This window comes from Callithrix jacchus, chromosome X (genome assembly GCF_049354715.1).
Source record: "Callithrix jacchus isolate 240 chromosome X, calJac240_pri, whole genome shotgun sequence".
Lineage (NCBI taxonomy): Eukaryota > Metazoa > Chordata > Mammalia > Primates > Cebidae > Callithrix > Callithrix jacchus.
The window spans coordinates 80,184,758-80,328,936 of record NC_133524.1 but is presented as its reverse complement, the minus strand read 5'-3'; the positions used below and the strand labels follow the sequence as shown (position 1 = coordinate 80,328,936).

The 144,179-nt window shown below is 38.1% G+C and overlaps 2 pseudogenes; one reads left to right on the top strand and one right to left on the bottom strand.

The window, feature by feature from the left end:
- Nucleotides 1-53,104: 53,104 nt before the first annotated feature.
- Nucleotides 53,105-106,895, bottom strand: LOC100410337 (selenoprotein K-like; annotated as a pseudogene).
- Nucleotides 106,896-129,709: 22,814 nt separating this feature from the next.
- On the top strand, nt 129,710-129,829 carry LOC118150781 (5S ribosomal RNA; annotated as a pseudogene).
- The last annotated feature ends 14,350 nt before the right edge of the window (nt 129,830-144,179 follow it).

Here is a 144,179-nt window from a genome sequence, read left to right as displayed (position 1 = left end):
TTCTAAATGTAAAGTTTCCTGCTAAAACTAAAACCCATCACCAGCCTTAAGCATTTACGGAGACATTGAGTTTTCACACTGCTGCTGTCAGTGACAATATTTCCCCAGTCTTTCAACATTAACAACTTCAGAAACAGTTTCGTTCATTCCTCTCTGTGGCCATCCAGCACCTCCTCCTCTGCTCTAGTCCCACTTCACAGCAGTACCAAGCACTGAAATTGATTATTTTTCTTTCCCAGTGTTTGTCCACTGACACTACCATTGTAATTCTGGTGCATTTCATTACAATTGCCTCCTAAATTGCTCTTTGCTTCTAGACGCCCTCCTGTTCTAATGCAGTACTACAAACAAGGCAAGAAATTGCATCTTTCTGAAGCACCATTTTGATCATATCCATTGTTTAAAAACTTTATGTCCTATTTACCTACAAAATTCAAACTTCTCATCAGCTATTCATAGCCTGCTCTTACAACACTGAAACTACAACACAACCACTTGTCACATGTAACCACTTATTATAGTTTCGCAAAAACATTTAGTAGCGTTTTTGGTTCTTCAGTATTAGAGACTATGCTGTCGTCAACTTTGTCTTTCATAGAGCACCTAATGTACTGACATGTACATCGGAGATATTCAAGAAGTATTTTAGAAAAAAATAAATGGAAGAATAACTAAGAATTTGCATTTCTACTTAATATCCATCTGCCTCACTATTCTCAAAATTGTGAATTAAAATGTTTAATTTTTAAAGGTTCAATTAGTGCATGATAATGAAAAAAAATTAATATATGGTAATACCAGATTTGCAATTATAAAATCACTTTTGCTCTTCGCACTAAATATTATAGAACACGCATGAAGTTCAGATAAGTACCAAATACAAACAAGTATATATATGTGCTCAGTGTTAACATTTTGGTGTCTAACAGTCTAAATTTTCTTTTCCTTCTGATAGCACACAGTAAATTTGAGAGGAAAAGGCTCAGAAGTTTATCTTTTATTTTAAGTGGAAAAAACTCTCCCTTTATAAATTTGCTGTTTGGTTATATTTTTTAGTAGAGTGAAGGGTCTCTGTGTTTGCAACTAGAAATAAAGTGAATATATTTTTTTATCTTTACATATAAATCAATCCACTATTCTTTGTGTCACTAAAATAAATTAGATCTTCAGAGGAGAAAAGACAGAAAATTGTATTTTCTCTATTTCTCATGCAAAAAGTATATAAATATAAAAAAATTCAGCCACTTTAGCTCCCCTAAGGAAGAGGAAAATAATATCAAATTTCATTTAAAGTTTGGCTTTGGCAGGTTTCTCAGGGTTGCTTCGAATGGACAGTAGCATTTATATTATGCTTTTATTCCCTTTCTTAAAAGAAAGAAGTTAAATTTACATGTGGATAGAGTTGCAACTGTTATTGAACTCAAATAAGGATAATTTTATGTTTCAAATATTTCTTTAATATTGCTGTGGTTCAACTTTCTTTGACTTTGTCTCTTTGAGTCACAAAACAGCACAGTACTTTGTTATCTCAAGCAAGTAGGAATATTTTCACTCCTAACCAATGCTGCAGCTGCCATACAAGGGAATAACTGTCAACTGCCATACAAGGGAAAGGGCACTGGGCTTGGAAGTAAGTCGTTCTTTTGCCATAAGACATTTGAAAATATTTCTTAATTTTTACTTTTCTCCTGTTTTAGACATAGATATATAACAACTTTATTCTCACCCAGAGTTCCAAAATAAAAAGTTATTATTAATTTACCCTGTTTAATAAGCATCCTCTTATTTGTCTCAGATTGAACTTCACGTTAATGTTACATTTCTTTGAGACTATAAAAAATAATTTTCATGGTAAAATAAGCAGTAATGCAGATCAATGACACAGCTATAATTCCATAGTTATTGCTGCCACAGGTAAAGAAAAAAAGAACACCATGGTTTGCAATATTTCCACATCCCCTTCTACCAAATTATAAGTTTGTCTTTAGTGAGGAGGTACACATTGTAGTTACTGACAACTGTTAAAATATACTTACTTTTGTCAAATACTTTAAATCACATATATGACATAAAAGGCAAGCATCTTCTCAGTGCAGTGGTATAAAGGCTCATTTGCAAATTTTGTGTTTGGGGAGTTCTGCCCTTCGAAATTCAAAGCTGTTTTTTTTTTCATGTGAATAATAAGGAAAATAATATTACTATAAAAGGAGTCAGAGGATTAATAGAAAGACTTTGTGTTAAGAGTTTAATTGTAAAAGGAGACTAATTCTTTTCATATATTAGACAGTCATATTAAATATTATTTTAAAGAAATCTACTCTCTTTTAATATGAAATTAGGCTTAGATGATATTATATTGAGATATGTGTTTCAAGTGTAGTGTTTAAATGTTCCATACTCAGTGAAGCCTTTCTCTAAAATCCCGCATTACATCAACAATTAAAAATTGAATTTATGTCCTGTCAACTATGAGCCCTCCCTGAAATTTTTGTTAAAACATTACAAAATAAAAGTTACAATTAACTCAGATTTGTATTTAAACAAAATCAAGAGGAATTGAGAAAATGTTCTTACAATCTGGACACCCTGAACCACAATCTGTAAGGGAGTGGGAAGAAACACATACATTAAAATGCTTGTTATACAAGCATATTCATACTTGATAAACACACATATGGGTGACAGAATAAATTCTTCCTTCCTGTAGTCTAACTCGAAAACCCTTTTAAAAACTGAACTTTGGGTGCAATCATGAGTCTGGTTCCTTCACAGAAGATGAACTTGTTGGCCTATAACCATAATAAATAATGGTATGTGGCCAATTTTGGAAGGTCTTTGAGATAGAGACCAAATGCTAAGGTTCCTTTTCCTGATATTTTAATATAAAGGGTATAGGTTTCAAATTCCTATTCTCATGGAAAATAGCATACACACTGTGGGAAGGATGCTTTGAAGTTATCAGAAACGTTTTTTAATCTATATGATCTGGAGCAAAGTAGAGCTGTCTGTTTGTATTACTCAGGGTACTTAGCTGCTCTCTTGCCCTTGTGGGTCAAACTTTAGTGTAAATAACTTTATCCTGAAGCAAGTATTTGGATGTGTCCCACGTCTGTCAGTGAAGCATTTGGATCCAATCTAAACACAAGCCTGAAAGAGGGTAGCTACAGCACACATGAAACTTACCAAATTCCCCTACTTTGAAAGCCTGTTTTTGTTTTGAAATACATATGTGAAGGGAAAAAGCAGACAGTTGACATTTCAGTCTCTGTGTTGTTTTTCTTCTCTTTGATCTGCCAAGTGACCAGAAATATTCGGGTGTCACTTGTCCCCATAGATGAAAGCAAAGGCATTACATAGTAAAATGAACTGCGTGGAAGGATTATATCTTTCTCTCTCTCCCTCTCCCTCCCTCTCTCTCTCTCTCTCTCTCTCTCTCTCTCTCTCACACACACACACACACACACACACACACATGAACACGCACACACACACCCCTGAAATGTGGACCAGTCTTATAGTCTACATGCCTCGCAGCAATATTTGGCAAGGAGAGGGCTTAGGGGAAATTAAACAAAACAATTTTTAAGAATCCTGAAGTCTAAAAGACTGCTAATTATTTTTATTTTATTGTTTTTGTCAAATAATTAAGTCATCTATATGCTACTTTCAGAAACTTCCACTTACCTTCTCTAGTTATGTTTCTCATTGATGTTAGGTGTGCTCATTGATGTTGTAAAGTGTGGTTTTCAGAAATAAGACTGCTGCAGTGTTTGAGAAGCTGACGAACATTTAAAAATCACAGTTCAAAAATCATTTCTAATGACAATGAGGCCCCACTTGAGAGATAACCAAAATTGCTTTTTGGCATGCAAATGTGTCATTTTCTGAGAAACAGACATACAAGTAAATAGAAGCTGATATTCAGGATTTATGTTCCCATATACTCACGAAGTAGCTACTATACTTTTTTAGAGTAAATTTCATCTCCATCTTAAAACCCAAGACCCTCTAAAATAAGAATCAGTGTTCTAAGCGATGGCCCTGAGTTGTTGAATTGTCTCAAAAATAGTTATTTTAAAAATCAGCTGGCGAGGCCCCGTGGCTCACGCCTGTAATCCCAGCATTTTGGGAGGCCATGGCAGATAGATCATGAGGTCAGGAGTTCAAGACCAGCCTGACCAAGATGGTGAAACCCTGTCTCTACTAAAAATGCAAACATTAGCCCGGCGCTTGTAATCCCAGCTGCTTGGAAGACTGAGGCAGAGAATTACTTCAACCCTGGAGGCAGAGGTTGCAGTGTGCCGTGATCTCGCCACTGCACTCCTGCTTGGGCACAGAGTTAGACTCCATCTCAAAAAAAAAAAAAAAAATCAGCTACTACTTATTAATCCTATAGAATGTGTTTTTGCCAATCTGCTCATCTCCTTCTGTGAATTATGCAATTTAATATACCTATAAATAAGTATAAATTACTTGATCAAGTAAGTAACACAACAATCATTTTACTAAGGAATGTCTGGCTTTAAGTCTTGATATTAAATGTTACTCTATAGTGATATAGATATATAATGCATTTTATGATATATGAAGTATATACACCAGGCTAGACATATTAATATGAAGCTGAGATAACACTTGGAAACTTTGAGCATAGTAACTGACACATAGTAAGCATTCTTTAAATGTTAATATCTCACTACTAAATCTCGTATTTAAAAACTGATTTTATTTTAAAAGAAAAAATGAAATGAAATGGAAACAGTACCTAACAATACACATGAATGACCATGAATAATTAGTCCTTTTTAAAAAAGTGTATATAGTCTGAAGGCAAAAACCATAAATGAATAAAATATTCTATAATACAGAATTTAAATTAGTAGTTCAAGATAATAAAGCTGTGATAAAATAGTACACATAGCGTATTACAGACAACATCTCTAAAACAGTACTTTAATGTAGAAAAATTCAAAAACATTTAGGGGATAAGTGAAATTTGAAATTATCTTGAGTATTAGGGTAGAATCTGCATAAGTAATGGAAGGGAGAGATTCTTGATGGACAGAATTGCATGAACAGAGGAAGGGTGGCTGACTTGTTAAGAATCTTAAACTGTGATATTTACACTTCAGAATTTTGTATTATTTGAGAAACTGATGATCTATTCATAGCCGATTATAGTAATCATTGACTCAACACATTCTTTAGCTTATTTAAGAGATTAGGTGCTGTAGTACAAGAAACATCCATGTTGAGGTCAGAAGACCTTTCCCTAGGTGTTTTATACAAACAGCATAATATTCTATTTAGAATTCAAAATGTTTGACGTCTAATTGCCAATAGGTGGATGCTATTTACCTTCAAATTCAAAACCCACAGAGAAAGATAATGATGATACATCTTTAAAAACATAATCTACTGGGCTACGAGTATGTATGCTTATTGGGTGTATGGCACATATATTGAGATTAAGGGGAAAGAGTGGCTAAGAGCAGTGAGAAAAAGCAGATGATTTGAAATGATGGTCCACTTTTATCTATAACCAAGATGACTTTATGGAAGCTATTGCAAATTCAGGAAGAATCAGAGAACATGTAGCAGAGAAGCAGCTATTTAGCCCTATCCCCAAACATAAGCATAGCATTTGAGTTAATTACTACAATTATCGGTACGGTCAATGCCCACAAAAACAAAGGCTTCCTATCTATCAGTTGCTCTAGCAAACCACCGTAGTGCTGTTAGGTCCTTCAAGTAAATTACTGTAGAAACTCCAGGTTTTAGAGACATTGTAATTAATAGGATGTCATAAATTTCCTTATTCACACCTAGAATTCAACTATAGCAATACTTCTTTTATCCTCAATTTCATGATATGTTGTGCATGTGCCATTGAGAATGCCAGCAGGATGGCAGCATGATCATATACATTCCAGCACATTTTTTCATCATTACCACCAGGTGTGGGTCTCACTTAGCTGAATACCCCCATAAGTGGTGAAGCAGCTATGATGTAATAAAGTTTATCACCCAGGTGAATTCCCAGCTTCCTTTATTATAGAGCATCTGCTCTTTATCTCCTAAAATAGTTGTTCAACTGTGTTTTGTAATGCAACAGGGACTGGTCAGACTGCCTATCTTAAAGAATTCAATTTATGTTTTAAAAGGTAGTGGTTATTTTAAAAAATCAAAATTTAAAAGCTTATTTGGTTCTTGGTTTAATAGTTCCTATGTATTTATTTATTTATAATGCCATTTTAATCCTGGCAATTACTATAGTTAAAGAGTGTAATTGTAACAGAATTATGGTATCATGATTAACACTGCGTGCTAGGGAACATTTGACTGTGATCTCAAGACTTCTTTTTAAATACACTAAAGTCATTTCCAACCAAGGGTTAAATTGTTTGATTGTGAAAGGAACTAAAATATAAACTAGTTGCAATGTATTGCTCCAAAGGAAACCACAAAATCTAAACATAGCACTTACTTTCTGTGGTGGTTTTCTTCCAACTCAGTACAACTTTAGGCTGAAAATTGTACACATAACTAATACAAATAAATATATATATACATTTTTCGAGACAGAGTTTTTCTCTTGTCACCCAGACTGGAGTGCAATGGTGCGACCTTGGCTCACGGCCACTTCTACCTCCCACAAGCTATTCTGCTGTCTCAGCCTCCCAAGTAGCTGAAGTTACAGGTGCTTGCCACCACACCCAGATAATTTTTTTTTTTTTTTTTTTTAGTTGAGACATGGTTTCACCATGTTGGTCAGGCTGGTCTTGAACTCCTGACCTGAGGTGATCTGCCTGCCTCGGCCTCCCAAAGTTCTGGAATTCCATGCTTGACCCACCTTAGCCAGCCCAACATAAATGAATTTTTAAAAAATCAGATTAACTGCAAATACCCAGAGATATCAAACCCTAATATTTTTATTTTTAGTTGTGTATGTACCTTTTGTTTATTTTATTTGGGAAGTGGTGGTGACTTATGATTGAATAGAGCCATTAAAGCCCCAATGGGTTGTTATGAAACTAACAACAATACTTGCCAATACATAAATAACTCCTTTCACTTGTTTCCATATGGAAACTAGCTTGACTATTCTAAGCCTCACTTGGTATTACTGATTATAGACCTTATAATTTTGAATATGTTGAATGTTTTTAATATGAGTTTCCCCAAAGTCCTCTCACTTGACAATAGCTGATTTTTTTTGGATTAAAAAGATGCAAACAGTTTATACAATGGCCAAGAGAAAAGGGACTTTCATTTTAGGCATTGATCCAAATGTCAGTAAAGCTCACCATTTTTTTTTTTTTTCTTTTTTGAGACGGAGTTTTCGCTGTTGTTACTCAGACTGGAGTGCAATGGTGCGATCTCGGCTCACCGCAACCTCCACTTCCTGGGTTCAGGCAATTCTCCGCCTCAGCCTCCCGAGTAGCTGGGATTACAGGCACACGCCACCATGCCCAGCTAATTTTTTGCATTTTCAGTAGAGATGGTGTTTCACCATGTTGACCATGATAGCCTCAATCTCTTGACCTCGTGATCCAGCCGCCTAAGCCTCCCAAAGTGCTGGGATTACGGCTCACCATTCTTTATATGAATAACAAACTTTTCAGATGTTTGCTGGGAAATGAGTTCATGTAAGAATAATAGAGCCTTCTATGAGAGTAAACCATTATTTTCTTATGAATATGGTCAATGTGGATCAATAGATTAGAAAAATATGTTATCCTAAATTCTCAATATGTTTTATTCAACTGTGTTTGTATCTAGGAATATAATAATTTATTCCTGAATTCATTTTTTAAAAACTATTTATTGCTTCAAGCAGCAGATTGAAAAGTGAAATAAAAATCATTATACCTTTTAAATGTCTAATACTGAAACCTTTTAAGAGCACGAAGGTCACCTCTTGAATGCTTTGCTGATCAGAAATTTCTTCTGCCAGATACATTAAATCATCTCTCTCAAGTTCAAAATTCCACAAATCTCTAGGGCAGAGACAAACTGCCACCAATCACTATGCTAAAGCAGAGGAAAAGTGACCTTTGCTCTAGTTCCCAAGAAGTTACTCATTTCCATCTGAGGCCACCTCAGTCTGGCTATGTCTGTGCATTTTGGTCAAAACTGATTATCATCATTTTGGTAAAAATCATTCAATAAGTCTCCAGAATGTTCCAAACTTTCGCACATCTTCCTGTCTTCTTCTGAGCCCTCCAAACTGTTCCAAATTCTGCCCATTACCCAGTTTCAGACTTTTTTGGGGGTATCTTTATAGCAGTTCTCTACTACCTCAGTACCAGTTTACTGTAATAGTCCATTTTCACACTGCTACTAATATGAAGAACTGCCTGAGACTAGGTAATTTATAAAGGAAAAAGTTTAATTGACTCACAGTTCAGAATAGCTGCGGAGACCTCAGAAATCTTAGAATGATGGCAGAAGGTGAAGGAGAAGCAAGGCACCTTGTTCACAAGGCAGCAGGAAGGAGAATTAACACAGGAGGAGAAACCACTTATAAAACCATCAGCTCTCATGAGAACTCACCCACTATCATGAGAACAGCATGGGGGAAATTGCCCCCCATAATTGAATTACCTCCACCTGTTCTGTTCCTTGACATGTGGGGATTATGAGGATTATAATTCAAGATGAGATTTCGGAGGGGGCACAAAGCCTAACCGTATCAAAAATTTACATGTCTGAAATATATAATAAAATCCATATTAACATAGAACTTGTGCCATAGCCATTCTATCATTGACCTCTTATTTATTTAAGAGGTTACTTACTTTCAACAACAATTCTGAATGTTCTTGCCCTGATCTTTCTTCAGTTTTTGAAAATTCTGTCATGATAAACATTGCTACATAATATAACTATATGAGCAGATTAGGTAATTTTGCTAGAACCTCTCTCTCTCTGTATATATACATACACACACACACACACATACATAAATATATATGTAACTTAGTCACTTATATATTATATATACATGTAGTTATATATATAATATATATTATATGTGTAGTTATATATATAACATTATATATATGTGTAGTTATACATACGTGTAGTAATATATATATTATATATATGGTTGTATATATACACATATAATGTAGTTACATATATGTGTGTATATATATGTTACTACATTGTAACTTAGGCACATACATAATATATATTATATATACATGTAGTTGTATATATAATTTATATGTGTAGTTATATATATATTATATATAACATATATATGTGTAGTAATATATATTATATATATGTGGTTGTATATATATATACATATATAATGTAGTTACATATATGTGTATATATATGTAGTTACATATATATATACACATATATTATATATGTGTGCCCAAGTTACAATGTAGTTACCCTAAAGTAAGCCACAGATTTCAAGCACAATTCTTACTTTCTGTGCTAGTTTTCTTCCAATTCAGTAAAATGTTAGACTGAAAAATTGTACTTATAATTAACACATATGAATAAAATAAAATAAAATTAATTGCACATATCCAGAGATACGAAATCCTTTTATTTTTATTTTTTGTTGCATATGTACTTTTTGTTTATTTGGGACATGGTGATAATACATACATGCACATGTATATGTAGTCCACAATAAAGAAAACTCTCTTCTTATATTTTCATATGTGCTCTTTAATTTAAAGCTATTGAATAGGAGATTGCATATGTAAGCCATTTACAGAGGCAAGAGAGCATTCTGTGCCCAATTAGCACAACAAATTCAGTAGTGAAAGGCTTCATATTCTACAATTGAGTTAACGTTGTGGGAGGCAGAATTTGAAAAACGGTAGGAAATAGCTATGAAAAGGATATTCCTTCTTAATTAAATCATTGAACATCTGCTTTAAATTCCAGACAGAAGCCTAAAATGAATGTAGATTTCTCATAGTAGTAGTCCAATGTTAAGAAATAAAACAACTTGAAGAATCTTGAAACAGATAATTTGCATTTCATTTACTTCAGGCTAATTTCTTCATTTGTACTCCATGCTACTTCAAGCAGGCCCTATTTATAAAAACAACCAAACAATTCTTATATGAAAAATCAGATGCTTTCTATTCTTTTTACAAAAATGACTGTTTGATTTTCTAGTTTTTTGCATCTTAATACACATACTTCTACACATGCACACACACACACACACACACACAAATACACACACAAATGCATGCATACATTTGTTTATCTACATACAGACTTTGGCCTGAGAAACTTAGAGATACATCTTTAGGAGCAACTGACTGTTGAAGACCTGTTAGCTAGAATAACAAAGCATCTCTGAATTTGTAATGTGAGTTAATAGAAAAATGAGAATTGATTTAATAAAATAATACCTTGACTGTGTATCACACTTTTCTCCCTTTTATAAAGCACTTCTACAGTATCCTCATGATAGCTTTAAGAGGTTGGTTTTGATTTTAAAATAAGAATGTTTAAAAACACAAAGATTCCTGTGTTTTTATCTTATCTCTTTACTTTAAAAAAAACACACCAATGTTGAGAAGTTTAGTTGCCAACCTTAGATCAAAAAATATAATGGAAGAAGTAAAGATTGTGATCAGGGAATAGTAAACTTAAGGTCCAGCTCTAGGACTCTTAAACTGTGTCATCTTTCATGAACAAATAATTTACTTCTAGGAGTCTCAGTCTTATCTTTTTAAAAATATGGAACATGGTACCTAATTTGTTTAAGTGTTGTGTAGATTAAGTGAAATTATATTCAGAAAGCACCTACATACTATCTGTTACATAGTTCGATACTCAACTAAAGATAGTTGTATTCCTGCAGGGCATTCTGCAATGCACACACATAAATGTCATCAGAATTATACTTACTACCTAAGGCAAGGTGTAACATTACACAGACAAGAAAGTGTTTGGCAAATGTTTTTTAAAAGTTGATAATAAAACTGGAATTATATTCTGCTAGTTTCCATATATTTTAGCATAAGCCACCTAGGAGAGGATCAAAACAAAAACAGAAACAGCATTGAAACAATAATTGTCTATATGCATTGATACATATTGTCTGTACATGTTGGTCTAGGTGATATGACTCTTGAAGTAGGGAGATGCATCTTTTTCTACCGTATATTATTTTACCCTATTTATCTGAAATTCCATTGTTTATTATTCGTATTTAGCATATCTCCAAGTTTAATTATAATTAAAATATCATTACAACTTTTTCTACTTACTCTATAGAGTGTTGAAGACTCCACGTTATGTGAAATATCATGGAGAAGGAAATAAAGAACATTCACTAACTTACCACCCAGAAAAAATAAACCTAACATTTTCATTTATTTTCTTAGTAATTCATTTCCTGTAAGCATGTCTATGTATTAGAATTATAATATATAGAGTGAGTTTTAACAGGATCTTTCCAGTTTTTATATTATGATGACTTTTTACACCATTATGTATTCTTTGAAAACATACTTTTGATGGCTAATTACTAATTCTATGATATGGACATTTCACAATACATTTTAACTACATTTAATTACTACAAAGTCAGCTTAATTACTCTTAGTGTAGCTATCAACACAATTTTACTTTTCTGAAATAGCAACTCTCTTGTTAATGGGAATAGCCTATTTTCCTCTAGTGAAATAAAGTATCCTGATAGCATAACCTGATATTATAACCTATCATGACAAACAGTGTGGAGTTGAAACTCTTAGCTTGCTCTTTCCTATTCTGTCTGAAATCTGCACATTGGACACTCTGCAGGTTTTCAGAAATAATGACATGGTGGTTGGCTGTGTCCACATCCAAGGTCATTTCCACTGTGGAAAGAAGAACCACTAGTTCAGCAAAGACAGACACTATAGACTCCCTCTACCCTTTTCTGCAACCATAGTAAGAGTTTAGCAGGTGACAAACAATATATTGGTAGCTAAAGTATATTAAAATCATTTGAAGCATTCAGACAGGGCTTGCTCGCTTGTATTTTATCATAATACTCTATTACAACACTATCATTTTACTACTATTTTGGTAATAGAGTGTTGTTATAGAAGATTGTGGAATTTTACTACTCTAAAATTATAAAACATAATTCTATCACAGCACTCTATCATTTTACTACTAGTTAGCTTACTTTACTTCCTTGGTGTGGAGGGGATTTGCTTATGAATTTTGATAGAGTGATGAGACTGACTAAATTTATAATTCTTTATTTAAGTAAATTTCTACTTGCCTTTGAAATCATTAAAAACAGGGACCACAGCTAAATCCATCTCTGTGTGTTGTATAATGTCTCTGATCAAGACTAAGTCCCAGGAATGATAGAAACAGGCCTGATGTTCGTCATCATCCCAGAGGCACAGCTAATTAAAAACTAGCATTTTGCCGGAGTCAGAGCCACAGACCTTTCTAAACTGATGTGTAATGTTCTTGCTTGCATTCCACTGAGCTAAATCAGAAAACAACATGGATCCTGCCCTTTTGCTACATACCGTGTTCTGGGTTTAGTGATGGAAGGAACGTAAAAACTGGAAAGTTACAATGCTACAAAGGAAACAGACTGGAATCCTTGTCTGTGATAAAAGTTTAAGTATTTAGGTGTAAAGAGTAACTTCCTGTTCTCTCTACAACCAGGACACATAGATAACCATCAAGTAAGCTTATAAATAAGGTTGATCCTTATCAAGAATAAACCCTTCTAAATCTACAAAGCAAAATTCAGCTTTTCTTTGCAGTGTATAAATCTGTATCTGTTAATAGTTTTGTTTAAGCCAGTATTTATATAGAAGAAAATATAACCATAAAACTAGGGAGAATAGGCCAGGCATAGTAGCTCATGCTTGTAGTCACAGAACTTTGGGAGGCTTAGGCAAGAGGATTGCTTGTGCCCAGGAGTTTGAGACCATTATTGGCAACATAGTAGGACCCCATCTCTTACCCTGTTGGGGTGTATGTGCTTGCAATCTTAGCTGCTGAGGAGGCTGAGGCAGGAGGATCTCTTGAGCCTAGGAGTTTGAGGCTGCAGTGACCTCTGATTATGCCACTGCACTCCAGCCCAGTTAACAGAGTGAGAAACTTTTTCTATCAAAACAAAACTAAGCTAGAAAAAAAATCAATAATAATTCATTGACATATTTCTGGAGTGGAACTAATGGGGAAGGTAAGGGTGCAGCTACTATATAGATGTTCTTGAGCCCACTCTTTTCCCTTTATTTTGTTTCATTTTATTTTATTTATTTATTTTTTTATTTTTTGAGGCAGAGTCTTACCCTGTTGCCAAGGCTGGGGTGCAATGGAGAGCTCACTGCAACCTCCACCTCCCAGGTTCAAACAATTCTCCTGCCTCAGCCTCCCGAGTAGCTGGGATTACAGGTGTCAGCCACCATGCACAGCTAATTCTTGTATTTTTAGTAGAGATGGGGTTTCACCATGTTGGCCAGTCTGCTCTCAAACTCCTGACCTCATGATCTGCCCACATCAATCTCCCAAAGTTCTTGGATTTCAGGCGTGAGCCACTGCTGTCTGGCCTCTTTTCTCTTTAGTTTCCCAGCAAAACCAGCTGTACTTAAGCCAAGTGGGGAAGCACACAGATGATTAGATTTTCTTTTAGGCATTGCCATCACTGACTTTGTCACACGTACTTTCTTCTGACTTCTCAGTAATAAAGGAAATTATTTGGAGACATCTAGAAACCCCATATTTATGGTTAGATTTACCTATAGCACCCATTCATGGCCTGCATCACTGAATTGGTGTGTGTCACCAGCTAGGATCTCTTTGAAAGCAAATCAAGCTATTCCTAAGAAAAAGAATTGTCAAATATATAACTCCATGGAAGTAGAGAACTGAGAATTATCTTTCTACACGAATTGTTCTTGTATCTTGCTTAGATGCAACCTACACAAGAGTAATAGCTCTTTTATTTCTGGTATTGTAACTGGGGTGAGGGGGGTCAACATTCCCAGCTCCACGTACCAGAGAGATTCTTAGCCTCACTAACCCCAAAGAATGGGGAAAGGGGGCCTGGAGGTGTGGTGAGTTTGCCATTCAACTAAATACTGTGGAACCAAAGAATTTTGCAGAAAAGTGACTTATTACACACACACACACAGAGAAAGAAAGACAGCTCCCACACTGTCATGAGACGGGACCCAAAGAAGGAATCAATGCAGGTAAGGAGCAGCTGGATTTTAACCTGCGAGTTATTCCCTCCCCATTCATGTTCTCGTCCAATGAGAGGAGTTCTTTCAAACTTCCTCTGGAGTGGTTGACCTTTGCCTTTGATACCGGATTGGCTGCTTCATCCGCAACTCTGAGTTACAGAGTCCCATTCTTCCAGAGCTTTTGGTGGGTTTTTGAGACAAAGGGGCTTCGCCTGGATTTCTCTACCTAACCCACGTGTAGGAAACCCAGACCAAGAACTTTACATTCCCGGATGGAGGCGTGGAGCTGGGAAACTCCTGCCTTTCAAACCGTGCCCCTCACAGACCCAGGAACCTCTGGTTACTGGATGGAGGTGTAGAGCTGGGAAACTCCTGCCTTTGAAACTCCACCCCTCATGGACCTGGGATGAGAAGTTATCTTTAACACAGTCCCTCAGTCTCCCCTCTGAAAATGAAAGTCCAACTTCTGTTGGGACACAGGCATCTATCGTTCTTTAACTACTTTTTGCTGAATTGGGGCATAGAAGGGGCCCTGCAGCTGGGGATTCCTCCAGAGGGGAGTCTTTCAGGTGCAGGTTGATCCAGACGTCCACAATAGAACTTGTAAGCCAAGGACATTCAGGATTTTATTTGCAGGACCATTTGTAGCCTCATGGCCTCAATTCTAGAAGAAACAAATTTGACAACAAGGTTAAAGATGACAGGCCCAAAGGCCAGCAATAATAGAATGGTTATAAACAGGCCTAGAAGAGGGTAAAGCCAGGACAGCCAGTTGTTCCACAAGCTCCATGATCCTGTTCCTTGTCGATCTTTAGCCCTGTGTTCGATTAGGTCCCTGAGTTTTTTTAAACGTTGTCTAAGACAATACCTGATTGGTTTACAAAGTAGTAGCATTTTTCACTGAAAAAGAGACAGGTTCTTCCTTTCTCTGCTGTTAGCAGATCCAGGGCCCTTCAATATTGAAGAGCCACAGCAGCTAAAGAGTTAAACTGCTTCTTCAGAGTGATCTGCATCTGCAAAGAGAATTAGCAACCTTTTCCATGTTATCATTTAACTCCTGAGATAGCTTATAGTAAAACTGAGTAGTGGTAGTAATTCCTCCAATGCCAGTGCCAAGTCCTCCTATTATTCTGCACCCCCCACCGCCCCGGCACTATGAAAGGAATAATTGGAGTTTGAATATGGTGTGGCCTTGGCAAAAGAAGACTCTGCACCTGAGAGCCAGTGTAAATTGTCATGGGGGGCACTAGGAAGGAGAGGAGGAGAGCTATTAGGCCAATCTGTAGGGAAAAACAAATAGAGTCCAGTCACAGAGAGTAAAAGTAAGAGTGATAGTCCTGTTAATGCCAGGATGTAAGTTAGACTTGAGTAGTTACTTTCCTGGGGATCTTGTTGGAAGAGCAAACGTAGATCCTCTAATGGCTCACAGGTATATGAAGGATCATCTCCTGGAACTTCAACCTGTAGAGTGGAGGGCCTATGATTTTCTTTAGGAGGTGTCCAAGGCTTCAGCTAAGTGTGATGAATCCACTAGTCAGTTCCCACCACCTTAACTGCCGTTGAGGTAGACAGAATAACCAAAAATGGTCCTTCCCAACATGGGCCTAGAAATGAAGAGTCTGAGGGGAGACACTTAACAAGCACTACGTCTCCAGGCCAGAATAAATCTTTCCCCTTTTCCCTAGGGTGTCCTTCAGGTAAAGTCCTAAGAGCCTGTTGGTACTTAGCTAAGGAGGTTATATCTTTTATTAGATCTGCTATTTCCTTGTCTAATATGAGATCATTAATAAGAAAGGGTTGTTCATAAAGCATCTCACAGGGGCTGAGTCCTAGTCTCTGAGGGGAGTTTCCAGCCCTTAAGAGTGCTATTGGTAATAGAGAAGTCCAGGGGAGGTGGGTTTCCTGTGCCCGTTTCTTTAAGTGTCTCTTAAGAGTTTCATTCATTTTTTCCACTTTCCCTGAGGACTGAGGCCTCCAAGCACAGTGGAGATGATACTGTATTTCTAAATCCTTGGAAATTCCTTGGGTCACCGCAACTTTGAAGGCAGGGTAGTTATCACTTTGAAGACAGTGAGGGAGTCCAAATCTAGGGTTTATTTCATTAACCAGTACTTTTATTACCTCTTGGGATTCTTCTGTTCTACACAGGAAAGCCTCAACCCAGTTTTCATAGGTATCTACACATACTAACAGTATTGATACCCCTGAGACTTAGGCATATGGGTAAAGTCCAGTTCACTATTCCCCAGGAGGAACTTTGTGATGTGCCAAATGATTATTTTTCTGGCATATTTCACATCCTTTGACTATTTGTTGGACATCCCTGAAGAGAAATTTTTCTGTAAATATATATTCGGCCATTTGAAATGGATTTTTTACACCCATATGGAAGGTTTGATGTGGTGTTTTAAGTACTTTGCACCGGCTGGCAGCAGGTAGGCGTAATTTTCCTTCCTCAGTAGCTAGCCATCCTGAAGGAAGAAGATTAAGTCCCTGGGAGATTGCCCACTCTACTTCTTCTTATGAGTGTTGAGATCTAGTTCCCTGGAGAGGGTTTTTCCATGTTAAAGATCCTTCTATAAACTCTTGTCTAGCTGCCCATTTTGCCTCTAGGTTAGCTCAGTGATTGCCCTCTGCTTCCTTCTCATCTCCTTTCTGGTAACCTCGGCAGTGTACGACTGCTACCTCTTTGGATTCTTGGACAGCTTATAATGAGTCTAAATTTTCTTATGATATTTAATGGGAATTTCTGCTGAGGTTAAAAACTCTCTTTCTTATGGCAGCATGAGCATGCAGAACCAGGTGAGCATATTTGGAATCTGTGTGTATGGTTATTCTCTTTCCTTTTCCTGATTTTAGAACTGGAGTGAGGGTTACTAGTTCTGCCAACTGGGCCGTAGTTCCAGGAGGAAAGAAATTACTTTCAAGCACTGTTTAATCACTGACTACTGCATATCCTGCCTTTCACACTCCATTTTCCATAAATGAACTTCTGTCAGTGTATAGGTTAAGGTCGTGGTTGGCTAGAGGAGTTTCTAAGAGATCCTCTCGAACCGTGTAATTCTGGGCTATACCCTGCTGACAGTCATGTTCTTTGTCTGCCCCTTCCTCAGGAAGAAAAGTAGCTGGATTGAGGGCTGCACGTGTGCACAGCTGAAGTACAGGCCCTTTAAGCATTAAGGGCTGATATTTGAGTAAGCAGTTGTCAGATAGCCATAAACCTTTACAGGCCAGCATTCCAGCTACATCATGTGAAGTCCATACAGTTAGATCTTTCCCTTGCACTATTTTAACAGCTTCTGAAACCAGTATAGCCATGGCGGCTATGACTCACAAGCATTGTGGCCATCTTTTGCAACTGCATCAATTTCCTTACTTAGGCATGCCATTGGTTATGGCATGGTCCCCTGAGTCTGGATGAAAACCCCCAGTGCCACTCCTGACTTTTCTGTAACATAGGGAGAAGTCATTCCCTGTAGGAAGGCTGAGAGCTGGAGCCTGCAGTGGTGCCTGCTTCAGGGTCTGAAAGGCTACCTCAGCCATACAGTCCCATTGTATTAGAAGGGTGTTAGCATTTTGGGTTTCCTTAATCAGAGTGTATAGGGGTTTGGCTATTTCACCATATCTGGGAATCCACAATAGGCAGATACCAGTTATTCCTAAGAATCTCTGTAATTGTTTTAAGGTTTTTGGACAGGGGAATGCCAGTATGCATTGGAGACATTCTCTACCAAGGGCCCGAGTGCCATTAGACAAGACAAGCCCTAGATATTTTAACTGTTGCCTACACAGTTGGCCTTTTGATTTGAAAACCTTATATCAAGAGGTGGCTAGAAAGTTTAGGAGGTTTTGGGTAGCCTGCTGACACTGGGTTTCTGAGTTAGCAGTTAAAAGTAAGTCATCCATATATTCAAGAATCAGGGTACCTGGATGTGAAAAATAACTAAGGTCCTGAGCTACAGCTTGGTCAAATGGGGGAGGGGCTATCTCAAAAGCCCTGGGGTAACACTGTCCAGGTAAGCTGAGGATTCTGGTCTAAAGGATCTTCAAAGGCATACAGAAACCGGGGGTCAGGATGTAATACAACACAGAAAAAGGCATCCTTAAAGTCCAGGACTATAAACCATTATGCCTCTCCTGGTATTTGAGAGAGCAAGGCGTGTGGGTTGGTTATAAAGGGATCACAGCTTCATTAATAAGCCTGAGATCTTGCACCAGCCTCCATTGTCCATTAGGATTTTGTACTCCTAAAACTGGAGTATTACAAGGGCTGTTACAGGACCTCACTAGATCCTGAGCTTTTAAGTTCCTTACAATATTCTGTAGCCCCTTTTTGGTCTTAGGGTGTACTGTTTTTAGTAAGGAAAAGAAGTGGGATACTTTAGCGTTATTCGAATTGAGCACGCATTCTTTGCCTGCCCAAATTTTCCCTCTATTGCCCATACCTTGAGATTAATCCCTTCTTTAAATAATGGGCAGCAGATAGAAATTTCCTCCCTGATGATGTTTATATAGATAATGGTTCCTGCTCTAGCTAACAAATCCCACCCTAGCAAGGGAATGGGACTTTCTGGCATGATTAAGATGCATGGAAGAAGAGTGTATCTCCCCAATTACAGCTTAGGGGCTGGGAAAAATATTGCAAGACTGTTATAGACTTACAGGACAACTGTCCAGGACAAGAAAGCAAAACTGAGAAGGCCACACCAGTATCCAGGAGAAGATCAACCTCCTGGCCCTCTATGGCTAACTTTACCTGGGGCTCAGTGAGGATGACGTCTTGTGCTGGCACTTGCCCCATGTACCCTTAGTCCTGTTGTTGGGTCATCTGGTTAGCCACCTCAGGCCCTGGGAATCTTTGTCCCCTGGGACAGTGTGATTTCCAGTGATCCTCTTGGTACAATGGGTAAAGACGAGGAGGTGGTCTGTTCCTCTGGGACAATCTTTCTTAAAGTGTCCTGGTAGTCCACTGTGGTAGCAAGCTCTGCCAGACTCGTGGCTAACTCAAGCCTTTCCCTCTTCTAAGCCCTTTGTGTCTGCTTGCCTGAAGGCCATGACTAGGGCTGTGGCTTTTCTCTTGTCCCTCCGTCCCCTTCAGCCTGTTCTTCCTGGAATCTATTATAGAACACTGAGATTGCTAGATTTAATAATGATTCTAGACTCTTTTCTGGCCCCAGGGTCAGCTTCTGGAGCTTCCTCCTAATGTCCACTGCTGATTGCATAATAAATTTGTCTTTTATTATTAGCTGACCTTCAATGGAGTCTAGTGACAGGGGAGTATACTTCCTTAGGACCTCCCATAACTGCTCCAGGAAGGCCGTTGGTTTTTTTTTCCCCCTTTCTCTGAGTTGTGGTGGATAACACTAACTGACCCACCTGGATTCTCTAGATGGGCTGACTGGTGAAAGGATTTTTTCTGCCAAAGTTAGTTTTTAAGATGAGAAGACATACCTACTTCTTCAAGACAAGGTTATAAAAATTAAAAAAAAAATCAGAGAAACGTGACACAGTCAAAAGAATAAAACAAAGCACTAGTAACTTAACCTAAAGAAATGAAGATCTAAAGACTTTCTGACAAATAATTCAATTTAAGCACCTTAACAAGGTTCAAGGTGATACAAGAGAACATGGATAGACAACTAAACAGTATAAAAATATAAATAAACAAACTGGGAAGTTTAACAAATAGCTAGAAACCATAACAAACAAACAAACAAACCCCAGAAATTCCAGAGCTGAGGAACACAATTAACTAAAACATTTTATAGTAAACTTCAATAGGAAGCTTGCTTAGGCAGAGGAAAGAATCAATGAGCTCAAAGATATATTACTTTAAATAACTAAGTCAGATAAACGAAAAGAAAATAAATGAAAAAAATATGACAAACCTTTTGGGACTGATGGAACATCATAATGCAAACCAACATATACATTATACAAGTCTCAGAAGGGGTAGGAAAAAAAGTGAAACATGAGCTTAGTTTCAATAAAATTATAGAAAATGTGCCAAATCTGGAGAAGTTAAAAAAGAAATACACATTCATGAAGTGCAAATAAATCTAAGTAGATTAAGTATAAATATGTCTTCACCAAAAATCATTATAATAAAATTCTCAAAAGTAAAAGACAAAGGAAAAATTTGAAAGCAGCAAGAACCCCCAGCAACTTATCCCATACAAGAAAATCCTCATAAGAAAATAAATAGAAAATTTTAGCAGATACTTTGCTAGAGAATAGAGAGAAGAAATATGTTCAATTCAAAAGAATGAAAAAAGAAAAAACCCTCAAAACTAAGAATACTATATCTGGCAAGTCTGTCAGGAATGAAAGAAAGAAAAGGATTGTTCTAGACAAAACAAAACTCGATAATTTCTTAACTGTAGACCTGCTTAGAAGAAGTGCTACATTTGAGTTCTTCAAGTTGAAACAGAAGGTTGCTATGTAACAATAAGAAAATATAGAAAAGTATAAAATCCTCTGTAAAAGTAAGAATATAGTCAAATTCAAAACACTCTTAGAGTGGTGTGTAAATAACTTGTAACACTAGTAGAAAAGACATAAGTATTAAAAATCACTATAGCTATAATGATTTATTAATGTATATGCAACATAAAAATAAGTAAATTGTGATATCAACAACATAATCTGTAGGGAAAGGAGAAGTTAAAATATAGACATTTTGTATGCAAAGTTAAGTTGTTATCATTGTAAAATAGACCATTATAACTATAACATGTTTTATGTTACCATATGGTAACCACAAAGAAAAAAAAACCTTGGTAGATACACAAAAGATAAACACGAGATAATCAAATAATACAACTACAAAAAATTATCTAGTCACAAAGGCAGCAAGAGAGAAGACACAAACTATAAAACAGTCAGAAAACAGTAAATAAATAGTCGTTAAGTCTTTACCTATCAATAAATACTTTAACGTAAATGAATTAAGTCAGCTAATCAATCAAAAAAAAAACAGAGTGGGTGAATAGATAAAAAAACAAGACCTAACTATATGCAGCTCTATTAGTCCATTTTGCATTGCTATAAAGGACATCTGAGGTTTAGTGATTTATGAAGAAAAGATGTTCATTTGGCTCACAATTCTGCAGGCTGTATAATCATGGCATCAGTATCTACATGGCTTCTGGTGAGGTCTCAGAAAGCTTTTACTTCTGTCAGTAGGTGAAGGGGGAGAAAACATGTGACATGGTGAGAGAGAGATAAAGGTGAGATGGTAGAAATTTCAGATATTATAACAATCAAATCTCATGTGAACTCATTACCACAGAGAGGGCACCTAGGCATTCATGAGGGATCTTCCTCCACAACGCAAACACCTACCACTAGGCTCAACCTACAATATTGGAGATCACATTTCAGCATGAGATATTAAGAAGACAAATATCCAAACCATAGCAGCAGCCCACAAGAAATTCATTTTAGCTTGAAGGACTAATATTGGCTAGAAGTAAAGGAACGAAAATAATATATCCTGCAAATGAAAACCAAGAAATAAAACAAAAATCATTATACTTTATAGTAGTCCATTTTGCATTGCTGTAAAGGAATACCTGAGACTGGATAATTTATAAAGTTAAAAATGTTTATTTGGCTCACAGTTCTTCAGGCTGTACAAGCCTTCTTGGTTTCTGGTGAGGCCCTCAGGAAGCCTTTATTCAGGGTGCAAGGTGAAGGGAAAGCAGGCCTGACAAATGACAAGAGAGGTAGCAAGAGAGAGAAGAAAGGTATGCTCTTTTCAAACAACTAGTTCTTGCATGAACTGATGGAGTAAGAATTCACTCATGACTCTGAGGCAGGCAACAATCCATTTGTGAACAATCTGCCCCATGACCCAAATGCCTCCCACTAACCCTCACCTCCAACACTGGGGATCATATTTCAACATGAGATTTGTAATGGACAAATATTCTAACCAGATCAGACTTTAAATCAAAAACTGTCATAGTAAGGTCATTTTATAATAATAAGGGAGACTATTAATCAAGAAGATACAGCAATTGTAAATACATATTCACCCATCATTGTAGTATTTAAATATATAAAAATAATATTGAGAAAACTATAGGGAGAAATAGATGACAATAAAACAATGATGGAGGATTTTAATACCCCATTTTCAACAATGGATAAACCCTCCACACAAAAAAATCAATAAGGAAACAGTGGACTTGACAAATATTTTAGATTAAATAAACCTAACAAAAATATAGAGAACATTCTATCCAACAACATCAGAATGCATATTCTTTCTAAGTGCGCATGGAACATTCTCCACTACGAGACCGTATGTTAGGTCATGAAATGTCTTAAAAAATTAAAGAAGATTAAAATTATATAAAGTAACTTTTCCAACCACAATGGTATGAAAATATTAAAAATAGATCAGAAGAGGAAAAGCAAAAATTTACAAATATGTCACAATTAAACAGTACAATGGTAGAGACTAAACCACCAAAGGTGTATAAATTAAAACAGAAATCAAAAAAAAATTTTATGTGAAACAAAATGAAAACGCAGGTTCTCAATAGCCACTCTGTTGGTTACTGCCTAAGACTACTGAGTTCCTGGGGGAGGGGAGGCCATCATCACTGTGGCTGCCTGCTGCCTAAGACAACTGAGCTCCTCTGGGGTGGAGTGCCTGCCATTACTGCAGCTGTCTGCTGCCTAAGATCAATTTGCTCCTAGGGAAAGGGGCAATGGCCATCACTGCAACTCCAGTCTGTGATTTTTTTTCCTGCCGGTGACTGGGAGATTAGACAGTTTGGATCCAGGAGAAATTCTCCACAATGTATCACAGTGGCTGTGGTAGATTGTGGCCACACTGCATTTTTAGGACAGACCCTGGCCCAACCCTCCTCACTAGAGGGGCCTCCCTTCAGGAAATTCAGCAACTCCAACCAGGGGTTTTGGTACAGAACTCTAATCTCAATGAGACTGAGTCCCTGGGGAAAGGGGCAGCCACAGATTACCAGACTTCGTCTTTCCCACTGCTGGCTCTGATTAATCTGGGCAGTTCAGATGAGTAGGATCGCCCCCAGTGCAGTGCACCCCCTTCTCCAAGAGACAACCAGAGTGCTTTATTAAGGGGATCCCAGGTCCTGTTCCCTGACTGGATGCCTTTCAAGAGGGGTTGCTGAAGACCTTATACTGGAGCATTCCCACTGGCATCAGGTCAGTGTCCCTCTGAAATAGCGATCCCAGAGGAAGGAGCAGGCAGTCATCTTAGCTATTTTGCAGCCTCCACCGCTGATACCTCCAGGGGCAGGAGGGATCCAGCCAAATAGAATCTGAAATGGACCCCCAGCAACCTGCAGTAGCCCTAAAGAAAAGGTGCTAGCCTGTTAAAAGGAGAACAAACAAACAGAAAGCAACAGCAGCATTAACACAAAGTTCCCACGAAAACCCCATTCAAAGGTCAGCAGCATTAAAGATTGAAGCTAGAGAAACTCACAAATATGAGAAAGAATGATCAAAAGAATCCTGAAAACTCAAAACGCCAGAGTGCTGCTTCTCTTCCAGATGATTTCAACATCTTTCCAGCAAGGGCACAGAACTGAGTGGAGGCAGAGATGGATGAATTGACAGAAGTAGGCCTCAGAAAGTGGGTATTAATGGACTTTGTATGCTAAAGGCGCATATTCTAACCCAATTCAAAGGAACTAAGTACCATGAAAAAGCATTACAGCAGCTGTTAACTAGAGTAACCAGTTTAGATAAGAATATAAATGACCTGGCCGGGTGCGGTGGCTCAGGCCTGTAATCCCAGCACTTTGGGAGGCCAAGGCGGGTGGATCACGAGGTCAAGAGATCAAGACCATCCTGGTCAACATGGTGAAACCCCGTATCTACTAAAAATACAAAAAATTAGCTGGGCATGGTGGCATGTGCCTGTCATCCCAGCTACTCAGGAGGCTGAGGCAGGAGAATTGCCTGAACCCAGGAGGCGGAGGTTGTGGTGAGCTGAGATCGCACCATGGCACTCCAGCCTGGGTAACAAGAGTGAAACTCCATCTCAAAAAAAAATTAAATAAATAAATGACCTGGTGGAGATGAAAAATACAACATGAGAACTTCACAATGCAAACAGAAGTATCAATTACTGGATAGAGCAAGCAGAGGAAATAATTTCAGAGCATGATAACCATCTTGCTGAAATAATACAGGCAGACATGATTAGAAAAGAATGAAAGGGAACAAACAAAATCTCCAAGAATTATGAAATTACCTAAAAAGACTAAACTTACGACTGATGGAGGTACCTAAAAGAGACTGGGAGAATGGAACCAAGCTGGAAAACGTACTTCAAGATATCATCCAGTAGAACTTCCCCAACCTAAAAAGGCAGGCTAACATTCAAACTTAAAAAATCCAGAGAATCCCAGTAATATATTCCATGAGAAGATCAACTACAGGAAATATCATAGGGTTCTCCAAGGTTGAAATGAAGTAAAAAATGTTAAGGGCAGCTAGATAGAAAAGCCAGGTCACCTACAAAGAAAAATCCATCAGAGTAACAGTAAACTTCTCAAACCAGAAGAGATTGGGGGTTAATATTTAACATTTTTAAAGAAAAGATTTTCCAACTCAGAATTTCATATCTGGCCTAACTAATCTTCATAAGAGAAGGAGAAATAAAGTCTTTTCTAGACAAGCAAATGTTGAGGGAATTCACCACCATGAGGTCTGCCTTACAAAAACTCTTGAAGGAAGCACTAAATACAGAAAGGAAAAACCATTACAACTGCTACAAAAAACACAATAAAGTAATAACACCAACTAACACTATGGAGCAACTATACTAACAAGTCTGAAAAATAACCAGCTAGCATCATGATGACAGGATTGAATTTACACATAACAATATTAACTCTAATTTGCTAAATGCACAAATTCAAAAACATAGAATGGAAGCTGGATAGAGTCAAGACCCATTGGTGTGCTGTATTAGAGAGACCCATCTAATGTGCAAAGATACGTATAGGCTCAAAATAAAAGATGAAAGAAAATTTACCAAGAAAATGAAAAACAAAACAAAGCAGGGGTTGCAATATCATTTTCTGACAAAAAACAGACTTTAAACCAAGGAAGATCAAAAAAGAAAAAAAAAGAACATTACATAATGGTAAAAGAATAAATTCTACAATAAAACCTAATTATCCTAAATACATATGGACTCAATACAGGAGCACTCAGATTCATAAAACAAATTCTTTGGAGACCTACAAAGAGACTTAGACTCCCACACAATAATAGTGGAAGACTTTAACAACTCACCATCAATATTAGACAGATCATCAAGGCAGAAAATTAACAAAGATAGTTAGGACTTGAACTCAGCACTGGATCAAGTGGACCTCATCAATAACTACAGAACATTTTATGCAGAAACAACAGAATGTACCTTCTTTTTGGTGCTACATGACACTTAAAGGTCAATCAATCAATCACATAATTGGAAGTAAAACAATCCTCAGCAATTGCAAAAGAATTGAATTTATAACAGTTTCTCAGACAATAATTCAATCCAATTAGAACTCAAGATTAAGAAACTCACTCAAAACCACACAACTATATGAAAATTGAAATTGTGTTTTACATTTAGTTCATATCCTGATCTCACAGTGCTATAATTTTTACCATTTGAGTTTCATGTTTAGATTGTTTATTCCAAAATTAATTTATCTGGTTGTTTACCAGGTAACCAGAAGGACTTAGAGGAGAACACTGGGGACCCAGAAAAATAAACAATTTTGATAAATTTGCAGACTTACTTAGATGTAGTCATTTTCAATTTTGGGTGTACATGAGACTTACTCCAAGGGATTTAATAAAAATATTAATATAAAGGTTATGAAGCCAAGTCAAGAATTTACCTTGAGACTGTGCCTGGAATGCCTGTAAAATTTGAATGAGTTTATCTCTGCTCAAGATCCCAAAATATCTTGAGTATCCTGGGATTGTAAGGAAGTGACATTTTTCACTTACTGCAAGGTTAGGAAACTTATAAATAAACAATGTAGATATGGTAACAGGCCAGTTTTTTCAAAGGGCTTTTTATTGGTTCTATAAAGTCAAGTTGATAGAGACAGGAGGCAGATAATTTCTAGGCAGAAAAGTCCCCAATCTCAAGCCTGGAACCACAGTCTAAACTGAGAAAATGCATTCCTGTTTTCCCACTTGAACATTGCCCTTTCCAAAACCACCCACTGCCTCCCCTGTCCCCCATACTGTACCCATAAAAACTCCCAGGATCGGGCCAGCAGAGAGAAGTGACCAAACGTGGAGAGGAGAATGAGTTGGGCAACACAAAGAAGCAGCTTAACATCAGAGGGATGGCTTGATGGCAGGACTTTGAAAAAGAGTCTGGCCAGAGATAACTAGACTTCAGGGGAAGAATACTTTCCCACTCAATCTTCTTTCCAGCTTTCCTTTCCCCTGAGAGCCACTTTCACTGGCAGTAAAATCCCCTGCATTTACTATCCTTCAATTTGTTCATATGATCTGATTTTCTCTGGACACCAGACAAGAGCTCAGAATATGGAAGGCTGTCACACTGACTCCCTGTCCTTGTGAAAAGACAGAGGGTTTACCAAGCTGTCAACCACTTAAGATATCCACAGATGGCAAAGCTAAAAGAGTGCTTACTTAACACTCCTTCTGGTGCTTTGGGGCTTGCAGGAATTCCCTCCAGACACTACCGCAGGTCCTGCATGGAATTTTGCTTCTCTCAATGCCTAGAAACACTTGCCTGGGCTCCCGCAACAACTCAGCTCCACTTCCCCTTGCCAGAGGGGTGGAGCACAGTGGATCCAAGTAATTGAAGTCAGCTGAAGTGACCAGCTTCACTACAGCTCCCCTACACCCTAAAAAGAGGTCAGAGAAAATTTCTTGAATTAAAGTCAATCTCATTTTCTCGAAGCAGTCTGTTCATTAGCATCAGAAAATAAGCCATTCTAGTTAAAGCGTTGATAAAATAATCAGTGTTTTCAATTGTGTTTTATTACAAAAATACCAAGATTTCATTGAACATATTTATATAACTAAATTGGCATAATATAAGAATATTTATGAATAGTTTCCAAATTTGGAAAAATCAGGTAGAGAGAAAGGTAAATATTTTCATTTTTCTCACAAAGTATACTTTACTCAATTGCTGTAAGCTATACATATTTCAAAAGAAAAAAGTTTTCTTGACTCTAGAAAACAAAATATAAAAAGAATCAGCAATATTTTACACAAAATGTTATAAAAAGAATTACAGTCTTCTATCAGTTTAGTTTCATGTAAGTTATCAGAAACCTGTATTCATGAATAACTGACAGATTCCTTTTCACAAATGTTCTCAAAGGAAAAGAAAATTTTGGACTGAAGGTGATTATAAACTGCATTCTGAGAAGAATTAAAGAACAACCATAATTATCTGTGGATGACAAAAGGCCTAAAATAGCCGTTGTTAAAGATAAAATTTAAGACTACATTTGGTTATTTCTGTGCCACACAACAATTTACTATAATGATGATAATTAAGACTGATGACATATATCAAGACATATCAGAAATTTAGGAATTTCCTACAATTTTGGAACACATGTTGAAAATATACTTACGTAAATTAACTCAAAGAAAGTTGAACACTATTTTTGGTTTGTTTGTTTGTTTGAGACAGAATTTTGCTCTGTTGCCTAGGTCGGAGTGCAGTGGTGCAATCTTGGCTCTCTGAAACCTCTGCCTCCTGGGTTCAAGCAATTCACCTGCCTCAGCCTCCCGAGTAGCTTGGACTACAGGCGCACACCACCATGCCAGGATAATTTTTGTATTTTTAGTAGAGACTAAGTTTCATCCTGTTAGCCAGGATGGTGTCAATCTCCTGATCTCATGGTCCACCCACCTCAGCCTCCCAAAGTATTGGGATTACAAGCATGAGCCACTGTGCCCAGCCAAACACAATTTCTTAATTGACAAGACTTTACATATGATTTTAACATGCTGAATAAGTGTACTATGTCGTTCTTGGTCATCGCGGGTTCTTGTTATGTCCAAGGTAGTTTGGGTCAAGAAGACTAAATTTTAGAATTTGAAATTTAATTTTTGGTAGTATGTCAAATATTAAATATTTAAAATAATGTTAAAATAAGAAAGATATAAAATACATGATTAAAATAGGACCATAGATCATTGTGTGTAGCTCATTCATTTAGCAAACATTGCTATGTAAAGATTTCATAAACTGAAAACTTATTCATTGATAGAGAAGAGAATGTTTCCAATTGATAATTCTAATAAAGACAGTATGATGCAAAATCTTCCCTGCCTGTTCTGTCATTTACTCAAAAGTTAAACAAATCTTTTATGTTTTATTAATACTATATTAAATTCTTATGCAAAGGAGAAAACCAAATTTTACTTTTATATTAGTGTATTATCAATATGGAAGCCAGTTTTAATAGAATCTTATAAAGAAATCAATCTAAATTATGTCAACTTTGATCACAAAAGTTAAAATTTTCATAAGCTTTTAACAATCTCTTAAAATTATTAAACTTTAAAGCAGATCAATGCTCAAAAAAAAAAAAACGTGTTTTTCTGACACAGGGGCCAGGACTCTGGCTTTGCATTAGTGTATTTTGATATTATAGCTCAATTTTCATAGACACTTATAAATAATTCCCCTCTAATTTTAGTGAACTTCATCACACATATTTTTCCTCATTAGATTAATCTTCTATAAACCTTCTACAACTTGCTTAAAATTTAGTTTTGTCATATATACGTATATATAATGGCAAAATAAAAATATATGATGTATATACATGTATATGCATATATATGACAAAACTAAAATTTTAAGCAAGTTGCAGAAAGTTTATAGAAGATTAATGAGGAAAAATATGTATGATGAAGTCTAGAAGGGACTTCTATATAAATATATATATTTATATTGGCAATTTACTTTAGAAAAATCATATTTTCTTTGTTAACTATACAAATATTTTCTCTAATGTAAAAGAAAAAAATTTCCCTTTTTAGCTTTTTAAATAAAAAAATACATCTTTATTTACTTTCTATATAGAATTGTTTCTATTATATCTAATAGTTTTAATTATCTATTTTAACTGCTACATAAACCTCTAATAATCCAAATTTCCACTTAAGAATGTAATAAGCAAATAATTTTGATCCAAGATGACCAAATAGGAACAGCTCTGGATTGCAGTTCCCCTCAAAAACACAGAGGCTGGGTGATCACTGTATTTCCAAAATAATTTTTACTGCCCACAGACCAGGAGATTCCTGGGCAGAAAACCACCACAAGTATCCAATGTGACTATTTCAACCAGCGCAGCATGTCTGCACAAAAACTCACACAAATCTGGGCACTATTTTAACTGGCGACTGTAACGCCTGGAAGACAGAGTCACCTGTTCAACTGGAAAAAAGGGGGCTGAAACAGGGAGCTGGGTGATCTGGCTTTGCTGGTCCTACCCTCACAAAGACTGGCAATCTGAAACGCTCTGGATTGAGAGTTTCACAACAAGTACAGCTGGAACCGGGACGGTCCAGCTCTGCAGGGGGAAGGGCATCTACCATTACTGAGGCAGTCCACCAATACTGAGGCAGTCCGCCATTACCGAGGTAGTCCACCACTACCGAGACAGTCCACTATTACCAAGGTAGTCCGCCATTACTGAGGTGGTTACCATTACAGAGACAGTTCGCCATTACTGAGGGAGACCACCATTACCAAGGCAGTTCTAACTATATTCCTATAAACAAAACTGCAAGGAAGTTCAAAAAGCAGCTGGGCAGAGACCACGGCAGCTCAGCAATTCCTCTGCTGGCAGACTGACTAGGCTACCTCCTCGCTGGGCAGGGCATCTCTGACAAAAGGCAGCAGAATAAAAGGAACTTATATAAATAAAGCCCCACCTTCCCAGGACAGAGTACCTGGGAAAAAAAGGCGGTTATGAGTTCCACTGCAGCAGACTTAAACATACATGCCTATCAGCTCTGAACAGAACAATGAAGCTCACAGCTCAGCACTTGAGCTCCTATAAGGGACAGACTGTCTCCTCAAGCAGTTCCCTGACCCCTGTATAACCAAAGAGACACCTCATAAAGGAGAGCTCAGGCTGACATCTGGCGGATATCCTTCTGGGACAAAGATAACAGAAGAAGAAACTGGCAGCAACCCTTACTGTTCTGCAGCCACTGCAGGTGATCCCCAGGCAAGTAGGGTCCGGAGTGGATCTCCAGCAGTCCCACATCAGGGGGTCCTGACTGTTAGAAGGAAAACTAAGAAGCAGAAAGAAATAACTTCATCACCAACTAAAAGGACATCCACTCAGACACCCCATCTGAAAGTCACCAACCACAAAGACCACAGGTAGATAAATCCACAAAGATGGGTAAAGCAAGCACAAAAAGGATGAAAATATCCAAAACCAGAATGCCTCTCCTCCTTCAAGGATCACAACTCCTCACCAGCAAGAGACCAAGGTTGGATGTAGATTGACTGTAATGAATTGACAGAAACAGGCTTCAGAAGGTGGGTAAAAACAAACTTCTCTGAGCTAAAAAATCATGCTCTAACCCAATGCAAAGAAACTAAGAACCTTCAAAAAATCTTCGATGAAATACTAATGAGAATAAACAGCTTAGAGAGGAATATAAATGAGGTAATGGAGGTGAAAACACAACAAGAGAACTTCACAGAGCATATGCAAATTTCAGTAGCCAAATCAACCCAGCAGAAGAAAGGATATCAGAGATTGAAGATCAACTCAATGAAATAAAATGAGAATGCAAGATTAGAGAAAAAACGAGTAAAAAGAAATGAACAAAGCCGCCAAGAAATATGGGATTATATGAAAAGACCTAATCTAAGTATGATCAGTGTACCTGAATGTGACAGGGAGAATGAATTCAAGCTGGAAAACACTTTTCAGGATATTAACCAGGAGAACTTCCCCAACCTAGCAAGGCAGGCCAACATTCAAGTCCAGGAAATACGGAGAACACCACAAAGATATTTCTCAAGAAGAGCAACTCCAAGGCACATAATTGGCAGATTCACCAGGGTTGAAATGAAGGAAAAAAATGCTAAGGGCAGCTAGAGAGAAAGGTAGCGTTACCCACAAAAGGAAGCCCATCAGACTCACAGTGGATCTCTCACCAGAAACCTTACAAGCCAGAAGAGAGTGGGAGCCAACATTAAACATCCTTAAAGAAAAGTACTTTCAACCAAGAATTTCATATCCAGCCAATCTAAGCTTTATAGGCAAAGGAGAAATAAAATCCTTTATGAACAAGCAATTGCTCAAAGATTTCTTCAACACCAGGTCTGCTTTACAAGATCTCCTGAAAGAAGCACTAAATGTAGAAAGGAACAACCAGTACCAGCCATTCCAAAAACATATCAAATGGTAAAGAGCAATAGCACAATGAAGAAACTGCATCAACTAATGGGCAAAACAACCAGCTACCATCACAATGGCATGATCAAATTCACACATAACAATATGAACCTTAAATGTAAATGGGCTAAATGCCTCAATAAAAAGACACAGACTGGCAAATTGGATAAAAAGTCAAAACCCATCGGTGTCCTGTATCCAGGAAACTCATCTCACATGCAAGGATACACATAGGCTCAAAATAAAGGGATGGAGGAAGATCTACCAAGCAAATGGAGATAGAGAATAAAAAGCAGGAGTTGCTATCCTAGTCTCTGATAAAATAGACTTTAAACCAACAATGATCAAAAAAGCAAAAAAGGGGCATTACATAATGGTAAAAGGATCAATGCAACAAGAAGAGCTAACGATCCTAAATATATATGCATCCAACATAGGAAAACCCAGATACATAAAGCAAGCTCATAATGACCTACAAAGAGACTTAGCTTCCCACACAATAAAAGTGGGATAATTTTAACACTCCACTGTCAATGTTAGATAGAGCAATGAGACAGAAAATTAACAAGGATATCCAGGACTTGAACTCGGACGTGGACCAAGAAAACTTAATAGACATCTATAGAACTTTCCACCCCAAATCCACAGAATATACATTCTTCTCAGCACCACATCACACCTACTCTAAAATTGATCATATAATTGGAAATAAATCACTCCTCAGCAAATGCAAAAGAGTGGAAATCATAACAAACAGTCTCTCAGACCACAGTGCAATCAAATTAGAACTCAGAATTAAGAAGCTAACTCAGAACCACACAACTTTATGAAAACTGACAACTGGCTCTTGAATGTTAACTGTATAAACAATGAAATAAAGGCAGAAATAAAGATGATCTTCAAAACCAACAAGAACGAAGACACAATGTACTAGAATCTCTGGGACATATTTAAAGCAGTGCCTAGAGGAAAATTTATAGCAATAAATGACCACATAAGAAGCAAGGAAAGATCTAAAATCGACACCTTATCATCCAAATTGAAAGAGCTAGAGGAGCAAGATCAAAAAAACTCAAAAGCTACCAGAAGAGAAGAAATAACTAAGATCAGAGCAGAACTGAAGGAGATAGAGACACAAAAAACCCTTCAAAAGATCAATAAATCCAGGAACTGTTTTTTTGAAAAGATCAACAAAATAAACTACTAACCAGATTAATAAAAGAGAGAAGAATCAAATAGATGCAATAAAAATGATAAAGGGGATATCACCACCAATTACACAGAAATACAAACTACCATGAGAGATTACAACAAACAACTCTCTGCACATAAAATACTAAACCTGGAAGAAATGTATACATTCCTGATCACTTGCACCCTCTCAAGCCTAAACCAGGAAGAAGTTGAAGCCCTGAATAGACCAATAACAAGGGCTGAATTTGAGGTAGAGATTAATAGCCTACCAACCAATAAAAGCCCAGGTTCAGATGGATTGACAACTGAATTCTACCAGACATACAAAGAGAAGCTTGCTCTATTCCTTCTGAAACTATTCCAAACAATTCAAAAAGAGGGAATCCTCCCTATATCATTTTATGAGACCAACAACATCCTGATACCAAAACCCAGCAGAGACTCAACAAGAAAAGAAAACTTCAGGCCAATATCCCTGATAAACATACATGCAAAAATCTTCACTAAAATACTGGTAAACTGATTGCAACAGCACATCAAAAAGCTTATCCATCATGATCAAGTAGGCTTCTTTCCAGGTTGGTTCAACATAGGCAAGTCTATAAACTTAATCCATCACATAAACAAAACCAAAGACAAAAACCACTTGATTATCTCAATAGATGCAGAGAAGGCGTTAGACAAAATTCAACAGCATTTATGCTAAAAACTCTCAATAAAGTAGGTATTGAAGGAACGTATCTCAAAATAATAAAAGCTGTTTACAACAGACCTACAGCCAATATCATACTAAATGGGCAAAAACTGGAAGCATTCCCTTTGAAATCCGGAACTAGGCAAGGATGCCCTCTCTTGCCATTCCTATTCAATATAGTATTGGAAGTTCTAAAAGAGCAATTAGGCAAGAAAAAAAAATAAAGGCATTCAAATATGAAAAGAAGTCAAATTGCCTCTATTTGCAGATGACACGAGTGTATATTTAGAAGATCCTATCATCTCAGCCCCAAATCTCCTTAAACTGATAAGAAATTTCATCAAAGTCTCAGGATACAAAATCAATGTGCAGAAATCACAAGCATTTCTATACATCAATAACAGACTAACAGAGAGCCAAATCAAAAGCGAACTCCCATTCACAATTGCTGCAAATATAATAAAATACCTAGGAATACAACTAACAAAGGATGTAAAAACCTCTTCAATGAGAAATACAAATCATTGCTCAAGGAAATAAGAGATGACACAAACAGATGGAGAAATATTCCATGCTCATGGTTAAGAAGAATCAATATAGTGAAAATGGCCATACTGCCCAAAGTAATTTATATTCAATGCTATCTCCATCAAGCTACCAATGACCTTCTTCAACGAACTGGAGAAAACCACCTTAAACTTCATATGGAACCAAAAGAGAGCCTGCATAGCCAAGACAATCCTAAGCAAAAAGAACAAAGCTGGAGGCATCAGGCTACATGATTTCAAACTATACTACAAGGCTACATTAATCAAAACAACATGGTACTAGTACCGAAACAGAGATATAGACCTATGAAACAGAACAGAGGCCCTGGAGACAATGTCACACATCTACAACCATCTGATCTTTGACAAACCTGACAAAAACAAGCAATGGGGAAATGATTCCCTGTTTAATAAATGTTGTTGGGAAAACTGGCTAGCAGAGTGCAGAAAGCAGAAACTAGACCCTTTCCTGACACCTTATACTAAAATTAACTCCAGATGGATTAAAGACTTAAACATAAGACATAACACCATAACAATCCTAGAAGAAAACCTAGGCAAAACCATTCAGGACATAGCCATAAGCAAGGATTACGTGACTAAAATACCAAAAGCATTAGCAACAAAAGCCAAAATAGAAAAATGGCACCTAATTAAACTCCAGATCTTCTGTACAGCACAAGAAACAATCATTAGATTGAACGAGCAACCAACAGAAGGGGAAAAAATTTTTTTAATCTACCCATCTGACAGAGGGCAAATATCCAGAATCTGTAAAGAACTAAAAGAGATTTACAAGAAAAAAAATAAACAAACCCATCCAAAACTGGGCAAAAGATATGAACAGACACTCTTCAAAAGAAGACATATGTAAGGCCAACAAACATGAAAAAATGGTCATCATCACTGGTCATTAGAGAAATGCAAATGAAAACCACATTGAGATACCACCTTATGCCAGTTAAAATGTCAATTATTAAAAACTCTGGATACAACAGATGCTGGAGAGGATGTGGAGAAATAGGACCACTTTTACACTGTTGGTGGGAATGTAAACTAGTCCAACCATTGCCGAAGACAGTGTGGTGCTTCCTCAAGGACTTAGAAATATAAATTCTATTTAACCCAGCAATTCCATTACTGGGTATATACCCAAAATATTATATATCATTCTATTATAAAGACACATGCAAGCACATGTTCTTAGCGACACTGTTTGCAATAGCAAAGACCTAGAACCAACCCAAATGCCCATCGATGATAGACTGGACAAGGAAAATGGGGCACATATACACCATGGAATACTATGCAGCCATAAAAATGATGTGTTTCTTTCCTTTGTAGGGACATGGATGAATCTGGAAACCATAATTTTAAGTAAACTGACACAAGAATAGAAAATCAAACACTGCATGTTCTCACTCATAGGTTGGTGTTGAACAATGAGAATACAGGGACACAGGGAGGAGAGCATCACACATGGGGGTCTGTTGGGGGGAATCAAGGAAGGGATGGCAGGGGGATGGAGAGGGTTGGGGAGGAATAACATGGGGAGAAATGATAGGTATAGGTGATGGAGGGATGGAGGCAGCAAACCACATTACCATATGTGTACCTATGCAAGAATCCTTCATGATCTACACATGTACCCCAGAACCTAAAGGTACAATAAAAAAAACATATAAAATAAGTTCAGTTTCTTTATAAATTAGTAATTAATGTCAAAGGCATACTGATGCAAGACCAGCATATAAACCCCAGTGTCAGATTAACAAGGTTTTCTTGAAGCATTAACCAATTTCTTAATAAGGGTTATGAAGGTTATAAAAGGCTTATGGAAGTTACATATCATGACTAAGATTTAAATTTTATAGACTGTTTACAAAATTTTGAAAAACACATTTAATTGGCTTCATACTATTTTTATTGGGGTTTCTTGTATGGAAAATTAAATCTCTCTCAGAGAATGAAGCTTTTTGCTTTTTTAAAAAATCCTTGAGTTATCACTTTGGTTAAATAAATGACAAGTGTTTTAAACCTTTGTTATTCTACAAATTTTCCAAAATCATATTGTAAATTATGTCTATTTTTGACTCAATTAATCCTTAAAGATACTGGTTTCCCTGATATCAAAAAATAACATAATTTGGCTTATTTGATAGAAAAATTATACAGGAATCATTGTCAAATACAAAATGGTGTTTGGTATTGTTTGGACTATATTTGTATATATATGATACTGGTATGTGTTCCAAAATTATGAGAAACTCCTGTAATTATACTATGACTTAGTGTACAATATCAGTCATAATCGTAAGTGATTTGTTTAAATTATTATGTGCCATACAGGTAAAAAAAATTCTTGTCAATTGGGTCTTTGACTATATTTGCCCTAAAATATTTTGTCATTCACAAACAATTCTTGCCTTATTTTGGTTCTCTTTAAAATGCAGTTATATAATCAGCTGTAAAACTTTAACAGGTCCTCTTGAATCAAATTTCTGATGATTTCGGAGATTGTGACATTAGAATAGAGGAAAAACTTTTAGAACTCATGAAGAGCTAAAACTTTCATGAATATCAAGCAGAAGAGGAATTAACCTCATAGATAGAATTAATATTTTTTATCTTCTTGCTTACTTAAAACATTGCTGATCCTTTGTTTTCCTTTTTCAGAGTCCTGAAACTTTTCTTTAAAGCTATTGACAGCTGTTAAAAATTTATTATACTCCTATAAACAAAATTTGGAAAGTATTTGTTTCTCTCCACCTGATTTATCAAGAATTTGGAAATTATTTGTGAAGAAATGGTTTGCTTCCCTTTAAAGAACCAAAGATTACTTATGGAACCCAATGAAGCCTTTGGAAAAGCTGACTTCATAGTTTTTCTATACAGTCCCTGTACAGTGTTTCTGAGCTGTGTTAAGTAAAGAATGTCACTTTCTAACAGGCCCAGAAGCTCCAGATTTATCTTGGAATCTCAAGAGTAGAGAAAATTTACCCAAATCATAGCTATTTGATGGTACAAATCCATGGCTGAGCTTTACTTTAAGAAAGTCTTATTCGAGATTCCTTTTACAAAGCAAAGTTCCATCAAAGCCAGTTTTTAAAAGCCTATGTGAAAAGTAATTATTCTTGCTGCACCTTATACAAATAACCTAGCCAATGATAATAAAGTAAACTGGTCCTATCATTATTTGTATTTAGTAAAAATGGGAAACTAGGGAGAAAAACGTTATGCTTCAAAATTTGTAGTACATCTGTTTTTAACTTCTAATTTTGCCTAATTTTTATTTATTTTTTTACTATTTTCTACAGTTTAGGCTGACCTCTAATTTTTTCTTGGCTATGTCTCTAATATTTTCATTTTTTTTTCTTTCTTCTATTCCTTTTTTCCTCCATTTTTCTAATTTGAAATCACCAAAAATTAAGCTGTGCCTTTGTAAACCCCTGCCAACTAAAGCTGGACAAGTTACACTTCAGAAGAAAATAGCAGCAACTTATTTACATACATAAGCTATTTTCATTCCTGCATACTGATGCATGGACTTCAGAGTAATGTAGCCTGTATCAATTTTCAAGGGTTCTTTTTGTTGTTGTTGTTACTTTTCTCCCTTATTCCCCCTATTTTCTCCATGTGGGATATCAGACTTCCAACCTGCAAAAAATGAGCTTTCCTAATAACTTTGAACCTATCCATCTAGGAATAAAGCACTCTAGCCATGAGAGATCAGATATAACAAGACAAGAGACACGTTTTCTTCTAAAATGATTTCTCCAAAAGATTTTAAAGAAAAAGGGGGCAATGTGAAAGGAAAATACATCTTGGGGCCTCAAAATCACTAAGCTAAAGGGAAAACTCAAGATGGGAACTGCTTAGGGCCAAACTAGCTCCCATTCTATTCCATCACCTCTTTGCTCACTAAATGTATATAAGATTATCTTCTTTTTAGAGACTAATAAGAAACTCATAAGAATGCAACAATTTGTCTCTTATCTATACATGACCTGGAAGCCACCTTCCCACTTTGTGTCTTCTTGCCTTTGCTTCAAGTTGTACCATCGTTCCAGACTGAAGCAATGTTTATCTTGTGTATGTTGAGTGACATATCATATCTACCAAGAATGTTTAAAACTAAACTGTGCTCCGACAACTTTGGGCCTATGTTGTCAGGCCTTTCTGAGGCTGTGTCATGGGCATGCATCCTCAACCCTGGCAAATAAACTTTCTAAATTAAATATCACCTGTCTCAGATTATCAGGGTTCTCAAAGCCAAGTTGTAGGCTGATCATCTTGGGCACATATTTTTAGGATTTTTGAGGGCTGTGTCATGGGCCATTGGTTACTCATATTTGGCTCAAAATAATTGATTTCATCTTTTTTACTGAGTGTGACTGTTTTCATTGACAGCATTATCTCTCTCAAGTTGCCTGTTTGCCAATCATTTATATAGCATGTAAGTGATAAAGTCACCCTTAAGTAAGAACTTTGAAGTAAAATACACAGGTATTGCGTTGATCAGAAGACACAATTGTTTTCATTAAACCAGAAACATTAAAATAGTCTGAAGTAAAATACACAGGAATTGTGTTGATCAGAAGACACAATTGTTTTCATTAAACCAGAAACATTAAAATAGGCTTATCTACTAAAGATTTATGCAAGTCATGTGAACTGAAGTCCACTTTAATTAGTTTATATTTTTCTGTTAACATATTTAAAACCTTATTTTTCCTTTAAGCCAATTAACTGCAGATTTTCATTTCTGAGTGACAAAACATCTTATAAACCTCATAGAGTCTTTTATTATTTTGATCACTCAAGAAGAAAGTTTTAGACTTGTGAATTGAGCTAAACTTCAAGATCTAATCTTTTTTTCCTTTTTTGTCCAAATTTCAGGTGGAGAAAGTTTAAAAACTCGAATGAAACCATTCAAAACAAAACCTTAACCTCAGAGAAAAGTGAAATCACAAATCTGTGATCAGTATACTCTCATTAATAACAAATGAAACTTGTACCTTACAATAGAGCTTCAATTGTAAACACATCAAGTTAGGAATGCATATGGCTAAAAGTCTGAAGTTCCAACTTCAGAAGGAGGCAAATCAATAGAGGGCTTTAAAGTCAGAGATCCTTGCAGACTTTGATGAGTTTGATGATTGAAAGTCTACTGTGCTGATACAAAAGCTCCGATTGTCTGTGAAGTGGTGGAAATCACTGGAGACCCACTTTGGGTCTCTTTATGGTAGCGAAAATATTAACCTTAAAAAATGAGATTCAGAAAATATGATTGAGTATAGAGTTTATTTAAACCAAAATCTTGAGGATGGCCCCCTGGGATTATTAACTCAGGTTGCCATGAATATGTATTCCAGTTTGCAGCAGTTACAAGTGGATTTTTAAAGAAAAAAAAAGGCTATTTCTAAATTTGTTCAAGACTTTGTGTTAAGCTATTGATTGTCTATACATTATTCGTAGCATTACAAATTAAAATATGAAGTTAATGGTTGAGGAAGTTGGTCAGGAACAAAAATGCATTTAAACAATTTTCTCCAGGCATGAGTTTATGGTTCATGACTGAAGTTCCATATTCATGTCTCTTTGTCTGATAAATCTTGCATATTTCATACAGCTCAGACTGCTCTGAGCATCATTTTTTTTATCATCATATTTAGACTGAGCCATGCTACTGGCACCCAATGTTTTCAGCTTGCAAATAGCCTGACATGGACTTCTCAATCTCCATAATTACATCAGTTAAGTCTCCTAGTAAAGATCCGTTTGTGTGTGTGTGTGTGTGTGTGTCTACTGTTGGTTCTGTCTCTCTGGAGTACCTTCCTGAATACAGATTTTGGTCCAAGAAATGGTTCTAAAGAGAATAGTTTTTAGGAAAATTTTTTAAGAATTGTTTTTTGTGTCTCTGGAATTGGCTTTCTAATTGGATTAGATCTAAATGTTAGCAATTCTTCTTTTAAGAATAGACTCAGAGGACATTGATAGTCTATGTTATAAATTGTTTATAAGACATACAAACTATCTGCAGTTGATACTCCTAAGAAACAACTTACAAAAGGCAAATAATTTGGTAACTTGATATATGAAACTTTTGAACATTAGTGAAAAGCCACAAAATATAGCGATGCTGGTGAGTTGCTTCTAGTGTCACTGAACAAAGTGATGATAGAAAAGGATAAACTCGGGGATTCAAATCTCAGACTCCAGTTTTGTATAAACACCCTAAGGTGTCAAAGTGTGTCCTGAGAGAGTATCTTATCTCCCGGAGCCACCAAAATAAATTTGCTAAAAATCACACTCAAGCTTTTATCATGCAATTAGCTCAATTACAAAAAAATCGAATTCTCAGTCTCCCAGAGTGTCTACTTTAAAGTGAAGTTCTATATTGTGGAAAAAAATTAGATCCTGTAAGTTGGGTTAGGGGCATGCAGAAAATCCTGATGAGGCTGGGAACATTGAGTTCCTAAATTCTTATTAGTCTTATTTGTCAGTGACCTACCCACCCTTACCCCCATTCACACTGGCAGCAGCATCATCACCAACAGTGATATAGGCCTTTACATTTCTGTCTCAAGAATTAACCCTACATTGCTTGAGAAAATGATAATAGTGTCTTCTGAGGCAGTTAGACAATGCTGACTTTCCTCAGGAACCCCACCCACCCCTCTTTGCTTGTAGACCCATAGCTAGACTCATGTCCAAGGAGGCCTTTAAAGATGAGGTAAAAAGTGTAACCCATGAGGGCATGTGTTACCCTATGAAAGAAATACTTGAGTTTTTTAAGAATAAGTGTGGGGGGAACCCATGTGGGAACAAATATCATGGGTGTGGGATAATAGTGAAAGAAACATAAAATTGGATAAGGGTGAATTTATTAATATGGGCCCACCACATAGTGATTATTCATTTAGTATTGCACCTCACTGGGTTAAAATGTAGCAAAAATTGGGTAGCTTAGCTGAAACATGAATCAAAAGATGACCCATGTGGTTAAGTTGTAGATGCCTGATATCCCTGATTTAATGTAAAAAAAGGAATTCAAAACCTTAGGAAGACTGGAATGTTAGAGTGGATTTGTTACTTAAAGTGTACTCACCATGCCTGAAGCATCCAGAAGACACCCTTCATCAAAACTCTGAAAACAGATTTGTGAGGGGATCCCTAGCATTTCTGAAGATCTCCATAATTGCTCTTCTTATAGGTCAGACTTTATTGTGAGAATCACAGTCATTCAATTGAAAAACTTAAATGCCATGAAAATCATTTGATCCTGGGGTGACAGAAACCATATGGCCCCACTTAACCATTGTTTGGAAAACTCTGCCTCTACCTTGAAAGCTCTCTCTCTCTTTCCCCCCCGCCCCCACAGAGAGGCTCTCCTATTTTTACAAACTGCCCTGGCCTTCTCGCCGCCGCAGCCACCTCCCGCCGCTTTTGCCTTATCAGCACTCCCCCTGCCGCTTATGCCTCCTCAGCACTCCCCAGTTTCCCGCTGCCCGCCCGGTTTCTGCCTCATCAGCTCTCCCCGGCTTCCCGCCGCCCGGCTTCCCGCCTAGCAGTTCAAACTGGCCAACAGCTGCCCACCACCTAGACCCCAACTCTTCCTCTCCTCCAGCCCTTCTACCCTTATAAGACAACTCTGCCCCTCTGGGCGGCGTGGCCATTTTTCCTTTTCGTCCTGGCTGGCACGCCCGGAGGCTCTTTCCTCTCAATAAAGCCTGAACTTAAGAACTTTCTTCTTGCCTGCGGTCCGGTTTTTTCCGAACGAGCTCAGTCTTCCCGCAGAGGGTAGGTCGGACAAGTGGTGCCGAAACCCGGGACGGGAGGGGCCATTGGCCCTGCCACGGCCCCCCTCCCCGACCTACCCAACACTGGCCCTGCCACCACGCTCCGATTAAGGTAAGCCAAGTTTTTCTTGTTTTGCCTTCCCCCGCTTCCCGTCTCCTCTTCCTACGGCACGGTGCAGTTGCTCCCCTCCGGCGTTCCGCACGGACTCCTTGCCTAGTCTCGGCCGAGCCAAGGTAGTCTTCCGTTCCGGCTCCAGGAGCCTTCCGAGGGACAGCCGCCAGACGGGGGACGCCCCTCTGACCGCTTCCCTTTCCGTACTTAATTGTACTCCGGGGAATTTGCAGCGAACGGGGACGCCTTTTCGTTGCATCTGCCCTTCCGCGCCGGAGAGTCTGTAGCTGCACCTGCCATGGGAAATTCGGAGTCCAAAATACCTCTGAGCACCCCCCTTGGGTGCTTGCTGCGAAATTTTACCAAATTGGGATATTCCCAAACCCTCAGAAAGAAAAAGCTTGTTTTCCTGTCCCAGGTGGCTTGGCCCCAATACAAACTCAGTAACCAGTCACATTGGCCCCCGACTGGCACTTTTGATTTCAACACCCTCCGAGATCTCGACGATTTTTGTCGCCGCGCAGGCAAGGACAATGAAATTCCTTACGTCCAGGCTTTTTGGGACCTCCGCACCCACCCTGACCTATGTTCTTCCTGCTCCACCTATCAAATCCTCTTGGCTCGAACCCCCCATAAATCTTCCTCCACTACCTTTCCCCCTCCCTACTCCTCACCAGAGGATCTGCCTGAACATCTGTCCTCTCCTGCCAATCTCAGCAACCAGTCGCCATCAACGGCACGCTCTTCCTCTACTCCCTCTGGAACTCCTGCCTCAGAGGCCATGCCTCGCTCTTCCTCTACTCCCTCCGAGCCCCCTCCCTCAGAGGCTGCACTTCCTCTTGCCTCTCCGGTGGCAGCCCACACCCGCTCTCACAAGCCAGCTATCCTAGCCCCACTCCGAGAAGTAGCAGGCGTGGAAGGTTTAGTCAGGGTCCATGTTCCTTTCTCACTTCAAGACCTGTCCCAAATTGAGAGACGTTTAGGATCCTTCTCAGCTGACCCGTCCACCTATATTAAGGAATTCCAATACCTCACTCAAGCCTACAGCCTCACTTGGCATGATATTCGCGTTGTCTGTTCCTCCACCCTCACAGTGGAGGAGCACGAGCGCATCCTCGCTGCAGCCAGAAACCAAGCAGATAAAGACCATGCTATAGATAACCAGATCCCCCTAGGCCCTGAAGTAATCCCAGGTGAAGACCCCCAATGGGACTATCAGGCTAATCGAGGGTCTGATATACCCAAGAGGGACCGCATGATTAGATACCTCCTCAGGGGAATGGATGCTGTATCTAACAAAGTTGTAAACTATGATAAACTGAGAGAAATCACCCAACTACCTGATGAGAACCCCACCCTCTTTCTCGCCCACTTGCAAGAAACCCTAGTCCGGTATACTCGACTAGATCCAGCCTCCCAAAACGGGGCCACTGTATTAGCCTCCCATTTTATCTCCCAATCAGCACCCGACATAAGAAAGAAACTAAAGAAAGCAGAAGAGGGGCCAGAGACTCCCATCCAAGACCTGGTAAAAATGGCCTTTAAAGTATTCAATGCCAGGGAGGATGCGGCTGAGGCTGCCCGCCAAACTCGCATGAAGCAGAAGGCTGCCTTCCAGACCCAAGCCCTAGTGGCGGCTCTAAGGCCGGCAGGGAACCAGAGGCCCAAGGCCGAAACCCATGCCCCTCCGGGAGCATGTTTCAAATGTGGAAGGGAAGGACACTGGTACCGAGCCTGTCCACAACCACGGCCACCAACTAAGCCTTGCCCTATCTGTCAGCTCCCGGGACACTGGAAGTCAGACTGCCCCAGCTTCCCCAGGGTGCCGGTTCCTCAAAACAGACACACTGGCGTTACGCAGCCGGCAGTCACCCTCAGTAGGGAGGAGCCTGCTTGCCAGGAGCCGACCTCCGAGGGAGCTCCGTTCCCCAGTCTACTAGGGCTGCTAGACGACTAGCGGGGCCCTGGCTTACCGACTCCGGTTACCCTCGCTGAGCCAAGGGTCAAAATTCAGGTAGCGGGTAAAAGTATCTCGTTCTTGCTCGACACGGGGGCTACCTACTCCGCACTTCCTTCTTATTCTGGCCGTCTCACCCCTTCCCAGGTCTTGGTCATGGGAATTGATGAGACCCCGAGTATCCCCTACCAAACCCCACCACTCATGTGCTCATATAACTCCACTCCCTTCACCCATTCCTTTTTAGTAATCCCCACCTGCCCAGTTCCCCTTCTGGGGCGAGACATCCTTTCAAAGCTGAAGGCCGTCATAACCTTCCCCTCCGCCAACCCACACAGTCTCTTTCTCCTAGCCCTCACCTCAGACACTGAACCCCAAAAGGCCCTGTCAGAACTACTCCCCGGAGTCCACCCTCAGGTCTGGGACATTAACAACCCATCTGTAGCTACACATCACCAGCCAGTTCAAGTCCGCCTTAAAGACTCCTCGCCTCATTTTCTCTGCCGCCCCCAATTTCCTATCTCTAAAGCCCACCGTATGGGTATCCGACCCATCATAGAGAAACTAAAAGGTCAAGGCCTCCTAATTCCCATTAACTCCCCATGTAACACCCCCATCCTCCCAGTACGAAAACCATCAGGACAATATAGGCTAGTCCAGGACTTGCGCTTAGTCAATGAAGCTGTAATTCCCATACATCCAGTTGTCCCCAACCCGTACACCATTCTCTCTAATATTCCCCCAGAGGCCACCTGTTTCTCAGTCTTAGACCTAAAGGATGCCTTCTTTACTATACCTCTACACCCCAACTCCTACTTTATCTTTGCCTTCACTTGGGATGATCCCCTCACGAACATGTCCCAACAACTGGCCTGGACAGTCCTTCCACAGGGCTTCCGAGATAGCCCGCACCTATTCGGCCAGGCACTCGCCACTGACTTACTCCACTGCAACCTCAAGCCCTCTCACCTCCTCCAGTATGTAGATGACCTTCTTATCTGCTCCCCCACCCGCCAGGAGTGCATCCAGGCCACCACCGCCCTGCTCAATTTCCTAGGAGATAAGGGATACCGGGTGTCACCAACCAAAGCACAAATAGCCTCACCCACTGTCACCTACCTAGGCATACAGCTCACACCTGGGCGACGGTCCATTACAATCGACCGACTACAAGCCTTAAAGGCACTCCAGGCCCCTGAGTTAGCAAAAGAAATCCTCTCCTTCCTAGGACTGGCTGGATTGAAGCTTACCCCACAGCCTCTGAGTCTGCCGGGACAGTAGCCACTCATCTCATTCAAGACATCATCCCATGCTTTGGACTCCCGGCTACCATACAGTCAGACAACGGCCCAGCCTTTATCTCCAAAGTCATTAATGCCGTTTCTACTTCTCTAGGAATTCAGTGGAAGCTACACGCCGCCTACCATCCTCAGTCCTCTGGTAAGGTGGAACGGGCCAATGGCCTAATAAAGGAGCATCTGACCAAGCTCATGCTTGAGCTCCGCCAATCCTGGGTAACCTTGCTTCCTATAGCCCTCACCAGGCTGAGAGCAAGCCCCCGGGGCCCATCACAGCTTAGCCCGTTTGAGCTGCTGTACGGTCGCCCCTTCCTACTTTCAACTCCCCCACCACCAGAGACCACTCCTCTAGACAGCTACCTCCCCTACTTTACTCTCCTTCGCAGCCTTCTCCGAGAACACGCCAACGCTTCTCTTCCCCAACCCACCCAGCCATCTGAAAATACACAGAAAGTCTCCCCCGGGGACTCAGTCCTTATCAGGACCCTCTCCCCAAAGCCCCTCACCCCCAAGTGGGAAGGACCATACACAGTCCTCCTTACCACTCCATCAGCTATAAGAGTTGCTGAAATCCCATCTTGGGTCCACCTGTCTCGGGTAAAAAAGGCCCCTCATGGACCCTCCCAATGCTGGAAGGCTGTTCCTACTGGCCCTTTATCTGTCAAGCTTACCAGGGCCTAGCAGCCACACCCCCTATAGATGGAGATTCTTCCTAACTGAAAACTATACCAAAACCACCTTCATTTGTAATACCCCCCCATACAGCCACAACCATCTTCTTGCAACCTCTGACTGCCCCGCAGCCGGATGCCAAAAGGCCATATATCTGAACTTCACCAAATTCCACAACATCCATACTAATGTACCTCTCATGTGCTTCAACCATGACCAACCATCAGGAGCATGCAATAATACTCCTTGGCGCTCCTGCATGGGATGTACTTGGATGAACTGTCGACTACATATAGCCGTCAAGTCCACAGTACCTGCCCGATCTCAGCTTAAAATCATCCCAGACATAGATGGAGAAGGAAACACCATTATCGGTTCTACACGGTATTCCATTCTCATACCTGACCCCTGGGACAACCGGTGGAAAAGCCCCCAGAAAGCTGCCGTGTATGACCACATAGATATCAAATATCCCTCTTCCCACCTGTACATCTGGCGGACATACGTACGTACAGTCCACCAAGTCCACTCTGATATTAGCCTACAAGAAAAATCTCTGAATGACCAATTACAACCACATTCGTCTCCGTTTTCCTGGTTAACTTTTCTCCAAGAAGGAATCAAGTTAGCTAACCTCTCAGGACTAACTGACCTAACCTCATGCCTCATGTGTGCCTTCTTAGGACAGACTCCCTTCGTTGCAGTCCCTTACCCCATCCCTCTCAACCTTTCAGCCTCAACTTCTTCCTTTTCCCCCATCAGGGAAGTCGATCTCTACACCCCACCTGATTTTGAACAGCTACCTGTGTGCTATTCCCTAGGCCGAAACTTCCCTAGCTGTAACACAACTATACGGGTAACCACTAATATAACAGCCCCACGAGGAACGTTTTTCTGGTGTAACAGGACCTTAACAAAAACTCTCTACATCGGTCTTTCCTCATCTCTTTTATGCCTCCCAGTAACCCTAGTCCCTCGACTCACTATATATTCTTCAGCCGAATTCCAGGTGCTGCAAGCTCCCCATCACCGCACCCGACGAGCTGCCTTCCTACCCATTGCCGTTGGAGTCTCCCTTGCTGGTTCAGCACTTGCAGCAGGATTGGGAGGAGGGGCACTAGTCCACTCTCACCTGGCCATAGCCCGACTGACCTCACAACTCCAAGCAGCTATTGATGACTCTACTGAGTCTTTAGCATCACTCCAACGACAGATCACCTCAGTTGCCCAAGTTGCCTTGCAGAACCGAAGAGCCCTAGACCTGCTCACTGCTGAACGAGGAGGGACCTGTATCTTCCTACAAGAGGAGTGCTGTTACTACATCAATGAATCCGGCCTAGTAGAAACCCGAATCGAGAGCCTCCAGAAGCTCAAAACTAACCTGCAGAGTCATAAGTTCTCGGCTGAAGCCACAGCGTGGTGGTCTTCCTCTATGTATACCCTCTTGTCCCCATTGCTTGGGCCCCTAGTAGCCATTTGCCTAATCTTACTTATTGCTCCTTGCTTTCTACAGTTCATACAGCGGCGCTTTCAGGAACTGACTCGAGTCACCATCCACCAGATGCTGCTCCAACCCTGCCCTGAACGAGTGCAAGAAACAGATCTCTCCCTGAACATCCAGGCTCCTTAGGAAAAGAGACCTCTTCAGAACCCCCCGTCGACCCTTGTCAGCAGGAAGTAGCCAGAGAGACAACCGACGCCCCTGACCCCCTCTTTTTCTTTTCTTTAAGGAGTCGGGAATGTTTGGAAAACTCTGCCTCTACCTTGAAAGCTCTCTCTCTCTTTCCCCCCCGCCCCCACAGAGAGGCTCTCCTATTTTTACAAACTGCCCTGGCCTTCTCGCCGCCGCAGCCACCTCCTGCCGCTTTTGCCTTATCAGCACTCCCCCTGCCGCTTATGCCTCCTCAGCACTCCCCAGTTTCCCGCCGCCCGCCCGGTTTCTGCCTCATCAGCTCTCCCCGGCTTCCTGCCGCCCGGCTTCCTGCCTAGCAGTTCAAACTGGCCAACAGCTGCCCACCACCTAGACCCCAACTCTTCCTCTCCTCCAGCCCTTCTACCCTTATAAGACAACTCTGCCCCTCTGGGCGGCGTGGCCATTTTTCCTTTTCGTCCCGGCTGGCACGCCCGGAGGCTCTTTCCTCTCAATAAAGCCTGAACTTAAGAACTTTCTTCTTGCCTGCGGTCCGTTTTTTTCCGAACGAGCTCAGTCTTCCCTCAGAGGGTAGGTCGGACAACCATCAAAAATAGGTCTGGTGTGTGTATCATAATAGATAGAAGAAGTAAAGCAAGAATCAGAACAGTTTGGCTTGTGTAGATCTATGGTATTGGCTTGTTAATCATGGTTTTCTTAGAAGTAAAATAGCTACAAGACCTATTAAATTTTTACTTGATTTGTATACATAGAAAACATTCAGGTAAAGTGAACAAAAGCCTAACTTGAATAAAAAATGAAGAATAATGGCCCCTTAATTAATTCCCAGACTTAAGCCAGTTTACAGTCCCGAATTCTTTAAATGAAGATGTAACCAGGTCTCTTCCAGGAGGGATCAAAATACATTATGGAATATTTATTCAGTATTGTTAATATTTCTCTTACCTTTTCACAAAGGGACCTACAGGCTTTTCCCAGAGTAACCGTAAATTAGGAAAAAATTAGACATTTCAGAAACCACCAAACAGTAGTTCTGAACTGACATTGATTCTTGAAGACCAAAATGTCACTGTGGTGCTCCACTTAGAGTAAGAGTTTATGTAAGTCAGGTAATCAATGGAGTTTTAGCTCAAGTCTGATTTACAGCGGATTCAGTGGATCCCTGAACTCATACCGAGGTTATTTCCCCAGTTCCAGATGCATAATTGGAATAGGGATACTTAGCAACTCGAAGAATACCCACATTGCTTCCGTGACCCGTGCTATGAAGACTATTATGATGTAAAAGGCCAAATGAAAGCAATTTGGGAATACAGGGCTGGTGATTCCCAACACATCCCTATTTAACTTCCCTAGAATTCTAGAGAATAACAGTGAATTATGTAAGCTTCAACAAGTGATAACTAGAATTGCACCTGCTGTACCAAATGAGGCTTCATTGCTTGAGTGAATTAACACGTTTTCTGGTACCTGGCATGCAGCTTTTGATCTGGCACGTGCCTTTTTCTCCATACCTGTCTACAAGATCCGCTAAATAAAGTTTGTTTTCAGCTGGCAAGGGCAAAGATACACCTTTCCTATCCTACAGTAGAGTTAGAAAACCACTTCAGTCTTATATCATAATTTAGTTATCAGGGATCTCGAACACCTGTACCTTCTACAAGATATCGCACTGGTCCATTATATCAATAACATTAGGCTGGTTGAATCTATTGAGCTTAAAGTAGCAAGTGCTCTTTATCTATTGATAAGATACTTGATGTCAAAGGGTTGTAAATCTAACTAAAATTCAGGGGCCTTCTATCTCAGTTAAATGTTTTTTTGTCCAGTGGTGTTAGGCATGCCACTATATCTCTTCTAAGGTCAATAATAAATTGTTGCATCTGGACCCTCCTACAACCAAGAGACAGGCACATTGTTTAGTAGGTCTATTTGTATTTTGGAGGCAGTACATTCCTCATTTGGGTGTGTTACTCTGGTCCATCTACCAAGTGATCCATAAAGCTGCTAGTTTTGAGTGGAGCCCAAGACAGAAGGCTCTGCAGCAGGCCCAGACTGCTGTGCAAGCTGCTCTGACACTTGAGCTGTATGCTTCAGCAGTACTTGAGATGCCACTGGCAGATAGGAATGCTGATTGGAGCCTTTGTTAGGCTTCTATAGGTGAACAGAAGTGGGAGACCTAAGAATTTTAGTGCAGCACTCTGCTATTATTAATAGATAATTATTCTTTTGTTTGAGATGGTTTTAAGCTTGCTAATGGGCCTTCATAGAAATTGATTGCATGACAATGGGCCACCACGTTACCAGGCAACCTGAACTGGCTTTCATGAATTGAGTGTTATCTGACCCTACCAAGCCATAAAACTGATCATGCATGGCAACACTCTATCATAATGTGGAAATTGTATATACATAATCATGTCCTAGCAGGTCCTGAAAGCACAACTAAGCTACGTAGCATAAAGAAGTGGCCCAAATATTTATGGTTCATACCCCTGCTACACTGCCTTCTTTGTCTCAGCCTTCACTTACGGTCTCATAGAGAGTATCTTATTATCAGCTGACAAAGAAAAAAGATACTAGGAGCTGGTTTATGGATGGTTCCGCATGGTACAAAAGTATCACTCAAAAGTGGACAACTGCAGCTCTATGGTTCATTTCTGGGACATCTATTAAGGACGGTTTTGAAAAGAAATCTTGTCAATGGGCAGGACTTCAGGGAGTGCATCAGGTGGTCCATGTTGTTTGAAGAGAGAAATGCCAGAAGTGTGATTATATATATTTGTAGCCAATTGTTCGTATGGTTGGGTGTTTGGAAAGAACATAATTGGAAAATTAGTGACAAAGAATTTTGGGGAAGAGATGAGAATATACTCTTCTGAGTGGGCAAAATATGTAAAGATATTTGTGTGCCATGTGCATGCCCACCAGTAGATGACATCAGCAAAGGAGGACTTTAATAATCAAATGGATAAGATAAATTATTCTGTGAATACTATCAAGTCTCTTTCCTCAGTCACCCTTGTCCTTGCCCAATGGGCTCCTAAAAAAAGTGGCCATGATGACAGGTATTAAAGTTATTCATGGTTCAAAAACATGAACTTTTACTCACCAAGGTCATCCTGAATACAATCATCACTGTGTGCCCAATCATTCAGCAGCAGTGACCAGCACAGAATCCCAATATGGCACCATACCCTGGAGTGATCAACCAACTGCCTGATTGAAGGTTGATGACCTTAGACCATCTCTATTATGGAAGGAGAAGTATTTTGGCAGTATTGGAATAGACACCTACTCTGGATATAGATTTTCATAATCTTCAGGCAATTTTTCTGCCAAAACTGTCATCCATGGATGTACAAAATGCCTTATCCACTGTCATGGTAGTCCACACATTTCTTCTAGCAAAGGAACTCACTTCACAGCCAAAGAAGTGTGGCAGTGGGCGCCAGTTTCTAGAATTGACTCATCTTACTATGTTCCATATTATCCTTAAACTTTTGACTTGATAGAATGGTGAAATGACCTTTTGATGTTGCAGTTCAGCACCAGCTAGTTTATTATACTTTGCACAATGAGATGAAGTCTATATACACTGAGAAACAGCATCCAACAGATGGCATTGTTTCTCTCACAGATAGCATTCACTGGTTCTGAAATCAAGGGGTGAAACGGAAATGGCATGAGTCACCATTAATGTGGACCCACTAACAGTTTTTTGCTTCCTGTTCTTATGAATTTATACTCTGTTGTCTGATAGGTTTTATTTCTAAAGGGAAAAATGGTTTCACTAGGATACACAACAATAATTTTATTGAAGTGGAGATTGAGACCGCCACCCTGCCACTTTGGGTTTTTCATGACCCCGAGTCAACAGGCTAACAAGGAAGTTACATTGTTGGCTGGTGTTATTGTTCCAGACTACTGAGAGAAAACTGAATAAATACTTTACAATAGAGGTAAAGAAGAGTATGTTTGGAATACAGAAGATATAGTAGGATGTTTCTCAATATTACCATGCTCTGTGATTAAGGACGATGGGAAATTACAACAAACCAATACTGACAGGACTATAATAAAAATGACACAGACAATTCAGGGCTGAATATTTGGATTATCCCACCAGGTGAAGAAACATGACAAGCTGAGTTGCTTTCTGAAGGCAAACAGAATACAGAATACAGAATGGGTAGTAGAAGAGGATAGCAATAAATACCAGATACAAACAGATGATAAGTTGTAGAAACAAAGACTATAACTGTCATGAATAGTTCTTCTCTATTTTGTTGAGAATATGTTTGTGGATATATACACATACACATTAAGCAAATATATTTTTTATTTTTTATCATGTAACATAAAATATGTTGACTTTATATAAGTATTTAAATTATGGAATAGCAGGAGAAAATAAACATCACCTAAGGAGTTTTTCTCATTTTCTGTGGGATAAATTAATGCATTTTCAATTATATAAAGGATATTTGTATTATGTTCGGCAGAATTCAGACCCTGTTATTGTCTTTATTTAGAGATTAAGTATGGTTTAATGGGATGCTTATGAGTGCCAAGTTGACAGCAAATCGATTTGTGATTGTTAGTTCTATATGTCAACCTGACTGGACTAAGGAAAACCTACAGGAGTAGTAAAGCATTATTTCTGGGTTTGTCTGTGGGAATATTCCAGAGGAGATTGGCTTGTGAATTGGTGAACTGAGTCGGAAAGATTAGGCCTCAATGTGGTCAGGCATCATCCAATTGGTGGGGTGCCTGTATAGAATATAAAGACAGAAAATGCAGCTCCTTCTCACTCCTGAGCTAGGACATTTTCTTCTTCTTCCCAAGAATATGATAATTCCCCCTGATCTCTGGTCTTTGGATGCCAGAACTTACCCCAGTGCTCCTATTCCCATTCCCCCCATGTAGGGGGGGCCTTCCGCCTCAGATTGAGAACTGTGCTATTGGATTTCCTGTTACTGAGGCTTTTGAACTTAGACTAAGCTGCCATCATCATCCTGTAATCTTCAGCTTGCAGGTGGCCTCAGACTTTATAATGACATGAGCTAATTTCCCTAATAAATGCCCTCATATATACACAGTCATCCTCTGAATAACTGCAGTTTTGAACAGTGCTAAATACACAGGCTTTTATTTATTTTCTTCAGATGCAGTTTTTTTGTAATTTGATATAAAGATGAGGAGTCCATTGTGCAACCTAAAATTTTACTTGATCAAACTATATTAATACTTTAATAAACTATACAAAAAGGTAATGAGACAAACATCTACATTTATGGAAATGCAAGTCAGTCAGGCTAGTTCCCTGAGGAGGGAATTTCCAGCATTACCTCATTCATCTGTGAGGACACAGAGCAGTCTTGTTTAGACATACACATTTATCTACTTTAGACATACACATTTAGACATACACATACAAAATCTGTATTCTGGCTCAGCATGGTCAGCCTTCCACTTCTCGATGGTTTCCTTCTGCTATGAATGCTCATGTCCAGTTGTCTGCTTCTTAGAGCAGACATTTACCTTCCTTATCCACCAGCCATTAGAGGAGGACTGGGGCCATGCAGATGATTGATTCTACCCATTCTTCAGTGAGAATTTCCTAGTGTCCCTCTTCCATCATCATATCTGGAATCAGATGAGTTTCCATAGCTGCTTATTTTTTCCACATCATGCTGAAGCAGAGTTTTGAGAAATAAAACCACACATTCAGCTATTCCCCAGAATAAATGTGTTATCAAAAATAATCTCCATGGAGACTGGTTTCGGCTGTCCAACACTTGTCCGTTCTAGATGTAAACGATCTTGCCCCACTTCCCAACTTCAGAGTGACTCTGAATAACTGCATTTTAATTAATCATGGGCCACATAAATGATGGTAGTCCCATAAGATTATGATACCACATTTTACTGTACCTTTCTACGTTTAGATATTGTTAGACATACCAATTCCTACCACTATGTTGCCATTGCCTATAGTATTCAATACAGTAATACACTGTAGAAGTTTGTTGCCTAGAAATAATAGGCCATATAATGTAGCCTAGGCATATAGTAAGATATACCATCTAGGTTTGTTTAAATGTAGTCTATGATGTTTGCACAATGGTAACATTGCCAAAGAACACATTTCTGAAAATGAATCCCCTTTATTAGGTGATATATGATTAAGTGTGTGTGTAAGAGTGTGTGTGTGTGTGTATATATATATATATATATATATATATATATATAAAACACATCAGTTGTGTAGATGCCTATTGTTTTCTGTCGATCTTCATGCCTGAATTACCTTAACTTAGAGTGATGATGATTTCTGGTCCTGGCTAGATATAACCAACACTTACTTCTTTGAAATTTACATCCAAAGTTTACTTCTTACTTGCCAGGCTTACATTTTCTTTAATTTAACTCCTCAAATTTAGAGTCCATGATGTATGTATAAATGAATTCTCATTTAATCTTCACAGCAACTTTGTATGAAATGTGCATTATTTTTCCGTATTTTTACTGTGGAGGAATTGAGGATAAGAGAGTAAAGATATTTGTTCAGAATCACAAGACTAACAAATGACAGACATGTAATTTAAATCAAGGAAAGGAGAGGAAGAATCATAAAACAAATGGATCATAAAATGTAAACCTTCATTAATTTATTCCAACACAGCCATAGAAAATTTTATGCAAACATCGATTCAGGGAGTACCAGTGTAGAGTGCTTTAGTATACACCAGGTCAACTCTCTGCTTCCAAATATTTTCCTTTTTGATCTATTGTGGAAATTGAAAACCTTACTCCTAGAGATTAATTGAATTTTAGAATCATATAAAGTAAATGGTAGTAGTTTTGTTAGTATTCACTGGTGAATCAAAATAAGTTGTGAAAAGTATGACAATCATTTTGTTACTGATCATATTTATTGTTTATTGTTGCCATTAACAAATTGAATAAATAGCATACTGAATAGAAGAATTGCTTTTATACATCAGAACAGACTCAAGACTCCCCTATAGAAATGCCACTCCTATTTGTATTTCCTTTTTTCTTGTGTCACAAATTAGCATTTGAGTGACACCCAACTGTAGGAATATTAGTAAACATCAGTGACTATAAATTTGGTGGAAAAACTGCCTTCAGGATTCTCTAGGGTAATGATTCTCAACTGAAAATATATGTGGATAGAGAAAAGTGGATCCTAGAGGTTGTGCTTTTCAAATTACCTGCATGATTTTTGCAAACTATACCCCCAACATTGTTATATATGACTTCCCTTATTGAAGTATGATGATCTTCACTGATAATAACCAATGTGGTTCAAGTTTCACGTGAGGTTGCGATCATATCCAAAGTCATAAACTAATTAAGTGGCAAAGAAAAAACCCAATGCAGATGACTTCCATAATTATTTTTACAATACCATTTGTTCAATAAAAGACAAATTGCCTGGAGAGAGTAACATATTTTGAATATCAGAGTAAGAATAAACTTAAAATAATGACTTTAGATTTACATTAAAAAGCATGAAAGAGCTGTCCTATATAATATACTGAAAAAAAGTAGGAATAAGAGATGGATATAAAAAAAAGCAAAGAAAGCTAGAAAGACAAGATTTATGTTCTTCGCCATCTTGCTACAATTCTTATCTAAATTTAGGTGTTAAATTTAGTCTGCCACTTTATCCTTGTTTGGAAGCAGCTCAACCTTCACTTTCAGATACTCTTCAAAAAGCAAACAAAAAAAAATGTACAGCATCCACATATTGAGAGAAATTTTAAATATTTATATATTTTATCTTGCAATACAAGACCCTTGGAACTTTAAAGGGAAAGTGATTTACTTAGTGCTTAAATATATTTGTTTTCAAAAAGGCCAAAGATGTCAGAGTTAACCTCTGTCTTAGTCCATGGTGATTGTACTGGTTGTTATACTAAGCACTTTTGTTCTTAATGAATAGGAGTAAATAGTCTCATAAAAATGTATGTAAATTTTGTGCTTATTTTACCACTGCCCTGAGCTACAGAACTTTTGCACCTTCCTTTGCAATTGTCTTTATGGTTATGACTTTATTATAATAAAATAGATAGTTGCTATTCCCTGTCTATGGATTGGACTTCATAAGCCTCCTTTGCACTTCAAATGCCTGAAATGCACTAAAGTGAGATGTCTGCCTCAGAGGGAACACCATCAGAAACCATAGATAATTAAAATAAAATACTTCTGTAAACTGCTTCAGTGTATCAAGTCTGCCAAATTGCCCAAACAGTGCCTTTTCATGTAGTCAGTATTTAATAAGCATAGCACTTTATAGAAAACCAAATACAAAATTACTTTCAAAAGTAGTAAACTAAACATCATATTTTTTTTGCCCCAATTAACTTTTCAAATTACTTCTTAGATTTTAATAGTGCCATTTTCCTGTAGTGACAACTTGATGTTCTAATTTAGAAAATGAGTAATTATTTCTACAATATATGTGTGTATACATATATATGTATACACATACACATATATACACTTGTACACATTTACACACACACACATACACATACACACACAAATATAACCTTTACTTTGTAGTTTTTCATTCTTTTCCCTGAATTTATTGTGTGACTTTTTTGCACCCTTTTTCCACTTCTCAAATTGTATTTAACACACTTTTGCATGGTTGGTGCATGTTTGGTAAATTTTTACTAAGGAAAAGAAGGAAATAAAAAAACAGATGGAAAGAGAGGCAAAAATCCCATTTCCAGTATGTTTATAAGATCATTATTAGCAGTTTGTAATAACTACATATGGAGTTACTATGTATTAAAAACAGACATGATTATGGCAAATCACTGTTATACTTACTACTATACACAACTTGGGAAAGTTTTGCTATACTGCTTTAATATTTTAAAAGGAAGACCAGAAAATTGAAGTTACAATAGAATTACTACCACTTCTTTTTGTTGTATCATATGTTAATGAATAATACATTTCTCTTCAAATGTTATGTGAATTCATGTGTGATTACAAAATTTATATTAACAATAAATTATTATTCATTGTTACATTTTACTCTTTAAATGAAAATAATTTCAGAATTATAAGATGTTGTAAAATTCTCCAAAAATGTACCACATACACTTTATCTAGATGATTCAAATGTTAAAATTTTACTTGGTTTGCCTTAGCTTTCTCATTCTCCATGTATGTATGTCTTTGAACCTGCAAACATCCACTTGTTCTGAATCATTTAAGAGTAAATTGCAGGAAGGGGTTTGCCAAGATGGCCAACTAGAAACAGCTAGTGTGCATGGCTTTTACAAGAAGAAATGGAATAGGTAAATAAATATAGCACCTTCAACTGAAACATCCAGGTACTCACATTAAAACTAATCATGGAAGCAGCTTGACCAATGGAGAACAATTGTTACTGTCTCTCCCGAGATATATCTAATGGGGAGCAACACAGATCACACAAGTCTAGGGATTCAAAAGGAAATCACCAATGGAGGACTAAAGTTGCCTGACTAGGTATAACTAATTCCACCACTTAGCTCCTCTGGACCCATGACTGAAGGTCTCACCTGAATCCATGGGCAGAACCTTTGATGAATGTTGGGTCTCAGGGAACCAAGGAGGGAAAATAGTTTGGCGGGCATGCCTACTGTCTTCTCTATCTTGGGCCATTCCAAATAAATAAGGGGAATGAGGGATGCTTTGCCTCCCCTATCTTTCCAGCCATTTCAGCCTGCAAGAGTATTGTTAAACACTGAGACTAAATTGATCCTGAAACTCTGCTTTTGCACAAGTGAATGGCCTTCTTACTAGACCTTTACAAGTATTGCACAATCAACCCAGCTCTTCTAGAAGTCATATCAGACAGTCTCTTAGGGAATAATTGCCCAGAACTAAGGAATCAAATTATACGGGAGCCATCTGAGGTAGCTATTGATTGTCCCCTCTAAACACACCATCAGTTCCTCCAGTTCCATCATTTCCAAAACTCACCACTCCCCCAACTTTACTCTTACCCCTACAAGAAATGCACAATGCAGGTGATGCCACTAGAGTTCAAGTTCCCTTCTCATTGCAGGACCTCAGGCAAATAAAAGGAGACTTAGGCCAATTTTCTGACAACCCAGATAGGTATATAGAAGCTTTCTAAAGTTTAATGCAGATGTTTGACCTCACATAGAAGGATGTTATGCTGCTCCTAAGCAAAATCCTAACTGTTGCTAAAAAACAGGCAGCTCTGCAGGCAGCAGACAAATTCACAGATAAGCAATATGTCTCCTATAGTAGGCAAAAAAAGAAAGAAGGAAAGAAAAAGTAGAGAAGGTGAAAAAATAGGGAAATTACCATTTCCAATAAGAAGGCAGGTTGTACTTTTTGACAACCCGAATTGGAACTGCAATGATACCACAGATAAATAGAAAAAGAAATGCTTTTTAATGTGCATATTGGAGGGCCTATAAATAATGAGGGTCAAACCTCTTAATTACCCTAGCTATCCATGATAGAACAAAAGGCAGGTGAGAATCCTGCTGCCTTTGTTGAAAGGCTGAGAGAGGCACTAATAAAGCACACCTTCTTATCCTCTGATCCAGTTAAGGGACAGTTAATGTGAAAGGACAAATGTATTACACAGGACAAACTCTGTCTCTACCTGTTGGAAGCTAATATTAATACAGAAGTGTGAACAACTCAATGAAGAATAGGTTGAGCCATAGACACTAGGTCAGTCTGGATTCACCTTAAGAATTTCACTGCTTTTGCTAACCAGAGACAGTATCCCCTGAAGCCAGAGGTTAGGAAAGGGCTAGAAGCAATTATGAATTACCTAAAAATGCAGGGCCTCCTCAAACCTAGTAACAGCCCCTGCAATACCCCAATATTAGGGGTACAAGAACCCAGTGAGAAATGGAGACTAGTTCATGACTTTCTCCTCATTAATGTGGCCATAGTCACAATTCATCTGGTGGTCTTTAATCCCTATGCCTTGCTTACTCAAGTACCTGAGGGAATTAAATAATTTACAGACCTAGATGTAAAGAACGCCTTTTTCTGTATACTATTACATCCTGACTCTCAATACCTGCTTGCCTTTGAAGATCCCTCTGGCCAAATTGCTCAGTTAACATGGACAGTAAATGCACAGGGATTTTGAGACTGTTTGCCCTTATTTGGACAAGTACTGTCAAAGGACCTCTTCAGATTTTCTCCTCCTCAGGTCAGGGTCTTGCAATATTTAGATAAAATTTGTATCTGTGCCTCAACTGAGGAAGCTCCTCAGGAAGGCACTGAAGCTCTTCTTAATTTTTTGGCAGACAGAGTACATAAAGTTTCAGAATTCAAGGCCCAGCTTTGCCAAACCTCAGTGAAGTACTTGGGTCTAGTATTGTCTTAAGGACTAGAGCATTAAGGCAAGAAAAGATTAAGCCAATTTTCTCTTTTCCCCTCCCTAAAACTCTCAAGGAACTATGAGTATTTTTGAACATTACAGGATTTTGTACTGGGTACAGTGAGATAGCTTGACCCTTATATCACTTCATAAAAGAATCTCAAGTTGCTAAAATTAATTGTGTCACCTGGGAAACAAGCTCAAAAGGCATTTAACAAGTTAAAACAAGCCTTGAATAAGGCATCAGCCCTTAGCCTACCCACAGGGAAGGTCTTTAATCTTTATGTATGAAAAAGGAAGAAAATGGCCCTGGGAGATTTAACTCAAGCCCAAAGATCAGCTTAACAGCCAATGGGCTACCTGAGTAAAAAACCTGATTTGGTGGCTAAAGGATAGCCAGCATGCCTCCAAGCCATTGCTGTGGTTCCCCTATTGGTACCAGAGTCCACCAAATTAACTCTGAAAAATGGCTTAAATGTTTATATCCCTCCATAATGTAGCAGGATTGTTGTCCTCTAGGGGCATCCTTTGTTTAACAGAAAGCCAGATCCTTAAGTATCAGGCTTTGCTGTTAGAGGGGTCTACAGCCCAATTAAAAATTTGCCTTCACTTAAACCCAGCCACTTTCCTCCCAAAGAAATGGGAACCTGAACATCACTGTGAACAAGTGGTGGTAGACACCTATGCAGTCAGGGAGGATCTCAAGGGAACTTCCCTGGAAAATCCAGCCTGGACCCTTTTTACAAATGGAAGTTCCTTTGTGAAGCAAGGAGTTCTCAAGGCAGGATATGCAGTAGTCAGTCTGAACAATGTTATTGAAACTGCACCCCCCTATCCAGCCACAAGTGCTCAAGTAGATGAACTGATAACTCTTACAAGAGCACTTGAATTTAACAAGGGAAAAGTAGGTAACATTTACACTGTGTCCACATATGCTTTCTTAGTTCTTTATGTTCATGCTATCATTTGGAAGGAAAGACACTTTTTTATTGCTAATGGATCCCCTTTAAAATATCATCTGAAAATTAACAGGTTATTATCTTCAGTTTTTCTTCCACAAGAAGTAGCAGTGATACATTCTAAGGGACATCAGAAGGGAACAGATGAGATAGTCTAAGAGAACAAGTTAGTTGATTAGGCAGCGGAGTCAGTGGCAAGAAAGCCTCAGGGTTTCAACATATTCAAAGCCCCTTTCATCTGAAAAGGTGAAATTAAGCTTCAGTACTTAAGAGAAATTAAGCCTCAGTACTCTTTTGAAAAGGCAGAATGTGGCATCTATTGAGGGTACAGTTTTCAGACCTCAGGGTAGCTGCAGTCAGGGAAAGGCAAAGTACTTTCCAGCCTCCAGCCAGTGAAAAGTCTTTGAGGATCCTTCACCAAACTTCTCACTTTGGAAGAGGTAAAACTTATTAGTGTACCCAGAGATTGTTTTCAAGGGAGAACTTAATAAAAACAGTTAAACAGGTTTTTAACCTTTGTTGTCTGCCTTAAATATAATTCCCTTAACACGTCTCCTTCCTTCTTAAACACAAAGAATGGAAAGCTCCCCAGCAGAGGACTGGTAGATAGATTTTACCCACATGCCAAAGATAAAGGGCATCCAATACTTCCTGATATGGGTAGATACTTTCACTAACTGGGTAGAAGAATTTCCATGCTATACCAAAAAGGCATCTAAGGTAATAAAAGTGTTAGTTAATAAATAATTTCCCACTTTGGTCTACCTAAATACCTCCAAAGTGGCAATGGCCCTTCATTTAAAGCAACAATCACAAAGATGTTCTCAAAGGAACTATGTCTACAGTATCTTCTCCATTGTCCTTAGAGACCCTAGTCCTCCAAAAAGAATAGAGAAGACCAACAATATTATCATAAGATGCCTGTTTCAAGAAACTTACCTTCCTTCAGTCACTCATCTTACCATGGCTTTACTGTGGGTAAACAATATGCCTTTAAAGTTAGTTCTGAGCTCTTCCAAAATGCTATATAGATGCCCTTTTCTTACAAAGAATTTTTTATTAGACCAAGAGACCTCAAAATTAATTAAGCATGTAGCCTCTCTAGTTTACTTCCAATGGGAATAAACACAATTATTAGAAGTGCAACCCCCCCAAAATAAGACCACCTTTATTTAACCCAGATTTCATATTAGTAAGGCTCTTCCTTCTGTCTCTCATCACCTAAACATAAGCTTGTGAGAGTCTTACAGTGTTATTATTCTAACCCAATCAGTGGTGGTAAAAGTTACAGGAATCAACTTCTGGATACATCATGCATGAATCAAAGCCTGGAAAACTGATGAAGCAGCCCCAGACAGCCCAGGTGAATGTCCTGGACATGAATGTGAAGAGATAGAAAATCGTAAGCTGAACATCATAAAAGATAAGTAAATGAGTGAGGGCCACGCATCCTATTCAGTCTCATTCCTACCTTGACAGATAATTTCAGTCATTTCTACATTTCCCCTCAAGACTCCCCATCAGCTATTAGAACTTCTTTGGATGCATATTTACAAAGAGTTTTGATTATCCATGGAATTACATTTGTAACATTATAGACCCTCAAAGGTAAATTCTATGTCTTCCAAGTAAAATTTTTAATGGAAATAATTTACTACACCACACCTAGAGAAATTGCTATACTCACTCCACTATTTGCAGTAGGACTATGTACTGTGGCAACAGCAATGTGGATTTCTGGTTGGAAATTACCAAGTACTGTAATATTCTTCCTAATTACCATGTGTATAACAGGATTAATAATTACAGAAAAAAAAATTGCCAAAGTTAATACAAAAGTTACTCCAGCTGCCCAATCCAAATGCCTCCTATCCTAAGTAAAATGTTACTTCTATATTAATGCTCCTGGTAAAAAACAGACACATCTGGTGGAGGTGAACCAGTATTACAATCCATCAGAATGGCTAACAGGTTATCACGCAAACTCTGCTGTCATGGTTGTAGCCTATAGTACTGCCACTAATAGTGATAGTTTTTGTTTTTGTTTTTTTAATTTTTTATTGGATTTTAGGTTTTGGGGTACATGAGCAGAGCATGCAAGACAGTTGTGTAGGTACACACATGGCAGTGTGCTTTGCTTTCCTTTTCCCCTTCACCCACGTTTGGCATTTCTCCCCAGGCTATCCCTCCCCACCTCCCCCTCCCACTGGCCCTCCCCTTTTTCCTCCTATAGACCCAAGTGTTTAGTACTCCCCTTTCTGTGTCCATGTGTTCTCATTTTTTATCACCCGCCTATGAGTGAGAATATGCGGTGTTTCAATTTCTGTTCTTGTGTCAGTTTGCTGAGGACGATGTTCGCCAGATTCATGCATGTCCCTACAAACGACACAAACTCATCATTTCTGATTGCTGCATATTATTCCATGGTGTATATGTGCCACATTTTTCCAATCCAGTCTACTATCAGTGGGCATTTGGGTTTATTCTAGGTCTTTGCTATTGTAAACAGTGCTGCAACGAACATTAGTGTACATGTGTCCTTATAGTAGAATGATTTATAGTCTTTTGGATATATACCCAGTAATGGGATTGCTGGGTCAAATGGAATTTCTATTTCTAAGGCCTTGAGGAATCGCCACACTGTCTTCCACAATGGTTGAACTAATTTACACTCCCACCAACAGTGTAAAAGTGTTCCTTTTTCTCCACATCCTCTCCAGAATCTGTTGTCTCCAGATTTTTAATGATCGCCATTCTAACTGGCGTGAGATGGTATCTCAATGTGGTTTTGATTTGCATCTCTCTGATGACCAGTGATGATGTGCATTTGTTCATATGATTGTTGGCCTCATATATGTCTTCTTTTGTAAAGTGTCTGTTCATATCCTTTGCCCACTTTTAAATGGGCTTGTTTGTTTGTTTCCTGTAAATCTGTTTGAGTTTTTTGTAAATTCTGGATATCAGCCCTTTGTCAGATGAGTAAACTGCAGAAATTTTTTTCCCATTCTGTTGGTTGCCGATCCACTCTAGTGACTGTTTCTTTTGCCGTGCAGAAGCTGTGGAGTTTCATTAGGTCCCATTTGTCTATTTTGGCTTTTGGTGCCAATGCTTTTGGTGTTTTGTTCATGAAGTCTTTGCCTACTCCTATGTACTGGATAGTTTTGCCTAGATTTACTTCTAGGGTTTTTATCGTGCTAGGTCTTATGTTTAAGTCTTTAATCCATCTGGAGTTAATTTTAGTGTAAGGTGTCAGGAAGGGGTCCAGTTTCTGCTTTCTGCACATGGCTAGCCAGTTTTCCCAACACCATTTGTTAAACAGGGAATCCTTTCACCATTGCTTGTTTTTGTCAGGTTTATCAAAGATTGTATAGTTGTAGATATGTTGTGTTGCCTCCGGTGCCTCTGATTTGTTCCATTGGTCTATATCTCTGTTTTGGTACCAGTACCATGCTGTTTTGATTACTGTAGCCTTGTAGTATAGTTTGAAATCCGGTAGTGTGATGCCCCCCGCTGTGTTCTTTTTGCTTAGAATTGACATGGCTATGTGGGCTCTCTTTTGGTTCCATATGAAGTTTGTGGTGGCTTTTTCCAGTTCTGTGAAGAAAGTAAATGGTAGCTTGATGGGGATAGCATTGATTCTGTAAATTACTTTGGGCAGTATAGCCATTTTCACGATATTAATTCTTCCTAACCATGAACATGGAATGTTTCCCCATCTGTTTGTGTCCTCTCTGATTTCATTGAGCAGTGGTTTGTAGTTCTCCTTTAAGAGGTCCCTTACGTTCCTTGTGAGTTGTATTCCAAGGTATTTTATTCTGTTTGTAGCAATTGTGAATGGCAGTTCGTTCTTGATTTGGCTTTCTTTAAGTCTGTTATTGGTGTAGACGAATGCTTGTGATTTTTGCACATTGATTTTATATCCTGAGACTTTGCTGAAGTTGCTTATCAGTTTCAGGAGTTTTTGGGCTGAGGCGATGGGGTCTTCTAGGTATACTATCATGTCGTCTGCAAATAGAGACAATTTGGCCTCCACCTTTCCAATTTGAATACCCTTTTTTTCTTTTTCTTGCCTGATTGCTCTGGCTAGGACTTCCAGTACTATATTGAATAGGAGTGGTGAAAGAGGGCATCCCTGTCTAGTGCCAGATTTCAAATAGAATGCTTCCAGTTTTTGCCCATTCAGTATGATATTGGCTGTTGGTTTGTCATAAATAGCTTTTATTACTTTGAGATACGTTCCATCGATACCGAGTTTATTGAGGGTTTTTAGCATAAAGGGCTGTTGAATTTTGTCAAATGCTTTCTCTGCGTCAATTGAGATAATCATGTGGTTTTAGTTTTTGGTTCTGTTTATGTGGTGAATTCCGTTGATAGACCTGCATATGTTGAACCAGCCTTGCATCCCCGGGATGAATCCTACTTTATCGTGATGAATAAGTTTTTTGATTTGCTGTTGCAATCAGCTTGCCAATATTTTATTGAAGATTTTTCCATCTATGTTCATCATGGATATTGGCCTGAAGTTTTCTTTTCTTGTTGGGTCTCTGGCGGTTTTTGGTATCAGGATGATGTTGGTCTCGTAAAATGATTTGGGAAGTATTCCCTCTTTTTGGATTGCTTAAAATAGTTTTAGAAGGAATGGTACCAGCTCCTCTTTGTGTGTCTGGTAGAATTGGGTTGTGAACCTGTCTGGACCTGGGCTTTTTCTGTGTGGTAGGCTCTTAATTGCTGCCTCGACTTCTGACCTTGTTATTGGTCTATTCATAGTTTCAGCTTCCTCCTGGTTTAGGCTTGGGAGGACACAGGAGTCCAGGAATTTATCCATTTCTTCCAGGTTTACTAGTTTATGTGCATAGAGTTGTTTGTAATATTCTCTGATGGTGGTTTGAATTTCTGTGGAATCTTTGGTGATTTCCCCTTTATCATTTTTTATTGCATCTATTTGGTTGTTCTCTCTTTTCTTTTTAATCAATCTGGCTAGTGGTCTGTCTATTTTGTTGATCTTTTCAAAAAACCCGCTCTTGGATTTATTGATTTTTTGAAGGGTTTTTCGTGTCTCAATCTCCTTCAGTTCAGCTGTGATCTTCTTGTCTTCTGCTGGGTTTTGAGTTTTTTTGATCTTGCTCCTCTAGCTCTTTCAATTTTGACGATAGGGTGTCAATTTTGGATCTCTCCATTCTCCTCATATTGGCACTTATTGCTATATACTTTCCTCTAGAGACTGCTTTAAATGTGTCCCAGAGATTCTGGCATGTAATGTCTTTGTTATCATTGGTTTTGAAGAACTTCTTTATTTCTGCCTTCATTTCATTGTTTACCCAGTCAACACTCAAGAGTCAGTTTTTCAGTTTCCATGAAGATGTGTGGTTCTGGGTTGGTTTCTGTATTCTGAGTTCTAACTTGATTGCACTATGGTCTGAGAGGCTGTTTGTTATGATTTCAGTTGTTTTCCATTTGTTGAGGAGTGCTTTACTTACAATTATGTGGTCAATTTTAGAGTAGGTGTGATGTGGTGCTGAGAAGAATGTGTATTCTGTGGATTTGGGGTGGAGAGTTCTGTAAATGTCTATCAGGTTTGCTTGCTCCCGGTCTGAGTTCAAGCCCTGGATCTCCTTGTTGATTTTCTGTCTGGTTGGTCTGTCTAATATTGACAGTGGAGTGTTAAAGTCTCCCACTATTATTGTGTGGGAGTCTAAGTCTCTTTGTAAGTCACTAAGAACTTGCCTTATGTATCTGGGTGTTCCTGCATTGGGTCCATATATATTTAGGATCGTTAGCTCTTCTTGTTGCATCGATCCGTTTACCATTATGTAATGGCCTTCTTTGTCTCTTTTGATCTTTGTTGCTTTAAAGTCTATTTTATCAGAGATGAGAATTGCAACTCCTGCTTTTTTTTGCTCTCCATTTGCTTGGTAAATCTTCCTCCATCCCTTTATTTTGAGTCTTTGTGTATCCTTGCATGTGAGATGGGTTTCCTGAATACAGCACACTGATGGGTTTTGGCTTTTTATCCAATTTGCCAGTCTTTGTCTTTTGATTGGTGCATTTAGTCCATTTACATTTAGGGTTAATATTGTTATGTGTGAATTTGATACTGCCATTTTGATGCTAAGGGGCTGTTTTGCCTTTATTTGTTGTAGATTCTTCATTATGTTGATGTTCTTTAGCAGTTAGTTTGATTTTGGAATGGCTGGTACTGGTTGTTCCTTTCTATGTGTAGTGCCACTTTTAGCAGCTCTTGTAAAGCAGGCCTGGTGGTGACAAAATCTGTGAATACTTGCTTTTTCACAAAGGATTTTATTTTTCCTTCACTTCTGAATCTCTGTTTGGCTGGATATGAAATTCTGGGTTGAAAGTTCTTTTCTTTAAGAATGTTGAATATTGGCCCCCACTCTCTTCTGTCTTGTAGTGTTTCTGCTGAGAGATCTGCTGTGAGTCTGATGGGCTTCCCTTTGTGGGTGACCCGACCTTTCTCTCTGGCTGCCATTAGTAAATTCTCCTTTATTTCAACCTTGTTGAACCTGACGATTATGTGCCTTAGGGTTGCTCTTCTTGCAGAATATCTGTGTGGTGTTCTCTGTATTTCCTACATTTGAGTGTTGGCCTGTCTTGCTAGGTGGGGGAAATTTTCGTGGATGATATCCTGGATAGTGTTTTGCAGCTGGGATTCATTCTCTTTGTCCCCTTATGGTACACCTATCAAACGTAGGTTAGGTCGTTTCACATAGTCCCACATTTCTTGGAGACTTTGTTCATTCCTTTTTGCGCTTTTTTCTTTGATCTTGGTTTCTCGTTTTATTTCATTGAGTTGGTCTTCGACTTCAGATATTCTTTTTTATGCTTGGTCATTTCAACTATTGAAACTAGTGCATGCTTCGTGAAGTTCTCGTATTGTGTTTTTCAGCTCCTTTAATTCATTCATATTCCTCTCTAAGTTATCCATTCCTGTTATCATTTCCTCAAATCTTTTTTCAAGTTCCTTAGTTTCTTTGCATTGATTTAATACATGTTCTTTTAGCTCACAAGAGTTTCTCTTTATCCACCTTCTGAAGTCTAATTCCGTTATTTTGTCACAGTCATTCTCCGTCCAGCTTTGTTCCCTTGCTGGTGAGGAGTTTTGGTCCTTTCTAGGAGGTGAGGTGTTCTGGTTTCAGTTGTTTTCCTCCTTTTTTCGCTGGTTTCTTCCCATCTTTGTGGGTTTATCTGCTTGTCGTCTGCGTAGTTGCCGACTTATTGATTGGGTCTCAGTGGACACCCAGATCGTTGATGACGAAGTACTTCTGTTACTTTGTTTTCCTTCTACCAGTCTAGCTCGTTTGCTGTACAACTGCTGAGGTCCACTCCAGGCCCTGCTTCTCTGGGGTGCACCTCTAGCAGCTGTGGCACAGCAGGGATGCTACCAGTTTCTTTTTCTGCTATCTTTGTTCCAGGATGATGCCTGCCAAATATCAGTCTTTTGGATATAGAGGGGTCAGGGAGCTGCTTGAGGAGACAGACTGTACTTTATAGGAGCTCAATTGCTGAGCTGTGAGTTCTGTTTTTCATTCACGGCTGTTAGGCTGCTATGTTTGATTCTGCTGCATCAGAGCTCATTAAAAAAACTCTTTATTTCTCAAATGCTCTGTGTTGGGGGGTTCGAGCTTTATATTTCGATGTCCTTTGAGGTGCCCTGCCCAGCTAGGAGGCAGACTAGCCACTGTTTGCCTTCCGAGGCTCTGCCCTGCTGTTGTGAGGTTCGCCCTATTGCTGCAGGCTCTGCTGTTCTGCTGTGGTCTCTGCCACTCCCTGCGGCAGATTCTCTCTGTTGTAGCGGGTTGCCTTGGCAACTGCAGGCTGCATCAGCAGTGGGCGTGTATCTTAGTAGCGACGGGTTGCCTCGGCAATGGCCGGCTGCATTGGCTGTGGGCGTGTATCTCAGTTGGGGCGGGTTGCCTCAGCAATGGTGGATGCCCCTCCCCCACAGATCGTCTCGGAACGTTTGCTTGGGATCGTTTGAAATTGCGGTTTTTTTCGTCCCACTGTGCTATCACAAACGCTCTGTCCCTGCAATCCCCTGGGCTGGCCCACTGTCCAAGTCTCATTCAGTCTCATTTCCAGCCCTCTCAAGTCTCAGGTTGCCAATTCAACAGGGCACCCAGACAAACGTGCCCTGTGGGGAGTGCTGGGTAGGGCTGGCCACCGCCACCCCGGCTGCCGGCTTCGCCAGGCAGAAGTACTGCCTGGCGTCCCGTGTCTCCTTTATACTTGGGAATTTCCCCATTCTGTGGGCAACAAAGATCAGTCTGGAAATGCAGCTCCGACTCACCTCTCTGCGGATTCAATGAGAGCTCCAATCCTGGGTTGTTCTCACAGTGCCATCTTGAGTCCTAGTGATAGTTTTAATACTCATATTTAAACCCTATATTTTAAACCTTCTTTTAAATTTTAAATCTTCTCACCTAGAAGCTATTAAACTCCAAATGGTGCTGCAAATGGAGCCATGCGTGGATACACATTTCTTCTGAGAGCCCTTAGATTGACACCAAGAAGAGCCTTCGTTGCTGTTTCCCACACAGAATGAAGGGTATCAAATTCAAGAGAAATAAGTCAAATTGTTCTCGTTTGCTGATGACACAATATCCTATATAGAAAAACCTACAGATTCCACAAAAAATGTTATAACTAATAAACAAATTTAGTAAAGTTGTAGAATACAAAATCAACATAAAAATTAGTATCACTTCTATATGCCAAGAGTGAACAAGCTGAAAAGAAATCGATAAAGCAATCTCAGTTACAATAGCTACAAGTGAAATAAAATATGTAGGAATTAAGCAAAGCAATGAAAGCTAAGATAAAAAATTATACAATAGTGCTTCAAAAAATTGAATGACACACAAAAAATTATTTAATGTTCACAAATTGAAAAAGTCAACATTGTTAAGCTGTCCATACCACCAAAAGCAATCTACAGACTCACTGCAATCTCTATCAAAATACCAATGATGTTCTTCATGGAATTTTTTTTTTAATTGCCAAAGTTGAGGGCGAGGTGCGTGGATCATGAGGTCAAGAGATCAAGACCATCCTGGTCAACATGATGAAACCCCATCTCTACCAAAAATACAAAAAAATAGCTGGGCATGATGGTGCGTGCCTATAATCCCAGCTACTCAGGAGGCTGAGGCAGGAGAATTGCCTGAACCCAGGAGGCGGAGGTTGCGGTGAGCCAAGATTGTGCCATTGCACTCCAGCCTGGGTAACAAGAGTGAAACTCCATCTCAATTAAAAAAAAAAGTGCCAAAGTTTATATGACATTACAAAAGACTTAGAATAGTCGTGAATTTTGAGCAAAAATAACAAACTGGAGGAATCACATTTCCTGACCTCACGTTTACTACATATCTCTAGTATCCAAAACAGGATTGTACTGGCCAAAAAGAGACACATAGAAAAATAAAACAGAATAGCACCCCTAAAGAAATCCACACATCTATAGTGAACTTGTATTCCACAGAGATGCAAAGAACGTTAATTGAAGAAAGTACAGTCTTTTCAATAATTGGTGTTGGGAAAACAGGATATCCATATGCAGAAGAATAAAATTAGACACACATTTCTCACAATATACAAAAGGCAAAACAAAATGTATTAAGGAGTTACATTTAAGTTCACAAACTATGAAACTGCAAAAAAAAAATTTCAGGAAACTCTCAAGGACATTAGTCTTGGCAAAGTTTTTTTTTTTTTTTTTTTTTTTTTTTGAGTAAAAATCTCAAAGCAGAGGCAACCAAAGCAAAAATGTGCAAATGGAATCAAATCAAGATAAAAAGCTTCTGCACAGGAAAAGACACAATCAACAAAGTGAGGATGAAGTTCACAGAATGAGAGAAAATATTTGTAAATTATTCATCTGAGAAAGAATTAATAACCAGAATATATAAGAAGCTCAAACAACCCTATGGGAAAAAATTCTAATAATCTGACATAAAAAATAAGAAAAATATCTGAATAAACATTTCTTAAAATAAAAGACATAGAAATGGCAAAATGACATGTGATAAGGTGCTGAACATCACTGATCATCAGATAACTGCAAATCAAAATTATAATGGGATATTATCTCAACTCATCTTAAGTGTGTTATGTCCAAAAGACAGACAGTAACAAATGCTGGCAAAGATGTGAAGAAAATGGAACCTTTGTACACTGTTCTTGGAGATGTAAGTTAGTACAACCACTATGGAGAACAGTTTGGAGATTCTTAAAATCTAAGAATAGAACTACCACATAATCCAATAATCCTACAGCTAGGTATACACCTTCAAAATGAAAAAAAAAATCACTACAGTGAAGGGATATTTGCACTCTCATGTTTATTGCAGCACTATTCACAATAGTCCAGATTTGGAAGCATCCTTAACATACGTTAACAGATAAATGGATAAAGAAAATGTGTTGCATACATGAAATGAAATTCTCCTTAGCCATAAAAACACCAGATCCTGTTATATGTAGCAACATGGATGGAACTAGTAGTCATTATGTTAAGTGAAATAAGTCAAACAGAGAAAGATAAACTTTGCATGTTTTCACATATTCGTGGGAAATAAATTTTTTAAAAACTCATAAAGATATAAAGCAGGTGTAGTTCTCAGAGGCTAAAAAGGGTAATGTGAGGTAGGGAAAGTAGGGATGGTTAATGTGTACAAAAATATTATTAGATAGAATAAATAAGATCTAGATAACACAGGAGGGTGACTACCGTCAACAGTATTTTAGTTGTTGTACATTTAAAAATAACTAAAGCATATAATTGGAAAGTTTGTAACAAAAAGAAATGTTAAAGCTTGTGGTGATGATACCACATTTACACTGATGTTATTACTATGCATTGTATGCTTGTATCAAAATATCTCATGTACTGGATACATATGTGTATACTATGTACCCACAAAAATTAAAACCAAAAGTGAAAAAAGAGGGAATGGAGCTCTTTGTAAAAATGAAACATGGTGAAATCTCAACCGAAGATGGCACTGTGAGAACAACCCAGGATTGAAGCTCTCGGGTAATCTGCGGAGAGGTGAGTCGGAGTTGCATTTTCAGACTGATCTTTGTTGCCCACAGAACGGGGAAATTCCAAAGTATAAAGGAGACGTGGGACCCCAGGCAGAGGCTCTGCCTGGAGAAGCCGGCAGCTGGGGTGGTGGCAGCCGGACGTACCCAGCGATCCGCACAGGGCACGCTTGTACGGGTGCCCTGTTGAAACAGCAACCTGAGACTTGAGAGGGCTGAACTCGAGACTGAAAGGGACTTGGGCAGTGGGCCAGCCCAGGGGATTGCAAAGACACCACGTGTGGGATACTGCAGAGGGACAGACAAAACCGTGATTCCAAACGGTCTCACCATGGAGACCGTCCCTGAGGCGCTCCGCTGGGGAGGGGCGTACACCATTACCGAGGCAACCCACCCCGACTGAGACACATGCCCACTGCTGATGCAGCTTGCAGTTGCCGAGGCAACCGCCCCTACTGAGATACACGCCCACTGCTGACGCAGCCTGCCATTGTCGAGGCAACCCACCACAACAGAGAGACTCCGCTGCAGGGTGGCAGAACAGCAAGAGCCTGCAGCAACAGGGCGAGCCTCACAACAGCAGGGTGGAGCCTCGACAGTCAAATAGTGATTAGACTACCTCCTAGCTGGGCAGGACACCTCAAAAGACATCCAAAAGCAAAGCCCCAACCCCACAAGACAGAGCATTTGAGAAAAAAGGGGTTTTTTAATGAGCTCTGTTGCAGCAGAATCAAACATAGCAGCCTAACAGCCCTGAATGAACAACAGAGCTCACAGCTCACCACTTGAGCTCCTATAAAGTACAGACTGTCTCCTCAAGCAGCTCCCTGACCCCTCTATGTCCAAAAGACTGACATTTAACAGGCATCATCCTGGGACAAAGATAGCAGAAAAGGAAACTGGTAGCATCCCTCACTGTGTCACAGCTGCTAGAGGTGCACCCCAGAGAAGCAGGGCCTGGAGTGGACCTCAGCAGTCATACAGCGAAGGGGCTAGACTGGTAGAAGGAAAACCAAGCAAAAGAAATACTTAATCACCAACAATCTGGGTGTCCACTAAGAGACCCAATCGAAAAGTCAGCAACTACGCAGACGACAAGTGGATAAATCCACAAAGATGGGAAGAAACCAGCACAAAAAGGAGGAAAACACCCGAAACCAGAACACCTCGCCTCCTAGGAAGGACCAAAACTCCTCACCAGCAAGGGAACAAAGCTGGACGGAGAATGACTGTGATGAAATGACGGAATTAGACTTCAGAAGATCGATAATGAGAAACTTTCATGAGCTAAAAAATCATGTTCTAAATCAATGCAAAGAAACTAAGAACCTTGAAAAAAGATTTGAGGAAATGATGACAAGAATGGATAACTTAGAGAGGAATATGAATGAACTAAAGGAGCTGAAAAACACAATAGGAGAACTTCGCGAACCATGCACAAGTTTCAATAGCCGAATTGACCAAGCAGAAGAAAGAATATCTGAAGTCGAAGATCAACTCAATGAAATAAAACGAGAAACCAAGATCTGAGAAAAAAGCGCATAAAGGAATGAACAAAGTCTCCAAGAAATGTGGGACTATGTGAAAAGACCTAAACTACATTTGATAGGTGTACCAGAAGGGGACGAAGAGAATGATTCCAAGCTGGAAAATACTCTTCAGGACATCATCCAGGAAAATTTCCCCCACCTAGCAAGACAGGTCAACACTCAAATGCAGGAAATGCAGAGAACAACACAAAGATATTCCACAAGAAGAGCAACCCCAAGGCACATAATCGTCAGGTTCAACAAGGTTGAAATGAAGGAGAAAATACTAAGGGCAGCCAGAGAGAAAGGTCGGGTCACCCACAAAGGGAAGCCCATCAGACTCACAGCAGATCTCTCGGCAGAAACACTACAAGCCAGAAGAGAGTGGGGGCCAATATTCAACATTCTTAAAGAAAAGAATTTTCAACCCAGAATTTCATATCCAGCCAAACTGAGCTTCAGAAGTGAAGAAAAAATAAAATCCTTTGCAAACTAGCAAGCACTCAGAGATTTTGTCACCAACAGGCCTGCTTTACAATAGCTCCTAAAAGAGGCCCTACACATAGAAAGGAACAACCAGTACCAGCCATTCCAAAATCACACTAAATGCTAAAGAGCTTCAACATAATGAAGAATCTACAACAACTAACAGGCAAAACAGCCACTTAACATCAAAATGGCAGTATCAAATTCACACATAACAATATTAACCCTAAATGTAAATGGACTAAATGCACCAATCAAAAGACAAAGACTGGCAAATTGGATAAAAAGCCAAAACCCATCAGTGTGCTGTATTCAGGAAACCCATCTCACATGCAAGGATACACAAAGACTCAAAATAAAGGGATGGAGGAAGATTTACCAAGCAAATGGAGAGCAAAAAAAAGCAGGAGTTGCAATTCTCATCTCTGATAAAATAGACTTTAAAGCAACAAAGATCAAAAGAGACAAAGAAGGCCATTACATAATGGTAAAAGGATCGATACAACAAGAAGAGCTAACGATCCTAAATATATATGGACCCAATACAGGAGCACCCAGATACATTAGGCAAGTTCTTAGTGACTTACAAAGAGACTTAGACTCCCACACAATAATAGTGGGAGACTTTAACACTCCACTGTCAATATTAGACAGATCAACCAGACAGAAAATCAACAAGGAGATACAGGGCTTGAACTCAGACCTGGAGCAAGCAAACCTGATAGACATTTACAGAACTCTCCACTCCAAATCCACAGAATATACATTCTTCTCAGCACCACATCACACCTACTCTAAAATTGACCACATAAGTGGAAGTAAAGCACTCCTCAGCAAATGCAAAACAACTGAAATCATAACAAACAGCCTCTCAGACCATAGTGCAATCAAGTTAGAACTCAGAATTCAGAAGCCAAACCAGAACCTCTCAGCTTCGTGGAAACTGAACAACTGGCTCTTGAATGTTGACTGGGTAAACTATGAAATGAAGGCAGAAATAAAGAAGTTCTTCGAAACCAAAGAGAACGAAGACACAACATGCCAGAATCTCTGGGACACATTTAAAGCAGTCTCTAGAGGAAAGTATATAGCAATAAGTGCCCATGTGAGGAGAATGGAGAGATCCAAAATTGACACCCTATCGTCAAAATTGAAAGAGCTAGACGAGCAAGATCAAAAAAACTCAAAACCCAGCAGAAGACAAGAAATAACAAAGATCAGAGCTGAACTGAAGGAGATTGAGACACGAAAAACCCTTCAAAAAATCAATAAATCCAAGAGCGGGTTTTTTGAAAAGATCAACAAAATAGACAGACCACTAGTCAGATTGATTAAAAAGAAAAGAGAGAACAACCAAATAGATGCAATAAAAAATGATAAAGGGAAAATCATCACAGACTCCACAGAAATTCAAACCATCATCAGAGAATATTACAAACAACTCTATGCACATAAACTAGTAAACCTGGAAGAAATGGATAAATTCCTGGACTCCTGTGTCCTCCCAAGCCTAAACCAGGAGGAAGCTGAAGCTATGAATAGACCAATAACAAGGTCAAAGTTGAGGCAGCAATTAAGAGCCTACCACACAATAAAAGCCCAGGTCCAGACGGGTTCACAGCCGAATTCTACCAGACACACAAAGAGGAGCTGGTATCATTCCTTCTAAAACTATTCCCAATAATCCAAAAAGAGGGAATCCTTCCCAAATCATTTTATGAGACCAACATCATCCTAATACCAAAACCCGGACGAGACCCAACAAGAAAAGAAAACTTCAGGCCAATATCCATGATGAACATACTTGCAAAAATCTTCAATAAAATATTGGCAAGCTGATTGCAACAGCAAATCAAAAAACTTATTCATCACGATCAAGTAGGAATCATCCCAGTGATGCAAGGCTGGTTCAACATACGCAAGTCTATACACATAATTCACCACATAAACAGAACCAAAAACAAAAACCACATGATTATCTCAATTGATGCAGAGAAGGTATTTGACAAAATAAAACAGCCCTTTATGCTAAAAACCCTCAATAAACTCGGTATCCATGGATCATATCTCAAAGTAATAAAAGCTATTTATGACAAACCAACAGCCAATATCATACTGAATGGGCAAAAACTGGAAGCATTCCCTTTGAAATCCGGCACTAGACAAGGATGCCCTCTCTCACCACTCCTATTCAATATAGTACTGGAAGTTCTAGCCAGAGCAATCAGGCAAGAAAAAGAAATAAAGTGTATTCAAATAGGAAAGGTGGAAGCCAAACTGTTTCTATTTGCAGACGACATGATAGTATACCTAGAAGACCCCATTGCCTCAGCCCAAAAACTCCTGAAACTGATGAGCAACTTCAGCAAATCTCAGGATATAAAATCAATGTGCAAAAATCACAAGCATTCGTCTACACCAATAACAGACTTAAAGAAAGCTAAATCAAGAACGAACTGCCATTCACAATTGCTACAAAAAGAACAAAATACCTTGGAATACAACTCACAAGGAACGTAAAAGACCTCTTCAAGGAGAACTACAAGCCACTGCTCAACGAAATCAGAGAGGACACAAGCAGATTGAGAAACATTCCATGTTCATAGTTAGGAAGAATTAATATCGTGAAAATGGCTATACTGGCCAAAGTAATTTACAGGGTCAATGCTATCCCCATCAAGCTACCATTGACTTTTTTCACAGAACTGGAAAAAACCACCATGAACTTCATATGGAACCAAAAGAGAGCCCGCATAGCCAAATCAATTCTAAGCAAAAAGAACACAGTGGGGGGCATCACACTACCGGATTTCAAACTATACTACAAGGCTACAGTAATCAAAACAGCATGGTACTGGTACCAAAACAGAGATATAGACCAATGGAACAAAACAGAGGCACCGGAGGCAACACAACATATCTACAAGTATACAATCTTTGATAAACCTGAAAAAAACAAGCAATGGGGAAAGGATTCCCTATTTAACAAATGGTGTTGGGAAAATTGGCTAGCCCGGTGCAGAAAGCAGAAACTGGACCCCTTCCTTACAACTTACACTAAAATTAACTCCATATGGATTAAAGACTTAAACATAAGACCTGGCACGATAAAAACCCTAGAAGAAAATCTAGGCAAAACTATCCAGGACATAGGAGTAGGCAAGGACTTCATGAACCAAACACCAAAAGCATTGGCAACAAAAGCCAAAATAGACAAATGGGACCTAATGAAACTCCACAGCTTCTGCACGGCAGAAGAAACCGTCACTAGAGTGAATCGGCAACCAACAGAATGGGAACAAATTTTTGCAGTTTACCCATCTGACAAAGGGCTGATATCCAGAATTTACAAAGAACTCAAACAGATTTACAAAAAAAAAAAAAAACAAACAAGCCCATTCAAAAGTGGGCAAAGGATATGAACAGACACTTTACGAAAGAAGACATATATGAGGCCAACAATCATATGAAAAAGTGCTCATCGTCACTGGTCATCAGAGAGATGCAAATCAAAACCACATTGAGATACCATCTCACGCCAGTTAGAATGGCGATCATTAAAAAATCTGGAGACAACAGATTCTGGAGAGGATGTGGAGAAAAAGGAACACTTTTACACTGTTGGTGGGAATGTAAATTAGTCCAACCATTGTGGAAGACAGTGTGGCGATTCCTCAAGGCCATAGAATTAGAAATTCCGTTTGACCCAGCAATCCTATTACTGGGTATATACCCAAAGGACTATAAATCATTCTACTATAAGGACACATGCACACAAATGTTTATTGCAGCACTGTTTACAATAGCAAAGACCTGGAATCAACCCAAATGCCCATTGATGATAGACTGGATTGGGAAAATGTGGCACATATACACCATGGAATATTATGCAGCAATCAGAAATGATGAGTTCGTGTCGTTTGTAGGGACATGGATGAATCTGGAGAACATCATTCTCAGCAAACTGACAGAAGAACAGAAAATGAAACACCGCATATTCTCACTCATAGGCGGGTGATGAAAAATGAGAACACATGGACACAGAAAGGGGAGTACTAAACACTGGGGTCTATTGGGGGGAAAAGGGGAGGGCCAGTGGGAGGGGGAGGTGGGGGGGAGAGCCTGGGGAGAAACGCCAAATGTGGGTGAAGGGGTGAAAGCAAACAGAACACACTGCCATGTGTGTACCTATGCAACTGTATTGCATCCTCTGCACATATACCCCAAAACCTAAAATGAAATTAAAAAAAAAGAAGAAAAATAAAATCTCAACCAAAAAAAAAAATGAAATATGGTAAGCAAAGGCTCAGTCATCAAATTTTATAGACATTCTATTTATTCTAATAAGTGCTCTGTCTTTTGAGCAATTGTGACACATAATTCCACAGTATGTTTTATGTTTTTATGTATTCTGAAGATCTCTAATAAAAGAAGACATGTAAGGAAGCTACAAATAGCTGCAATAAAGTAGTTTCATTTTACAACCCAGAAATAGAGGATATTTGCCTTGTGAATAGAATGCACTAGATTGGATTAGCTTGAGTCACTCCTCCAGTGTTGCTTTTTAAATCAATTACAGCTTTCTTAACACAGTCTGTTTCTTTATGCGGGAAGCTCATGGTAACCAGATTTCTATCTTTCATGTACTTATTAAACTCATTCAGTGGCCTTGTGAAAACAATGGATATTTAATTACTATATTATCACTTGACTAAATTTTGATTAAATGCTTATTTAAAGTACCTCAAATATTGCCATTCAAGTTAAGGTAGATTTCATTCTTTATAAATGCTCTGTTTTTCTACAATGAAATACAAATTCGTTAAGGCCCAGCATAGTAGTGTATTTGTAAAGGTTTGCAAGACATTCTACAACCACGGATCATAGTAATAACAATAGTATCATTTTTCAAACTTATATAACAGATTGAATTATGCTACAGGAAAAAGTTTCATAGATACATAAGGTATACAATAAAAGAAATATCTCATATAGTAATTCAGATTTTGTCGTATGTTGCAACTTTAGAAGCTGCCATGGTGTTTTCTCTTCTTATAATCTCTTGCTTTTCCAGTGTACAGTGTTCACATTAATTTATATATTCCTTCAATTGCTTATTTACACCAGTGTTTATTTTTACCAGTGTTAAGCACAAGGGACAATGCTCAGTGTTGTTCAAAATACAGACATAAGAAGGGCACATTTTCATACACTTAGAAGTACAGAAAGTCCTTGACTTATGGTGGTTTGACTGACAATTTTTCAAATATACGATGCTGTAAAAGTGATTTGTATTTGGTATTGTCCTATCCTTACATTGGGGTTACATGCATATAAATCCCTTGTAAGTCAAAAATGCATTTACTTACAATATTTTCAACATATGTTGAGTTTATGGGGAAGTAACCTCATCATAAGTTGAAAGCATTTGTGTATGATTTAGTAGATAAGGTGTAATAAGAATAAGAAGAACTAAAAGTGACTCAAGGGAGTAACAGTTACATTTTTTTTTGACAGTTAGAAAGACTAGTTTCACCTCCAAATCTGACACCAAATCTTTGAATCTACAACTTTATTGTGTAGATGCTTAAGGGAGGCTCTTGCATGAAAAAGCTGTTGAGATGAACCTGTAAGAATGAATGTGATTTAAAAAGTGTTCATATCCTTCTCTCATTTTTGATGGGGTTGTGTTTTCCTTGTAAATTTGTTTTAGTTCTTGTAGATTCTGGATATTAGCGGTCAGATGGGTAACTTGAAATTTTTTTTTCCCATTCTGTTGGTTGCCGGTTCAATCTAATAGTGAACGCATTTGTCTATTTTGGCTTTTGTTGTCATTGCTTTTGGTGTTTTAGTCATGAAGTCCTTGCCTATGCCTCTGTCCTGAGTGGTATTGTCTAGGTTTTCTTCTAGGATTCTTATGGTGTTAGATCTCATGTTTAAATCCTTAATCCATCTGGAGTTAACTTTCGTATAAGGTGTAAGGAAGGAGTCCAATTTCAGCTTTCTGCACATGGCTAGCCAGTTTTCCCAACACCATTTATTAAACAGGGAATTCTTTCCCCATTGCTTGTTTTTGTCCAGTTTGTCAAAGATCAGATGGCTGTAGGTGTGTGGCATTGTTTCTGAAGCCTCTGTTCTGTTCCATTGGTCTACAACTCTGTTTTGGTATGAGTACCCTGCTGTTGTGATTACTGTGGCCTTGTAGTATAGTTTGAAATCAGAGAGTGTGATGCCTCCTGCACGATCTGCAAATGTACCCCAGAACTTAGAGAAAAAAAGAATGCATGTGATTTCAGTGGCTGTTCATTGAGAGGAAAGAAGTTTAAGTACTGGGTTCAGAATAAACACAGATATAGTAGTGGTAAAGTAAATGCTTGGTTTGGGGGCAAAAAGGTTGTCAAGTTTTACTGTTATTGGCTATTGTAGAAACTAGTAGAATAGAAAACCAGAAAATTGCCTAAAATGTGGCAAATGTATTTTAGAGTAAAATAAATCCTCTTGATATTTTGTGTTGCATTATCCAAAAATTCAATAATTTGAGTATATTCCACTGTTTAAACCCTTGTAAAACTTGAAATTTTACATGGGATATAGCGCAGTAAGCTAATCTACTAATTCAAATATTGTATCTTGTTGTTAATTTTCTACCTCATTATATCTATTATAATTTTTGTATAAAGTTTTACCTACTTTTATATAATTTTTTTTTACTTCCAATTTTTATGCATACATAGCAGGTATATATATTTACAGGGTAAATGAGATATATTTATAAAGAAATATAATGCATAATTATCACATCAGGATAAATGAGATATCCATCACATCAAGCATTTGTCATTCCTCTGTGTATAATTCAATTATACTCTTTTAGTTATTTTAATATGTACAATAAATTATTGTTGACAGTAGTCACCTCTTGTGATATCAAATATTAGATCTTACTCTATCTAATTATAGTTTTGCACACATTAAACATCCACAATCTCCCCATCTCCTATTATTTCAAGTCTCTGGTTACCATCATTCTACTCTCTATATCCATGAAACAAATGTTTAATTTTTAGTTCAAAAAAAAAGTGAGAACATGAGAAACTTGTCAGTTTTTGCCTGTTTTATTTCACTGAACATAATGACTTCCAGTTCAATCCATGTAATTGCAAATGGCAAAATTTTATATTGTTTTATGGCTGAATAGCACTTCATTATGTGTATGTACTATATATATATATATTTTTTATTTTGCTTTAAGTTCTGGGGTACATGTTCAGATCTTGCAGGATTGTTACATAGGTATACACATGCCATGGTGGTTTGCTGCATCCATCTCCCTTCACCTATATTAAGTGTTTCTCCTAATGTTATCCCTCCTCAATCTCCTCACCCGCTGCTAGCCCTCCCCTAGCTTTCCACCCCCCAACAGACCCCAGTGTGTGATGCTCCCCTCCGTGTGTCCTTATATTCTCATTGTTCAACACCCACTTATGAGTGAGAACATGCAGTGTTTGGTTTTCTGTTCTTGTGTCAGTTTGCTGAGAACGATGGTTTCCAGATTCATCCATGTCCCTGCAAAGGACATGGACTAATCCTTTTTTTATGGCTGCATAATATTCCACGGTGTATATGTGCCTATGTACCATATTTTTTATTCTTTCATCTTTTGATAGACAGGCTGATTTTAAATCTTGGTTATTCTTTTTTCTTTTTGATTTTAGTTTTTATTTTATATTTAGGTGTATATATTTGTGGGGTATATGAGACATTTTTAACACAGGAACTCAACATAAAATAATTATATCAGAAAGAATGGGGAATACATCCCCTCAAGCATTTATCCCTTTTGTTACAAAAAATGCAATCACATTTTTATACTTATTTTAAAACATACAATTAAGTAACTATTAACTGTAGCCACCCTGGTTTGTGTGTGATCAAATACACTTTTCTTTCTTTCCTTCTTTCTTTTCTTTCTTTCTTTTTTTTTTAAATTTTTATTGCATTTTAGGTTTGGGGGTACATGTGCAGAACATGCAAGACAGTTGCATAGGTACACACATAGCAGTGTGTTTTGCTTCCTTTCTCCCCTTCACCCACATTTGGCATTTCTCCCCAGGCTATCCTTCCCCAGCTCCCTTTCCCGCTGGCCCTCCCCTTTTCCCCCCAATAGATCCCAGTGTTTAGTACTCCCCTCCCTGTGTCCATGTGTTCTCATTTTTCATCACCCGCCTATGAGTGAGAATATGTGGTATTTCATTTTCTGTTCTTGTGTCAGTTTGCTGAGAATGATGTTGTCTAGATTCATCCACGTCTGTACATATGACACAAACTCATCATTTCTGATTGCTGCATAATATTCCATGGTGTATATGTGCCACATTTTCCCTATCCAGTCTATCATCGATGGGCATTTGGGTTAGTTCCAGGTCTTTGCTATTGTAAACAGTGCTGCAATGAACATTCGTGTGCATGTGTCCTTATAGCAGAACGATTTGTAGTCCATTGGATATATACCCAGTAATGGGATTGCTGGTTCAAAGGGAATTTCTATTTCTAAGGCCTTGAGGAATCACCACACTGTCTTCCACAATGGTTGAACTAATTTGCACTCCCATCAGCAGTGTAAAAGTGTTCCTATTTCTCCACATCCTCTCCAGCATCTGTTATCTCCAGATTTTTTTTTAAAATCGCCATTCTAACTGGTGTGAGATGGTATCTCAATGTAGTTTTGATTTGCATTTCTCTAATGACCAGTGATGAAGATCATTTTTTCATATGTTTGTTGGCCTTATGTATGTCTTCTTTTGTAAAGTGACCATTCATATCCTTTGCCCATTTTTGAATGGGCTTGTTTGTTTTTTTTCTTGTAAATCTGTTTGAGTTCTATGTAAATTCTGGATATCAGCCCTTTGTCAGATGGGTAAACTGCAAATATTTTTTTCCATTCTGTTGGTTGCAGATTCACTCTAATGACTGTTTCTTTTTCCATGCAGAAGCTGTGGAGTTTTATTTGGTCCCATTTGTCTATTTTGGCTTTTGTTGCCAAGGCTTTTGGTGTTTAGTTCATAAAGTCCTTGCCTACTCCTATGTCCTGAATGGTTTTGCCTAGATTTTCTTCTAGGGTTTTTATGGTGCCAGGTCTTATGTTTAAGTCTTTAATCCATCTGGAGTTAATTTTAGTGTAAGGTGGCAGGAAGGCATCCAGTTTCTGCTTTCTGCACACGGCTAACCAGTTTTCCCAACACCATTTGTTGAACAGGGAATCCTTTCACCATTGCTTGTTTTTGTCAGGTTTATCAAAGATTGTATGGTAGTAGATATGTTGTGTTGCGTCTGATGCCTCTGTTCTGTTCCATTGGTCTATATCTCTGTTTTGGTACCAGTACCATGCTGTTTTGATTACTGTAGCCTTGTAGTATAGTTTGAAGTCTGGTGGTGTGATGCCTTCTGCTGTGTTCTTTTTGCTTAGAATTGACTTGGCTATGTAGGCTCTCTTTTCGTTCCATATGAAGTTTAAGGTGTTTTTTTTCCAATTCTGTGAAGAAGGTCATTGGTAGTTTGATGGGGATAGTGTTGAATCTGTAAATTACTTTGGGCAGTATGGCCATTTTCACAATATTGATTCCTGCTAATCATGAACATGGAATGTTTCTCCATCTGTTTGCGTCCTGTCTTATTTTGTTGAGCAGTGGTTTGTAGTTCTCCTTGAAGAGGTCCTTTACGTTCCTTTTCAGTTGTATTCCTAGGTATTTTATTTTCTTTGTAGCAATTATGAATGGCAGTTCGTTCTTGATTTGGCTCTCTTTCAGTCTGTTATTGGTGTATAGGAATGCTTGTGATTTTTTCACATTGATTTTTTATCCCGACACTTTGCTGAAGTTGCTTACCAGTTTCAGGAGTTTTTGGGCTGAGACGATGGTGTCTTCTAGATAAACTATCATGTTGTCTGAAAATAGAGACAATTTGGCTTCCTCTTTTCCTATTTGAATACCCTTTATTTCTTTTTCTTGCCTGATCGCTCTGGCTAGAACTTCCAGTACTATATTGAATAGGAGTGGTGAGAGAGGGCATCCTTGTCTAGGGCCAGATTTCAAAGGGAATGCTTCCAGTGTTTGCCCATTCAGTATGATATTCGCTGTTGGTTTGTCATAAATAGCTTTTATTATTTTGGGGTACATTCCATCAATACCTAGTTTATTGACTTTTTTTTTTAGCATAAAGGGCTGTTGAATTTTGTCAAAGGCCTTCTCTGTGTCAATTGAGATAATCATGTGGTTTTCATTTTTGGTTCTGTTTATGTGGTGAATTACATTTATAGACTTGAGTATGTTGAACCAGCCTTGCATCCCTTGGATGAATCCTACTTGATCATGGTGGATCAGTTTTTTGATGTGCTTTTGCAGTGGGCTTGCCAGTATTTTATTGAATATTTTTGTGTCTATGTTCATCATGGATATTGGCCTGAAGTTCTTTTTCTTTTTGAGTATCTGCCAGGTTTTGATATCAGGATAATATTGGTCTCATAAAATGATTTGGGAAGGATTCCCTCTTTTTGATTATTTGGAATAACTTCAGAAGAAATGGTAACAGTTCCTATTTGTGTGTCTGGTAGAATTCGGCTGTGAACCCATCTGGACCTGGGCTTTTTTGGTGTGGTAGGCTCTTAATTGCTGCCTCGACTTCTGACCTTGTTATTGGTCTATTCATAGTTTCAGCTTCCTCCTGGTTTAGGCTTGGGAGGACACAGGTGTCCAGGAATTTATCCATTTCTTCCAGGTTTATTAGTTTATGTGCATAGAGTTGTTTGTAATATTCTCTGATGATGGTTTGAATTTCTGTGGAGTCTGTGATGATTTCCCCTTTATCATTTTTTATTGCGTCTATTTGGTTATTCTCTCTTTTCTTTTAATCAGTGTGGCTTGTGGTCTATTTTGTTGATCTTTTCAAAAAACCAGCTCTTGGGTTTATTGATTTTTTGAAGGGTTTTTCGTGTCTCAATCTCCTTCAGTTCAGCTCTGATCTTAGTTATTTCTTGTCTTCTGCTAGGTTTTGAGTTTTTTTTGATCTTGCTCCTCTAGCTCTTTCAATTTTGATGATAGAGTGTTAATTTTGGATCTCTCCACTCTTCTCATGCTACATATTTTCCTCCAGAGACTGCTTTAAATGTGTCACAGAGATTCTGGTATGTTTTGTCTTCATTCTCATTGGTTTCGAAGAACTTCTTTATTTCTGCCTTCATTTCATTGTTTATCCAGTCAACATTCAAGAGCCAGTTGTTCAGTTTCCATGAAGCTGTGCAGTTCTGAGTCAGTTTCTGAATTCTGAGTTCTAATTTGATAGCAGTATTGTCTGAGAGACTGTTTTTTATGATTTCAGTTGTTTTGCATCTTTTGAGGAGTGATTTACTTCCAATTATGTGGTCAATATTAGAGTAGGTGTGATGTGGTTCTGAGCAGACTTTATATTCTGTGGATTTGGGGTGGAGAGTTCTGTAAATGTCTATCAGGATTGCTTGTTCCAGGTCTGAGTTCAAGTCCTGGATATCCTTGTTGATTTTCTGTCTGGTTGATCTGTCTAACATTGACAATGGAGTGATAACGTCTCCCACTGTTATTGTGTGAGAGTCTAAGTCTCTTTGTAAGTCATTGAGAACTTGCCTTATATATCTGGGTGCTCCTGTATTGGGTCCATATATATTTAGAATTGTTGACTCTTCTTGTTGTATCGATCCTTTGACCATTATGTAATGGCCTTCTTTATCTCTTTTGATCTTTGTTGCTTTAAAGTCTATTTTATCAGAGACGAGAATTGCAACTCCTGCTTTTTTTTTCTCTCCATTTGCTTGGTAAATCTTCCTCCATCCCTTTATTTTGAGCCTTTGTGTATCCTTTCATGTAAGATAAGTTTCCTAGATACAGCACACTGATGGGTTTTGGTTTTTTTATCCAATTTGCCAGTCTGTGTCTTTTGATTGGTGCATTTAGCCCATTTACATTTAGGGTTAATATTGTTATGTGTGAATTTGATACTGCCATTTTGATGCTAGCTGGCTATTTTGCCCATTAGTTGATGCAGATTCTTCATTTTGTTGATGCTCTTTAGCATTTGGTATGTTTTTGGAATGGCTGGTACTGGTTGTTCCTTTCTATGTGTAGTGCCTCTTTCAGGAGCTCTTGTAGAGCAGGCCTGGTGGTGACAAAATCTCTGAGTACTTGCTTGTTTGCAAAGGATTTTATTTTTCCTTCACTTATGAAGCTCAGTTTGGCTGGATATGAAATTCTGGGTTGAAAGTTCTTTTCCTTAAGGATGTTTGAATATTGGCCCCCACTCTCTTCTGGCTTGTAGGGTTTCTGCTGAGAGATCTGCTGTGAGTCTGATGGCCTTTTCTTGTGGGTAACCCAACTTTTCTCTCTGATTGCCCTTAGCATTTTCTCCTTCATTTCAACTCTGGCGAATATGACGATTATGTGCCTTTGGTTGCTCTTCTTGCGGAATATGTTTGTGGTGTTCTCTGTATTTCCTGGATTTGAATATTGGCCTGTCTTGCTAGGTTGGGGAAATTTTCCTGGATAATATCCTGAAGAGTATTTTCCAGCTCGGATTTATTCTCTTCGTCACATTCAGGTACACATATCAAATGTAGATTAGGTCTTTTCACATAGTCCCACATTTTTTGGAGACTTTGTTCATTCCTTTTTGTGCTTTTTTCTCTAATCTTGCCTTCTTCTTTTATTTCATTGAGTTGATCTTCGACCTCTGGTATCCTTTCTTCTGCTTGGTCAATATGGCTGTTCAAACTTGTGCATGCTTCTCGAAGTTCTCCTGTTGTGTTTTTCACCTCCATCAATTCACTCATATTCTTCTGTAAGTTGTCCATTCTTGTTATCTCTTCCTCAAATCTTTTTTCAAGGTTCTTAGTTTCTTTGCATTGAGTTAGAATGTGTTCTTTTAGCTCACAGAATGTTCTTATTATCCACCTTCTGAAGTCATTTCATCACACTCATTCTCCGTCCAGCTTTGTTTCCTTGTTGGTGATGGGTTGTGTTCCCTTGTAGGAGGCTAAGTGTTCCCGTTTCAAGTGTTTTCCTCCTTTTTTCCCTGGTTTCTTCCCATCTTTGTGGATTTATCCACCTATCATCTGAGTAGTTGCCTACTTTCTGATTGGGTCTCTGAGTGGACGTCCAGATTGTTGATGATGAAGTATTTCTCTTTCTTAGTTTTACTTCTAACAGTCTAGCCCCTCTGCTGTAGGACTTCTGAGGTCCACTGCAGGTGCTGCTTGCCTGGGGACCACCTGTAACAGCTGCAGAACAGTGAGGGTTGCTACCAGTTTCTTCTCTGCTATCTTTATCCCAGAATGATGCCCACCAAGAGTCAGTTTGATCAGTCGTTTATGAAGTGACTCTGTATATATGGGCGTCAGGGAGCTGCTTGAGGAGACAGTCTGCACTTTATAGGAGCTCAATTGCTGAGCTGTGATCTCCGTTTTTCATTCAGGGGTACTAGGCAGGTACATTTAAATCTGCTGCAGCAGAACTCATAAAGCCCCTTTTTTTCCTCAGGTGCTCTGTCCCGGGAGTTAGGGCTTTATTCATAAGTATCTGTTGCACTGTTCTGCCAAGCAAGGAGGCCATCTAGTCACTGCCTGCTGCAGAGGCTATGCTGCGCTGCTCTGGGCTCCGCCCTGCTGCCGTGGGCTCCACCCTGCTGCCATGTGTAATTCCCTGTAGTCCTGATTATATGGGTGTGGTTAGAAGTGCTGTGACGATGGTGGCCTGTCTCTGTAATGGCGGACTCTCTCTTTTATGGCGGGTTGCCTCAGCAATGGCAGGCTTCATCAGCAATGGCATAGTACCTCCGTAGGGGTGGAGTGCCTCGGTAATGGCAGATGCCCCTCCCCCACCTAGCTGAACCATCATGGGTTCAGCTGCGCTTGCTGTGAAACTCTCAACCCCAAGCGTTTCCAATTGCTGTTTTCTTTGTTTTTGTGGGGCTGGGACCCCCCGAGCCTGATCACCTGTCTCCCTGCCTCAGAGCCGTTTTTTTTTTAAGTTGAATGGTTGACTCTCCTCTAGGTGTTCCAGTCGCCTGCTAAAAGATTGCCGGGAAATGTGTGATTTCCCATGCGGTGACCCACTGTGCTGGCTGAAACAATGTTGCTGCCTGGGAATCTCCTGGCCTGGCTTACTGTTTAAGTCCCATTTAATCAGATGAATGTGGTCATCTGCCTTCCCAAATCTGAAATTTCCAGTTTAACAGGGCAACCAGACCAGTGTATTTTGTACAGAGTGCTGCTGCACTGTGGTGCCAGCCAAAACAGCCATGCCAGCGACACGCTGGCTGCCCGTGGGGCTCCTACACATGGGAATCTCCTGGTCTGTGGGCAATAAAGATCCGTCTTGAAATGCGGCATCCACTCACCCTTTGCGCTTTCACTGGGAACTGCAATCCTGAGTTGCTCCTATAGTGCCATCTTCTCCTCTCTCCCAGTTAATTTTTTAAATTTATTTTTAATAGAGATGGGGTTTCACCATATTGGCCAGGCTGTTATTAAACTTCTGATCTCAGGTGATTCACCTGCCTTAGCCTCCCAAAGTGCTAGGATTACAGGCATGAGCCACTGCACCTGGCATCAAATATTATTTCTTATTTATTCTGTCTATTTTTTGTGCCCGTTAACCATACCCACCTCTTTCCCAGCCCTTACTACCCTTTCCAGCCTCTGGTAACAACACTTCTACTCTATGTTCCTGAGATTAGTTGTTTCAACTTTTAGATTCCACAAATAAGTGAAAATATGTGATATTTGTTTTTCTGTGCATGGTACATTGTATTCCGTGGGGCATATTAAAGATAAAAAAATGCATGTTTATGGATGAAAAACATCAATATTGTTTAGCTGTCTAAACTACTGAAAGTAATCTACAGATTCAATGCAATGCCTGTGGAAATATCAATGACATTCTTCACAGAAATAGAAAAAGCAATCCAAAAACTTATATGAAACCAGTAAACACCCAGAATAGTGATAGCTACCTTAAGCTAAAAGAAAAAAACTAGAGGAATTTCATTACCTATTTTTATTATTACCTGTATTTTCTGTACATACTACATCTTAACATAATGATCTCAAATTCCATCCATTTTGTGACAAATGACAGGATCTCGTTTTTAAGGCTGAATAGTACCCCATTGTGTACATATACCACATTTTCTGTATTTATTCATATGTTAATGAACACTTATGTTGCTTCCAAATCTTAGCTACTCTAAACAGTGCTGCAAGAAACATAAAAGTGCATATATCTCTTTGATATACTGATTGAATTTTTTCAGTTATATGCATAGGAATGGGATTACTAAATAACATTGTAGCTCTAATTTCAGTTTTTTTGCGGAAACTCTAAACAGTTCTCCATAGTGAATGTAGTAATAATGTACATTTCCAACAGCAGTGTAAGTGGGTTCCCTTTTGTTCACATTCTTACGAGCTTTGTAGCCTGTGTTTTTGATATAAGCCATTTCAACTGGGGTAAAATGACATTTCATTATAGTTTTGACTATCATTTCTGTTATAAAAAAATAGTATTGAGCTCCTTTTCCTATGACTGTTTGTCAATTGTTTTATTTTGAGAAATAGGTGTTCACATCTATAGCCCATTTTAAAATTAGATTATTAGATTTCATTTTCTATAGACTTGTTTGAGCTTCTTATATTCTGGTTATTAACCCCGTGTCAAATGAAGAGTTTGCAAATATTTTCTGCCATTCTGTGGGTTGTTGCCTCACTTTGTGAATTTTTTTATTGACTGTTCTGAAACTTTTTAGTTGATCTGATCCAATTTGTTTATTTTTGCTTTGTTTGTTCTTGTGGGGTATTGCTCAAGGAACTTTTGCCCAGACTAAAGTCCTGGAGAGTTTCCCTAATGTATTCTTGTAGTAGTTTCATAATTTGAGGTCTTAGATTTAGGTTTTTAATTCATTTTTATTTGATTTTTGTATATGGCATGAAATAGGAATCTAGCTTAAATATATGCTGCATATGGATATTCAGTTTTCCCAGCACCATGATTGAACAGGCTGTTTTTTTCCCCAGTGTGTTTTTGGCACCTTTGTCAAAAATTAGTGAACTGTAAGTGTGTAAAAATTTTTTTTGAGTTCTCTATCCTGTTCTTTTTGTCTACACTTGCAAAAAAAATACAAAAAAAATGCCCATGCTATTTTGATGACTATAGCTCTGTAGTATAATTTAAAGTCAGGTAATGTAATTCCTCTAGTTATGTTCTTTTTGCTTAAGGTAGATATGGCTATTCTGGGTGTTTACTGGTTCCATATAAATTTTAGGATTGCTTTTTTCTATTTCTGTGAAGAATTTCATTGGTATTTTGATAGGCATTACATTGAATCTGTATAGTGTTTTCAGTAGTTTGGACAGTTTAACAATATTGATTTTTTTCAATCCATAAACATGGAGTATTTTTTCATCTTTTAGGATCCTCTTCAATGTCTTTCATCAGTGTTCTAGGTTTAATTATAAAGATATTTTACTTTGTTAAATTTCTAGTTATTTAATTTTATTTGTGGCTATTTTCGATAGAATTACTTTTTTATTGTTTTTTTTCAGATTGCTCACTGTTGGTACATAGAAATTCTACTAATTTTTCTATGTTGATTTTGTACTCTGACACTTTATTGAACTTGTTTATTAGTTATAATAGTTTTTTTGTGGAGTCTTGGAATTTCTTCAAATGCAAAATTACATTATCTGCAAACAAAGGTAATTTCTCTTCTTTCATTCAACTTTGGATGCCCTTTACATTTTTCTCTTGTCTGACTGCTCTAGCTAGGACTTTCAGTATTTGGTTAAATAGCAGTTTCAAAAGCAGTCATTCATGTTGTGTTCCAGATCTCATTAGAAAGTCTTTCAGCTTTTCTTCATTTATTATTGTATTAGTGGTGTGTCTGAAATATACATCTTTTATTGCATTGAGATATGTTTATACCCATCTTTTTGAGATTTTGTTTTATCATAAAGCAATGTTAAATTTTATCAAATGAATTTTTGGCATCAATTTTAATTATCATATACTTTTATCCTTGATTCTGTTGTTATAATATATCACATTGCTAGATATGTGTATTTATTCCAAGTGCAATAAATTTCACTTGGTCATGATAAATGATTCTTTACTGTTTTGTTGAATTCAGTTTGATAGTATTTTGCTTAGAATTCTTGTATCTGTATTTATCAGATGTATTGGCCTGTTATTTTTCTTCTCAAATATGTTTTTTTTTCTCTCTCTCTTTCTTTCTTTTCTTTTTTCTTTCTTTCTTTTCTATTTATTGTATCAGGTTAATACTGACCTCATAGAATGAGTTTGGGTATATTTCTTCCTCCTCTATTTTTTAGAATAGTTTGAATACGATTGGTATTAGTAATTCTTTAAATGTTTGCTAAAATTCAACAGTGAAGCCACAAGGTCTTGAGCATTTTTTTTTTCTTTTTCTGGACTTCATTTTACTATGGCTTTGGTCTCATCACTTGTAATTGGTCTTTTAAGGTTTTGGATTTCTCGCTGGTTCAATCTTGGTAGGTTGTATGTTTCTATGAATTTGTCTATTTATTCTATATTTTTCAACTTATTGGCATATAGTTGTTAATAGTAGCCATTAGTTATATTTTTAAATTTTGCAGTATTGGTTGTAATGTTTACTTTTTTATTTCTAATTTTATATATGTGGATCTCCCTTTCTGCATTAGTTTGGTTAACAGTTTGCCCATTTTGTTTAACTTTTCATAAAAATAACTTTATGTTTAACTTTTTTGTATTTAAAAAATTATTTATTTCTACTATAATTTTTATTTCTTTTCTGCTACTAATTTTGCATTTGGTTTGCTTTTGCGTTTTTAGTTTTTTAAGATGCATTGTTAGATTGTTTATTTGCAATTGTTTTCTCTTTTTTGATGCAGGCACTTGTAGTTATAAATTTCCTTCTGAGTACTGCTTTTTCTATAATTGGTTTTGGTATTTTGTGCTTCTATTATCACTTGTTTCAAAAAGTTTTAATTTTTTTCTTAGTTTATTCACTGACCCATTGGTAATTCAGAAGCATATTGTTTAATTTCCATGAATTTGTATAGTTTCAAAAATCCTCTTGTTACTAATTCCTGCTGTTATTTTACTGTGGTCAGAGAAGATGCTTGACATTGTTTCAATGTTTTTTCAAGGTTTTAAGACATGTTTTGTGATCTAACATGTAGTCTATACTTGAGAATAATCAATGGGCTGAGAAGAAGAATGTATATTCATTCTGTAGCCATTGGATGAAATGTTCTGTAAATATCTATTAGATCCATTTGGTTTATAATACAGATTAAGTCAAACATTTCTTTGATAATTATTTGTCTAATGCTTAAAGTGGGATGTGGAAATCTCCAGCTATTATTTGATTGTGGACTACCTCTTTTTTTGCTGTAATAATATTTTCTCTCTCTCTCTCTCTCTCTCTCTCTCTCTCTCTATATATATATATATATATATATATATATCTAGATGCTCCAATGTTGAATATATAGAATATATACATATATATGTATATATTTAACATTGTCATATTATCTTGCTAAAATGACCCCTATATCATTATATCATGACCTTCTTTATCTCTTCTTATAATTTTAGTCTTGAAATCTAATTTGTCTGGTATAAGTATAGCTACTTCTGCTCTTTTTTGGTTACCATTGGCATGGAATATATTTTCTATCTCTTTATTTTAAATGGATGTTTTCTTTATAGATGAAATGCATTTCTTGTAGGCAATAGATTAATAGGTCTTGTTTTTTTCATCCTCTCAGTCAGTCTATGTCTTTTGATTGGAGAGTACAATCCATTTACATTTGGAGTTATTATTGAAAAGTAAGGAGTTACTCTGCCATTTTATTATTTGTTTTCCATAATTTTGGGGTTTTCTCTTCATTACCTTTCTGCATTTTTTTTTATTGAAGGTGATTTTCTCTGGTGATATGTTTTCATTTTTGTATTTTTTATGTTTTTTGTATCCACTGTTTTCTGATTTGAGGTTACCATGAGGCTTGCAAATACCATCTTATAACTCTTATTTTAATGTAGTAACAAATTAACACTGTTTTCCTAAAGAAACAAACAAATAGGCAAAAGAACACTAATAAAAAAAATCTTTGCCTTATCTTTGTCTTCCTCCCTTCTAACTTTTTATTTTTTCTTTTTATATACTGACTGTCTTGAAAAGTTACAGTTATTTTTATAATTGGTTTGCCATTTAGTCTTTCTACTCAGGATAAAAGTAGTTTATATATCATAGTTATGGCATCATGACATTCTGTGTTTTCCTGTTTATTTACTATTGTCAATGAAGTTTGTACCTTTAGGTGATTAGTTATTTTTTACTAATGTTTTTCCCTTTCTGATTAAAGTCCTCCCTTTAGCATTTATTGTAGGACAGGTTTGGCATCAATAAAATTCCTTAGCTTATGTTTGTCTGGAAAAATCTTTTTTTCCCAAAGTTTGAAGAATAATTTTTGCTAGATACAGTATTACAGACTAAAGGTATTTTTTCTCCCTCAGCACTTTAAATATGTTATTTTTTTTTCCTGGCCTGTAAGGTTTCCACTGAAAAGTCTTCTGCCAGACATATTGCAGCTTCATTGTATGCCATTGTTTCTTTTCCTTCCTGCTTTTAGGGTTTTTCTTTATTCTTTACCTTTGGGAGTTTGATTACTAAATGTCTTGAGGTAGTCTTTTTTGTTGTTGTTTAAATCTGCTTGGTGTTCTATAACCTTCTTGTTTGTGGATATTGTTATCTTTCTCTAGGTTTGAAAAGTTCTCTGTTATTATTTCTTTGAATAATTTTTTACCTGTATCTTTTTTTCTACTTCCTTGCTAAGGCCAATAAGTCTCAAGTTCTTATTTTTGAAGTTATTGTCTAGATGCTTTAGACTTGTTTCATTTTTTTTTCTTCAGTCTCCTCTGACTGTATATTTTCAAATAGCATATCTTCAAGCTCACTGATTTTTTTTCCTTCTGCTTGATCAATTCTGCTATGAAAATACTCGGATGCTTCTTCTGATTGTATTCTATGAACCGTATTTTTCAGCTACAGAATTTCTGCTTCATGCTTTAATTTACATAACATCTTTGTTAAATTTATCTGGTAGAATTCTGAGTTTCTTCTCTGTGTTATCTTGAGTTTATTTTCGTTTCCTCAACACACATCTTTTGAATTCTCTATCTGAGGGTTCACTTATCTCTGTCTTTCTTTTTCAGGATTGATCTTTGGTGCCTTATTTAGTTCACCTTGTGAAGTCATGTTTTCCTGGATGGTATTGATGTTAGTAGATTTTCTTCTGTGTCTCGGCATTTAAGAATTTGGTATTTACTGTAGTTTTTACTTTCTGGGCTTGTTTGTACTCATCATTCCTTGTTATACTTACCAGGACTTGGGTGTTGTTATCTAAGTTTTATCAGCTTTAGGTATCATCACATACCTAGTAATGTTGAGTTTTTTGCAGACTCATAGAGGTACTGCCTTACTGGTCTTGAACAAGACCTGAAAAATTCTGTGGTTTATCAGGTGGATAATCGTGTTCTATTCCCTTTCTTTCTCCCAAACAAACAAAGCCTCTCTCTTTATGGTTAGCCACTTAAAGCTGGGGATGGAGTAACACAAGCACTCCATTGGTCACCGCCACTGTGACTGCCCTGGATCAGAGCTGAAGCCAACGCAGCACTGAGTCTCACTCAAGGCCTGCTGTAACCAATTCCTTACTTCCTGGTTACTGCCTATTTTGCTCAAGAACCTGGGGCTTTACGATCATCAGCTGGCAAAACCAGCCAAAACTGTATCTTTCCCTTTAGGATAGTGAGTCTCCAAAGGCCCTGGGTTGGTACAGGGGTGCCTACTTTGGGTCAGGGCATCGAGAAAAATTCCTTAGAAGTATATCTAGTTTTCTATTGTACTGCAGCCAAGATAAAACTCCAATAACTTGATGTAATCCTTCCCACTCTTTCCCACTTTTTCAAAGGCAAAGAGTATTCACCCCATAGCCACTGCTACCATTTGCCACAAGGAATTATGCCAGACTACGACTTCATCTTTCTCCACCTACCTTTAAATCTTGGCCAGATACTGGGGTTTATTTGAATAAAAAGGGTGGGAGAAGGGAGAAAAGCAGAAAAAATAACTATTGTATAATAAACTTAATACTTGGGAAATAAAATACATGCAGCAAGGCACTAGGACACATGTTTAATTATGTAATAAACCTTCACATGTACCTCCAAACATAAAATAAAAGTTAAAAATATATAAATAAATATTGGCCATTGTGATCAACGTTGTAATAAACATGGAAACATAGCAGTACTGATATTTCTTTGACATACTGATTTTATTTCCTCTGATTAAATATCCAGTAATGTAATTAAAATATAATATGGTAGTTGAAACTTTTTTTTTCCAGAAACTTCCATGAAGTTCTGCTTTAATTTTCATTCTCACAAACAGGGTACAAGTTCCCTTTTCTCCACATCCTCAACAACATTTATTACCTGCGTTGGAGAAAGAAATCCATTTTCCCTTAAGTGAGAAGATAACGCATTTCAGTTTTGATTTGCATTTCTGTGATGATCAATTATGTTGAGCACCTTCAACATCAAGTGCCTATTTGCCATTTGTATTTCTTCTTCTAAGAAATATCTGTTCATATCTTTTGTCAATTTACTTTTTTACATTAAGTTCTGGGGTACATGTGCAGAACTTCCAGGATTGTTACATAGGTATATACATACCACGGTGATTTGCTGCCTCCATCCCCCATCACCTACATTACGTATTTCTTCTGTTATCCCTCCCCAATCTTCCCATCCGTGCTGTTCCTCCTCTAGCCCCCATGCCCCAACAGACTCCAGTGTGTGATGTCCCCTCCCTGTGTCCATGTGTTCTCATTATTCAACACCCACTTATGAATGAGAACATGTGGTGTTTGGTTTTCTGTTCTTGTTTCAGTTTCCTGAGAATGATGGTTTTCATCTTCATCTATGTCCCTGCAAATGACATGAACCCATCTTTTTTTATGGCTGCACAGTATTCCATAGTGTATATGTGCCACATTTCCTTTATCTAGTCTATCTTTGGTAGGCATTTGGGTTGGTTCCAAGCCTTTGCTATTCTGAACATTGCCATAATGAACATGCATGTGCCTGTGCCTTTATAATAGATCAATTTATAATCCTTTGGTATATACCCAGTGATGGGGTTGCTGAGTCAAATGGTAATTCTAATTCTAGTTCCTTGAAGAATTATCACACTGTCTTCCACAATGGTTGAACTAATTTACAATCTGACCAACAATATAAGTTTTTCTATCTCTCCACATCCTCTCCAGCATTTTTGTCTCCAGATTTTTTAATGATTGTTATTCTAATGGGCGTGAGATGGTATCTCAGTGTGGTTTTGATTTGCATTTCTCTAATGACCAATGATAATGAGCATTTTCTCATATGTTTCTTGGCCACATAAATGCCTTCTTTTGAAGAGTGTATATTTATATCTTTCACCCACTTTTTGATGGGGTTGTTTGTTTGTTTTGGTATATTACTTTTAGTTTTTTTTTTGTGGATTCTGGATAATAGCCCTTTGTCATCTACGTAGATTGCAAAATTTTTTCCCATTCTGTTTGTTGTCAGTTCACTCTAATGTTTGTTTCTTTTGTTTTGCAGAAGCTCTTAAGTTTAATTAGATCCCCTTTGTCTATTTTGGCTTTTGTTGCTATTGCTTTTGGTGTCTTAGTCATGAAGTCCTTGCCTATGCCTATATCCTGAATGGCATTGCCTAGGTTTTCTTCTAGGGTTTGTATCGTGTTAGGTCTTATGTTTAAATTTTTTATCCATCTGGAGTCAATTTTTATATAAGGTGTAAGGAAGAGGTCCAGTTTCAGTTTTCTGTACATGGCTAGCCAGTTTTTCCAACCCCATTTATTAAATAGGGAATCCTTTCCCCCTTGCTTGTTTTTGTCAGGTTTGTTCAAGATCAGATGGTTGTAGAGGTTTGGAGTTACGTCTGCGGCATCTGTTTTGTTCCTTTGGTCTATATCTCTGTTTTGGTACCAGTACCCTGCTAGTTTGATTACTGTAGCCTTGTAGTAGAGTTTGAAGTCAGGTAGCATGATGCCTCCAGCTTTGTTCTTTTTGCTTAGAATCGTCTTTGTTATTCTGGCTCATTTTGGTTCCATATGAAGTTTAAGGTGTTTTTTTTTTTCCAATTCTGTGAAGAAGGTCAACGGTAGTTTGATGGGAATAGCATTGAATCTATGTTGGTGTACAGGAACACTTGTAATTTTTTTACATTGATTTTGTATTCCGAGACTTTGCTGAGATTGCTTATGGTCTCAAGAAGATTTTTGGCTAAGACAATGGGGTCTTCTAAATATACAATCATCTCACCTGCAAATAAAGACAATCTGACGTCCTAATTGAATAACTTTTATTTATTTTTCTTGCCTGATTGCTCTGGCTAGAATTTCCAATACTATGTTGAATAGTAATAGTGAGAGAGGGCACCCTTGTCTAGTGCCAGTTTTTAAAAGGAATCCTTCCAGTATTTGACTATTCAGTATGATATTGCCTGTGGGTTTGTCATAAATAGCTTTTATTATTTTGAGATATGTTCAATTAATATCTAGTTTATTGAGGGTTTTTAGCATAAAGGGCTGTTGAATTTTGTTGAAGGCCTTCTTTTCATCTATTGAGATAATTATGTATTTTTTGTCATTGGTTCTGTTTATGTGATGGATTATGTTTATAGATTTGTGTATGTTGAACCAGCCTTGCATCCCCAGGATGAAGACTACTTGATCGTGATGGGTAAACTTTTTGATGTGCTGTTGCATTGGTTTGTCAGTATTTTATTGAAGATCTTTACATCAATGTGCATCATTGATATTAGCCTGAAGTTTTGTTTATTAGTTGCATCTTTGCCAGGTTTTGGTATCAGGATGATTTTGGTATCATAAAATGAGTTATAAAGGATTACATCTGTTTTTATTGTTTGGAATCATTTCAGAAGGTATGGTACCAGTTCCTCTTTGTATGTCTGATAGAATTTGGCTGTGAACCTATCTGAACCTGGACGTTTTTTGATTAGTAGACTATAAATTGCTGCCTCAACTTCAGACCTTGTTATTGGTCTATTCAGGGATTCAACTTCTTCCTCGTTTAGTCTTAGAAGGGTGTAAATATCTAGGAATTCATCCATTTCTTCTAGATTTATTGCTTTATGTGCATAGAGTTGTTTGTAGTAATTTCTGATAGTAGATTTTATTTCTGTGGAATCAGTGGTTATGTCCCTTTTATCATTTTTTATTGCATCTATTCAACTCTTCTCTCTTTTCTTTTTTATTCAACTCACTAGTGGTCTATTTTCTTGATCTTTTCAAAAAACCAACTCTTGGATTTATTGATTTTTTGAAGGGTTTTTGTGTCTCTATCTCCTTCAATTCTGCTCTGATCTTAGTTATTTCTTGTCTTCTGCTAGCTTTTGAATTTGTTTGATCTTACCCCTCTAGCTCTTTTAATTTTGATGATAGGGTGTTGATTTTAGATATTTCCTTGCTTCTTATATGGGCATTTAGTGCTATAAATTTTGCTCTAGACACTGCTTTAAATGTGTCCCAGAGATTCTGATACATTGTGTCTTTGTTCTCATTGGTTTCGAAGAACATCTCTATTTCTGCCTTCATTTCATTATTTATCCAGTAGGCATTCAGCAGCATGTTGTTCAGTTTCCATGTAGTTGTGTGGTTTTGTGTGAGTTTCTTAATCCTGAGTTCTAATTTGATTGCCCTGTGGTCTGAGAGACTGTTATAATTTCTGTTCTTTTGCATTTGCTGAGGTGTGATTTACTTGCAATCATGTGATCAATCTTAGAGTAAGTGCAATGTGGTGCTGAGAAGAAAGTATATTCTGTGGATTTGGGATGGAGAGATCTGTTTATGTTTATTAGGTCTGCTTGATCCAGATCTGAGTTCAAGTCCTGGATATGTTTGTTAATTTTCTCCCTTGTTGATCTGTCTGATATTGACAGTGGAGTGCTAAAGTCTTCCACTATTATTGTTTGGGAGTCTAAGTCACTTTGTAATTATTTAAGAACTTGCTTTTTGTATCTGGATGCTCCTGTATTGGGTGCATATATATTTAGGATAGTTGGCTCTTCTTGTTGCATTGATCCTTTTATCATTATTTAATGCCCTTCTTTGTCTCTTTTGCTCTTTGCTGGTTTAAAGTCCATTTTGTCAGAGACTAGGATTGCAGCCCCTTCTTTTTCTTGCTCTCCATTTGCTTGGTAAATCATCCTTACTCCCTTTATTCTGAATCTATTTGTGTCTTTACATGTGAGATGGGTCTCCTGAATACAGCACGCCAATGGTTTTGAGTTTTTATCCAATTTGCCAGTCTGTGTCTTTTGATTTAGTTTATATTTAAGGTTAATATTGTTATGTGTGAATTTGATCCAGCCATTTTGATACTAGCTGGTTGTTTTGTCCATTAGTTGACACAGTTTCTTCATTGTGTTGATGCTCTTTACCATTTGGTATGTTTTTGGAGTGGCTGGTACTGGTTGTTCCTTTCCATGTTTAGTGCTTCCTTCAGGAGCTCTTGCAAAGCAGGCCTGGTGGTGATGAAATCTCTCAGAAATTGCTTGTTCGTAAAATATTTTATTTCTCCTTCACATGTCTAGGTTAATATGGCTGGATAGGAAATTATGGGTTGAAAGTTCTTTTCTTTAAGGATGCTGAATATTGGCCCCCACTCTCTTCTGGCTTGTAGAGTTTCTGCTGAGAGATCTGCTGTGAGTCTCATGGGCTTTTCTTTTTGGATAACCTCACCTTTATCTCTGGGTGTCCTTAGCATTTTTTTCTACATTTCAACCCTGGTCAATCTGGTGATTATGTGCGTTGAGGTGGCTCTTCTTCAAGAATATCTGTGTGGTGTTCTCTGTATTTCCTGGATTTGAATGCTTACCTGCCTTGCTAGGTTGGAAATTTCTCCCAGGTAATATCCTCAGGAGTATTTTCCAGCTTAGATTTATTCTCCCTGTCACATTCAGGTACACTAATCAAATATAGATTAGGTCTTTTCACATAATCCCATATTTGTTGGAGACTTAGTTCATTTTTTTTCCACTCTTTTTTTTCTAATTATGCCTTCTCATTTTATTTCATTGAGTTGGTATTCAATCTCTGATATCCTTTCTTCTGCTTGGTCAATTTGGCTATTGAAACTTGTGTATGCTTCATGAAGTTCTTGTAATGTATTTTTCAGCTCTATCAAGTCATTTATGTTCTTCTAGTAAGCATTTTGTCTAACCTTTTTTCAAGGTTATTAGTTTCTTTGCATTGATTTAGAACATGTTCCTTTAGCTCAGGGAAGTTGGTTATTATCCACCTTCTGAAGCCTGCTTCTGTCAATTTGTCAAACTCATTCTCTATCCAGTTTTGCTCCCTTGCTGGTGAGGAGTTGTGATCACATGGAGGAAGAGAGCCTTTCTGGTTTTTGGTGATTTCATCCTTTTTGCCCTGGTTTCTTTCCATCTTCCTGGATTTTTCTTCTTTTGGTCTTTGAAGTTGGTTACTTTCAGATGGAGTCTCTGAGTGGATGTCCTTTCTGTTGATGTTGAAACTATTTCTTTATGCTTTTTTGTTTTCCTTCTAACAGTCAGGCCTCTCTGCTGCAGGACTCCTGTACGTTCATTCCAGACCCTGTTCACCTGGGAATCACCTATGGGGGCTGCAGAACAGTGAGGATTGCTGCCTGTTTCTTCTTCTGTTATCTTTGTCCCAGAATGTTACCCACCATATGTCAGCCAGAGCTCTCCTTTATGAGGTGTCTCTTTCGATATACTGGGGTCAGGGAGTAGCTTGAGGAGGTAGTCTGTCCCTTATCATATCTCAAATGCTGTGTTGGGAGCTTTGTTGTTCCATTCAGAGCTGCTGTGCAGGGACATTTATGTCTGCTATAGTGAAATGCACAACCGCCTCTTTTCCCAGGTGTGCTTTCCAGGGAAAGTCGGGCTTTATTTATAAGTCCCTGACATGCTGCTGCCTTTTTTCAGAGATGCCCTGCCTAGCAAGAAAGTAGTCTCTTCACTGTCCACCTGCAGAGGCACTGCTGAGCTACCATGGGCTCTGTCCAGCTGCTGTGTAAATGTCCTTGGGGTTTTGTTTACACAGGTATGGTTAGAACTGCATCAGTAATAATAGACTGCCTTGGTAATGGTGGACTACCTCAGTAATGGCAGATGGCCTCAGTAATGGCAGATGGCCTTCCCCCCAGGGAGTCTGACCATCCCAGGTCCAGCTCAAACTGCTGTGCTGGCTGCAAAACTCTCAAGCCAATGTGTTTCAGATGGCTAATATTTGTGGGTGTGGAACCTGCTGAGGCAGATCACCTGGCTTCCTGCCTTCAGCCCCCTCTTTTTCAGGGAAATGTGTGGCTTTGTCTTGCAGGTGTTCCAGGTGACAGTTAAAATCACCACCCAGATTTGTGCAAGTTTTTGTGCTGGAAACCCATAGCACTTTTCAGCCAGTGGGAACATAAAGACCATTGTCTGTAAAGACCACAGGAGAAGTGCAGTATCTGAATCAGAGTGCCGGAGTGGCTGAAAAAGTCCCTGATGGCCTCCATTGGGTAGGAGGGGAGTTCTCTGGTCAGCTGCACTTTTCAGATGAGGCAGTGATCCACTCTACCTCAGCTGTCTCTTTTTGGGCTATGCCCATAAACCAACCAGTCCCATTGAGATGCACCTAGTACCTAGGTTGGAAATGTGGCTATCACTCACCCTCTGCATCACTCTTTCTAGAAACTGCACTCTGGAGCTGTTTATATTTGGTTATCTGGGCAGAGCTCTCTTTTGTCAATTTTTAAGTGGATAGATTGTTCTATAGAGTTATTTGAGTTCCTTATGTATTCTGGTTTTAATTTTTTTGTCAGATAGTTTGCTAATCTTTTCTCTTGTTTTATAGGTTGTCTCTTTACTTTGATTGTTTCTTTTGCTGTGCAGAAGCTTTTAAACTTGATTTGATTTAATTTGTCAATTTTTTTGATTACTTATGCTTTTGGAGCATTATTCAATAAGTCTTAGATCAAGTCAATATTCTGGAGAGTTTACTCAATGTCTTCTTTTAGTAATTTCATAGTTTGAGGTCTTTGATTTAGGTGCTAATACATTTTGATTATTTTTCTGTGTACATTGGAGTTACTGGTATGTTTCACTGCTTTGCATACAATATTCAGTTTTTTCAGCACCATTAATTGAAGAACCTGTTATTTCCCCATTGTGTTTTTGGCAACTTTTCTGAGGATTGCTTCATGGTAGATGTGGATTTTTTTATTCATGAGTTCTCTCTTCTGTATTGTGTTCCACTATTCTGTGTGTCTGTTTGTATGTCAGCACAATGCTATGTTGGTGACTGGAGTTGTGTAGTATAATTTAACTTCCAGTAATGTGGTTTCACCCAAATGGCTTTGGCTATGACTTTCGTGGTTTTAAATAATCATTAGGATTTTATAATTTTTTAGGAAGAATGTCATTAGTATTTTGATAAGGGTCTGCTTAAATCTGTAGATTGTGTGGACATTAGCATGGACAGTCTAACAACATTAAATTATTCCAGTTCATAAACATAAAATGCTTTTTAATTTTTTGTTTCATCTTCCATTTCCTGCATCTCATTGGGACTGGCTGGATGGTGGGTGCAGCCCAAGAAAGGCAAGCTGAAGCAGGATGGGCTTCACCTCACCCTGGAAGTGCAAGGGCTTGGGAAGCTCCCTCTCTCAGCCAAGAGAAAACTTGAGGGTCTAAGCTGTGAGAGACTATGACTTGAGAGATGGTATTTTCCAGCATAGGTACTGTGCTTTTCCCATGGTCTTTGCAACAAGCAGAGCAGGAGATTCCCTCCAGTGCCTTCACCAACAGGGCCCTGAGTTTCAAGCACAAAACTTGGTGTCCATTTGGGCAGACACCAAGCTACCTGGAAGAGTTTTATTTTTGTACCCCAGTGGCACCTGGAACTCTGGCAAAACAGAACTGTTTCCTGATCTGGAAGGGGGCTGAAGCCAGGGATCCAAGTGGTCTGGCATCAAAAAGCTAATTCATCAAGATCAAATCAATTTCATCACTGGTATGCAAGACTGGTTCAACATACACACATTGATAAACATAATCCATCACATAAACAAAACCAATGACAAAAAACACATGATTATCTCAAAAGATGCAGAGGCCTTTGAAAAAATTTAAAACAGCTTCATGCTAAAAACTCTCAATAGGAGAAAAACCCAGGATTGAAGCTCACGGTCAATGCGCAGAGAGGGTGAGTCAGGGACGCATTTCCAGATGGATATTTGTTGCCCACAGAATGGGGAAAATCCTAGGTATAAAAGAAACACGAGATGCCAGGCTGAGGTTTTGGCTGGTGCAGCCAGCAGCCGGTGTGGCGGCAGCCCGCGCTGTAGTGGTGCTACAGCTCCACACAAATTGCACTGGTCCGGGTGCCCTGTTGAACCGACAACCTGAGACTTGAGAAGGCTGAACTTGAGACTGAATGGGACTTGGACAGTGAGCCAGCCCAAAACATTCCAGGGACACAGCGTTTGGGGTAGCGCAGAGGGACAAACAAAATGGCAATTCGAAACGCTCCCAGTGTAGAGGTTCCATGAGACTGCAGCTCCGTGGGGGAGGGGCGTCCACCATTACCAAGGCAAACCGCCCCTACTGAGGTACACGCCCATTGCTGATGCAGCCTGCTGTTGCTGAGGCAACCCGCTACAACAGAGAGACTCTGACGCAGGCCATAGCCCATGGCAGCAGGGCAGAGACCGCAGCAGAAGGGCAGAGCCTGCAGCAACAGGGCAAACCTCACACCAGCAGGGCGGAGCCTCAACAGGCAAATGGTGACTAGACTGCCTCCTAGCTGGGCAGGACAGCGAGGCGAACACTCATGAGGAAAGCCCCAACCCCCCAGACAGAGCAACTGAGAAAAAAAGGTTTTTTTAATAAGTTATGTTGCAGCAGAATTGAACATAGCAGCCTAACAGCCCTCAATGAACAACAGAGCTCACAGCTCAGCACTTGAGCTCCTACAAAGTACAGACTGTCTCCTCAAGCAGCTCCCTGACCCCTCTATATCCAAGAGACTGACATTTGACAGGCATCATTCTGGGACAAAGATAGCATAAAAAGAAAATGGTAGCATCCCTTACTGTTCTGCAGCTGCTATAGGTGCACCCCAGACAAGCAGGGCCTGGAGTGGACCTCAGCAGTTGTACAGTGGAGGGCCTAGACTGGTAGAAGAAAAACAAAGTAAAAGAAATACTTCATCAACAATCAGGGTGTCCACTCAAAGACCCAATCGAAAAGTCAGCAACTACACAGGCGACAGGTGGATAAATTCACAAAGATGGGAAGAAACCAGAGCAAAAAGAAGGAAAACACCCAAAACCAGAACAACTCGCCTCCTAGAAAAGACTGAAACTCCTCAGCAGCAAGGAAACAAAGCTGGACGGAGAATGAGTGTGATGAAATGACGGAATTAGACTTCAGAAGGTGGATAATAAGAAAATTTTGTGAGCTAAAAGAACATGTTTTAAATCAATGCAAAGAAACTAAGAACCTTGAAAAAAGATATAAAAAAAGATTTGAGGAAATGATAACAAGAATGGATAACTTAGAGAGAAATGTGAATGAATTAAAGGAGCTGAAAAACACAATGCGAGAACTTCGCGAAGCATGCACAAGTTTCAATAGCCGAATTGACCAAGCAGAAGAAAGAATATCAGAAGTCGAATATCAACTCAATAAAATAAAAAGAGAAACCAAGATCAGAGAAAAAAGCACAAAAAGGAATAAACAAAGTCTCCAAGAAACGTGGGACTGTGAAGAGACCTAACCTACGTTTGATAGGCATACCAGAAAGTGATGAAGAGAATAAATCCAAGCTGGAAAATACTCTTCAGGACATCATCCAGGAAAATTTCCCCCACCTAGCAAGGCAGGCAACACTCAAATGCAGAAAATACAGAGAACACCACAAAAATATTCTGCAAGAAGAGGAACCCCAAGGCACATAATCGTCAGATTCAACAAGGTTGAAATAAAGGAGAAAATAATAAGGGCAGCCAGAGAGAAAGGTATTCAAATAGGAAAGGTGGAAGCCAAATTGCCTCTATTTGCAGATGACATGATAGTATACCTAGAAGACCCCATAGCCTCAGCCCAAAAGCTCCTGAAACTGATAAGCAACTTCAGCAAAGTCTCAGGATATAAAATCAATGTGTAAAAATTACAAGCATTCGTCTACACCAATAAAAGACTTAAAGAAAGCCAAATCAAGAATGAACTGCCATTCACAATTGCTACAAAAAGAATAAAATACCTTGGAATACAACTCACAAGGAATGTAAGGGACCTCTTCAGGGAAAACTACCAACCATTGCTCAATGAAATAAGAGAGGACACAAACAGATGGAGAAACATTCCATGTTCATGTTTAGGAAGAATTAATATCATATAAATGGCTATACTGCCCAAAGTAATTTACAGAATCAACGCTATAACCATCAAGCTACCACTGACTTTTTTCACAGAACTGGAAAAATCCACCATGAACTTCATATAGAACTAAGAGAGAGCCCACATAGCCAAGTCAATTCTAAGCAAAAGAACACAGCGGGGGGCATCACAGTACTGGATTTCAAACTATACTACAAGGCTACAGTAATTAAAACAGCATTGTACTGGTACCAAAACAGAGAATTAAACCAGTGGAACAGAACAGAAGCATCGGAGGCAATACAACATATCTACAACCATACAACCTTTTATTAACCTGACAAAAATAAGCAATGGGGAAAGGATTCCCTGTTGAACAAATGGTGTTGGGAAAACTGGCTAGCCATGTGCAGAAAGTAGAAACAGAACCCCTTCCTGACACATTACACCAAAATTAACTCCAGATGGATTAAAGACTTAAACATAAGACCTGGCACAATAAAAACCCTAGAAGAAAATCTAGGCAAAACCATCCCGGACATAGGAGTAGGCAAGGACTTCATGAACAAAACACCAAAAGCATTGGCCACAAAAGCCAAAAAGACAAATGGGACCTAATGAAACTCCACAACTTCTGCACGGCAAAAGAAACAGTCACTAGAGTGAATCGGCAACCAACAGAATGGGAAAAAATTTTTGCAGTTTACCCATCTGACAAAGGGCTGATATTCAGAATTTACAAAGAACTGAAACAGATTTACAGGAAAAAAACAAACAAGCCCATTCAAAAGTGGGCAAAGGATATGAACAGACACTTTACAAAAGAAGACATATATGAGGCCAACAATGTTATGAAAAAATTCTCATCGTCACTAGTCACCAGAGAGATGCAAATAAAAAAACCACATTGAGATACCATCTCACGCCAGTTAGAATGGCGATCATTAAAAAATCGGGAGACAACAGATGCTGGAGAGGATGTGGAGAAATAGGACAATTTTACACTGTTGTTGGGAGTGCAAATTAGTTCAACCATTGTGGAAGACAGTGTGGCAATTCCTCAAGGCCTTAGAAATAGAAATTCCATTTGACCCAGCAATCCCATTACTGGGTATATACCCAAAGGACTATAAATCTTTCTACTATAAGAACACATGCACACGAATGTTCACTGCAGCACTGTTTACAATAGCAAAGGCCTGGAAGCAACCAAAATGCCCATTGATGATAGACTGGATTGGGAAAATGTGGCACATATACACCATGGACTATTATACAGCAATCAGAAATGATGAGTTTGTGTCGTTTGTAGGGACATGGATGAATATGGAGAAAATCATTCTCAGCAAACTGACACAAGAACAGAAAATGAAATACCGCACATTCTCAGTCATAGGAAGGTGATGAAAAATGAGAACACATGGACACAGGGAGGGGAGTACTAAACTATGGGGTCTATTGGGGGGAAAAGGGGAGGGCCAGTGGGAGGGGGAGCTGGCGAGGGATAGCCTGGGCAGAAATGCCAAATGTGGGTGAAGGGGAGAAAGGAAGCAAAACACACTGCCATGTGTGTACCTATGCAACTGTCTTGCATGTTCTGCACATGTACCCCCAAACCTAAAATACAATAAAAAATTTAAAAAAAACTCTCAATAAACTAGGTATTGATAATATGTATCTCAAAATAATGAGCTATTTATTAAAAACTCACAACCAATATCATACTGAATGGGCCAAAACTGGAAACATTCCTTTTGAAAGTAAGCATAAGACAAGGATGCCCTCTTTCAGCACTCCTTTTCCACATAGTATTGGAATTTTTGTCCAGGGCAATCAGGCAAGCGTAAGAAATAAATGATATTCGAGAACAAAGAGGGGAAGACTCAAGATGGCACAGTGAGAACAACACAGGATTGGAGCTCTCGTTGAATCCGCGGAGAGGTAAGTCACAGCTGCATTTCCAGACTGATATTTGTTGCCCACAGAACGGGGAAATTCCCAAGTATAAAGGAGACGCGGGAGGCCAGGCAGCACATTTGCCTGGCGAAGCTGGCCGCCAGGGTGCCGGCGACCGGCCCTACCCAGCGATCCCCACAGGGCGCACTTGTCCGGGTGCCCTGTTGAACCGGCAACCTGAGACTTGAAAGGGCTTGACTTGAGACTGAATGAGACTTGAATAGTGGGCCAGCCCAGGGGATTGAAGGGACAGAGCATTTGGGGTAGGCCAGTGGGACAAACAAAACCGCGATTTCAAACACTCCTTGGGCAGACGGTCTGAGACTCTCTGTGGAGGAGGGGCGTCCACCATTATCGCGGCAACACGCCCCAACTGAAATACACGCCCACTGCTGATGCAGCCAGCCGTTGCCGAGGCAACCCGTCCCTACTGAGATACATGCCCACTGCTGACGCAGTCTGCCATTGCCGAGGTAACCCACTACAACAGAGAGAGTCCGCCGCAGGGTGTGGCTGAGACCACAGCAGAACAACAGAGCCTGCAGCAACAGGGCGAACCACACAACAGCAGGGCGGAGCCTCAGCAGGCAAACAGTGGCTAGTCTGCCTCCTAGCTGGGCAGGACACCTCAACGGACATCCAAAAATGAAGCCCAAACCCCACAACACAGAGCATTTGAGAAAAAAAGAGTTTTTAATGAGCTCTGTTGCAGCAGAATCAAACATAGCAGCCTAACAGCCCTGAATAAACAACAGAGATCACAGCTCAGCAATTGAGCTCCTGTAAAGTCCAGACTGTCTCCTCAAGAAGCTCACTGACCCCCTCTATATCCAAAAGACTGACATTTAGCAGGCATCATCCTGGAACAAAGATAGCAGAAAAAGAATCTTGTAGCATCCCTCACTGTGCCACAGCTGCTATAGGTGCACCCCAGACAAGCAGGGCCTGGAGTGGACCTCAGCAGTCGTACAGTGGAGGGGCTAGACAGGTAGAAGGAAAACCAAGTAACAGAAATACTTCATTATCAACAATCTGGGTGTCCACTCAGAGACCCAAACGATAAGTCAGCAACTACGCAGACGACAAGCAGATAAATCCACAAAGATGGGAAGAAACCAGCGAAGAAAAAAGGAGAACACCCAAAACCAGAACACCTCACCTCCGAGAAAGGACCAAAACTTCTCGCCAGCAAGGGAACTAAGCTGGACGGAGAATGACTATGACAAAATGACGGAATTAGACTTCAGAAGGTGGATAATGAGAAACTTTTGTGAGCTAAAAGAACATGTATTAAATCAATGCAAAGAAACTAAGGAACTTGAAAAAAGATATAAAAAATGATTTGAGGAAATGATAACAAGAATGGATAACTTAGAGAGAAATATGAATGAAATAAAGGAGCAGAAAAACACAATACGAGAACGTCGCGAAGCACGCACAAGTTTCAATAGCCGAATTGACCAAGCAGAAGAAAGAATATCTGAAGCCGAAGACCAACTCAATGAAATAAAACGAGAAACCAAGATTAGAGAAAAAAGTGCAAAAAGGAATGAACAAAGTCTCCAAGAAATGTGGGACTATGTGAAAAGACCTAACCTAGGTTTGATAGGTGTACCAGAAGGGGACGAAGAGAATGAATCCAAGCTGGAACATACTCTTCAGGACATTATCCAGGAAAATTTCCCCCACCTAGCAGGACAGGCCAACACTCAAATGGAGGAAATACAGAGAACACCACACAGATATTCCGCAAGAAGAGCAACCCCAAGGCACATAATCATCAGATTCAACAAGGTTGAAATGAAGGAGAAAATACTAAGGGTAGCCAGAGAGAAAGGTAGGGTCACCCACAAAGGGAAGCCCATCAGACTCACAGCAGATCTCTTGGCAGAAACACTACAAGCCAGAAGAGAGTGGGGGCTAATATTCAACATTCTTAAAGAAAAGAACTTTAAACCCAGAATTTCATATCCAGCCAAACTGAGCTTCAGAAGTGAAGAAAAAATAGAATCCTTTGCGAACAAGCAAGTATTCAGAGATTTTGTCACCACCAGGCCTGCTTTACAAGAGCTCCTAAAAGAGGCACTACACATAGAAAGGAACAACCAGTACCAGCCATTCCAAAATCACACTAAATGCTAAAGAGCTTCAACATAATGAAGAATCTGCAACAAATAACAGGCAAAACAGCCACTTAGCATCAAAATGGCAGTATCAAATTCACACATAACAATATTAACCCTAAATGTAATGGACTAAATGCACCAATCAAAAGACACAGACAGGCAAATTGGATAAAAAGCCAAAACCCATCAGTGTGCTGTATCCAGGAAACCCATCTCATATGCAAGGATACACAAAGGCTCAAAATAAAGGGATGGAGGAAGATTTACCAAGCAAATGGAAAGCAAAAAAAAGCAGGAGTTGCAATTCTCATCTCCGATAAAATAGACTTTAAAGCAACAAAGATCAAAAGAGACAAAGAAGGCCATTACATAATGGTAAAAGGATCGATACAACAAGAAGAGCTAACGATCCTAAACATATATGGACCCAATGCAGGAGCACCCAGATACATAAGGCAAGTTCTTAAGGACTTACAAAAGGACTTAGACTCCCACACAATAATAGTGGGAGACTTTAACACTCCACTGTCAATACTAGACAGATCAACCAGACAGAAAATCAACAAGGATATCCAGGGCTTGAACTCAGACCTGGAGCAAGCAAACCTGATAGACATTTACAGAACTCTCCACCCCAAATCCACAGAATACACATTCTTCTCAGCACCACATCACACCTACTCTAAAATTGACCACATAATTGGAAGTAAAGCACTGCTGAACAAATGCAAAACAACTGAAATCATAACAAACAGCCTCTCAGACCATAGTGCAATCAAGTTAGAACTCAGAATTCAGAAACAGACCCAGAACCGCACAGCTTCATGGTAACTGAACAACTGGCTCTTGAATGTTGACTGGGTAAACAACGAAATGAAGGCAGAAATAAAGAAGTTCTTCGAAACCAATGAGAACGAAGACACAACGTGCCAGAACCACTGGGACACATTTAAAGCAGTCTCTAGAGGAAAGTATATAGCAATAAGTGCCCATATGAGGAGAATGGAGAGATCCAAAATTGACACCCTATCGTCAAAATTGAAAGAGCTAGAGGACCAAGACCAAAAAAACTCAAAACCCAGCAGAAGACAAGAAATAACTAGGATCAGAGCTGAGCTGAAGGAGATTGAGACACGAAAAACCCTTCAAAAAATCAATAAATCCAAGAGCTGGTTTTTTGAAAAGATCAACAAAATAGACAGACCACTAGCCAGATTGATTAAAAATAAAAGAGAGAACAACCAAATAGATGCAATAAGAAATGATAAAGGGGAAATCACCACAGATTCCACAGAAATTCAAACCATCATCAGAGAATATTACAAACAACTCTATGCGCATAAACTAGTAAACCTGGAAGAAATGGACAAATTCCTGGATTCCTGTGTCCTCCCAAGCCTAAACCAGGAGGAAGCTGAAACTATGAATAGACCAATAACAAGGTCTGAAGTTGAGGCAGCAATTAAGAGCCTACCACACAAAAAAAGCCCAGGTCCAGACGGGTTCACAGCCGAATTTTACGAGACACACAAGGAAGAGCTGGCACCATTTCTTCTAAAACTATTTCAAACAATCCAAAAAGAGGGAATCCTTCCCAGATCATTTTATGAGACCAACATCATTCTGATACCAAAACCCGGCAGAGACCCAACGAGAAAAGAAAACTTCAGGCCAATATCCATGATGAACTTAGATGCAAAAATCTTCAATAAAATATTGGCAAGCCGATTGCAACAGCAAATCAAAAAACTTATTCATCATGATCAAGTAGGATTCATCCCGGGGATGCAAGGCTGTTTCAACATACGCAAGTCTATAAATGTAATTCATCACATAAACAGAACCAAAAACAAAAACCACATGATTATCTCAATTGATGCAGAGAAGGCATTTGACAAAATTCAACAGCTCTTTATGCTAAAAACCCTCAATAAACTCGGTATCGATGGAACGTATCTCAAAGTAATAAAAGCTATTTATGACAAACCAACAGCCAATATCATACTGAATGGGCAAAAACTGGAAGCATTCCCTTTGAAATCTGGCACTAGACAAGGATGCCCTTTTTCACCACTCCTATTCAATATAGTACTGGAAGTTCTAGCCAGAGCAATCAGGCAAGAAAAAGAAATAAAGGGTATTCAAATAGGAAAGGTGGAAGCCAAATTGTCTCTATTTGCAGACGATATGATAGTATACCTAGAAGACCCCATTGCCTCAGCCCAAAAACTCCTGAAACTGATAAGCAACTTCAGCAAAGTCTCAGGATATAAAATCAATGTGCAAAAATCACAAGCATTCGTCTACACCAATAACAGACTTAAAGAAAGCCAAATCAAGAGCGAACTGCCATTCGCAATTGCTACAAAAAGAATAAAATACCTTGGAATACAACTCAAAAGGAATGTAAGAGACCTCTTCAAGGAGAACTACAAACCACTGCTCAACGAAATCAGAGAGTACACAAACAGATGGAGAAACATTCCATGTTCATGGTTAGGAAGAATTAATATCGTGAAAATGGCTATACTGCCCAAAGTAATTTACAGAATCAACGCTATCCCCATCAAGCTACCATTGACTTTCTTCACAGAACTGGAAAAAACCACCATGAACTTCATATGGAACCAAAAGAGAGCCCGCATACCCAAGTCAATTCTAAGCAAAAAGAACACAGCGGGGGGGATCACACTACCGGATTTCAAACTATACTACAAGGCTACAGTAATCAAAACAGCATGGTACTGGTACCAAAAGAGAGATATAGACCAATGGAACAAAACAGAGGCACCGGAGGCAACACAACATACATACAACTATACAATCTTTGATAAACCTGACAAAAACAAGCAATGGGGAACGGATTCCATGTTTAACAAATGGTGTTGGGAAAACTGGCTAGCCATGTGCAGAAAGCAGAAACTGGACCCCTTCCTGACACCTTACACTAAAATTAACTCCAGATGGATTAAAGACTTAAACATGAGACCTGGCACCATAAAAACCCTAGAAGAAAATCTAGGCAAAACTATCCAGGACATAGGAGTAGGCAAGGACTTCATGAACAAAACACCAAAAGCATTGGCAACAAAAGCCAAAATAGACAAATGGGACCTAATGAAACTCCACAGCTTCTGCACGGCAAAAAAAAACAGTCACTAGAGTGGATCGGCAACCAACAGAATGGGAAAAAATTTTTGCAGTTTACCCATCTGACAAAGGGCTGATATCCAGAATTTACAAAGAACTCAAACAGATTTACAGGAAAAAAACAAACAAGCCCATTCAAAAGTGGGCAGAGGATATGAACAGATACTTTACGAAAGAAGACATATATGAGGCCAACAATCATATGAAAAAATGCTCATCGTCACTGATCATCAGAGAGATGCAAATCAAAACCACATTGAGATACCATCTCACGCCAGTTAGAATGGCGATCATTAAAAAATCTGGAGACAACAGATGCTGGAGAGGATGTGGAGAAAAAGGAACACTTTTACACTGTTGTTGGGAGTGTAAATTAGTTTAACCATTGTGGAAGACGGTGTGGCGATTCCTCAAGGCCTTAGAAATAGAAATTCCACTTGACCCAGCAATCCCATTACTGGGTATATATCCAAAAGACTATAAATCGGTCTACTATAAGGACACATGTACACGAATATTCATTGCAGCACTGTTTACAATAGCAAAGACCTGGAATCAACCCAAATGCCCATTGATAATAGACTGGATTGGAAAAATGTGGCACATATACACCATGGAATATTATGCAGCAATCAGAAATGATGAGTTTGTGTCGTTTGTAGGGACATGGATGAATCTGGAGAAGATCATCCTCAGCAAAATGACACAAGAACAGAAAATGAAACGCCGCATATTCTCACTCATAGGTGGGTGATGAAAAATGAGAACACATGGACACAGAAAGGGGAGTACTAAACACTGGGGTCTATTGGGGGGAAAAGGGGAGGGCCAGTGGGAGGGGGAGGTGGGGAGGGATAGCCTGGGGAGAAACGCCAAATGTGGGTGAAGGGGAGAAGAAAAGAAAGCACACTGCCATGTGTGTACCTACGCAACTGTCTTGCATGCTCTGCTCATGTACCCCAAAACCTATGATCCAATAAAAAATTAAAATAATAAAATAAAATAAATTAAAACTATTCCAAACAATCCAAAAAGAGGGAATCCTTCCCAAATCATTTTACGAGACCAACATCATCCTGATACCAAAAACCGCCAGAGACCCAACAAGAAAAGAAAACTTCAGGCCAATATCCATGATGAACATAGATGGAAAAATCTTCAATATCATATTGGCAAGCCGATTGCAACAGCAAATCAAAAAACTTATTCATCATGATCAAGTAGGATTCATCCGGGGGATGCAAGTCTGGTTCAACATACGCAAGTCTATCAACGTAATTCACCACATAAACAGAACCCAAAACAAAAACCACATGATTATCTCAATGGACGCAGAGAAGGCATTTGACAAAATTCAACAGCCCTTTATGCTAGAAACCCTCAGTAAACTCGGTATCGATGGAACGTATCTTAAAGTAATAAAATCTATTTATGACAAACCAACAGCCAATATCATACTGAATGGGCAAAAACTGAAAGCACTCCCTTTGAAATCTGGCACTAGACAAGGATGCCCTCTTTCACCACTCCTATTCAATATAGTACTGGAAGTTCTAGCCAGAGCAATTAGGCAAGAAAAAGAAATAAAGGGTATTCAAATAAAAAAGGTGGAAGCCAAAGTGTCTCTATTTGCAGACGACATGATAGTATACCTAGAAGACCACATCGCCTCAGCCCAAAAACTCCTGAAACTGATAAGCAACTTCAGCAAAGTATCAGGATATAAAATCAATGTGCAAAAATCACAAACATTCGTCTACACCAATAACAGACTTAAAGAAAGCCAAATCAAGAACGAACTGCCATTCACAATTGCTACAAAAATAATAAAATACCATGGAATACAACTCACAAGGAACGTAAGGGACCTCTTCAAGGAGAACTACAAACCACTGTTCAACAAAATCAGAGAGGACACAAACAGATGGAGAAACATTCCATGTTCATGGTGAGGAAGAATTAATATCGTGAAAATGGCTATACTGCCCAAAGTAATTTACAGAATCAACTCTATACCCAACAAGCTACCATTGACTTTCTTCACAGAACTGGAAAATACCACCATGACCTTCATATGGAAGCAAAAGTGAGCCCGCATAGCTAAGTCAATTCTAAGCAAAAAGAACACAGCGGGGTGGCATCACCCTACTGGATTTTAAACTATAGTACAAGGCTACAGTAATCAAAACAGCATGGTACTGGTACCAATACAGAGATATAGACCAATGGAAGGAAACAGAGGCACCGGAGGCAACACAATTATCTATGTCCATATAATCTTTGATGAACCTTACAAAAACAAGCAATGGGAAAATGATTCCCTGTTTAACAAATGTTGTTGGGAAAACTGGCTAGCCATGTGCAGAAAGCAGAAACTGGACCCCTTCCTGACACCTTACACTAAAATTAACTCCAGATGGATTAAAGACTTAAACATAAGACCTGGCACCATAAAAACCCTAGAAGGAAATCTAGGCAAAACCATCCAGGACATAGAAGTAGGCAAGGACTTCATGAACAAAACACCAAAAGCATTGGCAACAAAAGCCAAAATAGACAGATGGGACCTAATGAAACTCCACAGCTTCTGTACGGCAAAAGAAACAGTCACTAGAGTGAATCCGCAACCAACAGAATGGGAAAAAATTTTTGCAGTTTACCCATCTGACAAAGGGCTGATATCCAGAATTTACAAAGAACTCAAACAGATTTACAGGAAAAAAACAAGCCCATTCATAAGTGGGCAAAGGATATGAACAGGCACTTTACGAAAGAAGACATATATGAGGCCAACAATCATATGAAAAAATGCTCATCGTCACTGGTCATCAGAGAGATGCAAATCAAAACCACATTGAGATACCATCTCATGCCAGTTAGAATGGCGATCATTAAAAAATCTGCAGACAACAGATGCTGGAGAGGATGTGGAGAAAAGGAACACTTTTACACAGTTGGTGGGAGTGTAAATTAGTTCAACCATTGTGGAAGACAGTGTGGCGATTCCTCAAGGCCTTAGAAATAGAAATTCCATTTGACCCAGCAATCCCATTACTGGGTATATATCCAAAGGACTATAAATCATTCTACTATAAGGACACATGCACACGAATGTTCATTGCAGCAGTGTTTACAATAGCAAAGACCTGGAATCAACCCAAATGCCCACTGATAATAGACTGGATTGGAAAAATGTGGCACATATACACCATGGAATATTATGCAGCAATCAGAAATGATGAGTTTGTGTCATTTGTAGGGACATGGATGAATCTTGAGAACATCATCCTCAGCAAACTGACACAAGAACAGAAAATGAAACACCGCATATTTTCACTCATAGGTGGGTGATGAAAAATGAGAACACATGGACACAGAAAGGGGAGTACTAAACACTGGTGTCTATTGGGGTGAAAAGGGGAGGGCCAGTGGGAGGGGGAGGTGGGGAGGGATAACCTGGGGAGAAATGCCAAATGTGGGTGAAGGGGAGAAGGAAAGCAAAGGACACTGCCATGTGTGTACCTACGCAACTGTCTTGCATGCTCTGCTCATGTACCCCAAATCCTAAAGTCGAATAAATAATTAAGAAAAAAAAATAAAGAAATGGTATTCAGTTTGGAAGGTGGAAGTCAAATTGTCTCTGTTTGCAGATGACATGATTGTATTTTTAGAAAATCACATTGTCTCAGCCAAAAATCTTATTTAGCTGATAAGCCACTTCAGCAAACTCTCAGAATAGAAAATCAATGTGCAATAATGAGAAGTCTTCCTTTACACCCAATAACAGACAGACAGCCAAATCATAAGGAACTTCCCAATTGCTACAAAGAGAATAAAATACATTGGAATACAACAAGCAAAAGACGTGAAGGACCTCTTCAAGGAGAACTACAAACCACTTCTCAAGGACACAAACAGATATAAAACATTTTATGCTTCTGGTTAGGAAGAATCAATATCGTGGGAGTGGCCATAATGCCCAATGTAATGTATAGATTCAATGCTATTCCTATCAAACTACCATTGACCTTCTTCACAGACCTGGAAACAAAACACCTTAAACTTCATATGGAACCAAAATGAGCCCTCATAGCCAAGATAATCTTGAACAAAAAGAACAAAGCTGGAGGCATCATGCTACCTGACTTTAAACTCTACTACAAGGCTACAGTAATCAAAACAGCATGGCACTGGTACCAAAATAGAAATATAGCCCCATGGAACAGAACAGAGGCCACAGAAATAATGTTACACATTTACAACCCTCTGATCTTTGACAAACCTGACAAAAACAAGAAATGGGGAAAGTATTCCCTATTTAATAAATGGTGTTGAAAAAACTGACTAGCCATATGCAGAAAACTGAAACTGGACCTCTTCCTTACACCTAATACAATTAAGTCAAGATGAATTAAAGACTTAAAGTAAAACCTAAAACCATAAAAACCCTAGAAGAAAACCTAGACAATAGCATTTAGGACATAGGTATGGGCAAATATTTCATGACTAAAATACCAAAAGCAATGAAAACAAAAGCTAAAATTGACAAATGGGTTCTAATGAAACTAAGGCACTTCTGCACAGCAAATAAACTATCATGGGAGTGAACAGGCAGCATACAGAATGGGAGTAAATGTTTACAAATTATCTACCTGACAAAGGGCTAATATCCAGAATCTACAAAAAACTTAAACAAATTTACCAGAAAGAAAACAAAAACCCCATCAAAAAGTGGGCAACAGATATGAACAGACATTTCTCAAAAGAAGATATTTATGCAGCCAACCAACATATGAAAAGGACCACATCATCACTGGTCATTAGATAAATGCAAGTCAAAATCACAATCAGCTACACTCTCCCACCAGTTAGAATGGTGATCATTAAAAAGTCAGGAAACAACAGATGCTAGAGAGGACATAGAGAAATAGAAACACTTTTACACTGTTTGTGGAAATAGAAATTAGTTCAACCACTGTGATGACAGTGTGGTGGTGATTCCTCAAGGATGTAGAATCAGAAATACCATTTGACTAAGCAATGCCATTACTGGGCATATACCCAAAGGAATATTAATCATTCAACTATAAAAACACATGCACATATATGTTTATTACAGCACTATTCACAATAGCAACGACTTGGAATCAATCCAAATGTCTGTCAATGATAGACTGGATTTAAGAAATTGTGGAATACATACTCCATGGAGCACTATGCAGGCATAAAAATGATGAGTTTATGTTGTTTGCAGGGACATGGATGAAGCTGGGAACCATAACTCTCAGCAAACTAACACAAGAACAGAAAACCAAATATTCCATGTTCTCACTTATAAGTGGGAGTTTAATAATGAGAACATATGGACACAGGGAAGGGAACATTACACACCAGGGCCTGCTGGGGAGTGGAGGGCTAGTGGGGCTAGGGAAGGGATAGCATTAGGAGAAATACCTAATGTAGATGATGAATTCACAGGTGCAGCAAAACACCATCGCATGTATATACATATTTAAAAATCCTGCATGTTCTGCACATGTATCCCAGAACTTAAAATATAATTTTAAAAAAGGTTAAAATTAGCTAAATAAAAGGTAGTTACAATATGGTAACCCTAAAACATGGCACAAATCATAATCAAAATATCAGTTAAAAGATGACAAGCCACTTTTGAGTGAAGTAACCAAGGAAAAACTAAGTATTGGGTGTCTTACATAAAAAAAAATCAGTAAGAGGGGTTACTAAGCCAGCCCCCTCATGCTACTCACCACTATTTTGTGCTAGGCCATGTTCTAGTCATTTTATAGATATCATCTTATTTTGTCCTCACAAAAACCAGACATGAAAGGTACAATTATCAGCTTCATTTTATGGCTAAGTTAAATGACAAAGGAAAAAGCAATTTGCCCCAGGTTGCATAGCTATTGGCAAGATTTCAAAACTAGGTACTTTGAATGCAGAGTGCACTCTTATAGCCACAGCATTCTATTTATATTTTACAAAGAGACTATGAACTTTCTTGACTTAGAAACTTTCCAAAAATGGTTTTCTTTTATTTGCATGTCCATTTCCACAATCTCCTCCTGTAGAGAAGTTTAATTGCTTCTTTGAGGCTCTTTTCAAAAATGAAAAATAAATATTTTTTATATACTTGAATGATATCTAGTTATTTCCTTGCTTTTATAATCATGGTGCATAATTTAACTTGTATAACTGTTTTATTCTATAGTTTCTTCTTATGTAAAATAAGTATTAAAATTAGAACTTGACTCATAAGGTAGTTGTGAGGATGAAGTAAAAAAATGCATGTAAAAAGCTTAACAATTGACTTGATGTATTATAAGCTATTAGCAATTAGTAAGAAATCTTCATGGGTATTTATTATTTTAAGATAGCCATGCATTACAATTATATATATATATATATGTGCGTGTATATATATATATATATATACGTATATATATATATATATACACGCACATATATATATATATACGTGTATATATATATATATACGTATATATATATATATATATACATGCACATATATATATATGCATGCACATATATATATATATATATGCATGTACATTCCCATCTCTCACTTGCTTGTAAGTTTTTGCTGGGTATAGTAAAGTTTTTCTCCCCTATTTTTTCTAATAAAATTATTTGTATATAACAGGTGCCAATAAGTATGTGTAATTGAATTACATGTTACATCAAATTTGAATTATTATGGAAGAGGGTAGTAATAAAATCTTATAGCCTTTTAGTCCACTGAAAAATAAAATTTAGTATCATTTCAACAGAAGAAACTATACCAAAATAAAATAATATATATTCAAATAAAGAATATGTGTGTTTACCGATAATCACATTACTTCTTGAAAAAAAAGAATCCGTGGAGAGGGGACTCAAGATGGCGCTGTGAGAACAACCCAAGATTGAAGCTCTCGCTGGATCCGCGGAGAGGGTGAGTTGGGGATGCATTTCCAGACGGATCTTAGTTGCCCACAGAAGGGGGAAATTCCCAGGTATAAAAGAGACGTGGGACGCCAGGCAGAGGTCTCGGCTGGTGTAGCCGGCAGCCAGTGCGGCTCCGGTTCACGCCGGAGTGCAGAGGCACTACACAGCGCTCCATACAAAAGCACACTGTTATGGGTGCCCTGTTGAACAGGCAAACTGACACCTGAAAGGGCGGAACTTGAGACTGAACGGGACTTGGGCAGTGAGCCAGCCAAGGAAATCCCAGGGACAAAGCGTTTGGGCTAGCACAGTGCGACAAACAAAACGTCAATTCCAAAAGCTCCCGGGGAGGAGGTTTTCTTAAACCACACCTTCGCGGGGAAGGGGCGCCTGCCATTACCGAGGTAATCAGCCCCCACAGAGGTACATGCACATTGCTGACGTAGCCAGACGTTGCCGAAGCAACCCGGTACAACAGAGAGACTCCGCTACAGGGCGTAGCCTGTGGCAACAGGGCGGAGACCGCAGCAGAAGGGCAGAGCCTGCAGCAACAGGGCAAACCTCACACCAGCAGGGCGAAGCCTAGGCAGGAAAAGAGTGACTTGACTGCCTCCAAGCTGGGCAGGACAGCGAGGCGGACATTCACAAGGAAAGCCTCAACCCCCCCCAAACACAGCATCTGAGAAGAAAAAGGGTTTTTTTCAGCCTAACAGCCCTGAATGAACAACAGAGCTCACAGCTCAGCACTTGAGCTCCTACAAAGTACAGACTGTCTCCTCAAGCAGCTCCCTGACCCCTCTATATCCAAAAGACTGACATTTGACAGGCATCATTCTGGGACAAAAATAGCAGAAAAAGAATCTGGTAGCATCCCTCGCTTTTCCACAGCTGCTATAGGTGCACCCCGGACAAGCAGGGCCTGGAGGGGACCTCAGAAGTCATACAGCACAGGGGCTAGACTGGGAGAAGAAAAACCAAGTAAGAGAAATACTTCATCACCAACAATCTGGGTGTCCACTCAGAGACCCAATTGAAAAGTCAGCAACTACGCAGACGACAAGTGGATAAATCCACAAAGATGGGAAGAAACCAGAACAAAAAGAAGAAAAACACCCGAAACAAGAACACCTCGCCTCCTACAAAGGACCAAAATTCCTCACCAGCATGGGAACAAAGCTGAAAGGAGAATAACTGTGATGAAATGATGGAATTAGATTTCAGAAGGTGGATAATAAGAAACTTTTGTAAGCTAAAAGAACATGTATTAAATCAATGCAAAGAAACTAAGAACCTTGAAAAAAGATATAAAAAAAGACTTGAGGAAATGATAACAAGAATGGATAATTTAGAGAGGAATATGAATGAATTAAAGGAGCTGAAAAACACAATACGAGAACTTCACGAAGCATGCACAAGTTTCAATATCTGAATTGACCAAGCAGAAGAAAGAATATTTTAAGTTGAAAACCAACTCAATGAAATAAAACGAGAAACCAAGATTAGAGAAAAAAGCGCAAAAAGGAATGAACAAAGTCTCCAAGAAATGTGGGACTATGTGAAAAGACCTAACCCACGTTTGATAGGTGAACCAGAAGGGGACGAAGAGAATGAATCCAAGCTGGAAAATACTCTTCAGGACATCATCCAGGAAAATTTCCCCCACCTAGCAAGACAGGCCAACACTCAATTGCAGGAAATACAGAGAACACCACAAAGATATTCCGCAAGAAGAGCAACCCCAAGGCACATAATCGTCAGATTCAACAAGGTTGAAATGAAGTAGAAAATACTAAGGGCAGCCAGAGAGAAAGGTCGGGTCACCCACAAAGGGAAGCCCATTAGATTCACAGCAGATCTCTCGGCAGAAACACTACAAGCCAGAAGAGTGTGAGGGCCAATATTCAACATTCTTAAAAAAAAGAACTATCAACCCAGAATTTCATATCCAGCCAAACTGAGAGTCATAAGTGAAGGAAAAATAAAAACCTTTCCAAACAAGCAAGTACTCAGACATTTTGTCACCACCAGGCCTGCTTTACAAAAGCTCCTAAAAGAGGCACTACACATAGAAAGAAACAACCAGTACCAGCCATTCCAAAATCACACTAAATGCTAAAGAGCTTCAACATAATGAAGAATCTACAATAACTAAAGGGCAAAACAGCCACTTAGCATCAAAATGGCAGTATCAAATTCACACATAACAATATTAACCCTAAATGTAAATGGACTAAATGCACCAATCAAAAGATACAGACTGGCAAATTGGATACAAATCCAAAACCCATCAGTGTGCTGTATCCAGGAAACCCATCTCACATGCAAGGATACACAAAGGCTCAAAATAAAGGGATGGAGGAAGATTTACCAAGCAAATGGAAAGCAAAAAAAAGCAGCAGTTGCAATTCTCATCTCTGATAAAATAGACTTTAAAGCAACAAAGATCAAAAGAGACAAAGAACGCCATTACATAATGGTAAAAGGATCGATACAACAAGAAGAGCTAACGATCCTAAACATATATGGACCCAATGCAGGAGCACCCAGGTACATAAGGCAAGTTCTTAATGACTTACAAAGAGACTTAGACTCCCACACAATAATAGTGGGAGACTTTAACACTCCACTGTCAATATTAGACAGATCAACCAGACAGAAAATCAACAAGGATATCCAGGGCTTGAACTCAGACCTGGAGCAAGAAAACCTGATAGACATTTACAGAACTCTCCACCCCAAATCCACAGAATATACATTCTTCTCAGCACCACATCACACCTACTCTAAAATTGACCACATAATTGGAAGTAAAGCACTCATCAACAAATGCAAAACAACTGAAATCATAACAAACAGCCTCTCAGACCATAGTGCAGTCAAGTTAGAACTCAGAATTCAGAAACCAACCCAGAACCGCACAGCTTCATGGAAACTGAATAACTGGCTCTTGAATGTTGACTGGATAAACAATAAAATGAAGGCAGAAATAAAAAAGTTCATTGCAGCACTGTTTACAATAGCAAAGACCTGGAATCAACCCAAATGCCCATTGATAACAGACTGGATTGAAAAAATGTGGCACATATACACCATGGAATATTATGCAGCAATCAGACATGATGAGTTTGTGTCGTTTGTAGGGACATGGATGAATCTGGAGAACATCATCCTCAGCAAACTGACACAAGAACAGAAAATGAAACACCACATATTCTCACTCATAGGCGGGTGATGAAAAATGAGAACACATAGACACAGAGAAGGGAGTACTAAACACTGGGGTCTATTGGGGGGAAAAGGGGAGGGCCAGCGGGAGGGGGTGGTGGGGAAGGATAGCCTGGGGAGAAATGCCAAATGTGGGTGAAGGGGAGAAGCAAAGGAAAGCACACTGCCATGTGCATACCTATGCAACTGTCTTGCACGCTCTGCTCATGTACCTCAAAACCTAAAGTCCAATAAAAAATTAAAAAAAAAAAAAAAGAAGTTCTTCGAAACCAATGAGAACGAAGACACAACATGCCAGAATCTCTGGGACACATTTAAAGCAGTCTCTAGAGGAAAGTATATAGCAATAAGTGCCCATATGAGGAGAATGGAGAGATCCAAAATTGACACCCTATCGTCAAAATTGAAAGAGCTAGAGGAGCAAGATCAAAAAACTCAAAATTCAGCAGAAGACAAGAAATAACTAAGATCAGAGCTGAACTGAAGGAGACTGGGGCACAAAAGCACTTCAAAAAATCAATAAATCCAAGAGCTAGTTTTTTGAAAAGATCAACAAAATAGACAGACCACTAGCCAGATTGATTAAAATGAAAAGAGAGAACAACCAAATAGACGCAATAAAAAATGATAAAGGGGAAATCACCACAGATTCCACAGAAATTCAAACCATCATCAGAGAATATTACAAACAACTCTATGCACATAAACTAGTAAAGCTGGAAGAAATGGATAAATTTTTGGAGTCCTGTGTCCTCCCAAGCCTAAACCAGGAGGAAGCTGAAACTATGAATAGACCAATAACAAGGTCAGAAGTCGAGGCAGCAATTAAGAGCCTACCACACAAAAAAAGCCCAGTTCCAAATGGGTTCACAGCCAAATTCTACCAGACACACAAGGAGGAGCTAGTACCATTTCTTCTAAAACTATTCCAAATAATCCAAAAAAAGGGAATCCTTCCCAAATCATTTTACGAGACCAACATCATCCTGATACCATAACCCGGGAGAGACCCAACAAGAAAAGAAAACTTCAGGCCAATATCCATGATAAACATAGATGCAAAAATCTTCAATAAAATATTCGCAAGCTGATTGCAACAGCAAATCAAAAAACTTATTCATCATGATCAAGTAGGATTCATCCCAGGGATGCAAGGCTGGTTCAACATACGCAAGTCTATAAATGTAACTCACCACATAAACAGAACCAAAAACAAAAACCACATGATTATCTCAATTGACACAGAGAAGGTATTTGACATAATTCAGCAGCCCTTTATGCTAAAAACCCTCAATAAACTCAGTATCGATGGAACGTATCTCAAAGTAATAAAAGCTATTTATGACAAACCAACAGCCAATATCATACTGAATGGGCAAAACCTGGAAGCATTCCCTTTGAAATCCGGCACTAGACAAGGATGCCCTCTCTCACCACTCCTATTCAATATAGGGCTAGAAATTCTAGCCAGAGCAATCAGGCAAGAAAAAGAAGTAAAGGGTATTCAAATAGGAAAGGTGGAAGCCAAATTGTTTCTATTTGCAGATGACATGATAGTATACCTAGAAGACCCCATCGCCTCAGCCCAAAATCTCCTGAAACTGATAAGCAACTTCAGCAAAGTCTCAGGATATAAAATCAATGTCAAAAATCACAAGCATTCGTCTACTCCAATAACAGACTTAAAGAAAGCCAAATCAAGATCAATCTGCCATTCACAATTGCTACAAAAAGAATAAAATACCTAGGAATACAACTCACAAGGAACGTAAGGGACCTCTTCAAGGAGAACTACAAACCACTGCTCAACGAAATCAGAGAGGACACAAACAGATGGAGAAATATTCCATGTTCATGGTTAGGAAGAATTAACATCGTGAAAATGGCTATACTGCCCAAAGTAATTTACAGAATCAACGCTATCCCCATCAAGCTACCATTGACTTTCTTCACAGAACTGGAAAAAACCACCATGAACTTCATATGGAACCAAAAGAGAGCCCGCATAGCCAAGTCAATTCTAAGCAAAAAGAACACAGCGGGGGGCATCACACTACCGGATTTCAAACTATACTACAAGGCTAATGTAATCAAAACAGCATGGTACTGGTACCAGAACAGAGATATAGACCAATGGAACAAAACAGAGGCACCAGAGGCAACACAACATATCTACAACTATACAATATTTGATAAACCTGACAAAAACCAACAATGGGGAAAGGATTCCCTGTTTAACAAATGGTGTTGGGAAACCTGGCTAGCTATGTGCAGAAAGCAGAAACTGGACCCCTTCCTGACACCTTACACTAAAATTAACTCCAGATGGATTAAAGACTTAAGCATAAGACCCGGCATGATAAAAACCCTAGACGGAAATCTAGGCAAAACTATCCAGAACATAGGAGTAGGCAAGTACTTCATGAACAAAACACCAAAAGCATTGGCAACAAAAGCCAAAATAGACAAATGGGACCTAATGAAACTCCACAGCTTCTGCACAGCAAAAGAAACAGTCACTAGAGTGAATTGGCAACCAACAGAATGGGAAAAAATTTTTGCAGTTTACCCATCTGACAAAGGGCTGATATCCAGAATTTACAAAGAACTCAAACAGATTTACAGGAAAAACACAAACAAGCCCATTCAAAAGTGGGCAAAGGATATGAACAGACACTTTATGAAAGAAGACATATATGAGACCAACATTCCTATGAAAAAATGCTCATTGTCACTGGTCATCAGAGAGATGCAAATCAAAACCACATTGAGATACCATCTCACGCCTGTTAGAATGGTGATCATTAAAAAAATCTGGAGACAACAGATGCTGGAGAGGATGTGGAGAAAAAGGAACACTTTTACACTGTTGGTGGGAGTGTAAATTAGTTCAGCCATTGTGGAAGACAGTGTGGCGATTTCTCAAGGCCTTAGAAATAGAAATTCCATTTGACCCAGCAATCCCATTACTGGGTATATATCCAAAAGACTGTAAATCGTACTACTATAAGGACACATGTACACGAATGTTCATTGCAGCACTGTTTACAATAGCAAAGACCTGGAATTAACCCAAATGCCCATTGACAATAGACTGGATTGGAAAAATGTGGCACATATACACCATGGAATATTATGCAGCAATCAGAAATGATGAGTTTGTAGGGACATGGATGAATCTGGAGAACATCATCCTCAGCAAACTGACACAAGAACAGAAAATGAAACACCGCATATTCTCACTCATAGGCGGGTGATGAAAAATGAGAACACATGGACACAGGGAGGGGAGTACTAAACACTGGGGTCTATTGGGGGGAAAAGGGGAGGGCCAATGGGAGGGGGAGCTGGGGAGGGATAGCCTGGGGAGAAATGCCAAATGTGGGTGAAGGGGAGAAAGGAAGCAAAACACACTGCCATGTGTGTACCTACGCAACTGTTTTGCATGTTCTGCTCATGTATTCCAAAACCTAAAATGCAATAAAAAATTTAAAAAAAAGAATCCTTATGATCAAGAATAAAAATATATTAAAGTAACATTTTTATTTATATTGCTGCATTTGCATAATTAATAAATTTTATTTTTTCTATTTTCTTTTAAAGTAGTATTTTTTCTCATGAGTTGCACTTCTAGAGGCTTTAAAAGTATTGTTCAGCATGTGTTACATACATTAGCTATGGTGATGTAAAGTATTTTGAAAGCTGGGTCTTTGAAAAATTAATGTTCATGCTGTGTTAACATTATTATTTTTATGAATCATCTGTAGGTTATTCATTGAGCAAGATATAGTTAGGACTGATTCTTGGGAAAAACTTTGTAACTAAATAGAACTGAACCTTCATTGGGCAAGTTACTGATTGGCAATTGTCCTCTGGAGATTTGGGAAAAATATATGTATACATCTAGATTAACATTGATCACTTTAGTGCACTATAAAGAATTGGCATTTGTCCTGGCTTCAGATAAACCTTTGAAGTAAAGAATGGTTATATCCCACAGTTCTTTCCATTAGCTTACTGGTATTTCTCTTAAAACTGAATTTAATTCGCTTAAAGCACGGTAACCAGGAAGAAAAAAAAAGAAATCACAATGCAAATCAAAGCCTCATATTTGAAGCCCAAAGAAAACTCTTTTGAGGTAGTGGCTAGGGATTTAATTAGTATCCGGAGAAAGCATTATGCTGCTTACACCTTTTTTTAAATTTTCTGAACTTTAAATGTATTTCAATTATGCAATTTCGAGGAACGATTGCCACCAAACTTGATAAAGACAAGCGTGTTGCAATTATATCATTCACATTTAATAAAGTGCTTAATATAGTAGATCTTATGTATCAAATAATGTTAGCTTATGACATTTAATTGCCTATAGAATACAGCTAGTTCCCAAGAGGCTAATTGGTTTGCATTAGTTGTTCAGGTCAACTGCTTCAAAAACACAGATTGTAGATCTACTGGTAGATTGCATTACACCATTTAAATAAATGGTCGCAATTTGTCAATGTCATCTTAGCATTAACATTTTCTTTGAAACACTAGGAAACAGTAATTTTTTACTAAATTGATCTTTTCTTTTTTAGAATGTGATGACCTAAATCTTCTTGTTTGTAGTAGGTAATGCTTACATGTCATTTATAAATTATATTTATTAAGGCTATTTTTTTAAAGTGGGACAAAAAACTATGGAAACAACAGAGTTTATTGATAAAATACAAACTATATTAAATGCTAAAATAATGGATTACAGTAATATGGCCTAAAGGTTAGAAAAAATATTTATCATAGTAATTTTGATAACTTCATATACCATTACTCTGAAAAAAACTCTAACCAAGACTACATATATCCCCCTAATCAACATTTATCTCATAGTCAAAGTGGTTTTTTCAGTTGTTTTATTTCAGTTTTGTTTTTCATTATTATTTAGGAATTCTACTGTTGATACTAACTACTAGAATGTCAATGTGATTTAGTTCATTTATGAAGACCATGCAAAATAAAATAATACTATAAAATTCTCAAAAAACAGAGGAGTTGGGGAGTAACATTAAGTACAGAGGACAAATTAAAAAATTGAGGTTCATTAGTATGGAAAGACAAGTGCTGATAAGGGAAGTGATCAAAGTCCACAAACCAAGAAAATATACATTGAAAAAAAATCCCACAGACTATTTCCACAACCAAATCCTGTTAAAGTAAAATGAAAAAACTTCTTTTGTTGCTTGGAAATGAGATTTCCAGGAAAAATGAAAATAATTCTTACTTTACCTAATAGGAAAAAAGTGTGGAACCTCTTGTCTTGAGATGTAATTATAGTCTGAGAAAATAATTTCTAAAAGTTCTCTGTTAAGTAGTAATTGGGAGTTCATACCAAGGAATCAAGAATCAGGTTTAAGGCCTGGATTAGTTCCTTCTCACACTGGTATGAATAAATATCTGAGACTGGGTAATTTATAAAGAAAAGAGGTTTATTTGCTCAAAGTTGCACAGGCTGTACATAAAGTCTGATGCTGGCCATTTGTTTGGCTTCTGGGCATGCCTCAGGAAAGTCACAATCATGGTAGAAGGCAAAGGGGGAGCGAGTCACCTTACGTGGTCAGAACCAGAGAAAGTGAGAATGACAGGGGAGGTGCTACACACTTTTAAACAACAAGAACTAGTGAGAACTCACTCACTATACAGTACCAAAGGGGATGGTACTACAACATTCATGATAACTCTGACAACCTAATTCAATCACTTACCACCAGGCTTCATTTCCAACATGGGATTGCAATTCAACCTGAGGTTTGGCTGAAAACAGATCCAAATCTTATATTTCTGCCCCAGGTCCCACCCAAATCTCATAAACTTTTCACATTTAAAAATACAATCATGGCTTCCTAACAGTTCTCCTAAGTTTTAATTACAAAATACAAAGTCCAAAGTATCATCTGTAATAAGGCTAGTCTCTGCCTATGGGCATGTAAAATAAAAAACAAGTTAGTTACTTCCAAGATACAATGGGGTATAGGAATTCAGTAAATACTCCCTTTTCAAAAGAGATAAGCTAGCCAAAAGAAAGGAGCTACAGGCCTCATGCAAGTCTGAAGCCCTGAAAAGCAGTCATTAAATCTAAAAGCTCCAAAGTAATTTCATTTCACTCCATGTGTGACACCCAGGGCACACTGGTGCAAGGGGTAGGCTCCCATGTCATTGGGCAGCTGTGGTTTTGCAGGGGTAAATCCTGGTGGCTGCTCTCATGGCCTGATATTGTGTGTCTGTGGCTTTTCCAGGCACAATGTTCAAGCTGCCAGTGGATCTACCATTCTGGGGTCTAGATGATGGTAGCCCTCTTCTCATAGCTCCACTATGTCTCAGTGGGAACTCTGTGGGTGCTCCAACCCCACATTTCCCTTGTCCAATGCCCTAGTAGAGGTTCTTCATGAGGGATCCACCCCTGCTGTAGGCTTCTGCCTGTGCATTCAGGCTTTTCCTTACATCCTCTGAAATCTAGGTGGAGGCTCCCAAGATCAGCTCTTGCATTCTGTGCACTCACAGGCTTAAAACTATGAGAGAACTGCCAAGACTTACAATTTGCCCTCTGAAGCAGGAATCCTAGCTATACCTGGACCCCTTTGAGTCACAACTGGACCTGGAGCATTGGGAATGTGAGAAACAGTGTCCTGAGGCTGCAAAGGGCAGAGGTGCACTGGATTCAGCCCTCAAAACCATTCTTCTCTCCTAAACTTGCAGGCATGTGATGGGAGGGGCTACTGAAGGTCTCTCTATTGCCTTTGAAGCACTTGGCTTCTTTACCCTTATGCAAATTTCTGTAGCTGCCTTGAATTCCTCCCCAGATAATTATTTTTTCTTTTTTGCCACATGGCCGGGCATCAAAGTTTTCAAACTTTTACATTCTATTTTCCTTTTAAATATAAGTTCCTGCTTCAGGTTATTTATTTGCTTATGTATATGAACATAGACTGTTGAAAGCAGCCAGGTCACTTGTGAACACTTTGCAGCTTAGAAATCTTTTCCATCAGGTACCTTAAATCATCACTCGCCAGTTCAATATTCCACAGATCTCCAGATTAGGCACACAAAATCACAAGTCTCTTTGACAAAGCATAGCAAAAGTGACCTTTAGTTCTGTTCCGAGTAAGTTCCTCATTTCCATCTGAGACCACCTCAACATGTCTGTCTCTATCCATATTAGTATCAGCATTTTGGTAAAAATCATTCAACAAACCTCTAGGAAGTTCCAAACTTTCCCTCATCTTCCTATCTTCTTCTGAACCCTCCAATGTTTTCCAACCTCTGCCTGTTACCCAGTTCCAAAGCCATTTCCAGATTTCCAGATATCATTGTAAAAACGTCCCACTTCTGGTACCAATTTACTGTATAAGTCTATTCTTTCACTGCTATAAAAAATAACTGAGACTAGATAATTTATGAAAAAAAGATGTTTAATTGGCTCATGAATCTGCAGGTTGTATATAAAACATAATTTTGGACATCTGCTCAGCTTCAGGGGAGGCCTCAGGAAATGTACAAACATGGTGGAAGGCAAAAGGGAAGTGAGTCACTTCACATTGCCAGAGCAGGAAGAACTCAGTATGATAGGGGAGGTACCACACACTTTTAAACAACCAGGTCTCATGAGAACTCACTACACAGTACAGAAGGGATGGTACTAAACCTTTTATAAGACCTTTGCTTCTAAAGCCATACCACTCTGAACGTGCCTGATCATGTCTGATCTTGGAAGCTAAGCAGGGTTGGGCCTGGTTAGTACTTGAATGGGAGACTGCTTGGGGACTATCAGGTGCTGTAGGCTTAAAAAAAAAAACTTTGCCCCCCCCCCCCATCCAATTCAATCATCTCCCTCCAGTCCCTGCCTCCAACACAGGATTCCAATCAACCTAAGATTCGGGTGAGTCACAGATCCAAACTTCGTCAAGATTTGTCTTATTTGTTCCTTCAACATATTTTCTGCATGTTTTCTATATGTCAGGCACTAGATACAGAACAATAAGTAAAACATCTGAACAACAAATACGCATCTCATGAAGCTGATAATCCAATAGAAGAGGCAAAAATTTAATAAATAATTACCCAACAAATATAAATTAATAATTTTCAAGTCATTTTAAGTTTGGGGGAGGAAAATACAAATTTCTGTTATTATGAGAGTAAAATAGTGGTGATGAGCTAGAACTGAGAGAGTTGAGTCAAGGAATATTTAAGGTCTAACATAAAATATGAGTAGAACTAAATCTAGGCAGAGTAGTCAAGGGAAGCATTGCAGACATAAGAATGTGTTTGTAAAGTCCTAATATAAATAAGAAGTGGTTGGTTGTGGTCGACCTGAGAGAAGGCCATTGTAACATGAAAAAGCAAGTGAGTGACATAACAGAAAGATGGAAGAATGGTCTGGGTGAATTTGTTTAGGGTATTTAATCATTTTAAAAGAGTTTCTTTTTGATTAGTAGTAAAAACTGGTGATAACAGTATTGAATTCTCACAGTTGTTTGCGTGAAGTAGATTAGATCAAGCACTTCTCTGAGTGCCTTGCAAATGATTGCCCAGGAAATGTTAAGTTTAACTATCATTATCAGTATTTGAGAAGAAATGTAGCCTAATCATCCTATCTTGTAGTCATGTATAACTGGAAATAAATTTGGCTCTACTTTCCGGTAAACTTGAGTAAATCATTTAGCCTCTCTTATAGACTCAGTTTCTTATCTGCAAAATAAGGATAGTAATAGTATCTACCTCATGAGCTAGTTTTGAGAATGAATTGAGATAAAAGTAAACGCCAAATAAATGTTAGTCATTGTAGGAAACTAGCCACCAACTGAAGACGTTTAGGGAGCACTTTAAAATTTGAAATTCTTATCAAAGAGAACAAGTCTGACCTTCAACATCATATCTTTTGGAACTCAAAGCTTGAAAGAAATCATGGGGCTTATACAAATGGCTTTTATCAAGGTAGAGGAGAGAAGCATATTGGAAACATTCACACTGATGCCATTGATGATTGTAGATATCCCTTCTCATTTATTCCTCCATCCATCCATCCATCCATCCAGCGATTCATTAATTCATTAATTCACCTTTTCTGAGCACCCACTAATGTGGCAAGGACTGCACTAAATTCTGGCAATGCTCAAGCAAGTAAAATATCATCTTTACCTTCAATGAAATCATATTATAGAAGTATTTACACTGTACAGTGCAGTAAGGAAGAAAACAAATAATTTTACCTGGGGACATGATCAGGAATGTTTTCATGGAACAGTTGAGAATTTTCATTCTAGTGAAAATGAATGAAGGATAGGTGAGGCATTTATTAGGAGTATGGTATTGCTTGATTTGACTAACTTTCTAGCCTTTGACCTAAACTCTACAGAAATTTTAGAGTTACTCTGGGAACTGAAGTGTTATTGAAGGGTAGGACATCTCATAACACTATTCAAATACTATGTGTCTATCAGAGTACAAAGATACTGCAGCATTGATAACTAATTATATAGCTATTTGACTCAGAGTATGGTACTTAGCCTCCTATTATGTCAGTTTTTACTTTTGAAAAATAAAGATATTAATATGAGTAATATCATACAGAGTGGGTGTAATTATTAAATAATACAATATAACACTTTTTCCTCCAAATTGAATAATCAGATCCCCTAGGAACCTTTTAAAAACTTTTGATGACAGATACCCTCAAAAATTTTATTTAATAATCTAAGTGGACTCTGAAAACTTTATGAAAATTCTTTTTGAGATTATAATAAGCAGCCAGTATCAAGAATCCTTGATATAATGCAAATAAGAGGTTTAGTACAAAACCTGGAATATTTTTAATGCTTAATGTGTTATGTGCCATTATTACTATTATTATTTTTGTTATTCATTTTTTAAAATGTTTATTTTACTTAATCAATTTCAGTAGCGGATTATTAATTCTATTACTTTTTCCAAAGCACAAACTTTTTATCTATCTTGATTTTTTTCTGATGTACATTTGTTTCTACTTAATTAACTTTTGCTATTATCTTTGTTATTTTATTTCTTCTGTTTTGTCACATTTAATTTGTTCTGGTTATTGATTTTCAGTTACCTGATTTTTTTCTAATATATGCATTTAAGGAAAGAAATCTCCTTCAAAACAAGGCTATAGATAAATTGCACACATTTTTTATCATAATTATGCTGTCATTCATTTCAAAATATTTTCTAATTACCAATGTAATTTATTCTTTGACCTTTGGGTTATACAGAAGTCAGAAGTAGGTTGTTTTATTTATAGTGATACGGAGGTTTTCTAATTATCTTCTTATCAGTTTCTGGCTTAAAACTTTCATGTTTAAGTAACACATTTTTTATGTGTTATTTAAAGTGTGGCTTTTATATTTTAAAATTGGCTTTTTAGACTTTAAAATATATAATTATATTTATTGTATATATTATAACCTAAAGTGCAATAATATATATTATTTATAACATATATTATTATATATATTATATATAACATATATTATATATAATATATTATTGCACTTTAGGTTATGGGGTACATGTGCACAACATGTAGGATTGTTGCATAGGTACATACATGGTAAAGTGGTTTGCTGCCTCCATCCCCCCGTCACCTATGTCTGGCGTTTCTCCCCATGTTATCCCTCCTCAACCTCCCTACCCCCACTGTTCCTCTCCTATTGTCCCCAAAAGACCCCAGTGTGTGATGCTCTTCTCCCTGTGTCCATGTGTTCTTATTGTTCAACACCTGCCTATGAATGAGAACATGCAGTGTTTGATTTTCTGTTCTTGTGTCAGTTTTCTGAGAATGATGGTTTCCAGATTCATCCACGTCCCTACAAAGGACATGAACATGGCAGTTACTCTAGCAATTGCAACATGTATCCTTGAATTAAAACTAAAAATCAGTACATTTACCATTTTGCAGGAAGGCAAGGAACTTAGAGAACTTTAACTTCATTTACCCATCGTATTTTTTGTGCTATTGTTTTCCTGAATTTTAATCATATGCATGTATGCATATACATGTGTACATATGCAAACATATGTATTTGAACGCTGCAATGCAACATTCAATTTTAATTTCTATAAAGTATTTAGTTGTATTTAACAATTTATTTATCTCTTTAAGTATTACTCATCACTCTTTCCTGTTTTTCCAAGATTAACAATGAAGGATAATTATTTTAGAGTCTGAGCGATTTTTTTAGTACTCTCTAGCGAGTTTGTGGTCAATACATTATTTCAGATTTTGTTTGTCTTAAAATATCTTTGATTCGCTTCTAGTTTTTAAAGATTTTTTTTGTTGTATACAGAATTTTGGGGATGTTAATTTTTCTTTTTAACAATGTTATTCCATTTCTGACTTTCACTGTTTCAGCAGGAGTTAGCCATAACATTTATTGATTTTTGCTCCTTGGAAAATTGTGTGTTTATTTTTTCTTGATGTTCAAAACAATTTGCTTTTTGGATTTTTATCTTAGTTTCACTGAGGTATGCCTAGGTGTACTTTGCTTTGTATTTTTCTCAGTTAGTGTTCACAGAATTTCTTGACTTTGTGGTTTGACATATATTTTGTTTAAAAAATTTATCACCCACCTATGTATGTAGAAATGTACTTCAGGTATTATTTCAATCCCATTATTGCTATTGTCCTTCTTGCCCTCTACTTAGTTTTATGTCACTTTTTTGGTGCCATGTACCATATGTTTCTAAACTTTTTCCATCATTTTTTCTTAACAGTTTAGTATAAATATTTTGTAGTAAGCTATCTTCTAGCCCACTGATCTTGTCTTATACTCTGTCTAATCTGCTGTTGAACTCATCTAATGAGTTCTTAGTGTGTTTAGTATCTTGTACTTCAAGTTCTGGGAGCCTTAATTATCCTAAATTGTATTTGTCTCCTGAATGCTGTTAAATTGTCAAAAGCTTTGGGCTGCCACTCTTTACTCAGCATCTCATCCAAACTTATCTAGAATTAGCAAACTCCCTAGAGGGAGATGTGGCAAAGAACATTGGGCTAACTTCAGTGCTTTTTCCTTGTCTCTGAAATCTTGGCCTTTCAAGGTCTGGCTACCTTATTTATTCTCTGAAAATTTTAAAAAATTGATCTTAAATTTGTTTCAAACTTCTGCACTTATTCTAGGTATTAGGGTTATTTTAAAAGAAGTTTTTTAGTCCGAATGAGAAATGAAAGTCACTGTCCTCTGTTCTTAAAAGTATTATGTTCATAAGTTTAAAGACAAGATTGAAAATCATTAAATTGCATTATAAAGCTTAGATATGCCAGTTAAAATCAGTTTCTAAGATATTTTCAAGTGTTCTGCAGAAAAATGTATCCTCCATTTTCATACAAGTGCCTATTCTGTTAGGCCCAAGTATATGGACAAAAATAATAAAAATAACAAAATACCAAGGGCTGGTAGTGGGGGAAAAGGATTTTGAATTTACTCCCTTAGCACGTTGGAGTCTGGGAGGCTAGGACAGTTTTAATCACTATTATTAAATTTGGCTTGGTATCCATTATTTAATAATGTATTGGCACAATGTCATAAATGGCTCCTCAGAGACTCATGTTTTCTCAATGTGACAGTGAAATGTCCCTGAACTACCCAGTTTTGAAGAAAGGAGGTTCGAAATGTTAAAAATATGTTCAGTTAATTGGTAACAAAAACATCATAAACTTACCATGGTTAATAAATTATTGTTTTCTTTTGTGCCAGGCATTGTGTTCATTTGCATTAAATTAGCTTTCTTAACAGTAATTTTCTGAATGAGGAATATGAGGTGAAATTATTTTCATAAGGTTATACAATCTTGAAGGGCTCAATGTAGGCCCAAACCAGAGTGTCTGTGACTTCAAGGCTCATGCTATTAACCACTTATTATGCTGCTAAAAGCAACTTAAGAAGTTGGCATAGCTTTTGTATTTTTATTATTTTCTATTTTATTCATTTTAATTTTAAATTCAAGGGGTACATGTGCAGGTTTGGTACTTGGATACATTTTGTGATGCTGAGGTTTGGGCTGCTATGACCCATTACCAAAACAGTGAACACAGTACTCAACAGGTAATTTTTCAATCCTTAGAACCCTTCCTCCTTCCTGCCTTTTGGAGTTTCCAATATGGATTTTTCCCATTTTTCTGTCCACATAAACTCAAAATTTAGCTCATAAGTGAGAACATGTGATATTTGGTTTTCTGTTCCTGCATTAATTCACTTAGGAATATTGCACCTAGCTCCATCTATGCTGCTGGAAAAAACTTAATTTTTTCATGGCTACAAAGTATTTCGTAGTATACATTTACCATTGATGAGACCTGGGTTGAATCCACATCTTTGCTATTATGAACGGTGCTTAATGCTGTGATAAACACACAAGCATAGGTATAATTTCAGTAGACTTTCGTTTGGGTATGCACTCAATATTAGGATTGCTGGGTTGAATAGTAGTTGTATTTTTATGTGTTTGAAAAATGTCTCCTTTCCACAGTGGCTGAAGCAATTTACATTCCCACCAGCAGTGTAAAAACAGTCCCTTTTCTTTACATCTTTGTCAACATCTGCGATTTTTTTTGTATTTATGCATTTTAGCATTATGTTTTTTTAAATTGCATTTTAGGTTTTGGGGTACATGTGAAGAACATGCAAGATGGTTGCATAGGTACACACGTGGCAGTGTGATTTGCTGCCTTCCTCCCCTTCACCTATATCTGGCATGCTATCTCTCCCCAACTCCCTCTACAGCTGTCTCTCCCCTATTCCCCCCAATAGACCCCAGCGTAGTGCTCCCCTCCCTGTGTCCATGTATTCACATTGTTCATCTCCCACCTATGAGTGAGAACATGCGGTATTTCATTTTTCTGTTCTTGTGTCGGTTTGCTGAGAATGGTGTTCTCCAGGTTCATCCACGTCCCTAAAAAGGACACAAACTCATCGTTTTTGATGGCTGCATAATATTCCACGGTGCCACATTTTCCCAGTCCTGTCTGTCATCTATGGGCATTTGGGTTGATTCCAGGTCTTTGCTATTGTAAACAGTGCTGCAATGAACATTTGTGTGCATGTGTCCTTATATTAGAATGATTTATAGTCCTTTGGATATATACCCAGTAATGGGATTGCTGGGTCAAATGGAATTTCTATTTCTAGGTCCTTGAGGAATTGCCACACTGTCTTCCACAATGGTTGAACATATTTACACTCCCACCAGCAGTGTAAAACTGTTCCTATTCCTCGACATCTTCTCCAGCATCTGTTGTCTTTAGATTTTTTAATGATCGCCATTCTAACTGGCGTGAGAGGGTATCTCAATGTAGTTTTGATTTGCATTTCTCTGATGACCAGTGATGATGAGCATTTTTTTTATATGTTTGTTGGCCTCATGTATGTCTTCTTTTGTAAAGTGTTTGTTCATATCTTTTGCCCATTTTTGAATGGGCTTGTTTGTTTTTTTCTTGTAAATCTGTTTGAGTTCTTTGTAAATTCTGGATATCAGCCCTTTGTCAAATGAGTAAACTACAACAATTTTTTCCCATTCTGTTGGTTGCCAATTCACTCTAATGACTGTTTCTTTTGCTGTGCAGAAGCTGTGGAGATTGATTAGGTCCCATTTGTCTATTTTGGTTTTTGTTGCCAATGCTTTTAGTGTTTTGGTCATGAAGTACTTGCCTACTCCTATGTCCTGAATGGTTTCACCTAAATTTTCTTCTAGGGTTTCTACAGTGCCCGGTCTTATGTTTAAGTCTTTAATCCATCTGGAGTTAATTTTAGTGTAAGGTGTCAGGAAGGGGTTCAGTTTCTGCTTTCTGCACATGGCTAGCCAGTTTTCCCAACACCATTTATGAAACAGGGAATCCTTTCCCCATTGCTTGTTTTTGTCAGGTTTATCAAAGATTGTATGGTTGTAGATATGTTGTGTTGCCTTCGATGCCTCTGTTCTGTTCCATTGGTCTATATCTCTGTTTTGGTACCAGTACCATGCTGTTTTGATTACTGTAGCCTTGTAATATAGTTTGAAATCCGATAGTGTGATGCCTCCTGCTGTGTGTTTTTTTTTTTTTTTTTTTTGCTTAGAATTGACTTGGCTATGTGGTCTCTCTTTTGGTTCCATATGAAGTTTAAGGTGTTTTTTTCCAGTTCTGTGAAGAAGGTCATTGATAGCTTGATGGAGATAGTGTTGAATCTGTAAATTACTTTGGGCAGTATGGCCATTTTCAAGATACTGATTCTTCCTAATCATGAACATGGAATATTTCTCCATCTGTTTGTGTCCTCTCTGATGTCGTTGAGCAGTGGTTTGTAGTTATCCATGAAGAGGTCCTGTATGTTCCTTGTTAGTTATATTCCTAGGTGTTTTATTCTCTTTGTAGCAATTGTGAATGGCAGTTTATTCTTGATTTGGCTTTCTTTAAGTCTGTTATTGGTGTATAGGAATGCTTGTATTTTTTGCATATTGATTTTGTATCCTGAGACTTTGCTGAAGTTGCTTACCAATTTCAGGAGTTTTTGGGCTGAGATGATGCAGTCTTCTGGATATACTATCATGTCGTCTGCAAATAGAGACAGTTTGGCTCCCTCCTTTCCTATTTGAATATCCTTTATTTCTTTTTCTTGCCTGACTGCTCTGGCTAGAACTTTCAGTACTATATTGAATAGGAGTGGTGAGAGAGGGCATCCTTGTCTAGTGACAGGTTTCAAAGGGAATGCTTCCAGTTTTTGTCCATTCAATATGATATTGGCTGTTGGTTTGTCATAAATAGCTTTTATTATTTTGAGATACATTCAATCAATACCGAGTTTATTAAGTGTTTTTAGCATAAAGGTCTGTTGAATTTGTCAAACGCCTTCTCTGCATCAATTGAGATAATCATGTGGTTATTGTTTTTGGTTCTGTTTATGTGGTGAATTACGTTTATAGACTTGCGTATGTCCAACCAGCCTTGCATCCTGGGGATGCATCCTACTTGATCATGGTACATAAGCTTTTTGATGTGCTGTTGCATTTGGCTTTCCAGCATTTTATTGAAGATTTTTGCGTCTATGTTCATCGAGGATATTGTCCTGAAGTTTTCTTTTTTTCCCAAATCATTTTATGAGACCAACATCATCCTGATACCACAACCCCTCAGAGAAACATCTGCTTTTTTTATTTTTATTTTTCCTTCTTAAAAATGGCCATTCGGATTTGTGGGAGATGATATTTTATTGTTGTTTGAATTTGCATTTATCTGATGATTAGTGATGGTGAATTTTTTCGTATATTTATTGGCCGTTTGTATGTCTTCTTTCAAGAAATGTCTGCTCATATTCTTTGCTTACTTTTTAGTTTTTTGTCCTTAATTTATTTTAGTATTCTATAGATTAGAAATTAGCCCTTTGTCAGAAGCATATTTTGCAAATTGTTTCTCCCATTTTGTAGATTGTGTATCTACTCCTTAGATAGTTTATTTTGTTGTTCAGAAGCTCTTTAAGTTAATTGGACCTCAAGTGTTCATTTTTATTTTTGTTGTGTTTGATTTTGAAAACTCACTCCTAAATTTTTTGCCTAAGAAAGTTTCCAGAACAAGGTTTCCTTAGTTTTCTTCTAGTATTTTTATTGTTTGAGGTCTTAAATTTAAGTTTTAAGCCATCTTAAGTTGATTTTTCTATATAATGAGAGGTAGGGATCCAGTTTTATTCTTCTCCTTATATTTAGCCAGTTTTCCCAGCACCACTTACTGAATAGAGTTTCATTTTACATTGTTTATCTCTGTCATCTTGGTCAAAGGTTAGTGGGTTGTATGTATTTGGAATGTGATGACTCTGGATTTTTCTTTTATGTTTTGGATTGCTTTGGCTATCCAAATTCTTTTTTTGGATCTATGTTAATTTTGGAATAGCTTTTTTCCTAATTCTTTGTATAATAATGTTGTAAATTTGATAGCAGTTGCATTGAGTCTGTAGGGTGATTTGGACAGTATAAATATTTTAATAACGCTGATACCTTCAGTTCATGAGCATGGATTATTTTTTCATTATTTTGTGTCATCAATGATTTTGTTCAAAAATGATTTGTTATTCTCTTTGTTGAGAACTTCACCTTTTTGACAACATGTATTCATAAGTATTTTTTTTTTATTTTTGGCTATTGTAAATGGTATTGCATGCTTGATTGAATATCAATTTAAATAATATCAATGTACAGAAATTCTATTGATTTTTATGTGTTGATTTTGTATGCTGAGACTACTGAAGTCATTAATCAAGTTTAGCAGTCAATTTTGCAGAATCATTAGCATTTTCCAGATGTAGAATCATATAATCAAAGAAAACATAATTGTACTTCCTCTGTTCCTATTAGTATGCCATTTATTTATTCGTTTTTGGCTAAGAATTTCAATACTATATTGAACTACAGTGGTTATATTGAACATCTTTTTCATGGTCCAGTTCACAGTGGGAATGATTCCGTCTTTTGCCAAATCAGTTTGATTTTTGCTGTGGATTCATCATAGATGACTCTTATTATTTTGAGGTTTGTTTCTTATATTTCTAGATTAAAGAGAGTTTTTATCACAAAGCTGTTTGATTTCATTGAATGCTTTTAATATTCAATGCATCTATTGATATTGAGTATGTCTATTGAGATAACCATGAGGTGTTTGTTTTTAAATCTATTAATGTAGTAAATTGTGTTTACAGATTTGCATATGTCAAACCATTTTAATATCCCAGGAATAAATTGCAGTTGATCATGGTGATATATCTTTTTGATATGCTGTTAGATTTGGTTTGCTAGTATATTATTGATAATTTTTGCATTTGTGCATCAGAGATATTGGCCTGTAGTTTTCTTTATTTGTTATTGTGTCCTTGCCAGAATTTGGAATCAGGAAGAACCTGGTTTCAAAGATTAAGTTAGGAAAAAATCTCTCCTAAATTTTTTGAGTAGTTTCATAGGATTGATACCAGCCTCTCTTGGCATATCAAGTATAATGTGGTTATGAATTTATCTTATCAAGAGCTTTTATGGTTGGTAGATTTTATATTACTGATTCAATTTTGTAACTATTTATTTATCTGTTCAGGGTTTTAATTTTTTTTCTGGTTCATTCTTGGGAGATTGTACATTTTCCAGGAATTAATTTATTTCCTCTATATTGTCTGGTTTGTGTGCATAAAGATGTTCACAGAAGTCTCTGAGAAACTTTTGTATTTCTTTGGGATTAGTTATACTGTCATTTTTGTCATTTCTTGTTGTTCACACTTGGAATTTTTCTTTATCTTTGTTCATCTAGCTAGTGGTTTATAAATTTTTATTGTTTCAAAGAAACAACTTGTCATTTCATTGATTTTAAAACAAATGTCATGGTCACCATTTCTTTAATTCTGCTATAATTTTATTGATTACTTTTTTTTCTAGCTTTTGGGTTAGTTTTTTCCTGTGTTTATAGTTCCTTTACATGTGAAGTTAGGTTTTTAATTTTATATCTTTTTATTTTCTTCATATAGATGTTTAACAATATAAACTTTCCTCCTAACAGTGCTTTTGTCACACCCCAAAGGTTTTTATATTCTGTGCACTAATTTTAATTTGTTTCAAAAAAATTTATTTCTGTCATAATTTTAATGTTTATCCAAAGTTATTAAATTTACCTATTCAGACACACAGACTGAAAAAAGATATTCCATGACCCTGAAAATAAAAAATTAGCAGAAGAACCTATACTTAAATAAAAAATAAATTTCAAGACAAAAAACTATAAGAAGAGACAGAGGAGGATACTATATAATGATAAACAGGTCAATTCAGCAAAAGAGCATAACAATTTTGGAAATAACATATGCAACAACAATAGAGCATACAGATAGATAAAGCAAATATTACTAGAATTAAGGAGAGAGGCAGACTCAAACACAATAAAAGCTGAAGGTTTCAACACTCCATTTGCAGCATTGGATAGCTCTCCCAGACAGAAAATAAACAAAGAAATACGAGACTTATTCTGCACTACAGATCAAATAGATCTAATATTTAAAGAACATTTCATCCAACTGCTTAAGAGTACACATTCTTCCCCTCAGCACATGGAACATTCTCGAAGACAGACCATATGTTAAGTCACAGAAAAAGTCTCAAAACAATAAAAAATTGAAATAATATTGAATATCTTCCCCTCATCATATTATAATAAAACTAGAAATCAGTAACAAAAGGAATTTTGGAAACTACACAAAGACATGGAAATTAAACAAGATGCTCCTGATTGACCAGTGGATCTATGAAGAAATTAGTAAGGAAACTGTACGATTTATTGAAGCAAAGGATAATGGAAATTCAAGACAGCAAAATTTATAAAATGCAGCAAAACCATTAGTCAGAGTAACTAAGACGAAAAGAAGATACCAGTAAATGAAATCAGAAATGAAAAAGGATAAATCAAAACTTATTCCACAGAAATTCAGAGTTATTTGTGAAAACTGTGAGTAACTATATGCCAATAAATTGAAAACTCTGAAAGAAATGGACAAATTCTGAGACAGATACAATGTACTAACATTGAACCAGAAATACGGGAGCTGTGGTGGCTCAGGCCAGTTCTCCTGGCATTTGAGAAGGTGAGGCTATGAGTTTGAGGCCAGCCTGGGCAACTTAAGGACAACTCATTTTATTTTTTAAAAAATACTGAACCAGGAAGAAACAAAAAACCTTAACATGTCAATAACAAATAACAAAATCAGTCATAATGAAAACTCTTCCAGTAAAGAAATGCCTAATGACTTCATTACTAAATTATACCAAGCATTTAAAGAATAATTATTACCAATCCTTCTCAAACTATTCTGAAAAAAAGGAGGAGAAAATACTTCCAAACTCATTCTATGAATCCAGGATTACCCTGATACCCACACCAGACAAAAACACATCGAAATAAAAACTACAGGTTAATATTTCTGATAATATATCTGATGATTAATGAAAAACTCCTGAGCAAAATACTAGCAAACTGAATTCAACAATACATAAAAATTTTCATAATTATTAAGTAGAATTTACCCTTTGTATTCAAGGATATTTCAACATATGCAAATCAATCAATGTGATACATGATATCAACAGAATAAAGTGTGAAAATATATATAATCATTTCAACTGATGCTGAAAAAGCATTAGATAAAATTCAACATCCTTTATAATAAAAACACTCAAAAATGAATATAGAAAAATCCCAACTCACCATAGTAGTAGCCATAAATGACAGACCCACACTAGTATCCCAGTGAATGAGAAAAACTGAAAGTCTTTCCTCGTCAGATCTGGAATGAGAAAGTATGCCCACTTTTTTGATTGTTATTGAACATAGGACTGAAAGTCCTAGCTAGAGCAATGAGACAAGAAAAAAAAAGACATCTAAATTTAAAAAACAAACAAAAAACCAATATTATCTTTGTTTGCATGTTGTGCTTTAAATCCAGTTTGTCACACTGTCTTCATTGGGGTATGTAGGCCATTTACTTTTGGTTAGTATTCTTATGTGAGTTTATTTCCTTCATAAAGTTTTTACCTAATAGTTTTGTAGATTTAATTCCGTAGTTGCTTTATTGGGTTTTTGGGCTATGTACTTATGTGTACTTTTGTAGTAGCAGGCATTTTTGTGTCTATATTGAGACTACCTTAATCATCTCCTGTAGAAAGGATGTGGCCATGACAAATTCTCTTAGCATTTGTTTGTCTTAGGAAGACTTTACTTCTTGTTAGTTTTTGAAGCTTAGTTTGTTAGAATATAAAGTTCTTGGCTGGCATTTATTTTCTTTAAGAATGCCTAAGATAGACTCTCAATCTCTTCTGGCTTATAAGATTTGTTCTGAGATATCTGCTATTTGTCTGATGGAATTCTCTTTATGGGCAATTTGGCTTTTTTTTCTTACTGAATTTAATATTTTTTTCCTTACTGCATTTAATATTTTTTTCTTTTACCTTGAAATTGGAAAGTCTGACAACTATATGCCTTGAGGATGGTCATCTTGTATGGTAACTTACATGAGTTCTCTGAATTTCTTGTATCTGCCTAGCCTATTAACATCTACAGCAAGATTGGGTATATTTTTCTGAATTATGCCTTCATATGTGTTGTCCAATTTGCTTGCTTTCCCTTCTTCTCTTCAGGAATGCCAATAGGTCATAGTTTTTTTTTCATTTTACATAATGCCATATTTCTCAAAGACATTGTTCATTTTTTAAAAACCTTTTTTTTTTTGTCTGATCGGGTTCATTGAAAGGACCAGTATTCAAGTTCTTTAACTTTTTCTTCTGCTTGATCTAGTCTGTTGTAAAGGCTTTCAATTGTATTTTGAAATTCTTGTTATAATGTTTTTTGTTCCAGAAGTTATGCTTGGTTCTTTCTTATTATAGCTATATTTTCGTTCAAAGCTTGAATCATTTTCTTGCTTCTTTGTATTTTATTTCTACTTTTTATTGGATATCAATGAGTTTTCTTGTCATTCATATTCTGATTTCTATATTTCTCATTTCAGACATTTCAATCTGGATCCATTCTGGGGAAGCTAGGGCAATCCTTTGGTGGTGATAAAATATTCTGGCTTTTTGTATTGCTCAAGTTCTTGTGCTCTTTTCTTTTTATATGTGAGAACCAATGTTTTTGTTTCTTTGAGTTTGATAATAGTGTTTGAATAAATTTTTATTTATTTTATTATTTTTTTCCCTTGAGGGTATGAATGTGATATATATTGTGTATAATCAATTGGCTTTATTTCTGGATGCTTTCAGAGGGATAATGCTCTGTAGGATTACCTTGGCTGCAAATACATTCATGTGATTCAAGACCTGCTTGGTGTAGTGAGGTATTTTTCTTTGGTGATATAATTCTGGTTGCAGTCCAGTAGATGATGATTAAGAGTAAGAACCAGAAGGTAGAATTTCTCAGTGTGCCATCCTCAGTGGTTGTGGAGCTGAGTGAGAAGTGTGAAAAGCACACTCACATAGAGTGCACTTTCCTTTGATATGAGGAGAGCCGCCAGAAACGTGTGAAAGGCAGTTTTATTCAGGACTCACTCAATGGGCCTCAATGGATAGAGCCACTGCTGTGTCTGCAGCAATCCACTGATGAGTGGGATGGAGGAAAGAGTTGACTCCCTCTG